Source organism: Meleagris gallopavo, chromosome 14 (genome assembly GCF_905368555.1).
Source record: "Meleagris gallopavo chromosome 14, MGAL_WU_HG_1.1, whole genome shotgun sequence".
Lineage (NCBI taxonomy): Eukaryota > Metazoa > Chordata > Aves > Galliformes > Phasianidae > Meleagris > Meleagris gallopavo.
The window spans coordinates 18058746-18202924 of NC_139417.1; the positions used below are offsets into that span (position 1 = coordinate 18058746).

Below are 144179 nucleotides of genomic sequence, written 5' to 3' on the forward strand. Positions count from 1 at the left end.
TTTACACACGCATTTCCATGGTGTGAATACAGCTCAGAGACTCTGTAGCCCTTCTGGTTTGTTTAGGAACAAATGAAACTTCATACCATCCTCTGAGCTGTTTCAAGAGAACAAAGTGTTGCAATCATAGCATGCAGCTCACAGTCAGGAGGTGACCATAGTGGAAGACATCTCCCTCCCATATAGGATGCACTCACTTCTTTCAATGAGCTTCCTCCATCTCAATAGCAACCTTTATTGACAGATGCAAAGCAAGACTAATGTACTATAGATGGCCCTGGCACAAAGGATTATTAGACAAAGCATTTTTATTTCGTGAGCATTGATTTATTTGTCACAACCACAGTTCAAATGAAAATGGTAGTTCAGACAAATGAACTTGAATGCTGAACATTCATCCTGATTACTCCTAATGAACGGGTTGCTCTGTTTATTCCTAATAGTAGCCTAAATGCTCTTGCGGGTGCATTGGCATGTACCTCTATCTACCTTTAGCCTTAGTCCAGATGGAATTATGAAAACAGGAGTGAAATTTGTGCTCTTACACTGGGGAAATCCAGAAGGAAATTTCACAGATTAAGACATGATGACCTGCTTTTTCTGGCTATCCAATGGCAAATAGATAGCCAGCTCCCATCTTTGTCTTTAAAAGCTCCCCTTAGCTCTCCTGGTGACTAATCAGACACTTACAAAGAACTGCCATTGGCGCCTCCCCTTCCATCACTAATACTCCAATTGCTTTCCTAAGACAATGTGAAGGGCCAAAACACTCCTTAATGTTTCTGCGGGCGAGCTGTTCCACCTGCAGCTTCGGTCTGGAAAATTGTAAAACAAAACTGCATTTTCAAGAATTTTTAGTGGAAAAGAGTTGTGGGGTTTTTTGTTTGTTTGTTTTTTTGTTTATCTGTGTTTTTCCTTCACTACAAGCCCCAACAGCAGGGCACTTCCCCTCCCCCCCTCTGTTAAACATGAGGCTCAAGCACCATCTCCAATACCCCAGGGAATAAATTATTTTTGGAAAGCCAATTCATTTCCATCCTTATTGCAGGTCTAAAGCTATGAGGTTTTTTCACTTCCTCCAGCTCCCCTTTTTTTTTTTTTCTCTTTTTTGCCAATGCTAGAAATAGATTAAACTGGCACTTCAGGATGCTGAACTGCACCTTCAGCTGAGCTCTGTGGTTTGTGGAGATTTATCAAAAATGACAAGATTCAACATCTAGGAGATGTCTTGTAGTGCCTAGGAGCTCAAGGAACAGTAACCACAGAAATAAGAAAAGTGTTGAGAGAAAAAGAACTGTTCAGAAAAAAAGAATTTCAAAATAAAGGGTCTGAAATGAATAGAAAGATGCTGTGCTGATCAGCACTGCCCATCAGCAAGCAAGAAAGTGTCACTGCTGCCTTTTCAGAGTCAAAAGCAGGAAAGCTGCCCTTCGTTTCAGCTCCAAGGGCTGGTTAAATGTCACAGCCACCTGTCCAAGCAGTGGAGATGTACAGGTTTTCATGCAAAAAGCATGGTATAGCTGATCAGTGAGGATTGCTTATTTGGCATCTCTTCTTCTAAGCTAAGCTATGAGTAAAAAGAGCAAAACACAATATTCTGTGCATTCTCATTTCCACACGTGTGCTTGTAAAAGCAAATGATATATCTGAAAATCTAAGGCAACTATGGGGCTATCTGAGAGTAAATACTTGTGAACCACAAAATCCTCTCTCCTTAATGAGCTTTTGCCTGGATAACCCACGCTGCCAAAAGTAATTGTTGTGATAGAGAACCCCCAAGCAGAGACTGCACCATTTCTGCTAAAATTAACACAATGCAGGTGGAACGGGCACAGCCAAGGATGAGAGTTTCCCACCTGGAAAGCAGAGGCACCCTTTCCCTGCCCCAAAACAGAACCGAGTTCCTCCTGCACTCCGTGCCTACAGAATTCCTCGTCATGCAGCAATAAAGCACTGAGATAGTCCCAGGTTTTCCAGGAAGCACTCAGTGAGGGTCTTGCAGAGGCTGGATGCCCTTTCCCCCTATCATATTCCTCACAGTCTAACTGCAAAACACCAACGTGTGGTGCCCTCAGTTTCCTGAGTAAATTCTATCTGGCACTGTCAGTCTCTCAAAAGTACGTGGCAGGCACCTGCATCATCTCTCCCAGCTCTGCTGCCTGTGCTCTCACCTCGGACAGACCACGCTTTCAGCACATCAGGGATCCTCAGGCACTCACCAGCAGCCCAGGCAACACGGCTCTTTGTTTGCATCTATCTTCTATTTAGGGCTATTCATTCCAAGGCTCTACGCAGTAACAAAGAGATAATATTAGGAAAAAATATGTATCAGTCTCATCTCTATAGCACATAAGCACAAGCACCTCAAGGCTACCCCAATACTTCATTAGCTGTTTCACAGGCATAAACTGAGATGAAGTAGCTACAAAGGTAGACAAGGGCAGAGAGTACAACAACAAGATATTTAACAAAAGAAATGCATGTGCTTTGATGACTATGCTAAGAAAGCACTGCAAGAGACATTCATCACAAAACAGTAACCTTGCATGTTAAAAAGCAGTCAGAAGCCAGCAAGCTCCCTGTAAGAGAAGCCCTGCCTTCAGGTTGGCTTCTGTGGATCTCCTAACTCCCTTCCAGACGCCGAAGGCAAATTCCCCCAGGAGGAAGAAATGCACTGGCCATCCTCCCATTCCTCCCATGCACCAAAACCTTCTCCTTTACAGATGTCAATATAGTCTGAAGGAGCGAGGCTAACCCAGAGGAAAGTGATATGGAAATAACTCTCGTAAGATGTTCTGGAAAGCTTAATCCAATCTTCTCCTGTGAACTAGATATTATTCCCCCATTACTTGCCTTCAGTGGTGATAAACTGCAGACAAAAGAGAAGAGGGATTCACACACCTCACATTTAAACACTCACAGTAAATACACCTCTCTCTTTTGCTTATCTCACAGCCTGGTATGGATTTCCTTTTAGTAACCTTCTGAATTACAATCAAATTATACTTTGAGGGCCATTGAATTGCATGACTTGCAATACCTTAATGGGTTCTGTTCCGGCTCCTCGGGAAGGACTTGTAATCCTGTCTTCTCCTATATTTCAGTGAGACTTAAGGATATGCTTCACTGCTATGCAGAATAGCATCTTCCCTAAATTCACCAGTGAGTTCTGTGCAAACAGTGCATGGGCGAGCGAACAGCCTCCTATGAGAAAAAATTTAATAGCATATGCATCTTCTTCTGCTTTACCGTACAGGGTTTGAATGATACAATAATTCAAAAAAATCTTTCAGACTCATTTGTTCCATTTGATTTAATGGTGCACAGCGTATGTGCCAGGTGGCTGCTGCTCTGCAAACTATTTGAAAATAAATGAAAGTATTAATGCTAAGAAATGGTGCAGCGTGTCACATTCCTCTGGATGCTGCTGGCAGCATATTTCTTAGGTATGCTATCATCCTAGAATAAAGAAATTGATGCTTTGTTAGTTATGGACTACACCACAAAGAAAAGATAGTATCTGCTATGTAGTTTGCTTTGCTGCAGCAAAATACGTTTTCTTGTTAGACAATTGTTAAGGTAATGGAAATGAGAGAGGTGAAGGATAAATGGTCCCCAAGTCCTGAAAAGAATTGCTCCAGAACTGAGAGCTGAAATTCAGAAGGTCAGGATGATGTCTAAGGCAAAACGTGCTGACTCTTCAGAATGCAGTACAGCCACAGGGTACACAGCTGTTCTCCTGCCTGCTCCCCTGTATGGGCCCAACACGAAAAGCACACAGTTGGCCTTGAGTCAGCAGAGGGATGGGGGCATTTCCAAAGCAAATCCCATTCACTCCCCACAAAGCAGCATGCACGTTCTACTGCAATATTCCTCGTCCATGCCACCCAGTCCAGAGAAGGACCAGCCTCGTGATTTATGGGTTTATTTAAGGCAGTAGGATTTCTGCTGCCCAGATATTGCACTAGTTGTTGTTTTTGCTTTTTTCCTCCCTGAAATTAACATTCCTGATAGCCAAATAAACTGCCACAGTGGTATCGTACCTTAAAACAGAAACGCTGCACTCATACGAGTAGAAAATGGGCAATTATTAATATATGCATCATGAATATTCAAATGCATTTGCAAAAGAGACTTCAACTGTGTCCTTCTCCTTTGTGGACTTTCCACAAACACTGTAAAAGAGAACTTTCCTGGCAGGAACATTCGTCAGAACAGAAAGTTTTTAAGAAGCTCAAAGTTACAGCAAATGTGGATGAAACGTGCACTTTGAATTGGAACATCTTTGCAAGAGGAGCTGATTCTGGGAGCCTCCAATCAGGCAGCAGAAACTTCTCGTACGACCTACTCACAAATAAAGCTGCTGAAAAAAGGGCTTATTTTGATAAATTATTCAGCAGAGATTTTTGAAAGGGCAAATATAAATGTGAGAAAAAAGACAAACTTCGTCTGTAAATTATTCAGTCAGCATTGTGAGGGAAGAAACATGACAGCAAGCTAAGCCTGAAGGAGCAGCTACCTGCAAGCCAAGCCCACCCTCTGTATGCAACCAGCAAACCAGTGACTTGCAGAACTGACTTCCCTGCAAGCTCTAAACCCTGGGCTCAGCCCAAGAATTGTCCTCATTAATTTCTAAGAGCCTAATCTTGCATCTGGTGGGGTTCAGTGCACAACAGCAGCCTCCACCCCACCTTTAACCAAAGCAGCAGCAATTCTCACCCTTAAAACAGAAGGGCTCATGCCTTCTTTCATTCTCCCAGGCACTGGGATCGCTTTCGAGGATATTGGTTCTGTGTCACTTTGGGTCTATGATAAGACATCTCCAATCTCTAGCAGCAACAACCAATGGTTGGTCTTTCAAGTTAATCATGAAAATAAAGGAGCACAAAAACATACCCATGTAATTCTATCCAGAGCTTTTTTCTAAATATCAAGTGATGTACAATTCCACAGTTTTGTTAGGTTTCCTCAAGTAGATGTCTGATAGCCTTCAAACCAACCAAATTCATAATCTTACCAAATGCCTTCATTTTTCCCTTAGTGGGGACATGGCATAGAAGGTCTATGGATACAAAAAATAATTAAAAGAGTCAGGGATAGCTGGTCTGAAAGAGGAGCCTCAAATATCCAGACCTATTCTTGATTTCATTTAACTTGTAGAGTTTTCTGTTTGTTTTACTAAACAGCCTGACAAGGATAATTAAAATAGAAATGTGCATGGCTATTCTAAATGCTCTCTGTCAAGCATATAGGCAAATATCTATTTTTCTCAGGTTCTCTGTTTGCCAAGGGAGATACAATTGTATTAGAAGCAGTACATAGCTGGTTCATTTTTCCCTCTTCATGTGGCCCTTAACAGCAGTTTGAATTAGCGTTCAGCAAACAGGACTAAAAAAAATTAAAGGAAATTAATTAAACAACCTTGGAAGAAAAATGTCTTTTCAAGAGAGCTTGGATGATTCAGTTCTACGTAGCTGTGCACTGTAACTTCAGGAGCTAAAAAAGCAGAATTATGCTGCATGTCTTCATGACTATGAAATATCACATTTTGAACATCTGTGTAGGTCCTACAGTCTGGAAGCGTCCTCCCAGAGACCTGCTCTGAATACAGAGCAGCATCTCATTTCACACATCACCCCATCCCCAGCCTTTGCAGCAGAGCCCCTGTGCAGTTCAGCACCACTTCGTTCACCAAATCCATTCCCACACATCCAAAATCATTGCACTCAGTAGACAACTTAACATCCAAGTAGCTAAAATCTAAAAAAAAAAAAAAAAGAGTTATGGAAACACACATTTAAGGAATTGCCCATGGAAGACCGTCAGATCAGCTCCAGGTTGCTGCAAGTCTGCCAGCTAATGCTGAACACAGTCCTCAGGTAATTCTTAATTTCTTGTTCATATTATCAGTTCCTCCAGGTAATAACAAAGGAGAGATCGCAGAGATAGCGTCATCCTCTATTCTCATGTTGTACCATTATTCACAAATAATCTGCTTGGTGCTGAGAAGCCACGAGGAAGGGATTAAACATGACACATGCAAGCAGCTTGCTGAACACATAGCTAAATTTTCTCACCAGATACTGCTTTTAGATAAGCAATGACTTGAGCGTTTACCCACCTTTCCACCTATCTGGCTTAAAGGCCTTTAACCCTTACCAGCATAATTCAAAAAAAGAATTGCCAGCATTGGGCTGAGTGAGCCCAGCCCTCAGGGATGGAGCTGAACACAGGAGATCTGGGTTCTCCTATCCCAGCCCTGCTGCAGCACAGCCCTGGGCAGGCCTGCCTCCCTGTCCCTCCTGATGGTGCTGGAGCTCAGCCTGTGGCAGATCAGGACCTGACTCTGATGCTCTGCTTCCAACAGGTTCTGCAGGTTTTAGCCTGCATTGCTTGTGAAGCACCTGTGGTAAGTGGTACAGAAATCCAAAGTGATTCCCTTAATAGAGGCTGGAGATGAACCTATTTCTGGTACGTTAGGAACAGTTATGGACTTGGCTCAAGGCAGTCACTGAAGAGTGTAAAGTGTCCAAAAGGTGACAGAAAAATAGTTTGACTAAAAGTATTCCAAAGCAAATAAAACCTTCAGAACCCTCCCCAGAATCTATTGTTATGGCTTAAAGATGGAGCTCTCGAACGTTTCCCTGTCACAACAAGAGGCAGAGACCTGGGAGAGCTGCTGAGTCAATGCTGAAGAGGCACTGCAGGAGCTGTGCTCCCAGCACAGGCCCCAGGCTGGCTCTGCTCTCCATTACAGCATTTCCAAACTTCCCACTAGCTTTTGTTTTACGTCAAGACCACACTTTATTAAAAGCAATATACATTTATAAATCTGATCATTTACTTCCCACCTACTTTGGGTCAGTGGGTGTGTGTCAGTAAAGACAAACAACACTTTTGCAGCAGGCCAATATGGACTCTCACTCCAGTACGAGCAGCATGTTTTCACACAGGCTGTGAAACAAAAAGTGACGGATGCAGCAGCGTGTTTTAATTGCTTTCTTCATAAACTATCAAATTAAACTTTAAGAAGCTGAAGACATCTCTTATTAGATTGCGACTGAACTCTGAGATGAAACTTGTAATGAAACTTCCCACACCGGAAAGCATGTTTGTGATTTTAATTATATTCATCGGCCTACTATGTGTAATAACTTCCCAAAGCTGCTTGTTTCCACTTTATTGCAATGGACTTGAATTGTGTTTGAACCAGAGATGCTCTTTTGCTGCCAGCCCCCATTTCTGTGGGCATTGCTCTCCACGGGGTGCATGACTTACACATGTTGCCCCTGCCTTTCTCTCCATACAGCACCAAACAGGCACACAACGCCAGAAAGCAGAAAGGCAGCAAGCACTACGGCACGTGTTTCTGGTGAGAAAGCCAACCATAGCCACATGTGGACTTGCTAGTCCAGAAAAGTCCCCAGTTGGAAGCATTCAGCTTGCAGAAACATTAACGTGCTGCCCCTTGCCATCACTGCCAAGATACATTTTTCAAACTTCATTATTCTTGTAAATCACTGTGGGTTTTGTTTTTGTTTACTGTGGTCTTTTTTGCAGACGGTGTTTTAAAATATCACAGTCTTTATTTTCAGTGCAAAAAAAAAAAAAAAAAAAAAAGGAAAATATGCATTAATCAACACCCATCACAGGGGAGTGAAAATTATTTTCACTACTTTAAGCAGTAATACAGGCTCAACTAAGCAAAGAAGCAGAGTTAAAAGCTGTGCTGGTCTGCAAGTATTTGACTTGCAGAACTCACTGATAAAAAGACAACACGTCTGGGGGCCAACAGACAAGTATAACATCCACAGAAGTCACTGGATCTAATTTTTGAACCAAGCCTTAAGGGAAGAAGAGGAGAAACAGAAATGAGAATGAAGCAGCTGCTAGGAACATGAAAAACCACAAAGGAGAGTACGACAGAGAAGCAGAAATGTTGAAGTTGCCAGGAGAGAAAAAAAAGAATAAAGAGCTGAAGAAAGGAGTCTCAAACTGCCAAAGTTATCGCAATTTTATATAATGTATTAATGTAGCAGAGAGAAATGGAAAAATATTTATAAACTGGTTTCTGCTTCGGGCAGGAGTGCAGCCTGCAGGTTATTTATTTCCTTATTTCAAGCTCTGTCAGTCAGCATGGTTCACCACAGCAAGCCCCTGACCTCCCTCCTGCATGCCCTTGTACAACTCATTACAGCTGATCTGGTGACCGAGGTTCTTTGGTCACACAGTGACAGTCCCATGAGCTCAATTTCCATGTCCTCCTTTTGGCTCCTAACACCTAAACCTGAGCACTAACCATCACAGCATATCCAGTCATGGTCATAAACATGATTATAATTATGATATATAATGATATAATTATTCCAAACTGCAATTTTTTTTTTATTTTTTTATTTTTTTTAAGTGTAAAACATTGGTGTGCTTTTTTAAAATTTCATTTTTGTATTTTATTCATGAGCTAAAGTGACTCTGGGCAGTCACAAACCAATTTTTCACTGCACTGTGAACAGATGGTTGTTCCAAGAATACTGGCATCCTGGCAGTGTCACACAGCCTTGACCTTCCCAAGCAGCACTGCAGACATTTTATTCAAAGCCAAGAAGAAAAGAACCACTGCCATATTTCCAATATTTTCTGGGTTATTACAACACAGCCCACGGCAGCAGACAATGCAGACACACACTGTCTTTCAAGGAAAACATGAAATTTGATTTAAGAGAAGGAAGAAAAGCCTCTGGAGTTATTTTGCTGTTCTGGTGCTGTGCATCCAACATCACATCTGACCTTCTTTGCAGAAGCAGGAGAGACACGCCAGGACCCCTCTGTCCAGCTCATCCTGCTCAGCCAAAGTATTCCAGTCCTGAAGTTCAAGATTTTTTTCAGCAAGGTTGTGATTTCTCAGTTATAAGTAGTTGAACTTAACTGTAAGTCTTCTGCAATTCCTTGGCCAGCACTGCTTTATGGACCTATGCTGACGGTCTTAGGAGGGAAGACAGTTCCAATTGTTCTGCTTTTTTGTTTTTTGTTTTTTTTAAGTAGAAAAAATCCTATTTTTAACATCATCTGTGCTTACTTTTCCCAGAAGCCACATGAAAGTCCAAGCTGATTTTACCGCATTGTTTTTTGTCAAATCTATGTCCTTAATCACAAGGAAAAGATTATCTTTCTTATTATCTTCCTGGAGACAATTTTATTTATTTATTTATTTTTAAAGCACATGTGAAATGCTTTTTTCATCACTGCAGTCTGCAAAGAAACAGAAATGTCAGGGGACAGCACCCAGGCAACAACTCTTGCCATTAGATCAATACTGCATTATAACTTAAACATAAAAATTAAGCTTTCTTTAGTTTCCAGTTCATGAAGAGTGGCATAAGTATCCACACCGTCTTTCTGGAGGATTTTGTGCCAGTTACTCACTTGATCTTATTCTAAGAGAAAATGAAAAAATGTCAGCCTTCCTGCGAGCACCAGCTTTTGCCTATGAGATATAAATTATCATGGAAGGGTTGTGAAATAAGTCCAGCTGGTGCCCTCTCTGACAGTAAGAAAAGAATTGTGTTGGATAAGGCAAGTTGGGTGATAAGAAAAGAATTGTATTGGGTAAGGCAAGTTGGATGGAGTCAAATAACTCCAACTCCATTGTGCTTTCAAGACAACCACGTATGAAAAGTGGTTCAACTGAACCAGTGGAACTGCTGAAACACTGCTTTAATGCAGGAGGCAATTACAAACTTATGAGATGTGAGCACTTCTGAGCAAAATACATTCCATTTTGAAGACAACAGCATGTGAAGCGGTGGGCCATCTTGAAAAAAGACAAATCCAATTCTTTAGTGTAAAGCATATTGCTTCATGCAAGTAGCCCTGGGTACTCTCTTGCTTTTAAAGCTATTGAGAAGAGCTCATTATGCCTCTGACTCAGAGGTTTAACTAATTCAGAGCAAAGCTTTGTAACTGGGGAAGCAGTAGAGGGAGAAGAAAGCTCTGTTCAGGTCTGTAACGCCTCCAGTGTAACATGTTCACTGTGGGCAGAGCAATGGGTTCTCTCGTGTTTTACGTACGGCACAGGGAGCATTAGGAAAAATAAAAGGCACTTCTGCTGAGGGGCCATGAGGAGAACGGAAAAAAAAAAATAGTAATTTAGTTTCAGAAATACTTTATAGAGTGATCTGCAGAATTTGTCATTCTAAAGGCAGAGCAGTGGGGCAGGTGTGCTGCTACCCAAACATACAGCTGTTCCGAACACACAGAGGTGGTCAGCAGAAATGCAGTCCAAGAAATGCAGTACCATAAACACTCCATGCTATGCCAAAAAAAAAAAAAAAAGCGATCTTCCTTTGGAAGTTTCCTCACTTTATCATCTTTTAACTCGGGATGATTCTTCTCAGTTATCTGATGATTGAAAGGAAAGCGGAGATATATCTCAACCCAGAGCACAGGACAACAAACCACCTAAGCAATGATCCAAATTCAGGCAAATGGAAAATTGGCCCTTGAAACATTCATCACATTTTTTCCTAACTTCATAATTTTACTTCAGCTGTCAGAACATCAACATGGAATAACGCTGTATGCTCATAGTGCCATCTGCATCAAAGTACAAAATCTACCAATCAACACAAATGTCCAGAGAACACTTCCAATTTGTCACAATAACCTTCAAAACTTGACAGAAAATCATGCAAATTATTTGGTTTGCAGCTCTGTCTCATGATGGTTTCCTACTCTGCCAATATCTTCCTAAACATTTTACTTTGGGTTTCCTATACTTCTCAACAGGAGGGTTGAATTAAGAGATTAAATCCTACCATAGGTTTGTTTTGCAATTGATGTTCCCGTTTAGTTTTTAGTGTTGCAGTAGGGTGTAACTGCCCTGCTGCTGGCTGTGTCCAGCTCCCAGGCAGGGCTCTAAGGCAGAGCCTGGTGTGCTGAGCCCAACTTGCTTGGCTTTGCAAGGCACAAAAAAGCACATCTCTATGGTTCAAAACCAGAAGCAATCTGCTCTCAGCACAGAGAGTTCACTAAATGCATTCAGTATCAGGAAACACAGACTACATTGCAAGTCTATAGAAAAAGTCAGTGCAAGTCACAGCCGTATGGCTGCACAGGAGACCACCTTCCAGGACAACGAGCAGACTGCTGGGGTGTGCTTTTAAAGGCTGCATCGTAACCAAGTGCCTGTACTGACTTTACAAGTGGAAGCTAATAAACCAAAAAGGGAAGGAAATAGTCAATACCCATCACTGATTAAAGAAAGAGCCCACATGCTTGTAAAAAGAATTTTTAAAATCATTATTTGTAGAACTGCTGAGAAATCCATCAGAGAATTCAAAAAACTCTGAGGACAAAGGCAGCCACTGCTACTTTAGGCCTGGATCCTGCATTTGCATTAAAAATTCATTAAGATATTTATAGAAAAAATGGTAGGAAAAAAAGAAAAAGAAATAAATAAAAACCCCTTGGTGCTAACAGCCCATTGTAGATGTTACACTGGGCAACACCTTTTCTGAGAACTGTGCTGGGCATTGGGAACGAGCAGCTGAGAAGCCAGAGAGCCACAGCACTGCCGACAGCCCCAATACATGGAGCTCATCTGTCCTTCTCCAGGCAAATGGGATCAAATGCTGCATGCAGCAAGACAGAGCTGTGACCTGACCCACACACATCTGCTGCAGACTGCAAAACTTATTGCTATTTGGCCTGTGACCGGCCAGACAATAAATGCAGCCTCCAACAGCAAGAGTAAAATACGCTCTTTGTGCAGCAACGCAGTCAGGCCCAGACCCTGCAGCTGGACCACGTGGCATGGCCTTCACAGGTGCTGCTCCCACAGACCTGCTGCAAAACCAAGGCTGAAAGTGTCAAATATGGAACTGGCCATTTTCTTTTCCAAAGATAATATGCCAAAAGTGATAATAATTAAAAACAAACAAACAAACAAAAAAAACACACATCAACCCAACCAAAGAACAAAAAAAAAAAAAAAAAAAAACACCAAAAAAAAAGTAGCATGTATCAAATTAATGAAGTTCTACAAATCATCACCTGCTTTGGTTCTAGGATCCCAGCAGCTCTATCAGCTTTCTATCCATCACTCCCTGACCTCATGGCTACAGTCGCTGCCCTCCCAGAAGTGGATGCAACCTCTATGGCACTCAGCAGATGCACAGGAAGGACAGGAGGAGACTTTCTGCTCGTGTCACTCAGCAATGGACCCGGACGTTACCTCGGCATCCATCAGGGATAATGCAACATCAATCGCATGGAAAGCACTGATGGAAGATATCTCTTTTTTTCAATGCATCAAAAAAAGGCAGTGTGATTTCTCACTGTTCGAGGTACACAGAGTCACACCCAAAGGCGAGCTGTGCAGGTTACTTTTGACTTTGGGAATTAAAAGATAGGCTTTGGGGTGGAAGACAATCTTTCACATAGGTATTCAACTTTTAAACTACTTAATAAGAGAAATGCAAAAGTTAAAAAAAAGAACAGTGGTCTGTGAAACAAGCAGAACAAGAGCTGGATTTCAAAGTGTTCTTGCAGTTCTTTTGACTTATGGCAGAGCAGCCATCACATTTATTCATTTTGTTCATTTACTTGCTGGCATAAATGAACGCTACTGACAGCAGTTGCTGGGAAGAGGACACAGCATGCCCAGACACTGCAGACAAATTCTATATTCTGCTCTGCCCATTACATTATAATGTTTGAAACTAAAGCTTCCCTAGAGCAGGGTTACACAAAAATTGCTTTGGATAGGGAACGAAGACACATAGATGCCTCCAGCTAGACCTGCATCCACAAAAATGTAAGCTAGCAGTTTAATTACCAACAGTTTTAACACAGTGAGATATGCAGTTTTTTAATTGATCACACTGAGATAAAACCAATCGATAAAATAAAGAGCACACTTAGAATAAACAAAAGGATAACTTTGTATAAAATACATTCTCATTAGAAGAAAGTATGCTGCTTCAAAACAATCCCTGAGGTACCTTTGTGACTTGCAATTTTTAAGCAAAGACAGTTCTGTGCAAATTAGGGAAAGCAAATCCTTAAAGAAATAACCACATCTGGCTGCCCCTCAAAGCTTGATTGAAATGATTTCCAAAGTAGGAGAGGGAAGGCACAGCGGAAAGGAAAAAGATCAGTAATACTAAGAAAAAAAATGTTGCTTTTGAGACATCCTGCAGAATGACATTTCAAGTCATTCGTACGTCTACACTTAGTTAATGATTAATGTGGAACATTCTGCCAGGAGCATTTATTAAAACCGCATCTATTATAACCATGGGGCATCTATCGTGCTGCAGGAAGATTTAGGAGAATTGAGATCTGCTTCTGCTGCATGTCCCAACAGAACAAGTTCTGCAAGCACTAGCAGCCGTTGGATCAGGCCTGCAGCACCCACTCCAGGCTAAGAGCACTGGACCCAAAGAGTTGAAGCAGGCCTTTGGTGCAGGCTGGCCAGGCCGTGGATTTCTGCCCAAGGGCACTCAGCTTTGACTGGTGAGCCAAGACGATCACTGGCCAACGGCTGTATATGTGGACCCAAGATGTGTGCATGTAACAGTGCCACAAGCTAAGTATGAGTTGAACAATTCCACTCTTACCCCCTCTGTTTCGAATGCCTGGGGCTGATTACCCCTGGCAATGCCAGGCCCATCCATCACACACACAGAGCTGCACCGGGCTAATGAGATGGGAACTAGCAGCAGTGTAACGAGACGGGAAATCAATGCTCCTGTTTCCAACAACACACTTGCTATAAAATTCTTCAGAGTAACTTTTGTTAACTCACAAATCACAGAGCTTAATAATTGCTTCCAAAGCTGCGTTAAGACATTACTCAAGCTCTTTCTGTACACGTGTATAAGAATGCATCACATAAGCAAACAGAACCTGGCCACTCCAGCCATGCCGTGCTCCTGCCACGCTGTGTCTGTAACCCACATGCACATTGATCCTCACGCGGACATAAAGCACTAATGGATTTAGTAACCACCTGGAAATTAACTGCGGTGCTTCACTGCTATACGTCTCAAATTAGAGCAGTTGTCTCAGGTACTGTGCGTTCTCAGTGCAGGATTAATCTTTGTTACACAGCTCACCAGCCTCATTTCAATTACTTTAGCAGTTTACTGCTGTATATGGGACCTTTGGGAATGATGAAAATATTGTTTGTGGGTTGTTTCCCTCCCCCGCCGCAGGTTCACCTTCAAGTTTTAGGAAACACAATCCCTGATGTCCCTCACAGATGAGGAACTCCCCATTTTAGGGGAAACCTTCCTGTTCAACACTGTGACCCACATCTCTTTCTAGGGATTAGGATGACTATCCGAGTTCCAGTGCTGATCAGAGTGTGGGTGACAAGAAGGTTTGACCAAGGCATCAGCAAAGGAAGGACCCACATGGTGGGACAACACCCCAAGGCACCCAGCCCAGGAACCAGCCAACAGCTCCAGCTGCCAGTGCTACAGATGTCCTTGGCACAACCCTGGAACTGCAACCACAATGACAAAGCAAAGCACAGCCTCAGCAGGATCCAGAATTAGGAGATGGACAAAGACAACCTGCCAACACATTTTTATCAGAGCTTTCTGTTTAAGCAGTCTGTCAGGCTCTGAACGACACAGGGACAACCAGTGGGGACTGCAGGGAACATGAAGGCAAGGGATCAGAATGGGGCAAGCAGGGCTGAGCCCAGCACCGTTGAGGAGCTCATTGTGCCTGGTGCAGTTCCAGACCTTGGGATGCTCACCTGCCTGGACTGTAGCTCTCATCCCACTCCTGCCAGCACCAACAGACACCAAAATCACAGCACTTCAGGTAGTAAATAGCTCAATGTGAACAAATCTGCAGCTGCACATTCAGTCAATATTCCTATTTAATACCACGTAGATCTTCATGTATTTTGGTGTAAATTTAAACTATTTGTACATATGTCTAGGCCTGAGATGTTTGGGGGAGCAGTGGATGTATAAGCTATTCAGTACAAAATTAATTTTAATCATTGGTGAGGACTGCAGGAGGAAGATGGGTTTTCTGTTGTTATCCTAAAATAATTTTTGCCTGATTCATGTTGCTACCGGAAGGAGATGCTGAGCTTTATTGTTTGCTCTTTTCAGCTTCTTCCAAACTGGTGACACAACTTATCTATGAGATAGCAATCTCCTCTCGTGTTGGCACAGATGGCTGCACGGTGACATACTTTTATCAGAACTCTGTAAACTGAAAAATATTGGAAACGGGTCCAGTAGCACACCTGAGAAAACTCTAAGTGCACTTTGGGTAGAGGGACAGCAAATGTAAATCCCTGACTTGGATTTTTCCTCCAATTTACTGTAAAGCTTATTTTAGAGTTAGCAGTCTATTTTGAGTTATGATTAATGGCTTTGAAGAGGCTTTCTTCAGCTGCACATACCAACAAAGGATTTAGAATTAATTCACATCTTCTAACTTCTTCCTTAATGGGTTTTTAAGGTCCACTGCAAAGAATCAATCAATACCAGGCTGAAAGCTCTGGCATGTAATGCATCCTGGAGCGTCAGGAAGGGCTCTGCATGAAGCGAGGTGAGTTATGGTAGTCTGAATTAACTGGAATTGTTTGCAGCAAAATAATTATTTGCATTAATTTGATTTCAGGAGGAGATCATCACAACTCTGTCCGACTCCAGAAGATACACCAAGGGTAGATGTTTCTGGTCATCAGATAAGTAGCACGCAACTCTTTTCTCAGTAACTTAAGTGCTGATTCATTGAATATTTTCTTGTCAGAAAACACTTCATTTCCAGGTCCTTATTTCCAGGTCAAAGTAACATTCCTGTGTTTATTTTGTACCTGGCACATAACACCAATCTAACCTGTAGGTCCATTTCAGTGAGATCACTTCCCAGAATAAAGATATCAAATTCTGGTTGCAAAAGTCAGATAATTATTTGGGTTCTGAAACAACAATGCTTTGGCAAACTCTTGAGATTAAAATAAAGAAAAAGAAGAGGAAAAAAGCTGCCTTTCATTTTGCTCTCTAAACAGAATCCACAAGATACTTTTCATCGATTTCCTTGCTTTAGGCAAACACATTGGGTTGTTAAATGACAGATTAACAATGGAAGCACAAAAATCCAAAAGTAAATTTTTGTGTTGTTATCCAAAGCAGTAACAACATCTCCTCACCTTTTGGTACCAAGATCTTGTATGAAAATAGAACTAAAACTACAGACTGTCAAACAAGCCATCCAACTGCACTGAACATGCAATATATGTGATTTATTTTCCCATTATCCACATTCTTTGTATTTTATTTATTACCCAGCAGAAAGTAATGAAATTGTGAGATACAGACAAGAATCTCCGTGGGAAGAGATCAGTGTGGATGTTTGGAAGTTAGTTAATCTCAGAAAAATAGCTATGCCTTGAGAGAAACCTGAAATTACTGATCTTAAAAGTCCTAAGAAGACAAAGAACAACTGCGCCACGTCCAAGGCATCAAAGAAAACAGTATCAGATATTTCACGTGGGCAGCACTCAAAAATTTATCCCTTGCAGTACCAATAAAGTAGGTTGAAATGTGGACAGGATCAAGGTGAAGGTCTTATCTGACAAATACAAACCTTCAGAGGAAAGTAGGTTAAAAAAAAAGAAAACAGTTGCAAAATTTAGTTTCATCTTGAAATATAATACATTCAGAAATGATTTTGTTCTAACATATTGGATTCTGTTACTGCTCAAGGACGTTAAGATTTAATGCCTTCAATAAAGAGGCAGACATTCTTTTTGCCTCCTTGGAAACACAGAAGTCTTACTATGAGCCCTAAAAACCACGTTTGTTTTCTTTCTGGTTCAGGTCAAACTCACCAGTTTCTGCAGAAACTGTACTGCTCTTACAGGAAGCGAAATGAAGACTCAGCTGTGTAACTGCAGTGTTTGTATACAGAGTTTCCCACTGCATGCTGGTTTACATACGTATTTTTTAATACATGCAAATAATTAACACTGATTTTAATGACTGCCTTCTCCTTTATGTCCAGATGAGCAGTTACAAGACAAATGCCTTCATCTCCTCTTGCTGTAAGGACTAACTCAAAGTAAAGCAAGGGTGTGAAAAAGCAAAGGAATGCAGGAGAAACAAGCACTGCACAAAGCCAGCTGCAGTTTTCCTGGGCAGGTCAGTTTCCCTTACAGCAGCCTGCAAGAAGCAGCCCTGAGTTCCCCCACTTCTCTTACTGATCTCAGCGTATTTACAGCAACTAAACATTGTCCATTTTGTGCTTTTCCATTCTGACCTAAATTGCTGTCCACTTAAAGTTATCACAATTAGCCTTCTGAGAAGATGGAAACAAAGGAGGGCCTTGCATTTGCCCTCTTCCCCTAGTAAGGCTGCACCTTCCCTCATTTCATTGGTGGTGCACATCAAGCTGTGTGTAGGTGATATGGTGGTTACAGGATATAGGCAACACACCAACAACCGTAAACCACCGAACTACAGCTGCTTATCAGGCAGGGCTCATCTTGACACCTACACAAGTTCAACTTGTCTCCCTCACTCCATTATTTATACTGCAACATTAGTATAAAATCTTGTTGTTTTTTTTAAAACATGAAATACTGTTATGATTTTAGAGAAGATGGGACAAGCAGTACTGCAATAAGAATTCATCACATTTTGCTACCTTAGCTATTTCTATTGCTCTGACATAGCTTTCACCCCAGTGCCTCAGCAAATAAAAACCCACGCATCAGTTTCTGCTGGAAGGATCATATAGCATAAAATCACACTTAAGCAGCAGGAAAAGAGACTATTTATTTCTTTTTTCTTATATTCATCTATGCAATAGATTACCATTACGACACACTACAATACAAATACCCTGTAGTCATTCTGCAATGTGTTTCAGAAGGAGTTTGCCCGTTTTAAACACCACTCCGGATACTTTACAGAAGATTAATTGTCTATCATGTTTATGTAAATAGGAAATCTAAGATTCTTGTGCATCCTTATTCATAAATTAAAAACAATGCTTTCCTACAGATATCGCTATAAAGGGGAAATAGACCTTGACTGGATGTAATGAGGCATTTGTGTTCACCATAACTATAATTTACTATTACTGCTCAAAGAGCCATCAGTTCTTGTTTAGCCTGTTAAGTGACAATAAGTGAGGCTAAAATAAATTCAAATGAACTCTCTTGGGTCACCTTACTGAATTTACGGGGTGTAGTATGGCATTATTTGAAACAACTGCAATTTTGGTGCCACGTGTGATACTTTGATTTTTCTTAGCTGATTCTTGAAGCGCCTAACTTTTGGGAGGATGGCCTGTGATTTAGTCACAGCTCTCTGGGCAGCAGCACAGGGGACAATCTGAGAGCTCACAAAGTGGGCAAGTGAGTCGCGAGGACCACAGCCCCCCACCAGGTCCTAGCCTGCATCTCCCAAGGCTGTCTGGGTTGCCCTCGTGGCATTCTGCATGCACTCCTTTCTGCACGGAGACTAATTCAGGGAGTATCTTCAAGCACAAGAGCCAAGAAGAACGATAGCCATAACCAAACACGGTATGCCAGTGAAAAAAACCGGCATCCAAACATCACTGCTAGAGATGAAATCATGAACTTCCCTGTCTGCCTCAGTTTGGAGGGAAAAGCGTGTCTTTATATTTCAAGGCATCATTTGCAAAGATTTCTTTTATTGCCGCTTTTACAGTAAATGGAATAAAAGGAGAAAAAGAACAGTGAAGAAACTTCTACTTTTTCAAAAATGTTTAAGTGAGAAAATAGTGTTTCATTATAGTAGCCATGGGAAAACAATGCCAGTGGTTACATAAATAAAACAGAACCCCTTCTTACTTGTTTCCTTATTTACATACACAGTGGACCTTCTCATAATATATTTCACTGAGCAAAATAATTGCATACACTTGCTACAAGTACTCCTCTGCTATTGTTGCCAGAAAAAAAGAAATATTGTATACTCAAGAGATTCTTCCGTGAAATAGACCAGACTGTGGTTTCTTCCACACTTTCAGCGAGAGGAGCATTTCCTCCTTCCAGAAGCATCCACAAGGGATGCTAGCACTGGCCTGCTTCAGAACAGAAGCTGCCATTAAAAGCTTCTTTAATGTCCCGATTCCACCACGGGCCTTTTCTGTGCTGCAAAATGAAGGATGTGGTGGGAATGGGGATTGCTGCTTGGGAGATGCTCTGCTCACAGGAACACTGCTACAAACACTTGTAAAAATGAGGAGGAGGAGGGAACAGCTGTGCTTCTAAGCCAGTGATGACAGAGGCCACTTAGCACCAGCAGAATAACTTCTTGGAAGATCTCCAACTCAAGCCAATCTCTCCGAAGACGAAGCTATCTGCTGCCTGCAATTTCTCTTCCAAAATGTGCTGAGTAGAAGGTAACAAGTGCCTCTCATGACCATCTTTCGAGCCAAAGATGGCCAATGAAGAAACAGCAGCTCTCACGCAGCTCAACACGCTGAAAACCGAGGAGTGAAATCCAAAATCTAATTTAAGTAAGTGACAACCTCCTATTGACTTCAATGAGGAGAGACAGTCTATATATGGAGATGATGGCAAGCCCTCACTTTTTGTATTGCCTTACAGTCCGTGACACAATCTGTTCCCAAGGAGCGTAAGGATATTTTGCTTTTCAATTAAAATAATGTACTTACATAACACTACTGCTTTTCACTCTATTGTGTCTCGCCTTCTCTTCAGGAGCTTATCACTGTGATCCAGATTTCTTTATCCACCTTTGTATCTTATTCCCAGGGAGTTTCATAGAACTTCAATACAGCAGCAGAGCTATTCTTTGGAAATGCTTTTTCAGCTCCATTATGTATCTGAGCTGAGGGTATATGATGGAGATTATTGTCATATTGCCCTTCTTCGTGAAGTATGAAATACAGAAATACTTGAACACAGTTTAAGGGAAATAAAAGCCTGAGCTATTTGTAGTGTACAATGTCTAATCCTGAAGTCACAAGCAAGGCTGTTAATTCTTCTGTTGTTCAGGGGCACAGGAAAACAACACACAGTGAAATGTACCTCATCATAAAAGCTTTCATTATGGAACAGGCTCTTATATTTATTAAAAATAATATTAACACCTCTTTATTTAATCTTCCTTCTCTTCAGGAGGAATTTTTAGACATTAGCTAATTATTTTAATGACTTGTGATATTTCAAGTGTCTCTCTCCTAAACACAGCAGAGAAAAGGGCTTCATTCAGGGCAAGGAAGAACGTTTACAAATGGTTTTCCCACACTTGTGGTCTCCCACAGGCAGGTCAACACCCCCAGCACAGTTAATTGCTTCAGAGGAGCAAGAGTGAAACCAGGGCCACATATTTTTGGTTCCAGAATGCCACTGCAGTGGATGCTCTGCTCAGTCTGCAGTGTGAGCGTGTGGACCTTCACTTCCACCTGGCACAGCAAGCAGAGGATCTCACACCTTGGAAATACACCTTGGCAGAGCCCTGCTGTTAACATGCCCAAAGCCACTGAGTTCTGAACTAAGGTTGTAACTCCTTAAAGGCTTGACTCTTCCCCGTATCTGCAACGTGAATTCTGCCATCAGAGGCCAGGTTGACACCCCATACTCACATGTTTTCTGCCACTACTGCCTCATAAACCAATGCTGCATTGCTTACAAGCCTCTAAATAACCTATGTAAATGATTTGACATTTACTTGCCTTTACAATAGTTGTTGAAATACGATGGAAAGCATGACAAAATGGCAGAGTAGCAAGGTCTTAAGCTACAGAGAGTGAGGATCTGCTTAGATATGACAGCAGAAGGCACAGAAATAGAGGAAAGAAGCTTCTTACCTTTGGAAGACCTCAGGTACACAGGGATCTCTAGAGAGAAAGATGCCTTCACCTCCACTGCCAGCCCTTAAATGAGGTCTCGAAAGGGGTGGATCCTGGCTCCATTCCTTCCATTACTCGGGTACATTGCATGCATCTGAGCTCCCCAGGCTGGCCTTGCCCTCCCACTAGGTGCTCCATCACTGGTTCAAGCTGTGACTTAATATTTCCAGTACAGCTGTGCTTGAGAGTCCCACATACCAATATATTCACATTCAAGTTCCACAGACAGGTAAGTTAATAGTACAAGGATCTGCAGCCCTTCCTCACTGAGTGGTGTTTAAGTGCTGCACTGCCTCCTCTCCAATGAGTAATGGCAATATTTCCCTGTGTTAATTGCAAGGATTCTTAAGAGCACAGAGTGGGAAACAAGGACACGTGAGATGCTTTAACTGCCCTGGATGCAGAGTGACCAGAGATGTGGCCAGCAGTGCCCAGGCACCAGCAAGCAGTCTGCAGCCCATGGCTGGCAGTCTGGTCACACACAGTACTGCACAGGAATTCAAGAGCACATTAAAGTGTTTCTAAACATACAATATCACACAGACAGGACAATAATGCAGTCTCTTGTAAAACTACCTTTACCTCTCTTGTTAATAACAGGTTGACATTTATGAAACTAATGAACTGTTAGCTCTATTATGCTATATTGCAATTCCTCTGACACGATCTTTGTAACATATTCATTTACTGAAGCCATTTGACTCATTTAAACATCATTAAACCATGACATTTAATGAATACTTTTTCTTCTGGGCATACCCGTGCTCCCTGCACACAAAGGTGTTTCTGCTGGGCATCCAGGCTGCAGAGGTCATCCCAAAGCCTGCCTTGGTGCCTCAGAATGAAAATAATGAGCTATGCCTTCTAGCAGCAGCACTCTCATTATCACTAGTTTACAGTATCATTGCTTTGGATGCTCGCAGTACCCTCCTACTTTTCTTTCTGCTTGTCTTAAAATACTCCAGTCGGCCTTCATAGCAGGATATGAGAAGATTCATAAAATAATGACAGTTATCAGCACATGATCAAAAGCCTAAAACACAAGCGTTAGCCTTGAGCTAGTGCAGAAGGCAACTACAGCAGTCAGCAAACATCTGGCTGTCCTGCAATTAGCTCATCTCCTCAGCCCTGGCTGTGAAGGCAGTAACCAGGAGTAAGCTCCTGCTGAACATGAAAGAGGGCTCTGGATTCGAGGACAAGGCTGCTGTGCCACCTCAGCCTGGGCTGAGACCCAGCATGAAAGCCACGATGTAGATCAGAAGGTTGGTTTGAAGGAGGCTGCTTTCCAGCCGTTGGGATGTGGCAACGTTTACTTTCACCCTCTGGGACCTGTTCTGGGTGTTGTTGTTTGTTCTGTTCCACTGCAAAACTGCAGTCAGACCAAGATCCAACAGTTATTTCTTTTAAAGCAGTATCAACACATTCCAGTTTCATGATTTTAACAGGGAATTCCTGGACTGCAATTACATTTTTGGCACTGCTTCAATACCAGTAATATAGGAATAATCATATGTAAGCCTCCATAAACTGCCATAATGAACTACTACTGCTATAAAATGAAGAACATTTCTAAGTAGTAAAAGCCATTCTACTCATGGATGCATTAGCAACCATTGCTATCCTTTTCCACAAAAATTAACTGAAGCCAGGGCCTCAGCAATGCAGGACAAACACCAATCATGTGAGAAATTAGATCATGAAACAGCACTTTGCTTCAGTGAGCCAGGAGTAAAAGGAGTAAATAATGCAATTCTGTGTCCTCAGACCAGATCACTGCTGGCATAACTACAGAGGGAGCATCAGCTGAGTTTCCTCTCCTCGTTCTGTATGTCCTGACAAGCTTTTATTCTGCCCATGCTCACAGCTCCTTGGTGTGTAATTTCAGTATCCAGAGACTCAGGAATACACTTCTTCAGAGAACGAAGGATGGTGCACGATGTTCAGTGTGTCCAAAGAGTGCTCCTCCCTGCTACTAGAAGTTCACTTTGTGGATCATCAGTCAACAAACCCCTTCCTGCAGGTCCCTATTGCCACCACAAAGCTTCCTTCAGCTCCTGATCACCAAAAGGAAACGAATGGGCTCAAACTGCTCGGGCTGAGCTTGGTGATTGCTTTGCTCTGCTAACGAAGCAAAGAAACATATGGAAAAAACCTTCCATACCCCTTCCCTGCAGACAAAAAGCATCTCCACAGGCAATTATGAGCCAAGATGCAGTTTCCAGATACCCTCTCCTTTCCTACGCAAGGGAAAACTCTCCAGAAATGAAGAGTGGGCTGGAAAGTGGAACCAGCCCCTGGTTAAAGAGCAGGGGCCATTGCCACATGGGGGCATCCAGGGAAAGGTGCACTGGAAGAGGCTCTGGGAGATGGGAAGTGCTCCAGGTGCCACCCCAGGTGTCCCTCCAGCTCTGAGGTCAGCTCTGAGCAAAGTGAGGCAGATTTTCCCCATAGCTCACAGCAGCACATTCTGCTCTGCTGCAAAACCACGTGGAGCTCCGGCACAAAGCATAGAAACTAATACAAAAATATTTTAATTGGAAAGCAAACAAATAACACCAATACCATTATGCTCATTTCTTGTCTTCTATGTTTGCATTCTCATTTCACAGAAAGTTTTTGGAGATATTAACTTCCTCATTATTTTGAAGAAGGTGAAGATTCTCATACGATATGAGCTCAACTGGCAAAGCAAACCTAATTACTAATATCACCAGAAAATGAAAAGCAGCAACACTTTACTTTGAGGCTTTCTGGACTTCAGTTCACAAGAATCATTTTATTTTTTAAACAGTTGATCATTCATTGCAAAAGGTCAAAATACTTATGGCTCCTGTAAGTAAAGTTGCACCAATTTAATGAGCAGTGTGAATGATCCCAGGTCTCCAGTATCTCCATTAGTTATACATGGGAAAACCTCAGAGTGAATGAGAGGACCCCAGATTCTGAAGTGAGATTATTTTGACTTGATTGTGACCTGCTTTGAAATCCTGCAGCTGCATTTTCTTTTCTGAGCTTTTCAAGCAAGTTCTAGATGTCAGAAACCTTGGATATGGATGTTAAAAAGCTAAGAAAGAAAGTGAAAGGAGTTCACTGATTTAACTTCCCTCTGAAAATCCTTCCTTTCAGTGAACAAAAGGGATATCGCAGGGATCTTTTGTTCCATTTGTGGCCTTGTAAAGGTTTGCTTTCTTCTTTTTTTTTTTAATTTAAAAAAGGAACACCAAAATATTCAGAACTATGGTTAAACTAAGTTTCTTTTTCACTCTTTCTTCTCTACTGGGTTGCTATATATTTCAACACTGTATTTATTCCTGGCTTTGAAGCACTGGGGAATTTCCCCTCTATTTTATGAGGAACCCCTGGGGTTATGGTACCTTTGTTTCCCATCCATGAAACCTCCAAAAATCGCTATTGTAATGAGCAGCTACTGCTCTTAGCAAGGAAAATGCTTATGTACCAACAGCACAAGAACTGCAAAAAAAGCATAAGAACCACACAAGAAAAGGTGATGAGACTCTCACCATTAAGAAAAACTACTGAATGCTCAGAGTAGCAGAGCCAGAAACCTGACCAGAAACTATGAACAAAAAGCTACATGGACTGCTTGCCTCCTCCTGTGCTTCTGAAGCTAATACCACATTACAAGGTAACTTACCAAACTTACCAGGTGCACAACTACTCTTCCAAGACACAGAGGATCAGTAAGATTGCTAACTATTGCCCAGCTCAGTGAAGAGTTGCTGTAGGACTTTGCCCACTCGTTGGTGCCCTGGGCTCAGTGCTGGTGCCACTGAAGGGGGCTGGGTGGGAGGATGGGACGGAGCACGGGAGAGATGGAGAAGCCCTTCTACTTTGCCACAGATCAGCAGGAGCTACTGCTGCTGATACCAAATATATTAAATTTAGAACCCCTGACAGAACACTTCCTTCAACTTTAAAATAACTGACAGGAGTTGGAAAAAAAAATAAATAAAAAGACAGACAGAACTGGCTTGATGATCTGAGTGCTGCTGGCATCATTGCGGAGCACAGTCAGCTCCTGCACACAAGGCCCTGACCTACCTGCAGGAGCTCTGTCACAGCAGAGCCATGCAAACGTCTCCTGAGGACACAGGAGAGAGGCTGCCAGGAAGAGAACTTGCTCTTTTGCCACTGATGTCCTATATACTTTCGACCAAAAAGTTTTGTTCTCTTTGAGCATCAAAAATGTTTGGCAATGTGTAGCAGCACATTCACACAACCACGTGTCATCACCAGGGGTGTCCAAAGCACAGCCCAGGAAGGTTCACAGCTAACATGGACATCATCACTATCCCATGCCCATTGCCACCTACCTACCTCATTTCTTAGGGGAAAATTCAGTAATTGAATGTAATCTTTGATGAAGTCCTGTTTCACGCCATTTCCACGACTCTTGCCTTTCTTTTGCGTGCCTGCCTATTGAGCCTTCTCTGCCCTGACTTCTCCTTACCAGGATACCTTGGTTTTAACATTAGTTGATGAAGCATAAAATGCTATTTAAATAATATCAGTTCAAGAGTGAGCAAAGAACATTGCATTTATCTGCACTAACCTTGAACATGCCTGTCCCATCTAATGAAAAAAGTGATTGAAGGGACTTAGCTTGATATCCCAAGGCCTCCATAAAAACTGAATGGTAATTTAATTAGTTTCCTTTCTGGTGATTAACTAGGAATTTCTAACCATTTAATCTGAGTGCATTTTGATCATTAAGTATCTGTTTCCATTTTTTTTTTTAAATGAGGTTATTAAATAACCCTGCCCAGGTAACCATTGTCATTCGTATGCAGAAGCAGTAACTATCTTGTATGAATCGGGTAGGAAATATGCATGATGCAAACTGGGTTTTTCAAACCTATTCAAGAATCACCTGATAGATGACAAATTAGCAGTCAATTTATTCTGACAGAACTTACAAACCATGAGTCAGATATTGAGCTGAGGATTATCACTGTGGAACTTTGACAGCAATTTTTACCCAACAAAAACTTGGGCACCATGTTATGTAGTTATAGCCTGACCCAAAGGCAGGCAGAGGGGTGGCCAACACAGGCACCCATACAGCAGCAAGAAATAATGCAAGAAATGATCAGTTAAAACTGCAGGCGTCTTTCCATCCAAGAATGGCACAGGATGGAGGCAGAGCCAAAAAATGGGGACAGGACTGTGGGAGTCCTCATGTCCCAGGAACAGCACTCCTGACCAAACAAATCACTCAGTCTCTTGATATCTCATTTTCCCCCTTGGTGCAATGGAGGCAATCACTGCTAGCCTAGCTCATAAAAGATGATTAAATAAATCTATTGAAGTACTATGAAGATTTAGAGTGCTATATACTTAACTTTTTATTTAGATTTAAAGCATATTATGAAGACTGTACGTGCTCTCCAGGCACTCGTACGAAAAGGAAACTTGCAATCCATTAAAATGTTGCTTAGCAGCATAATATAGTAAGAAAAGTTAAATTATCAGCCAGCTAATACTGCAGTAAAATACATTTCAACAGCTCCACCCAAAACTTTCCCCTTGCAGCTCTAACACCATGAATGAAAGGCACGTTAGAAGGCAGACTTGAAGGTCATCTCCTCCTTTATCACATAATTGAAAATAAACAGAAAATGTAGGTATCCATATTAGACGTCAGATGCCACACCAGATTTCATATAAATTCAGCAGTACAAACACACTGCAATTTATTTAATATCCATTATGCCAGAACATTGGATGGGATTTGTTTCCCTGCATGAAAATGGGAAGGAAAGAAAAATATGTATCAGCTGAATAGTGCCTCGGTTCTGCTTCCATTTATTTTGATTCACTGATAAGATGGATAAAAGAACACCTGATCACCCTGAAAGGATGGACAAACTCCACATGCAGCAGCATCCACCTCCAGCACATTGCATCCCGTGCCTCCCAACCCAACCAGCAGCAACACAGGGAAGAGCAAGAACTATCAGCATCCATCCCCCTGCTCTTGCACACAGCATGGCCTTATGCCATGCCTGAAGGTCACAACTCCAGGCTGCATGTAGCAATGCTTTTCTGTACCTGCAGTGACCATGGGCAGCCTCTGCACTCAGGAGAGTGTTTGCCTCGGCTGCCCTCAGTGCAGCACAGCTCGGCACATGAAGTGCACTCTTCACTGTAACCTTGAAGAAAGCTCCCTGCGTTGCCTTGTGACTGAGTTCTCTATGGTTTCCGAATCTGCAGCTTGTTAGAAGTGTTATACAGGTCAGCCAGGAAACGCACACTGCGGGTTCTCACTGGTATTTTTGCATTAGTGGAGATAATGCATTGCAGTTTTAAGAACAGAGAAAGACGTTTTAGGGGCTCTAAAAGAGAGTTGAAACATGAAAATCCCAGTAAGTGGGGAAGCAGCTAACACAGGCTGCCTTATTAATGATAAACCTTTCAAGAATTAAAATCAGATTTCAGACAAGTTTTCATTAAGACTGTGATGTGAAGATGGTAACTAAAATGAGGGATGGGGATTGTTAACATGCTCTTATACTGTGAAAACAGAGTGATTTCCAGGAAAGACCAACTTATCCAACTTCTGGATTCTCAACTGCTTTCCCCACCCCATGAGATGCAAGGAACAGCAAAGTGGCTTTACCTTTATGCAGATGCTGAAACGTTTGCATAGCATCACACTGTACAGCACTACAACAGAGCCTCTCCTCTGCAATAGGTTAGTAGCAATGCTGGGCACTGGGCTCACCTCACACTGCCAGCACAGCCCCGTGCCCCACAGGAGCCAACTGCCTCCATGGAGGTGGTACAGCACTGCACAGGCTGGATTTGTCAGCCTTAGCAATAATTAATCAAGTTCTCTACCATAAACCACACCAAAGGCGCTGGAGCAACACAAGGAGAAAGGCGACAGTCTTTCACCAATAGATCATAACGTGTTTTCATTTTCTTGAAACACAATTTCCTAAAGCAAGGTTTCCCAACCCAGTGCTGGAAACGCAAGGCAAACCTGTGTGAGGCGCAAAGAGAGAAGTGACAGCAAATAAGGAACGCATCCTGCTGCTGCAGCCTGATGTGCAGCACAAGCTGCCTTAAAAGCAACTCACTCTGTGATATTATTACTTGCTGTGATGGAGAGTGAAGGTTCTGTTGTTTCTAAGGAGATCTGGTTTCTTAATTATATTGAATGTTTTTCAGAGGATTAAGTAAAAGTAGTTATAATTCTAATTGTCCACCAAGGAAAAAAATGTCATGATAGTATAAAGATGTATCAGGCGATATCCAGCAGAACAATACAGTGATGGGAGCATGAAAGAAAGCTTGCAATTATTCAATGTAAGCTGAGATAGTTAATCATTTTGTTGGACTGGAGAAAGATTGCTGTTTTGAATTTTAAAGTAAGTTACTGTCTATCCTTTTTGCAATGTGTTGTTTTGTAGGAAGGAAGCCACAAGTGACTATCATCAGCTCTGCAAATGAAGTTAGAAACAAGCACAAATCCAACCAAATTCCCAAAGCAAATGTCAGCAAGCTAGCAGCCAGATCTTCAAGGAAAGGCCGTGAGGACTGAACCGTAGCGTACAGCTGCACTCCCAGCTTATGCTGAGCACCCCGCTACAGTGATGGTTAAGCAGGGGAGCAATACTTGCAGGTTCATGAAGCAGATCAACTGATTGGTTGAATGAGGTGCAGAGCCAGCTGTTCTTACTGCTTGGCTCAGAACAAAACAAAATAAAATAAACCAAAGGTTCTTGAGAGGCTGCAGTCCCAGCCTTTGTGAACAATTCGCCTTTGCAGCCTTTGGAGAACAAGACAGCAGCAGGAGAAGAGAAGCTGTACAATGTGAGAGAGACACACATTGGTCCTGAGACTGCCTTGCGATGAGCAGAGGAATCAGAGGTGAATTCTGGCATCAGCTGGAAGACTCACCTGCACATGATGGTGTAAAGCATTGGCAGACAGGCACACGTGAGTGAAGGCTGCTGAGGACCACTGTCTGTAGCAGAGGAGGATACAGAGGTGCCATTAGTACCTCTGAGGAAGAGAAACGTGAGCCCTGGGGCCGCTGAATGAGCACATTAAGAAGGGGAGGGGATAATACTACAGGTTAGTTTTCTCATAAAAACAGGGGGCATTTGGCTACTCTGCTCTGTGGACATCACAAGTAAAACTCAAAATCAGTCCAGTGGTTCCCCCAACACTCGAGGAAGGGAGATCCCACCTGCACAGACTTTACCTTTGCACCTATACTATGGCTGCATGATTGTTTAGAGTAAAGCTACCACACTGAGAAAACAATTTAAAGCACGTGCAGAAGAAAACATTGCATTGGTCCTACTGTGCTGAGCCACCATTTCCCTTGCTCTGTTTATACACACAGCAGACTTTGTACTTAGCACACCTACAAGCTGCACACACAGATGCAGCCTAGCCATCAAGAAGGATTTCCATTTGCAACAGCAGTGTCCCTCGTGAAGCTCCTGCTGAAGCACATGGCTGGGCTCAGGCCAAGAGAATCAGCCTCTAGGAACAGTACTGCTGTAAGTGGTGATTGAGAATACCAAAGAATTAAGTTAAATGAGGATGCAGCAGAAGATGAAGATGAGAAATATTACAACGGGGGATACATCATTCCAAACCTCATAAAACCCTTCTGGGTCACAGTCCACTTGATGTAACCGTATGCACGTTACTGAAATACATGTGAGAAAAATGCAAGAAAAAGATTAAAGTGTTCAATCATTTGCAAATGCTCCCCAGATAAATACAAATGTATGTTGGAAGAACAGCTCTAATACAAAACACTTCACTGTGGACTAATCTTTCTGGGAACACAAAATGAATTATGTGGATGAATGCATACATGAGTTTATCCGACTAAGAGCACATCCCAATTGCCAACCCGCACAGAATCCCAACCCAGTTCTGCACAGGAGCAGAACTCATCAGCTTGGGCCCAGCCCACAGAAATGCACTCAGCAGGGCCGGGGGGGGCTGGAGGTGCAGCCTGCCCAATGGACACAGCCCAGCCAGGCTTTGAAGTTACGCACCATAGGCTCTCATCAACCATCACCTGATAACAGCACAGAACACTGACAGAGAGCAACCCGAACTGACAGAAGTGTTCGATAGTGCTCTGTGAAACTTCTCCATTAGCTGCCTAATAAAAAAAGTGCGGGTGCAGTTAAACGCCGTCATTACCAAAAGCTAATTTAATATGAAGAGGAAAAAATCAGGGCTAGATGAAAAGTTCCTTCAGAAAATTCTGCACTGAGAGCCTTCTGTAGTGCCACAAGTGAAGAATTTCAGGCTCTATTAGCTCATTTCACATCCATTGATTTTTATTTTTTTTTAACCAGTTGAAAGTAACCACCCTGCACTTCTGCTTATCACCTTTCAAACAACCTCTGATTGCTGGACATATTCTAAGAAAAGAGTCTGCTTAGCTTGTACTTTTATGAACCATTGCAACTTTTTCCTGAAATTTTATTACTCTGTAAATAAGGATCCAATCTCAAAGCCTGCTTTTATTTTTGCTGTGACAGACCTGAAATGGCAGCAGTAATAAAGCCAACAAAGAGGCACTCTCCTTTCTAAGTTTCAATACAGAATCACTTAAGAGCTTCTCTTCAAAAGCTTTCCTTGCTGAAAACTTCACAGATCAAGTGATTGCATTTATTAATTTCCTAATAGAATTTATTTATGGATAGATGGATTTTTTGAACAGTCAGAGCTTTCACTGCCACATTTCTTCCAGATTTTCAGTAGCCTCATTAACAGTTGGTCACACATTGCAACCTCACAGGAAGCACACCCCAACAAGGCTGACAGCCAGCCCCTGCCCAGGACAAGCAACCCCCCAGATGCTGAACCCAGACCTTCAGCTTCACGTATGATGTTCTCAGAAGCCATTTGTTGACTTGAGAAGCACCTCATCATCTTGAATGCTACCAAGCCATCACAGATGCAATTGCCTCATGACCATAATATGATATTACTCCTAGGGAAGGTGGATTAGCTGACCTTTAAAGGTCCCTTCCAACTCAAACAGCACCGTGATAGCTGAGCTGGTACATACACTTCACTGGACCTTGCAACGGCGCAGAGTCTCGAGCTGTGTGTGTGGAGCACAACAGCTTTCCAGCAGCCCCACTAACAGCTCCTCTTACCTGAGCTGCCAAGGCTGCCTAAGACAGAGTGTGCAAGATGTTGCTCCTGCAAATGATGGAGCAATCATTTGCTCCAGCAAATCCAGCACTGCCTGCGTTTGATGGAGCGCTCCAATTCAAGGAGCCAATAAACTGGTAAAAAAACAATAAAGCAGTTTCACTCTTCATCCTCCACTTTCAGGGCAGTGCCACTGAGTGATGATGTTTGAGGCATATTTTGTCAGCTTCTCTGTGAGTTTGCATCATCGCTGACGGGCATCTCTCAATAGTTCTGATGTTTTCCAGGAGGCAAATGATGCCTTCAGCAGGGTCATCACTCCTCATTGTCTGCTATTCACCTGCCACGTGCTGTGCAGTCACTGCTCACATGGAGACAAGGTACTTGTAGTGAAGGACACCAAGACAGCTAACGTTGACAGGAGTGGATAGTAATTAAAGCAACAAGCTGAAGTGAAACAAAACAGAAGCCTGAAGAACTGCCTGTACTTAGACCTGTGGTTGGGAACAGTGAGCTGCACCATGCCAACACCTGTTACATATCTGGTAGAGGCATCAAATAAGAAAATCACAGCAAGAGTTTATTTACTGCAAAAGATTAGTGCTTATTTCCTGGCCTTTGTCCTGTAGCCTGCTTTAGAGCTCTCTGCCACGTGATGCTGGTTTCACAAGGCTGGTGCTGTCAGAAGGGATAGTTCAAGCAATTGCATATTACGCTATTACTGCTTAAGTGATGCGACTGACAAACGGCTGTGTTTACTGCAGAAAAAAAGAAAAAACATTTAGGAGTGATGATGTCTGAACATGACATTAAGCATACATTCACTTCAGTCTCAGCCATTCTGTGCACAGACATTTTTCTTGCTATCACGAGGACCAGAAGCTAAATGACTGTGTGACATCGAGATCTCCTCCTGAGCCCACAAAGATGTGAAGTTCAAGATCACTTCAGAAGCGCCCTGGGTATGGCATCCTAGAGATAACGGGATTTTAACCATCTATTTACCTTACATAAAATGTTAGCATAACACCATGCCACCTACTTATTAAGAATGATGTCTGAAAACCTTCAATTACATTGAAAAGGTCACTTCCTTCCACTCATATCTTTTCCTTTTTTTTTTCTCCCCTCTAGAGAGAGGAATGGGAGTGGCAAACCAAAGAACTAAATTAAAAGCTCTTAAAATTTACATCAGCATAACCTATTAATGGTAACTGCCAGCACGCAAAAATAATTGCTTTGCATACAAACCCTCAAAGGGACCCTAAAAAGGGCCCAGCCAGCACCAGGTCTGTTCCAATAGCAAACAAAGTCACCTTACAGCATCTCTCACCCTGACTTTAGGAAAACTTTTGATAAAAACCTAGAAGTATCATTTCTATATTAAGGGATGTGGTGAAGTTAAATTATTAAAACCACAGCTGTTTAATCATAGATGTCTTTTAAAGATTCGTTAACTTGCAGTGTGATTTCAGCTTTTTGGCTTTTTCTCCCTCCCCACTTCCTCCCACACCACACACCATTAAGAACAGCATCGTAAAATGCTTCTGAAGGACACAGCACAGTACCTGAGCACACGTCTTCAATGACAGAGGTGAGATTAAGTCTACCAAAAAGTAGAGCATACTCTGAAGTGTGTTTATGTACAGGAGAGCCTACAAAACAGGCCCATCACTGAGCTCTGATGGTAGTGGCACCGTCAGCCACTGAGGTTTTAGGAGGAATGCAGTGCATATGCAAGAAATAACTGCAAAAAGTAGTATTCAGCACTGAGCCATTAACAATTCAGGGAAAAAGAGGGGAGACTAAACCAGATGAAGTAATGAACGTTTAAGTTGATGGAATTCTTTCCCCTCCCCTCCCCCCTGAACATCCAGCCTTCCACCACTGAAGTTGGTGGTTTACCCCTCGAGAACTTATTGCTCAAAAACTTCTCAGCTAAGGGAAGGTTGTCACAGCCCTTTACCGGGTATCACTTTACAGCAGCATTAGTTACTCCATTCTTGGCTTTTTTTTTTTCCCCTAAAACATTTTAGAAAAGGATTTTGTAAAGACGCTGCTACCTACTGAAATCATAGATCTGCCTTCTGCTTTCCCGCAAAATGCAATGAAGAACTACACCTTGCTGGGTGCCAGCTAAATCCTTCCTCCCCTATGAGGCACTTTTTTTTTTTATTTTGCTCCAGCACCTGTTCCAGCCTCCTGAATCCCCTGCTTTCTGACACTGCATCACCCCAGCATCGGGCACAGCAGGCAGGGCTCCTCCCAGCTGCCATGGTTAACTGCACAGAATCCAGCTGTGACAACAGCATCCAAAACCTGTTGCTCCCAGTGCACTTGGTGAGTAGGTAGTTTAGGCCACCAGAGCTTTCTCCTCAGTCTTAACTTCTTCATATTAACACCCTCAGAGGTATAGTTACGCTACTACTAAAATGTCACTTCTAACAAGCTGGTATTATACCAGAATCCTAAACGACCTTGGCCAGATAAAGAGCTCTGCTGGCAGGATTTTGGGGTTATTCATCTTTTATCCAGGTGTATGGGAGTATCACTGAGTCACGTACCATGAACAGATGGAAAATCTCATATTTATGACCTGCCATCTTCTCTTTTTTCCCCTAGAAATTCGGTTTTCATTAAATCACTTTGAAAAAAATCATTGGATTAGCTTAATAACTTCATTCAAGGAGGAAAGATAGCCTATAATGGGCAGTTTGTAAGAAAACTAGGACAGGGCTGACTACCTGTGTTCAGCCAATTAGCAAATTGACACTCCTGCTAATACACAACACACGACAGCCAAAGAGTGAAGAAATACCCAGGGCAGATGTCTCATTACCACTTCTGTCAAATTAGCTTTCCCTATCCCTGCTTCCTTGCACAGGGCAGCATCTACTGACTGCCTTATTTTGTGTGCTGAATGGCTGCATAGAATCTATAACCCCAAGTATTAACGGGGGGGGGATGGAATAAAATAGAAAAATCACACAGAGGTCACAGAGAAGGTACGTGAAAAGGGAAACGCTGCAGGGGCTGTAAGCCCCGGGCACACAGCAAACTCCAGACCCTATTACCATCAGGATGAGCTTTAGGATGGGCTTTTTTCTCCAGCCATTACCAACTGAGACACAGCAGTGACCTGAGCCCCAGGAGGCAGGGCAGGATCTGATGCAAGGCACCACCAGCCTACTGCCTGGACCATCACAAGCTGGACCTCCTCACTCTCTTTCTGGGGAGGCTGGCCATCATTAGGCACAGAGACACACGTGTGGTTTCTTTACTATTCCAAGGAAAAGATATGGATAAAGTTCTGTAAGTGGATGAAATCCTAGGAACACAAGCTGCACAGTTGTTCACAAAGCATCTTTAAGGCCTATGCTAAAACATGCTGAAGGCCATACAAGCTGAAAATGCTAAGAGCAGGTATGTTACAGAACATATTAAGAAAAAAAACAGTAGTTTTATTGTAAGGAGATGCACTGAACAATATAAGACTGTATTTTTACATATTTGGTTCTGTAACAAAAAGAACAGCCAACTTAAATGATTCATCTCCTCACGTTGGTACAGGTCACAAGTGAGATATGGCAAAATACAACTGAAAATATGATACTTGAGAGTACAAAAACATCAAGTTGTGGTGGGTACTTTGTCAAAAGATTTATAGGTTTTGAGTGTTTCAGATGTTTAAGTGCACTTGATGTGAGCTTCAATTGCCTCAAAATAGCTGTAAGCACAGCACAAGCCCCGATTGTTCTTGACAGACTGCTGGGAAAAGCAGTACCAGAATGCACAGGAATGTATTTTTATATTAAAAAAAAAATAGAGCAACATGAAAAAATAAAGCAGCAATTAGGAAGAGCCAACCGAAATGCGTATTTCTGAACCCATTAGAAATCAGCTTGGAGGAAAGTGGCTTTGCTGAGCCCAGTTTCAGGTGGTGCAGCAACAGATCTCAGTCTAGCAGCAGCTCTACAGTCCCACCAACAACTCACTTCTAGGTCTGGTCAAAGCAAAGTGCAGCTCTTACAAGGGTCAAGTGGTGCTGAGCATCACTGACCTGCATGGCAGCAGGTGAGCTGGGACACAGCAGGACTGCTGCCTGGAGGCAGAGCACTCTGCCCTTATCAACCACGCACTTTCTTTGCTGTCACACATGCGTAGCAGCACTTCTCTCTCACATAAACAGATAAATAGCAAAATCTTCACTGGGGGACAAAAAAAAAATTAAAAAAAATGCAGCAACAACAACAAGCACTACTAAAAAACATCATTTATACAGCAAAGTCAGGGCAACTCTTAAGGTAGGAAATAGCAGAAAGAGTTCAGTTGAATTCAGCCTCAAAGATGTTTTAATTGCACAGCCACATACGACTTTTTCTTCTTCATTATTTCCCATTCAGTGAATAATATGAAAGGGTGAAATTAAGGCTATTTAGGGAACCTGAATTCTGACATTTCAAGAGCGTTTAACTTCTCAAATCAGGAAACACTTAATACATAATGTGTGGATAATATATGCATGAATTATGCATGAGTACAGACATACAAATATTTGACAGTACATTTGTCATAGCAGATACATGCAAAGGCCAAATTTGGTATTGACAGCACAAATTGGGTCTCTTAGCTTCGCTGACATTGGCAGAAAGGGGCCAGAAGAAAGAGTTCAATCCTAAATATTTTCCCTGTTAGCTTCACATACTCACTGAAGCTCTGCTATTTATACGCATGAATGATTTATTTCTCTATTACCAGTTACCTCCTTTGATTAAATATATTAGGGCCTTTTAAGTTATTTCAAGGCTACAATCATTTTAAAATTAAATGATCCTTTGAGTACCCTTTGGGAACTGTGTGCTAAACTGACATTTCCATAATGCAAAAAAAAAAAAAATTGCGGTTGTGCTCATTTTATTTAATTAAACTGTACTCTTAACCAACTGAACCAAATGGGAGAACATTAGCCTTTTTTCGTGCTCCTGGAAAAACAGTAACTTTGAATACTGGATGCTCTGCATTGTCACGGTCACATTTGGTCTGTATTCAAACAGTGACAACCTAAAGTGTCACATTGTGCCCAACGTAATTTCATTCAGCTTTAGCAAAGGTCCCCCATCCCACAAAAAAAGAACATTTCCATCTCATACCCTGTTAACGATCAATTGAGCCCAAGTAGGAAACTTTTTAAAACTTCACCATTTTTTCCTCCCTTTCAGCTTTGCTAAAGCCCCGAATTCCAATGACACATTTAACGTGCTGAGTTTTCTGCCTCTGTGGAGCACAAGTAACAATGCCAGCACCTCTTTTGAAGAGCGCACAAAAATACTTCTGGCCTGAAAGAAAAAAAAAAAAAAAAAAAGGGGGAAAGATAAAAGAAATTTCAAGTCCCAAATCTGCAGAATCCCCTCTATCCTGGCCTATTCTTTTGGACTAAACCTCATTTTGCAAATCAAAGGACCAGCTGCTAAACTTTCTTTAAAAAAAAAAAAAAGAAAAAAAAAAGAGGTATGTGGTGAATGTGAGGGTAGGAAAGTCCCAGGGACGCTGGCCTCACCATCAATCAGTCACTGCTGGTGGGTGCAGGAAGACAAACTCCTGCAGACTAATGCTGAGCTCCCCAAGCACTGATGCTGCACCCTTGGCTCAGGTTCGGTCCCTACAGAGCACTCCTAAAGCCAAACTCCCCATGCCTGGCCCACTGTGCCCATGGGGCTGCTCCCAGAGCATCACTGGCGGGGCAGTGGCAGTGCCTAAGCACAGTCAGGGGACACCTCTGCTGCCAGGCCTCCTGCTCCTCTTAGAGAGCTCACCCCAGCCTGCAGCACCACAGAACTGGTTATTTATGTCTGTCAGAGAGCAAAACCACCATTTGCAATCACCATCTACTTAAGCACATCAAACAATCACTAGATTCCAGCAACGCATCAAAAGCCAATGCATGAAAAATAACCCCCCCACCAAGAGCCTGTCCAAGTGCATAGGACAGAAGTACCCATCTGCACATCTGGTTGCAGAAGGCATTTCACAGCTGAAGAGCGCTTGCCACGGACTGCAGGACTGCATAGACCACAGCCATCAAAAGCACCAGATGCAGTCGGTATTTAGAGAAGCAACATGCACCCTTTTCACTTGGGATTAGAGGTTAATGGGAAAGGGGCACAACAGGAAAAAGCATTTCTCTTTGGGTAAAACATCTGAAACCCCAAAGTATTTAGATCAGATTTCCTGTGGAAGCCTTTGGAGTAGATTAAAAATAATCCTTGAAACATTTTCAGCTTGCACAGCATGTCCTCCCATGTGAAAAGACAACTTGAAATTCTATTTGTAATTATATCTGCATGTTGCATTTCTTTGCAATCTAAGCAACTGCTGCTTTGTAAAACTTACCACGGGCAATGATCACCTCAAGCAGAGAATCATGCAACTTATTTCCTGAAAAGAGTTTTTGGCAACTCCAGGATGCACTGAGTGAGGCTCACAACTCCCAGAATTACCACACAGTGCTGCCCAAAACTCTCGTGAATTTACAGTGAGCATCATTCAGTTACAACGGACACGTCACCTTTTCCTATTGAATCACCACATGCATTACACCTGATAAAAACCTCCGCTTTTGATCTCAAAATACCAGGTGCTCCCACGATAAAACTCAAGACAGAAGTGCTAAAGCCTTTCACATACTTCCCTCCGATTTCCACAGCAGCAGAGCTCTGACAGAGGGCTTCTGACTGCTCCATTTGATGGCCAGGCACACTTAGAACAGCTGAAATGCCAAGTTTCCCAGGGGAAGGCATAATGAAATAAATGCACTCATGAATATGTATGGCAGGAGGCGGCCATCTGTTCTCCACCAGCATCTTTTCTTAAAAGAAGTTTCAAATATTTCTGCGGAGAAGTTGTATCTTTATTTCCGTGTATGAAATCAGACCTTGAATTTTCCACCATCTCTGGTCACTGAGTGCTACTGTTATGGAAATGCATTTTTTTTGTCCCCCTGCAATAATCAAGGGATGGAGCAATAACGTAATTTTACAAGACCAGGTGGAGATTTAGGCCATCTGTACAGAACCCTGAAGATGTTGTCAGTCAGCGCACACGAGGCGTGATGTAAACATAACCTCCTTCAGAGCAACAGGAGCGTGTGGCCCTCGTGGCACCCTGCAGCCACCCCACCTCCACGTGTGAGGATGCACCAGGCGCTGCTACGAATTAGCCAAGCCCCCAGGAGCAGGAGGCCCTGCAAGCTGCTGTCGCAGCCCTGCGGCAGGTTTGATCCATCCGTTGCTCCGGCCACACTGATAAGGGAAGAGGCAGAGCTGGAGCTCCGCAGCACAGCCTGCAGCAGTGCAGCACAGCTCGTTAGAGCCACTGTCTTCCTAATTACACAGAACATTAGCCATCACAGTGAAGGCAGGTGCCATCTCCCCCTGAAAGCAAGGCTTGCTTGCTCAGCTTCAAGCTGGATGTGCTGGTATCTGAGCCCCCCCACGCACACTGCATCGTGCTGCAAGCAGCCCCTGCAAGTGCAAGTCCCATTTACATGGACGTTTTCAGTGCATACAGTCTTCCACATCCCCATCAGCAATGGGGAGACAATGCAGGATGATTTACACAAGCAGTTTGTGGGGCTTTCCATCCAAACGCATTCACACTCGCAGCTGGAAAAAAGGTCGGTGTGGTTCCTGGGTTTGATTTCCAACCTTCATTTCTGCAGTTGATCATAAATGGACAAGTTAGACTGCAACAGATCTTCCATTTGCATCCAGAATCTGGACGTTGTGTTCAACCTGCTCATCCACTGCCATTCAGAGGTGCAGATCACTGAATTTGCATAATAACTATCTACAACTAATTATCCACATTTGTTCATGGAAACAGCCACTTTCTGCAGGGCTTAAAATTAACATAAACTGTGCATGAGAAGCAAGAAAACACCAATTTATCTTATTAATGGTGGCAAAGAGTTTACGCGGTAATTAACAGTGTATCACTTTGAAAATGCCATTAAAGTGCTCTAAGGATCAGTTCACTCGATGCCCTCGCAGCATTTTTCAGGATGCTGAAGGCCAACACTGAGACAGAAGGAAATCAGGAAGCTGTGCAGAGCAGGAAGCAGCATCCCAGCCACGTGGCTGGGCACAGCTGTCACACTGCACAGACCCTGCAAAGCTGCAGGAATACCTACAATACCTCTGCTGCACTTATTTAAGACGACAGATTGAGATAAAAATAACTGCCATGCAACAACAACAAGTGTGCAAGGATGCCCTGCTTATAGAAAATCAGTAGTGTGGTTTGTTTTCTACAGCTTTTATGTAATTCTGGGCATATTTCTATCAAGGACAACTGAGGTCCTGCCTCCCAGCAATCTTAAAAGACTCCACATTAATCACAGCATTGTGATTTTAGCACCAGCTGCTTGGTAAGCATCTGCTCACGCGCCTTCCCCTACTAGATGCTCTTGTAGAGCACTTCCCATAATATTCATTGATGCTTAATTTTTTTCCAGCAGCAGGTGGTACAATTTCTGTATCTGCGAACTATAAGCACATTCAAATTGAGATTCTTCTGGTTAATGGTTATTATACAACCGCAAAGTGTTATCATTCCTACACATATTTTTAATACTAAAAACTGAAGTAGGAACTGGTTTTTAAGAAAAAGATGATATGAGGACTATTTGAGTGCCATTTCTGCTCTGGGAAAGTATTACAGTGAAACACATCCAGCCTTTAAAATACAGAGCCATTTGTTATAGTCTTTCTCTATGCCCCACCAATGCCCTCCTTATTTTTTCCCTAACATCATTGCCAGGGGCACCTCAGCTCTGTGTGGATGCTCAGTTCCCAGAAGTGGACAAATTCCTCACACAGCTTTGGAACTTCCCTCCTAAATATAAGCATTCAAGTGCAGCTTCGTTGCCTTCCCACCTCCAAGTGCTTAAAGACAGCATTTCTGACATCACAGCGACTTCTGGAGCATGCTGGGTAGTTGGTTTTACTGAGGTAGAGTAGGTACAGAAGAACTGTTTGCAAGAAAACATAAACAAAAAACAAAAAAACACTACTGGACAGAAAGCCCCACAACCCACAATTACTCATTTGCTGCTTTTCCATTAGAGCAGACAACAGTACTTAATGGAAATAGTCTGTTTTCAAAAGAACACTCAGGCCTGCAACTAATTCTCACAGAAAATAGATCCACTATTCGTCTTCTTCTGGTATTGATTTTGAACACAACAATTTCTCTAGTAAAGACATAGGAGCAAGGAATCCAGTCTGCACAACAAACCATGGTGAAGCAATTGATTTAACAACTCCTCTGTCAACCAATTTGTAAATTTCTTCATACAAAAATTTCTGATTTTCAGCCATGCTTAATGGTAAGGTTTAATGGTCAGGCAGTTAACCGAGCCACCACGCATAGTTTTGCTCTTCATCTCCCCATGCACAAGTTAAGCCTTACTGAGAGATAAGGGAAAAATCATAATAAAGGCATCTCCTACAGCACATCTGGCACCCCATGCAGCTAGACATTGAATTGCAAAACCTGTATCATCTGCTCTCTGATAGAGTGTTCTATGCCAGTGAAGTAGCAGATTATAAATAAGTAACCACGTGCAATGGCCAGAAGCACCTCTATGTTCCTGCAATCTGCTAGAATTACTGCCCTGGCTGCATGCGAGGGCGTAACACTTCAGCTTCATTCTAACCTACATACACGCTATCTCCTCCTGCTTCCAGTATCTTCCAATATTGCATTTTCTAAGGCTGCAGCATCCTGCTCCAGCACAGCCGCTGCCATAACCCAGCACCTTGCTTTCTGCCAAGGGCTCCCAAAGCACACACAGCTTGTGCCTGCACATCACAGCACTGCACTCCTGTGTGCTGCGCCCTCACCATCACCACTGACCTGCACAGGGGAGGTGGGGGAACAGCATCTCCTGGGCTTTCATAGAGGGGAGAAGAAGAGGAAAATATGTATTTTTTTAAAAACACAAACCAAACCAGGTGTCTACTGTGTTCTTCCCAAGCAATATTTTAAGAGGAAAGGATTGTCCCACAAAAAGCCAGGTTTGAGGATGGCTGAGCACCACAGACTACAGAAAAGCAACTATTTTTCACAGATAGCCAAATAGTTTTTGCAAGGAATGTTTTGAGCCACAAGGTTGATTTTGATCTTGATTTTTCTTTAGTCTTCAAAGAGAAATACCTGTGGGTATATGCTAGTGCTCTTAGAATAAGCATAGGCTCATGAATACTGGTTTATAAATATTCAGTTTAAACATTGGGGACATCTCAGTGCAGCTCACCTTACCTCTGCTCCTGTCCCCTTGCCCCACAGGACCTGCTGATACCAGTCAGAACACACCACAAAGAAACCAACCAGCACTGCTGAAGGATGGCTCCGAGCAGAGCTTCAGGACTGCAGGCAGACCAACAGCACTGTGGGCTGTGCATTTATACCCACCAGCTGGCATCCAACACCTCATCACTCACCCAGCCTTTTCCCACCTGGTTTTCTGCCCCCGGAGGGGTGAGGCCGTGTTACCAGCTGCCACCAAAAGGAAACTCACAACTTAGTGCCCAGTACCTGCAGAACACCAGGACAGAAACGCTGAGGAGAGCTGAAGGCGATGGGTGGGAAATGCTCCATCCTGCCCCAGTCTGCACAACAGCCAGGCTAAGGCTGAAGCTGGTTGAACTGTTCCGAGTTATTTCTACTCTAGAAGTTGGCGGTTTGTTTCTGAGGCCACATGCAATTCTGCTGATGAGTTAAGGCTGTGCTGTGCAATCACGATGATAAGGCTGCAGTGGTTTTCTGATGGTGATGGGCATTTAAAGGCAGCTCTGTGGGTGAGGCAGGGAGAGACTGAGAGCCTGAGCAGCAAAACCCTTCCAGCTGAAGTTATCAGCAGCCTGGGGGGAAACCGCGAGGACGGTTACTGGAAAATAACTCTCATCTATTAAAGTCATTTCATAGCAAAAAAGAAAAATCTGAAAAAGCGATTCTTGAATGCATAACACTTTACATTAGCTTCCCATTAAGAATTTCCCGTGGTGTGCAAAATTAATTTTGATTTCTGTTCTAAAATGCTGGTTTTAAAAACAACTGAAGAACAGAGGGGGGTGCATAATTTCATGTAAAAAAAACCTCTGTTTCTCTGTTTCAGTGAGGCCATAACTCACTACCTTTGAAAGGCTGTTCGTGTTCTCTTTAAGCTCTCCCACAAAGGTCTGTGTTACTTTAAATTTAATCTCCCCAAAACATAGTAAACCTGCTACATTGCACCAAACTGAGTTTGCAGCCCCCTCGCTATCAGTTTGCAGAATGGTGACATCAAATATTTTCTCTCCCCTGTGAGACCTTAAAAGCAAGTTTACAAAATGACAGTCCATTAACGTTAGCAAGTCTCTCAGAAAATGCATTTGTTTTCCACACAACACTGCTTTTGAAGAAGTGGAGGACACGTGCCAGCAGGAATCAGTCTCTTACATGAGAAGGAAGGAAAATATTAGTAAAAAACTGTATCTGTGCATACATAATATAGTTTTTGCAGCTGGGAGCTCTAAGGAGCTACAGAAGCTTGACTCACAGTTGTAATTAAAATGTTCTGTAATGGTAGTAATTACCACATCAGGTAAAGCACAATGCATTACAGCACTAGCCTACAATATAATTGTTATTTAAAAGTTTCCCTTCCAATTTAGTCATTTCTGCAGAATTTAAGTAACTCCTTCCCACCTGTGGAGGACGGATGTGATAAAGCAGCCCCAGTCTGGGCCAGACTTATGCTCCCTTTGCTGTCCAGAGCCTTTAGCAATGACTGCAGGGAACAGGCCAACAGCACGGTGTACAAAATAAAATCTCTGGAAGAAAAGGCGTTACAAGAACCAAACTAAAATCTACCAAGGCACAGCTGGATGCTGGTAATAGGCAAAAGTGGTTCAGGCAACGCCAGGAGGAAGGAGCTGCGGGCAGCCTCACTCACAGCACTCCTTCACTGCCCATCTCCTCCTCCGGATGCAAACTCTCTGAACTTCTGGAAAGCAACTCAGAATATTCCAACTGCTACCGCAAGGTTAAAGCCCCTTCCCTTTGCAAATGGGTTTGACGCATCTGACTTAAGGTGCATTGAGTTATTTTGGGGATGGAGAGGCACTGGGAGCTCTATCAAAGCATCGTAACACAAAGCATCAGATTATCACTGCAGACCAGAGCGCTGCATTTCGAAGATGCTGCAGAGCCTCCCACCCGTGCTGCCTCCTGACCCTCTGCTTTCAGCACACGAGCTGACAAAAGCTTGTAGCAAGCAGGGCGGCGATTCTCTGCTCACAGCATCATTTTAATGCCCATTTTTAGCAGTATAGAACATGAACGATCTCTCTTTTCTCATATCTAAGCCTGATGGCACGCCTGGATACCACTAACCCGTACCATTTCCCTCCCGGTTTCAACAGGCCATTTCCGAGCAAAATACACCCTTTCACTCTGGAATGGGATGATAGAGATGATGGATGCTTTCTGGAGTTAATTTTAGATGTGTCCATAAACATTCCCCTAAGAGCTTATCACAGCTGATGAGAAGTTTTGAAAAGCCAACTGCTGTTGACTGAAAATATCCGACGATTTCTGTTTCAAGTGCACTGTACAGAAGGAATTATTTATATTTGAACAGCACTTTCCTGTGATCATGAAATATACATATTTGTCATAGTTAGCGCTGGGACCGGCGATGCCAACACCGCTAATGAGCTTTTATTAAGAAATCCTCTTCTAGTCTCTCTCAATTCCAGTCCCTTCCTCCCAGGAGGTAGCGCGTGGCTCCTGATGTTTGTCAGGCATGGTTTATTTCCCCTATACGCTAAGACAGTTACATCACCGCACCAAATTCAGGGCAGGACCGAGGCATCACCGCCTGCTTCCCTCCCCGAGCTAAGGGCTGAGCACTGACCAGGGTATTCCCAAAGGCAGAGGGTTTCAGCCCTGCATTCCTCCTCCCCACACGAACTTGAAAGCCGCCTTTGGACGTTTGGGGCATTTTTATATTTCAAAAGTTGTCGTTTGTGTCTATCTCAACATAAAGTGATGCGAGATAAGCTCAGAATCTGATGCTGACAAAGAAAAGGAGAAATACATGCATCTGTTAGAAATATGCTTGTTTGTAACAGTGCCTGGATTCCTGAGAGTGAAGCAAAAGTGACAAAACATCAGCGTGACACCAAAAAACATTTTTGAGCCCCTTCAACTGCAGTCTGTATGTTTGCAGAAAGAAAAGCCCAGGACAGGTAAAGGCACAGAGGGCAGCCCTCAGCTCCCAGGGCTCTGGGGCTGGGCTGGGCCCTTCTGGCAGCTGAAACAACGCTCTTATCCAGGAGGAATGAAACACATGTGTTTAATGCCCAGCACTCTGTATTTTATGATGCCTTTAACCATTCGTTTCCTTGCTTTTAGTGGTTGGGTATGGTAAGTAATGTAAGTAAAGAAAGGCATGAGTGCTGCTGTCACTTAGCAACCTAAAATGAGTTTTGGAACAAAGACCTTTATTTCTGGAATCACTGAGCAGCAGCTGTTGATGAGGATGGAGGAGCTCGGGGGCGGTGGGCTGAGCTCCTTGCTGACCCAGTGCTGACACGGGGCTGCCTTGGCAGCTCACTGCCCTGCTGCAGCTCCTGAGCTCTCTGGCGTAGAGCGGGAAGGACAGAAAGAAAATCTCAATAGAATGACAGGCAAATGGCATTATTTAATGACTGTGTCTTAGCCTCCTCAAAGCTAGGGTACTGGCAAAAGCAGAGAACAGCTCACATTATAACTACGGGCTGTAGGAGCCCTTAAGTTAGCCTACCTTTTACAGAGTGTGCTCGAATCTCAGATCTCTGCTTTTGCAGTGACAGTTGAGTGCAGAGCAGAAAAAACCCGGGCTGTGCCTGCACGTGGGCTGAGCTCTGCTCGGCTGCTGTGCTTCCCCATCTGCACCCAGGCTGAGCACACCAAGAAAAGCCCCTGTGCACACACACAGCCCAGCAGGTCCGTCCTGCAGCACCGGCCAGGTGGGGCCAGGAGCTTCTGCTGCCTGCAGGGATCTTCCTCTAGCCTGAACTAGGACGCATTTAATTACTGCCAGCTTTAATTACTGTGCCAGCCTCCCAGAGGGCTTTCAACGTAGCTTGCTTCTCAAGTCTCATTCCTGTAAGTTCCTTGCTTCTCTGTCTCACGTGGTGGCAGCTGCAGGAGCTTCCCTACATCCACCACGTCCACTGGAGGACAAATAGAAAACTCACACAGAAGTGACTGAGGCTGGGCCTCATTAAACTGGAAATTTGTGTGTGAATACTGCTATGATGGATGCTGGTCTCATAGTGCCCACTACAAACCTGATGTTGGTCACTTGCTAGAAACACATGGTGTTGCATACTACTTGCCTTTTTTGCTTGTATCTCCTTGTCACCATATACATGAGGCCAACTTGTCTAAGTATGTCCCTGCTCAATCAGGGACATTTCTTGGTTGAAAATTGGCATGGGTAAGATCACATGAAATGCAAAGAGAAAAATGAAAAGGAGAAATAAGGAGTTTGCAGTGATCACAATAGCTGAAAAGTCAGATCGAATTCTCTTCCTCCAGGAAAGATTCCAGATAACTTCTACCTCTTAAGTCCCATTAACCAAACTGAAATTCTTGAACAAAAACTGGAGAACGTAAAATAAATCTTATTATATGGTAGAGTAAAATGTGAATCAGAATCCTGTCTCTCATCAAAGCCCAGTATTCTGTTGTTATTACAGCCAAGTTCATCGTACTGCTTTTGGAAAGCTGTAGGTTTTCCCATGCAAAAATGTAGATGTTCTTTATAGGTTACCCAGTACTATTGGGGAGCTCATTTTATAAGGTAGCAGCATCAGGAATGAGTTACAGAAAAAAGTCAGGAACATCGAGACAGCGAAACCAAACAGAATTCTGTGAACTACACCTGAAGTACAGTGCACATGAACAAAGATTACTGTTAGAAATTTGAATATGTCCATTCCTAAAGGTCATTTTATTCCATTTAGACCAATCAGATCTTTTTATGAGTATCGCTTTTTACAGGTCAGCCAGATGCTGTAACTGGCGGACCACTTTGTGACCCTTGGGATGAAGAATCCTACCCAAACGCACTGATAAATTAAGACAAAGACAGCTTTCTAGGAATCAGCATTCCTCACCAAAGTGACCCCTTTTAAAATGCACAGCAGAAAGCAGTTTCCCTTACAACATCAGTCTGGACATGTGCGAGTTGCCTTTAGTGAAGTTCTCATTAAATAAGATTCAAGCCCCAGTGAAATCAATAGGATCTTTCTATTGACTTTGGTGGGCGTGGGATAAAGCTTGTGCAGCTGCCACTGTTCTGAAACAGAGAAAATGCAGTTTCACTGAAGCAATTTATATTGCCTCAATTATTTTGTCCCACTGTAACTACACAGATCTGCAGAGAACTGCTCTCCCTTCTGTCCCCTTTACGTTTTGCACACATTTCTGTGGGTTGCAATGTGTGAAGCAACGTGTCGTCTCACAGGCTCAGCCAAATTGCAGGCTGGTCCACCCTACAGGTTTCACCGATGTGTCCTGATGCCACTGTTCAAAACTCCCATAATATAATGGCTGAAAGGAATCACAGGTCAGAAATTAGACAGCTTACAATTTATTCTTACCTCCTATTCACTTGTGCCCTTCAAAAGAACTCACCCCTGGGGAGCTGACAAATAAAGATAAATTACCCTTCTGCAGCGTTCTTTCTAACTAAGCCATTGTAGTGATTAAATGAACCTTAGAAGCCAAATTCAGCTTTGTTAGCGAAAATTGGGTGGAATTTTTTGCTTTTTAACAAATACAAAGCTCATAACTTCCTGGTATAAAGGCATGATTTGAAGACGCTCTCTTCAAATCGTATTTTGCAGGAGTTAGCTATGTGTTCATTTTAACACACAGCATAGCATGCACAAAGATAATTTATATGTGTCTCTAAAGATAATAATGCCCCTATGTATGTACAAGGACATTGCCACGCACACAGCACTGAGGTCTCCCTGCCCATAAGCCCTATGCAGTGCGGGTACAGGGATGGGCAGTAGCACTGCTCACAGCCCCCAGAGCTCCAAGAGCAGCCATGGACACGAAGGACTTTTTCTTTAAGTTCATGTCAGAGATTCAACCCCTTCCTGAGTTCCCAGGGTCCTCAGACAGACAGCAGGAGGTATAAGGAAGCTTGGTTCCTCCCCACGTGGCCCCAAGGATACCACTGCTACTGCAGCACAGTGCATCGTTCCTCTTTGCAACTGCTTAAAAAAAGCTCTGACGACCGACTGAAAACACCAAGAAATGAACCAAGGTCTGCCTGGAAAAAGCTCAAGCTGGGAGAGCAAAACCTTTCAGCAACAAGACTGAGAGGCTATTGGATACACTATATTGCCTTGATTATCTTCAAGAAAAAACAGCGTAAGAAGCTTCTTCAGCTTAACACAGAGTCCGAGAAGAACCAACAAGCGGGTGCCAAAACCAGACACATTCAGGCAAGAGCACCAAACGAGCTCAATCAGCAAGCTGGGAAGCACTGATCTCAACATCGCTGCACATTTCCAAACCAAGATCAGGTGTTCTTCAGGAAGAAATTCATGTCTTTGCTAACTAAGTACACTTCTGCCAGCGGTGCTGTGCCAGGAAGGTCAGCCCCTTCTGATGTGAGGACACAGCCAGAAGGGTGAGATGCGGCTGGGGAACAGAGCAGAGAGCAGAGGGAAGGAAAAGGGGGGCTGAGTCTCTGCTGGGAGCTGTTGGAGAAGGTACTGTACTGCCAAGCAGGTGCCATGCTTGCAGGGAAGCTGGCAAAGGTGCAGGGATAACGGCAGCAGGCACTGCTATGATGCTGTGTTGACGAGATGATGAAGTGAGCAGAATGTGAGCTGCCAGCTGCATCACCAGCAGTGCGTCCTTCAGCCCTGCTCACACACACACTGATTGGAAGACAATCACTCACCCTCAGGATCCCAGGCACTGGGCCACACATGCTTCCAACACTTGGTTTGGATGGATGTGAAACTCAGTGCCACCCCACAGCAGCATGGAGTCTGTCCTTCTGCAGCAAGGGACATCGGAAGGTTTTGGTGCAGGAACTTTCAGATTCCAGCATCATAGACACATTTTAATAGAAGAGGGAAAAAAAAGAAAGCCTCTATAGACATATCCATTTTAAGGATGATAAACAATAGATATTGTTCATCTGCATGCTTCATTAAGAACAAAAATGCAGCAAGGGTTAGGAGCCATGCCAGCAAAACAAGGGGGCTTCTCATATTCCAGAAGAGCAGAATTGTAACCAAGCGGAGAAAAAGAGATGCTGTGCTTGCACTTCGAGGTTGGAGAAAAGACAAGTCTAATTATTTTCCCTCCCTTTTAGCCTGAATTTTGTTGCATTCGAGAGATCAAGGTACATAGAGAAAAATACATAAAGAAGAGGATATTAACCCCACACACTTCTGCCCATTCCAATAATTCTTATAACTCATTAGGTTAGCTCCATCTCTCTGTTGCTGGTAATGAGGTTCAGAGTTTGTGTCGCTATTGTAATGGGTTATTGATCACCTCTCAAAGAACTTCATAGTTTCTGCCATCTGAAAAAAAATCCCTGTAATGAATGCTAGTCCTGATGAATTTGATTTTAATTACATACAAGTCTTGTTGCACTTTCCCAATGCTAAGCTTTCATCTCTCCCCAGAAACAGCTTTATTTTAAGCTTGCCTTCAACAGACGTCTGCGTTGGTCATTTGGGCTGGGGATTACATTTTTCACCTGTTCGAGGATTCTTGCGAAGAGCTATTTTTCAATCTATATTTTCTAAGAGAGGGAGCACGTGCCTGCAGATGCAGAAATAGCCTGCGTGACGCCGCCAGCTGCAGAGCTGGGGAGCATCCTCTGGCGCCCACCCGTCTGCTGCTCCGAGATCTGCCATCCCCCAGCTCAGCCCCCAGCACCACTGCTTTGTGGCAGAGAGCAGGGCAAGGGGCAGAAGCCATTGCCAGCTGGAGTCAGGGAGACCCTGGTGTCCTTGGATCTGGAGCAAGATGTTGCAAGCACAGCAGCAGAAATCAATTCAACGCTGCAGGAAAATGGAAACAAGCACAATTGCAGCGGGGGGAAATCCCAAAGTTTGCAGGCTCCTCCTTGCTCTCCAGGAGACTGCAGCTTGCTCTGCTGAAGTGAATGTTTCCCACTACAACAAGTCAATATTGCTTTATTCTAATTGCATCCAAATATTTATGCCAGACCTGTGAGCTGCCAACACGCTGACAATAAGAGGAAAGGCAAAAGCTGTTTAACTGCTACAGAATAAACCCAGATGGAATGAACGAGTGTGCTGGGCAGGGTGGATGCACGTTAAGCCAATCGAAAATTATTTTTTTTGTCAGCTTAATGGAAAAACCAAAGGGCTTTTTGCTCTTGAGTGCCGCTATGACTTTTCTTATGTTTTAAAATGCTGTATAACTACATGCATAAGCACACTTCATCACACAATTTGAGTTAGGCCCAGAGCTGGCAGAAAGCAAGCAGGTAGCACAGCTCCCAGGCAGGGCATCAGCTTTGGGCAGGGCTGCAGAAAGCAGCAGAGCAGGAGGAGCCATCATGCGGCAGTGCAGACTGATGGGCCGTGCTCCATCAGCCATGGCACGACCCAGGGCCAAGGAAGGTTCAGACAGTGCTCCGTGTTGGGGTGCTGGGGGCACATCCCAGGCACTAAACAGGGGGCAACAGCTGAGGAACGTGCATCCTGCTAAGGAGGGAGCACTGCCCGTGCCGAAGGCTCACCTGCTCGTGCTGCTCCAAAGCCAGAATGCTCCTTTTAAGGCCAAAGTCAAGCAGGGCAGCCATAAATACCCAGCCGTGCTTTTCCAGCTGGGGCTGTGGATGTGCTATTAGCCAGAAATAGCATGAGAAAATCCTTTCCATACTTTGCCCTGTCTGCATGTCTTCGGTGTTTGCCCAACAAGGCGAGACCAGAGACAAGGAACGCCAGCTTATCTGCATCAGTGAGACCTCCAGAAAGGTCATTCCTGGCTCCATAGAATCATTAAGGTCAGGAAAGACTACAAAGATCATCAAATCCAACCCTCAGCACAGCACCACCACGCCAAACCATGCCCCGTTCCAGGCAGCACTCCTCTTGTACTCAGTGTTAGCTGCTATCCAGCTCAGGGAACACATAAAAGTCCCCTAACCTATCAAATCCGTAAGAGACAAAGGATGTATTTTATAAAAAAAAATGTAATTTTAGAGACAATTTTTTTAATAATAGGATAATTGTGATAATTGTTGGGTTAAGTATGTGCCTGATTCGTGCCAAAGGTGGTACCAGTTCATTCATTTGGAGCAGAGACGTCTTTAAATAACAAACAGAATGTGGGCCTCACTTCTGCAGTACAAATGTTTTCCGACAAAATAATTCATACAGTTATGGGATCACCAAAAAGATCATTAAGGTGCGGATCTTCATTAGAAATAGCCATTTTCAAGAAGTCAGAACTCACTTTTCTGAAGTTATCTGGGTGAGTATTTAGAAGTCCGATTTAAAACATTATTTGTTAATTCAAGGTTGTTCAAATTATTAGAATGATTTCCAAAGAGGAAGAAGTGAATAACTTAAAAGCATCTTTTGAAAACTAAGATATTAGTTGCCTGCAGGATTTTCTTCCCCTAATCAGGCCGCATAGAAGAGTTGTCATTTCTATCTAGTTCACCAGCAGATACGCTTTAGTTATTAAAATATTAAATCAGAGAGAACAGAGATTTCATTTAGAAAAAAAAGAGCTCAATTTGCCAAAATTTCTGCTTTCATAAATTACGTTGTGAACGTATTTTGATAAAAAGGGCATTATTTAAAGACCAAGTCTAATGATAAATGAGACCCCGTTTTGATTCTGTAAGGCTTAACTCAATAAATATAGAAGGAAAAATAATCTTTTTTTTTTTTTTTTTCCATTTTTGCTTTCAAGATGGATGCCTGCAATAAGAAATGGTGTTTACTGTACATAAAGATTATAATATAATATCCACAGAGGAACAAACTATCCGGCTGAACAGAGCAACACAGAAGAGGAGAAATCATTGTAAATCTTCTACCAACCAGAGCTAGCAAATAATTCATCATGAATAATTTGGACAACAAACGTAGCCTTGTTTTATGCTCACGAGTCATTTATAAACCAACTCTGATTTCCTCACTTTGCTTTTAGCTGTTCGACTTAATGCAATAATTTCATTCTTCTGCAAATAAGAACTCCAGAGATGGATGGTGAACATTCTCCAACAAAACCACGTTTCTTGGTTTTCTTTGATTTGAAAAAAAAAAAAAACAAAACAAAAAAAAACCCACAAGGACTCTTCTTCCTTTCCTGAGCGGAGGCATTTGCAAACAGAGCTCAGTACTGCTGGGAAAGCACTTTGCAGGGGAGCAGCTCATTTGCAGGGCATTCACCAAGGCTGAGGTCTGTGCTGGGGGTCCTCTGCAACCCAATGTTTTCCCCTCTTTCCGGCAATCTACTTTTATTCAGCAAAACCACGAGTTCTTACCTCTATAAGGAGATATTTACTTTTGATTTTTACATGGGTTTACCGTGCACATTATTGCAATCAAATTTAATTCCCTTCTAGTTGAACTGGCACTTGTCTCAGGTTGAAGTGCTATCAAATAATAGCCCCTCTCCACTGAAGTGCACCATAAAAGTCCACATCAAGCCCTGTTTAAAGCGACTTTGCATTCACACTGCACCACGCTGCCATCTCAGAGAAGATGCACACACAGCCACTCTAATGACATCGTTAAACTTTAAATTGGTTGATTCATTTCACAACTACATCACCGGAATGAAAACGTCACCTTCTCATAATATTGTTTTAACGATCATCATTGCCCTGTGACTTACTGTTATACCGAACACTAAAACTTAAATTACAAAGGTCTTCTCTTAATTAGCCAATACACTGATCATTTCATTTTAATTTTAGGCTGTGAGTTAAAAGAGGCATCTCTGCAATCCTTTCAGTTTATTTCAATAAACTGTATTGCGACGATCATCCAGGAGGCACATAAATCTCTGGTTTGAGTCCATTTGCTATAATATATACATAAATGAAATGTTAATAGAACACTTAGGGCAAAATAAATTAATTCTACTTTAATTCTTGATAATTCTTAAATGCTTGGTTTCCAAAACGCCAACTCGAGAGTATTACAGCATTTACATCACGCCTAGCAGAACTGAAAGAATCAACCCAGGGATGGCAGATCCATTCAAACCACCAGGAACTGGCCAAGGGATGGACAGACTCAGATCACAGACACACAACGATGAGATGTCCCTAAGCTCATGCTCCCATCAGGTTACCCATGCCACGTATATCATTCCAGAAGGAAGCACCTGATCCAAATAATTTCATCTTTTGGGGCATAATTCCTGAAATGGCACAAAATAGTCTGCATGAGGTCACTCTATGGCTTCGCACAGCAGCTGTAACCTCATCCAGACTTTACTAGAAATGCCTTACCTAGCATATCCTAAAAATAAATGACAATCCTTTCCACAGGTGGGTGATAACTGTCATCTCACAAACAACCCTTCTAAGTCAGATCCTTTTCCCTCCTCATCATTTCCAGATGACAAGTCTCCAGGTTATAGCAAAGTTGCTTTAAAAGCATTATTTTGCACTTTATGCTATCCGGTTTCCTCTCCGTTCTATTACCCTAATCAATACTGTCATCTAATTCTCCCCATATCACATCTAGTTCTTAGTATTGCCAATTCCACTCAACTCTGTGCTGACTGCAGAGCTGGTGAGCACAGATCCCAACATCACTGCTGCCCCCACAGTGCACCCATAGCCCATTCCTTCCCTACAGCATTAATCCCTGGCTGCTCTACTTCAACAAATGACTTTCTATTGGACAGCGTGTCAGATGCTATACCTAAATCTAGACAGCTCACATCCATCCATTACCGTTGTCTAAGAGATCTTTTATGAAAACGGATATTAAATTAGATTGCAGTACAATAATAACAACAACATTGTTATGTCGCTCTCCTGTGTGGCCACGGCAACTCTTTCAGTCTCTAACTCCAGCTGTGCAGCTCCCATTCCACCTTTTTAAAAGGGAAGTAACACCCAAGATAGCTCTGGGTACAGGACAACATCTTCTGCAGACATGGGTTCATTAAATTTGATGGAATGACGCACAAACTCATGGGACAACCCCCCATAATCCACAGCTGGGATCACCTGAGCCACCCAATAGGGCCATGTTAAGCACACAAGGTCCCTCTCCTGCCTTGAGTGATGTAATTTCCATTTGCATTGGGCAGCCCATCATCGCTTTCATGGGCACCTTCAGCCTCATGAAGGACCCAGTGAGGACCCATCCTTAACCCCAGTAGGGAGGCTCAGAGTCACGCTCAGAACCCTCTGTGCATCTCAAAGCAGACAGCCCAGCTTCCAGCTCACATGGCTGCACATCTCTGGAGAAAAAGGTAACACGGGCACAACGAGAAAGGGATCAGCTACAAACTGGGCGAATAGCTAGAAATACGTGCAACAAAATCTGGGAAGCTCTCGACTTGAGGTTTCTGCAGGTCAAAAACAAGTGCTATTTAATATGTCTGCTCTGGGACTACTTTACACTAAGGCATTAATTTATCTCATATAATCCACTAGTAAGTAACATTTGCAGAGGTCAGTACAATGGAATATTTCTGACCTGAGCCATTACCATGCCCATTTGATTTTTCTGTAACAGTATGGCGAGGCTCTGAAGGTACAGGGGGAAAGAAAAGGAGAAGTCAGTAGAGCAGTGAATAGCTGCAGAGAAAAAGGAAAATAGTCAATAAAAACATTAACTGGGGCCACATGGCGTTGGTGTTGGAAGACGCCTCAGCTTTAGATCCTCACACCTACCTGTAAACCATTTCTTGGAGATGGAGCTGCAAAGGAAGCACCATATGGTGAAAACTCAATCTGTGACACCCCGCTATGCTGAAAGTAAAGCCTTCAAAGCAGATTCATATACTTCAAGTTCAGCTAAGTTAAGGGAGGCTTAGAGGTCAATCTGGAGGGCACAAATGGGATTTGTATGCAGTGCTGCAAATCACCAGAGGATTCAGCAAGGCTGAAGATGCTGACCTGCTGCTGCATGGGGATGGTGGGATCCGGGCTGCATGTGCCATGCTGAGGAACGCAGATGTGCTGGGAGATGCCAAATCTGCAGTGCCATCCTAGCAGCCTCACAGATGCTACTTGTTTCGATTTTCTTCCTTATGAAGAGAGAAAGAAATCAGGAAGCTGCCAGGGAAAGAGATTGCTGGCCTTGGGTTCCTCCTGCAGCCTGGAGCACTCCCAGAAGCACATGGCATCAAGAAACGGCACACGGAGGCACAGCCAAGCTAAGTATGGGGAAGAGCATTTTTGCCAATCACTTTCCGCACTCCTAAATGTTTATGCTGAATTCACAGCACCTGAAATGTAGATCTCCATGAGTATTGACACTACTTGCTCTTGTTGAGAGAGCTGGAATCAAAGGGCATAGATCTGCACTCGAAACGCTGGGAGCAGCTCGCTGTATCTGAGCGGTTATGAAGCAGCCAGGGCAGAGAGCACAACAGAAATACTGGGAATACAAATAGCTGAAGGGCAGACCACGTGCTGGAACTGCCGGAATAGAGCAATATTACCAAGCCATCCTGCTGAGTTAAAGGTTTAAGAAATATATCTCTATAGGTAGGACATCTTGTCAATGAGAACTGTAAGGAAAGCAGGCACGGATGCTGCTGCTGGTAGGGCAGGGAGGTCACTGTGACTTGGTCACAGACATGTGAGGAAATGCCACAGTGACACATATGCTTCCCTCTTCATCAGCCAAATTCATACCAACTTCAAGGTGACTTGCAGACCGGGCCACTGCCTGCCCTTTGGAACATGCAGCAATATCCCCACAGTTTACAGAAATTTTCTGGGCCTCAATAAATTTGGTCTAAATCATCACATCAGGACAGAGAAACTCAGCAGCTCCTGGAACATTCCTCAGTGGAGGAGCACAAACTGCTTTCTTTAGATTCCCCTCTTTTCCATCACTTGAAATTCTGAACACACATCAATTTCTTGTCAGTCCTTTTCCCTTTGTTATTTCCCTCATAACTACCTTCCCTGTGCTCTGAGCCAGGGAAGGTTTTTAACACACAAAGCTCTTTCTTGGCTGTGGCATCCTGAGTTTTTTAGCCATTTGAGAAAACTCTTGGTAAAGACTTCATCATCATTGTAGAATCATCGCAGAATCCATAGAGTTGGAAGGGGCCTTCACAGGCCACCTAGTCCAACTCCCCTGCAATGAGCAGGGAGGGACACGCACAGCTAGAGCACAGCTAGACCCAGGGCCTGGTCCAGCCTGGCCTTGAAAGTCTACAGCGATGGGGCATCCACCACATGACTGGGCAACTTGTTCCAGTGCCTCACCAGAATGGAAGAAAAAGCAAGAGGGGTTTTAGCAATCCAGGCAGCACGTTGTGTGCACTGCTCGCTTAACTACCCCAGACACAACCATCCTGCTTTAATCTCCATATCCTAATGGCTGCAACGCACCCCAGTGCCTTGGTGTAGGACAGACAGTCAGTGGAGCAGTGAGGCATATGGGCAAGGCATTTCTTGTCGACACTCTTAAGAAATCAACTCGTGGCCAGAACCACATATTTCATTAACGAGGTTGTATAAATCTGTTTCTTAATGTTCACTATTAATTCACTGCAGTTTCCAATAGGACCTCTGCTCACAGCCCACACCTGGATCTTGTGTCAGTCCAGTTTTAATGGAGCAGAGCCACAGCCAGCCAGTGGGACTTGATGTACATTGATCAGAGCCAGGCCAATTTAACAGAAGGGAAGAAAGGAGCTCAAGGAGCTGCATGGCTGAGCAGGACCAGGCTGGGAGCACCTGGAGCTAACAACCTCATTAGGAAGCCCAGGCCATTCCCAATGCTCACTGAAACGCTTTGTGCCTTTTCAGAACTCCACACGAGGGAAAACATCTGGAAACACAAACAGGTGCTCTTTTGCCACCTGATTTAGAAATACTTCTCCAGGAGTCTTTTACAGGCTCATAAGAATACACATTTGTCAAGCTAAACAATAACACGTGGTAATACAAGAGCTGTGCTGCTAACCAACAGAACACAGCACCCAGCAAGCACCTTCTATCCAAGTCATTTTTCAGCTGCAATTTGCCCACCCCTTTGGGTTGGGGAGAGCTGCTTCGCCTGTTTCCTTTTCAGCATCCCACCCACATCATACAAACCTCTGCTGCAGATATGGATCTGGGACTTGAAAAATCTGGCATAGGAAATATTGCAACGGGGTTCAGACCCACACCCAAAAGCCTTTTTCGAGAAGAAAAAAGCAGATGAAGCCCCCAAAGCTCTGAAATGGGCACACTGTAACTGTTAATATTCCAAACCTTAGCAGTGATCACGACCCAGCAAAAATTAGTGTCAGGTAAATAAAAAGCTGTACACACCAGAAAGCATTAAGTCCCAAATGTACAGTGTACAAACTACCTCCCTATTTAATTCAGTAACACCACACAGAGGGCTGCCAGTCATCATCTGTGCTGTGACGGTTTGTTGAGCAAGTTCCCCTGCACCAGCAAGTGCTGAGACCTGATGCTCTGCACATGAGAATGACCTACCTAGCACCTACCTTTGCTCACTGCACCTGATGAGCAATAGCATTTGGCACGAAGCATAACCACCAGGTCTGCATGCACCCAGCACTGGAGGAAGCATGGAGAAGGGGGGAGGCACCTCCCAGCTCCGAGAACCTCATTAAAGCATCCAACTGCCCTTCTACCCTGTGTCCCTTGTAGGGGCTGTGAAGACGGAAGTAACTGGTGCCCGTGAAGCTTCCCATGCTGCCAGTGTGTCCAAGTACCCACTGGTGCAGCCCTGCCACAGCCATTTTGCAGACACTTTGGCAAGGGTCGCTCAGGCATGGCTTGTCAGTCAACACCCTGCTTTGCACTCTGGACTCCCTACAAATCACATTAGGACTGCAAATTGCTGTCAAAATAAATGAAAACTCAGAGCAGGCTTGGAGAGAGAGGGAAAAGAAAAGATCTTAATGGGAGAAAAATTAAGTAATGGTCACTTAATTCCGTAACTTCAATGTTCCCAGCTTTAATTGGGATCCGGGGAAATCAAATGTTATAAGCTCAGCTGCTTATAGCTCCAGAAAGATGAAAATCTTCAAAAATTATATAAATAATAAATCCCTGGGCTGCCAACACTTTATTGAGTTCCTCCCCATAGATCTCAGTATATGCCAATATTGCAGGCATAAAATTTACTTTAAAACACACTTTCCAGAAAGTGAGGTTAATTCATTTAGCAATCTAATACATTAGGGAAGAGTGATTATTTATTAAAAATGGCATTCCCTGATCTCTGTAAAGCCTGTATGAACACAGACAGATCCATAAAGCAACGCCGAAACAAAGGAGGAGTGCGAGTTTGTTGAGGCACAGAACTGCCCTATAGCCAAGCTGGGATGCATCCATTCCTCCTCATTTCAAAACTACATTTTCAGAATGAACCCATTCTATCTTAAGATAAAATCCTCAATTTTTCATTCATTCGCTATTTTGTCTCACTCCCACCAGAGCTGTGCCCATCACATCACCACCAGCACAACGTGCCATGTTTTGGCACAACACAGCTGTCTGCACTGCTGGGCTTGCTGTCAGCTCACATTGCCAAGGGCAGTACCTGCCAGATGTCCCAGAAACACAGGGACAAACACAGCTGACATTGACTCCTGCCCACATTCAGGTGGTGGGGAGAGCCAGCGCAGAACAGCTGGTCACCTCCATCCTCCCCTCAGATTCACAAACATGGGCTGCTCACAAAGCAGACTGAGGAAAAGGCTACAGGAGACTCATGTGAAGGCCATGCAACTCATGTTGCTTGTGCTCTAGCGTGACCATCTCTCAGCTTTTGCTATTGGTGACATTTTTCAGGCCCCAGCCCCAAGGCTATTCCATCTCTCAGGATCTTAGCTCACTCTTCAAATAAATACGCAATTTAAAGCTCTTGCAGAGGAAGACAGACGGTTCAGAGCACTAACTCAGGGTACCCAGAGGCTGAACCCCACATTTCCTGAGACAAAATTAAATTACGTTCTAAAACCTTGAGGCTTAAGTTAATCCCATGCTTTGTTAAGTCTGAAGACATGATTTTGAAAAGCACCGACGCTGGCAATATTTCCTCTATTTATTTTATTTTAATTTAAGACTTGAACTTGGAAAAATAAGAAAGAAAAATGCAATTTTCATTCAAAATTATGCCTTCCCATATATTTCATTCTCTGTTTGAACTCCTCCACAAATGTGTTGCGATGTGATAAAACTGATGCATTTCATTTCTTTTTCAATCTTGTATTAAATCTACCAGAGAAATACTGACCTTATTTATGTCAGCGGAGGGCTCAGCCTCCGACGGCAGGTATTTATCAAGATGATTTTCAAGATGCCATTCCTCCTCACACAGCCACACACACGGCCTCACACCAACACTTCTCATGGAGCACCAGCTGGGTTATTGGTCCAAAGGCACCAGAAGTAACAGTCCAGTGCAGATGGATTGTCTGTGGGTGGAAATGACGTTGGCTGGCTGACTTACTTTGGACCCAACAGATGCTCATAGTGAGGCCAAATGAAATCGCTGTTACCACAGCAATATGTGCAGCGTGCTTTAACCAAGTTGCTGTCAGCAGCAGGAGGGAACTTGTACCATTGTGCTTCAGATGAGGAGAGCCCTTCTTTCTTGGTACTCAGATTAGGGTAGCCAGATGACCTCTGAGTCTCCAAAACCGTCCCTCTGCAGAATATAATCTCCATTTAGAGGCATACAACAACCTGCTGGAGACAGGAATCTCCACAGCTAGGTACCTCTGCAGATGTTCCCATCTTCCACTCCAAGTATTGTGCTCTTCTCTGAGGATGACAACGGGACGAAGGCCCACCTACAAGCAGGCTTCCCCCAAACAGTATCAGTGCAGCCTACCACACACACAGCCCAGAGCAGACGATGACAACAACAAACTTCATGTTTCTCAGAATACACTGAACTCACTGGCATTTTGCTGGAATCTTGTACAGTCTCTACATGAGGCGTTCTTCAATCCACACTCAAAAAAAAAAAAAAAAAAGTAGAGGAGAACTGAAGGTGACTTACTGCCTACAGCATGAGGTATGCCTTCATATTTTCCTTCAAACACCAGAATTTTACCTTTTCCTTCCTTTTCAAAGACTGCGTTCAGCAAACATCCCACTGCAGGAGGCTGGCTCTGCCCCATCCGAGGGAACGACTGCAGGGAAGCACCAAGCATTCATCACCAGCCCATAGGACAAGGCCTGCGCCACGGCTAACGAGCACTGGAATCAAAGCAAGGTTAATGCTCCCTTGAAGAGCCAGATTTCTTAGTTTCAACAATACACTGTAATCGTCTATAGGTGGTAGGTTTTAAGATGAGACTCCCCAGTTGTGGTTTCCAGCAATTGGTCCATTTCCTAATGAGCTTTCCTAAGTGCTTGCGGTAGGCACGCTTTGGAGAGCATCCTTGAGGAAATCTCTGGCTGCTGTTAAACCAACTGCAGGTCTGAAGTTCCTGGGTTCCTCGTGGATCAGAATGAGCTTCTCACTTTTTTAAAAAAACCTGAATTTAATTAAATATTAAGTAAAGTGCTACAGCAATCCGTTCTGTGCTTTCGAAGGAGGTAGTCGGTGATGCACAATTATTTTGTTCACGGAGACAAGGAAGAGTCAATTTTTAATGTGCCATGAAGGATTTATAGGGAATATATCTTGCAGGAGAAATAAATACGAGCAGACATCTATCTCTCCGGGTTGATTCTGTGTCCAACTCCTTTAATTATGCAGATAGAAGAGAAAGCACAGAGAAAAGCTGAAAGTATTGCAAGGCTCTGTGCAAACACCTTCCACCAGGACAAGCAGTACATGCATCCAAGCAGCTTGGAGATGCACAAGTTGTCACAGAAAGTAGAAAAGCACTGAAGGAGTTAAAGCAGACAGTGACACATCTGACATGAGCCAAATACTGGTTATGTTGAACAGTTACATGAGAATCAGGAATAGGAACGGAAGAGTAAGATTTTGAAACTTGAGTAAATTCCTACCCAACCCAGAATCACTAACAGAACTGATGTTAATTAGCACCTTTTAAGTCTTCCTATATATTGAAGAGTTTTTATTACAAAACAGAAAGAATAACAACTGTGTGCTTATATAGGGAATTGTAGGGAATTAATGCAAATCTGTAATTTGCTCAAGGGGCTCCAAATACATCACAAGCTTCAAGGGCACAATTCAAAAGATTTACGGGTGGTTGCAGAGCCTCACGGGGGAGTTAAGCTGTAGGTCTACAGTGTCTTGTACTGGTAATTTACACAATAAACTCTGATATTAAAGTGTAATTCCACGAGTGGTAAGAAAACACGTTAAATTTCAAGTTTCTAATGATTTTTCCCTCCTTTTGAACACAGAAATAAACACATGAAAGCACCTATTTCCAGCACATTTCCCAGTGCTTTGGCCAGGTCAGGCCAAAGTGTGCAGATGGGAAATCTTTCAGGAAATCAGCTCCTGACCAGAAACAAGCTTTGTCCATTGAAATTCCACCCCATAGCCCAACAAGCCCCACTGCCCTTCTCTGCTCCGGGCAGAGAAGATGCAGCCTTTCCACAGAGCTGCCTCAGCACAGTGCCTTGCCAGCAAAGACACTCTGTGCTAATAAACATATTGCAATTAAAAAGATGCAGCTGCAAGCAGCACAGTGAATGATACCCGATATCCAAAGGGACACGTGGCAGCACGCAGCAGCAGCGACTGAGCATCATGCCTTGGAGGAGGCATCGTTGGCAGATGCCTTCCGCCCAGCAGTGCTGAGAGTTGCAAGGAAAGCAGAGTTTTTTGAGAGGAAAAACCGGGTTTGAAAGACATAAACTAATAGTGGCAGACAGGAACGGAGTTTGCTGTGGCTCTCCAGCTTGATTGCCTTTGTGCAAGCCCTGACCTGGGCTCTGTGCAGTCCACGCTGCCCTCCTGCCATAGCCTGCTGCCCACCAGGTCACCGCTCAAGCACAGAGAGGTTTTCGTCCTCCAGCCCTCCTTTATACCACAGATTGCCTCAATCAGCAGCAAGCAGGGAAAGGGAGGGCTGCTGGAACTTGCAGCTGATGCTAACCTATGGTGCTGTGATGCACTACAGCTCTTTCCTCCTCTCTCTGATGCAGTGCTCAGGCTGCTCACTTGGAGCCCACCTCTCCATGGGCCTTTTCGCAGCCCACTTCAGGCTGGGCTGCTATGCCATTAAACCCATGTGCCTGCAGGAACTCCACCCCCAGCTTCCTGTTTAAGATTTTCACAATCAAAAAGCTGCTTTCCAGGTGACCATGTACTGGTATACACTTGTGTGCTCCTCGAGGACTGGGCAGAATGTGCTCCATATGGAAAACTGCTCTGCAAAGTCAGGAGGCTGTGAGCCAGGAGCATCTCCCAGCTGTGAGCAGGACACAGTTGCAAAGGCATTTCCTGTGGACATGCAGTTTTACAAAGTGGATCTTACATCTCTAATTGGAACAGGGAAAAAGGAGAGACAGGTATGGTAGACAGTTCAGGGACAACAAATGAACAATAATGGCACAATTTTTACAGCTACTATGTTTTTCTTAGCCTTTATTGCTTTTCTGAAATTAGTATTATCATTATTTTTATGAGAACAGTTAGCCCAGCTGTTTTGATTACAGGGGCACAGGGTTTAATGCCTTGCCATTTGCAGGGAACTGCAGAGAAGCAGATCCACACTCCCACAGAGCAGGATGGATCAATGGGGCCAGGCTCTGCTCTCTTTGCTCATGCAAGTCTGCTATTTAAAACTGGAAATGCAACCTGAAGGAGCCCAGAAGCAGAGAACCTCCAGCACATAACAAAGACAGCTTTGATACAGCCCTTATCTAGGTCGTGTTGGGAGGAAGGCATGAACCACTCCGCACGCTAAGAAAAAATAGCACTTTTTTTTGACACATTGCAATAACTTCTGAAGAAATTAATGGCATCCCCCATCCACACCTCTCAGCCTGCGAGGCACTGATTTCAGATCCACTGTCAGAAGGAAATCCGATTTCTTAAAAGTAATGATGCTTTCTTGTACTATCTGTGTCAGCGAGCATCTCTGAAATGTAGGTTTGTAAAACCACAACCAAAAATAACCAAACAAAGCACAGAATCTATTCACCAGACTTCAGAATATGGATTAGCTGTGCTTTATCTCTACTCCTTCCTTTCAATGACCCAATGTGATAAATAAAAAAATACATCCATTGAGCTCGGTGAGAGGACTGGAAGCATTTCCTTGAGGAAGGGCTGCAGAACCTCATGAGATGCAGGCCTTGGAAGGATGGGTCACCAGAAGGGACTGGACATGATAATGCACCGACAGCAACCTACTAAACTGGGGAACCCCATTGCCCTGTTAGCGAGTTCTTGCATTTCCATTTTTCTGCCAAGTAGCTAATTGCACTTAAAGGGAGCATCTTAGAAGTACAGAAATCAGATCTGATCTCATCAGCTTACAGCCACACCAAATGAAAGCCATTTCAGGTAACTCTAAACACACGCTCTGCATTTCAACTAACACGTAACCCTACCCAGCTCCAGTTCAAGCCTAGATGAGCTACTTCAAATACAAAACATTACCCTCCCAGGCACGTGCTTCACAATGCAGCAATCAGTACAAAAACTGCAGTCACTGCAATTACAAACATGCATGCTTATTAAACAAATATATCACACACAGACCAGTTCAGACAATGTCATCTCAGACACGTCCAATAATTGCAAAGCTCTTTCCTGCAGAGAACTCTACGGTTTTCTGGAGTGAATGGCAGAAAAGCGGCCAAACACAAATTGTAAAACACCACTGAAAGCTTGCTTTATTACAGCTCTTCTGATTACTACCTTTCCATAACTAATAAATAGTGCAGCAAAGACAGGAAATCCTGCTTTTTCAGCAGTTTTGCCATATCTTATCTTTCCCCCAAGAGACTTACCATACTGATGTCACCATGCCCCTGCCAAAGCCACTGATGTATTATTAATGCTAAGAGGAGACTTGGTCCTGGGCCGGGCTGAAGTACGCCTCTGAGTCTGCAGGAGCTTTGCTTTCCCTCATCTCAATAACACTGAGGTTTGTAATGGGTCAGGACACGAATCCTGACACTTGCTGCAATGTTTCCGCACCAAAGGCTGCAGTCTGAGATCCTCTGTGCTCCTCCTGATGTTTCAGCCGTGTGCTTCACTGGGTTTTAAGAGCAATGCAACACTACCGTGATTTATTGCCTAAGAGTTCACCGATGGTTAAACTTTTATAAGCCATAATATGGCAGGTCTCAAGTTCCAGTGAAATTATCAGCTACAAAAGTAATGACTAAGCTTGCAAATAATTTAGACAAGGAAATCAATCAATTCTGACCCACACAGTAATGCTCAGACCTTAGCTGGCAGCACCAAGACTGCGTGTTCATTGCTACTCCAAATCACCCATCACTGGAGACCCACCAGCCAACAGCAGTTCATTAATTTTACTGGCATCTGCTAGATACTTTAAGTTTCAGACTCCACCAAAGGAGAACATTCTTGGATTTCTCAAAAACAATACAGGCTTTGTTTTTTAATGATACCTTGCATTGCATTTTGTATCCTCCTTGGATGCATTTCTGTTAAGCAGCGGTCAGCACTGCAAGCCATTCAGTAACACTCACACAGACAACGCTGCTGGCACTTAGGACATGGGGCTCTGAGCTCCTGCAAGGCTTGAAGGCCTCAGCCAAGAGAAGGCGTCTCTCGTGCTATGCCAGTAAATGTATGCTAAAAAGGCTTCTGCCCCCAGACATCCATGGTTAGCAAGTGAGAGAATGACACATTAAAAGAAAGCAGCTTTCTGTGCATGTCACTAATGAAAAATGGAAGCACGAGGCCCAGGCCACTTGCTCGGGGTGCTGCTGCAAGGAGCCCAGTGCTGCCAGCCCCACCAGCGCTGCCTTGGGCTGCCTGCAGACAACTGCCCCCCCTCCAACTGAAGTTCCAGCCATTTCAAATCACTGGAGCCCTTGTACTCATATTACCTCCCATCCTTGGAGATGTTCAGGAGCAAGTTGGATGGAGCTTTGGACAACCAGGTCTAGTACCACATCTGCAGGTTGGTGGCCCTGCCTGTAGCAGGGGGGTTGGAACTGGATGATCCTTGGTGTCCCTTCCAATCCAAGCCATTCTATGGTTCTGTGATTCTACTCAGACTGAAATATGAACCTTGCTAGACACAGGGAATGAATAACGCGAAACTCAACAAACATCCAACTTCTTAGGCTAGAAATGCAATACCTAAGTGCTCCCATTACTGATTTATGGGGAAATGAAACGCTGCAGTGCTGTGCTGGGTTTCTTTGTACAGCATCACTGCTGGACTCAGCCTGCAAAGCAGCCAGTATGCTAAGCACTGCTGATAAGGAGATCTATTTTCACATCTTAGGAGAATATCAATATCTGTCCTTCATGAAAAAAAGAAAAAGTGAATGATAACTCTTCGCCCGATGCCTGCATGATGAATTTGCAATAGAAAGAGCCGTTGGAGGAGAAGAATTGGCCTCAAGTGAGCCATTAATATCAGCGCGTTGCAGCTATGTCAGATGGTACAATATTTAAATGAATAGAATATTACTTTTTGTACTTAACCAAAATGATTATGTACACACACACACCAAGAACAGCACTGCACAGACCACGCTGCAGTTCTGCACTTGGGACAGCTTGTCACAACTCAGAAATCACTGCTGCAGCCCTTAAAAGCACAGACTGGCAGGGCATGACCACCATATTTCCCAGCAGTCATTGGCTGGGTGTGTAAATACAAACTGAAGAAGGCACCAGTAACACGCTGCTTTCACCCAAAATTCACCTTATGGTTTCAAAGCCCCTTTTAGAAGTTGTAAAAATGGAGAATCATAATAATCTGAGAATGCTACAGCAGAACAACCCTTCATTTGGATGAGATGCTTGCTATTAACATACTTATCTGTTAGACTATGAACACACAGGTCCCTTTGAAAGTTCTGAATGGTGCCCCAAGCTAGAAGGAGCTGGGTCATCTGTTGCTTCCTGGCACCTGCTGGAGCAAGCAGGGAAACCTTGCAGTGCCTGAAGGATGCTCTTGGTACAAACAAGGGCTGCAAGGAGCTCAGGCCAATGAGCAGACACAGCTACCAGGGCTGGCATCAGCCAGAGACCACAGGCATCATGCCTCCAGGTGCTGGCAGGTCCACTGCAATGCAAGAACGCAATAAAGTAAAAATTAAATTATTAACAGTAATTTTTACTTCTCGAGAACCTATGTAATGACAAAATCATAAGCACGGACCAACAATACACAGAGCTAAAGACTGATAATACGTCTCCATCTTTAATTTCTCTTAATTTAAACTATATTAATCTAAAAGAGCTGATGCTTGGAATTCGGCCCAGATCAGCATTTCAAGCCAAGAAAACCTCAGGTCCTGACGACGAGGGCTTTTCAGATGCACAAAGCCTCACAGAGCCGTGGAACAATCACAGGCAGTCCAGAAACATGATTTGGGGGCTTCAGAAAGGATGGAGAAGCTTGGTTTATTGGGTAATGTTTGAAAGCCTGCAGGGCTAAATAAATGCTGCTGCTTCCATTGACAAATGGTTCACATTGCCTTCTGAGCTGAGTTTATGCCAACAGTTCAGGTACCACAGGGTTAGGCTTTCAAAACCCAGGGAAAAAGAAAAAGGTTTTCCAGTGATTCCTTAAAGATCTATAAAAACAGAGGCCAAGATCCACCCATGAATCAAGTTCCTGAGCACTTGGGTTCTGTGAAAATTCATTTAATAAAACCTGGGCATAAAACAGCCCCAGGAGGCACTGCTATCACACGAAAAGTACCGATTAGCCTTTCATCCCCAGCAGGGATTTACAGGATCAGGAATAAAATGGGTTCCTGAAGATGCTTTGCTGAACCCTAACCCAAAAACCCCACCTTAGCCCTAACAATTCCACACTGATTTACAGCTAACATAAAACACACTCTTCAGGGACACAGGATTTAATCTTAACAGAAGGCTTTCTAGAGCCAGCCAATAAACTGGTTTCCAAGCACGGAGCAGCAATAACAGCATCGTCCTTAATGCAGGCAGCCCACAGAGCTGAGCAGAAGCCACTTACCCACATGGATATCATTGTAGATCCCTGAAACTTTACCCAAACACATCCATCTTCAGCCATTCGATTCTTAACCAGAAACCCAGCCCCACCTGTGCTGCAGAGCTGCCTGGCAGCTGCAGGCAATTGCTTCATTTGCAGCCATTCCTCAGTTAACCCTCACAGCCCTTGAAAAACTCTACCCAACTACATGGGGACATTTCTAAAAGAAATGTGTAAGAACACACAGAGCACTCCTCCGACAAATGTTTCCTGTGCCTTTGTGGCATTTTTATAGCCTGCATCTCAGCTGCCTTTCCAGTGCCCCCTTCCATATGTAGTGAAGAAGTGCCAGAAAAGAATATAAGAGTTGAACAGATGCTCATAGTACTTCAATGAATAATTTGAACATTCATTTAAAACTCTTTTAAAAAGCCATGAGACTAACATGCAGAGGAATATCAGCAAATGTGTGAGAGATTTAATGTGTAAAGGTAATGCAAATCCTTTTTTTAATCAGCAGTACATAAGAAACTGAGTTTCTATAGAGTCTAGAAAAGAATTTCTTGTTACAGACATAGTGAAGATTCTATGTCATCCTTGGATATCAAAGCTAATTTGAGTAAATGTCGTTAGTTTTGGTGCCCCCACTAAACTAATTGGAGTTCAAATTCAGCAATCAAGCCCTCTTAATCAGATGCTGGAAGGTAAGCATGTAATCAAGCAGTGTAACTCCACTCATGGAGACTCAGCATCTGCAGGACTGAGCCCTGTGGCCACCAGGGCAGCTAACAGGGGAGCCTTCCTGACATCCCTGAGGGCGATGCACCCAGGATCTCCTTCCAGAAATCTGCTTCTACCCCTTCATTTCATTTAATTCATCTCCTTCTCGTTCCTCAGATCAGACCAAAGCCAAGACAGAGATCCAGAATACATACGTGCTGCCTCTCCAAGGGATGCAATGTTTGTTCTCTCCTTATCACCATTCCCCAGCCAAGTACAAAACCATCATTAACTGCCTTCGTTCCAACACAAAGTTAGGGGAAGAATTCCTACTGAGCGGCTCAGTGCTGGGTCCCAGGATTTCATTAGAACCAAAGGGATGGTTTTATTGGTGGAGAGGGTCTTGAACAAAGATGCCTGGCCACAGCACAGCCCTTGCATTGCACCCCTGCTCCACGCCAAGTCTGTTTCTTCACCAAGGTGAGCCGACAGGCAGCGACCCTGAGGAGTTCTGAGAGATCAGAATTAAGAAAATAATGATGGCTATCAGTTACTGTCAATTAATGCCAGACACAGTTATAATGATATCAGAGATAGTACATGGTCGCCAGTAAAAACTGTAAGTATTGATTGGTATGTACTTGCCCAGCAATAAATGTCATTTGGACCTCATATTCCAGGATACCTTATTAAGTAGCAAGTCTATGCAGCAGTAAAACATGAAACTGCACTGAAGCAGAAATGCAATCTCCACGGATTTTTTTCCATCCCCACAAAATTCTAGTTCAACATTGATTTTTTGTGTTGAACAAATATATCGTGAGGCTGAAATGAGACAGGTGAATTCATTTGGAATCTCTTCCTGCTAAAAAAATATCCTAGAAACAAGGTGAGAGAGCCTCCCATCACAGCCAGCACCTCTCTTCCCCTCCCTCCCCGCAGCCATCCCCCATCCATCCCATTCTCTGTGATGGGAACAGCCGTTGGGTGGAGATCTATAAAGGGGAAATATCACTTTTGGTGGCATTTTGACACAGTTCTGCTGCCAGCACTGAGGAAGTTTCCTGTTATGTAAATTCTCTGCTACTGCAAAGGTGGTGTGATGTGATTCCAACACGTCCAGCTACAGCTTACTGCTCTGCAGCCAGTCTGGCTTTGCTCTGCCCAACCATCAGTGGTTGCTGAGGGATGAAGACTGGGGAGATGGGGCCAGCAGTCATGCAGAGCTCCTGGTGCAGCAGCTCCAGAGGCAGCCATCAGCAACCTCAGGCCAATTCCATCAGAGAGATACCTACCTCTGTAATTGTTTTTTATACTCCAGTGAGTAAATTAATCAGAAAAAAAAAACAAAAGAAAACAAAGCAAAACCCATCCAACAAAGCAATCCCAGGAGGCAGCATGTTTCTGACCACAGGAGAGAACTGAAGAGCAGAACGCAAGCAGTAAGAAAAACAAATGAGGACAACATACAGAGCAGCCCTAACACCACTGAAGGGTCTTCCCAGCGCACCAGAAATTGGCCAGGCTTCAAACAACGTTTACCGAATTCTGCATTTTCAATTACTGCAAATTCCAGACGAGGAGAAGCCCTCATTGCTATCCGCACACAAACATCACTCAGTCAGCAGACACGCTGCATTCACAGCAGCACAACAAACCCAGCTGGGTGAGCAGCGCTGCCAGGATGCTGCTGTGGGTCTCCCAGCCCTGCCCAGGTCACAGAGGCCCATCCCAGCAGCACATCCCCAGCAGCATGCCTGGCAGGGCAGCTGGAACAAGCTGAAGATGATGAGCTTCCACATTCCCCAGCTATGGATGGGGATTTTGCATTTCCACAAAAACTGCCCTCAAAACGCAGTCAAGCTCTCACCCTTCAGGGCAGCGATAGGACAAGGGGGAATGGTTTTAAACTGAGACAGGGAGGTTTAGATTAGATTTTAGGAGGAAGTTTTTCAACCAGAGGGTGGTGAGGCACTGGAACAGGTTGCCCAAGGAGGCTGTGGATGCCCCATCCCTGGAGGCATCCAAGGCCAGGCTGGATGTGGCTCTGGGCAGCCTGGGCTGCTGGTTGGTGACCTGCACACAGCAGGGGGTTAGAATTGGATGAGCACTATGGGCCTTTTCAACCCAGGCAATTCTGTGATACACCAAGGCAGCATCCCTGTTTATCCCCACAAATAGGCTTTAAATGGAGCATTCCCCTTTTGTATTGACTTGAAGTTTTAACACATCTCTGTTGTAAACGTGCCAAAAACAAGAGCATAATTTATTAATTTCCTCCACATGCATTTGGTTCCCTGTTTTCTTTCCAACTATTTAGCTGCCGTGAAAAGTTAAAAGAAGAGGAAAAAAGAGAGAGAGGAAAAAAAAAAAGAAAAAAAAAAAAGCAAAGAACATCCCTAAAGGTTAAAACTTTGAACCAATTTCTACTTGGACATACATTAGAGGAGTGTATTTCTCATTCACTCCCGGTGACATTTCAAGAGTTGTTACAAATCAATCAGCACCTCCAAAAGCATTTGGAGAAGCAGGAAGCTATACTGGGTACAAATCCTACAGCATCTATTATTCTTGCTATTTCACTTGTTTTGATGAAAAACATTGCAAAGGTTATTTTAAAAGAAGAAAAGAATTATTAGAAGTTTCAGAACAGATAAAGGACTTCTGTGCAATATTTCTACAGAATAAAGTTTAGCAATATATATGAAATGTATTTCACAATGATTTGGTCAAGCATTTCTAAGGACGTGGCTCATAGTAACCTGATATGAGAGAATATTTAACGCTACGTAACACCATCCAGTGGGATGCAGAAATATTGGAGAATACATAAAGTACCTAAAAACTTGTGAAAGACACATTTAAGGGCAGTGTTTTGGAAGCTCCCACCGGTATGATGTACAACACACAAGGCCATGATGTTCTGCTGAGAACAGAAGAACAAAAGTTTTTATGCTTTGATGGGCGGCAGCTGCTTAGATCTGAGTGCCAGAACCGTAACTCTGCCCCTGGCTCCCTGCTGACACACAGCCCACGTATCTCAGGCATTGCAATCTCATCGTGATGGAGAAACTGTGACAGCAATGACCTCCCTGGTGCCTGTCCCGTTGGTGGGGACCGGGCTGGCACCAGCAGTGCAGGGACATCATGGTGCAGTCCATCAGGATGTGTTTTGTACCCTGATCCATTCAGCCTTACAGTAGTCAAGGAAGCCTCCAGAGCTGTAGGCACACAAGTTAAACACACACACAGTGCCTTCCAAAACTCCTGGAGGGGCAGAGATGGGCAGCACTGTTAGAGGGTGACACCGGGAATCTTTTTCTCACCTTTCTTTTTATCAAAGTGGGCTTGCTCATTTATTTTAGTGCCCAAAAGCTAGAGCACTCCAACTTCTGACAGAAGTGCTGATAACCACAGTGCTGAGAACGCTCCCTGGAAATAAAAGACACACATCTGTGTTATCTCTCCAGTGCGACCGCAGCAGTGGCAGCTGTGCTGGGACATGACACACAGGGAAGGGCAGCCTGGATCCCAGCCGTGTCACTCGGCTGTCCCCATTGCAGCAGCACACAGTGCACGGTGCTGGGCAGTGCAACAGCTCCCATCCTGTGCTGCAGCCCTTGTTTCACACTGCACCCCACAGCTTTCCCCTTCCATCGCCTCGCACCTGCACACACTGGAATTGCAGCAAATCAAATGCTTCTGCAACCTGAACCATGCTTAAATCCTCATAGGCAGAGAGGGAACAGTGCTGATAAATGGTTATCTTGATTTGCAAACAGTGCGCTGCTGAGGCTTTTAATCAGGGGCCATAATTGCTCTTCTTTGTATGGGAAACTCAGGGGGATAGAGTATCAAAAGCAAGCTCAGAGAGGAAAACGTGCAGAGAAAATGACAAAAACAGGAGAAAAAAAGTCATGCAATCTGCAAACCACCAGCCCTGCAAAATGGTGCAGCCAACAGGCACTGACATGGCACTGCACAAACCTGGCACAGACACAGCACTGCATGGATCCAGCATGGTCCCAGCACACCCCAAGAGCTCGGCCACATGCCACATTCCATGAGGACAAACCTCCCAAACCTGCTGCACACAGTGTAGGTACAGCTGGTGCACGGCTGGGACACAGCCCAGGTGCTGCAGGAGGGAGTGGAGATGGAGCACTTCCAGCTCACAGCCTGTCACCTCTGGTTAGCAGATGAGAAGGAAAATATGAGCCTTGGTAACGATATTCTCCATCTAGGCTTAGAGACGAGTCTGGGAGCACAACAGAGGGGTTCCAAAGGAGAACGTTTGCCATGACCGATGAGCTTCCAATTCTCCATTTGCTGCCATTCTTCACAGCACAGCCTACAGATAAAGCTTTCTTCAGCCCTCAGCTGATGATCAGTAATGAAGCATAAAGTGGCACGAGGTCATACCTAACGATGCCTTAGGATGGGAAATGGGAAAGCTATGTTTGTATTATTTTACACTGCGTCCCTAGCCCTTTGGCAGCTCCTTCAGCCACAGCCACACAAATGGTTTTTAGAAATGGCATCAGAATTGAATGCAGACATTACCATAAAAATCAGAAAGATCCTGAGCTGCTATAAGCTTTCTTCAAACCGGTGAAATTTATGCTCCCATTTCCCAAGCTATCTTTTCCTCTTATCCAAATTCAAACGAGACGGAAATTCAGGGTCCAGGCAGAGACCTCATGAATTTTCCTGGCGATGCCAAACCATTTAGAACTGGTGTCACGTTAATACTGCATGAATCTGTCATTTAAACTGTTTTGTAAATATATCTTTTAGACGATACAGAAGACTGTAGTCATTAAAGAGCCTATATATTCCTTAAGGAATTTATACATACATTTCATCAAGGTATGAATGTTAAAGCCACTGTCCTATCCTAATTTGCCTAATTACATACCACCCTAAAATTCTCTTTATAGCTTCAACTGCCCATGGTAATTTCTTCCTATCCCCTCCTAAAAATGCTGCTAATTGTCCTTATGTGATGTTAATCAGCTGCAGCATCCAAGCCCAGGCCTAATTTGTAGCAATCGTTTACTTTTCTCAGAGAGATGTTAACACTGCTAGATTGAGAATTTCAGTTGAAATTCAAATTTTTAATGTAAATTAAGCTACATAGCAGAGATGAAAAAGCTCAATAATTATTAAAAGCTCATTTTAGAAAAATTCAGTACCTGAGCTCAGCTATTTGAAATTCAGATTCACTGCCACCACACGCTCACTTAAATGAGATGTGGGACAAACCTCACATGCTATATTTTAAACACTCTGGTTTAATTTTATATATTGAAAGGAAAGGAAGTTTTCTCTGCTGGCCTAAGAGGACTGGGATTGGTCATCAACCAGAAGGGCAGAAATGGGATTCCATCCTTCCAAGGCTGCATCCTAAAATAAGCCAGCATGCTTCCACTGGGGAAGAGAAGATACATGCCATCCTGAGCTCCACTACCAGCATCACGTAACTCACATCAAGGTCAAACAGATTCTCTTTGTTAGAAGTGGACCAAAACCTTAAAACTCTGCCCAGATGCCTCTAGCAAGTTCCTGCTTGCCTTCATACTTTCATCAGAGCTCTTTCTGTTCCAAAATGTTATGCACATGGTAATTTTTCATTGTGTGGGAAGCATTTTATTTGATCAATTTGCCCTATTTCTCTCTTTGTGAAGTTAGCAAGAGGTTTATCATTTTCCTGAGCTTATTAGAAATTATCTGCCAGATATAATTGCCGTAAATAAAACTGGTGGAGCCCAAGCTTGTATGGCTCAGGACAAATGCTTGCAATTACTGCACTTGTGGAGCTCAGGAGAGGAAGAACTGAGGGAAGGAAATTAGTTTGGGGTTTTGAAAGGTGCCTAAAGGCTGGCACAGCATGCTGGGAGCAGGTCACCCAAATCCCTAAGGGCATTTTGACAAGTCCTTACTTCAAGCTCTTCTGGTTTAGAAAACCAAGCAGTGACAGTGATGTGCAATGGGGCCGACTCAGCTGGGCTGCACCTCTCTCCTGGTGACATTTTCATTTTAATTTACTATTTTCTGCAATATCATGAGCCGTCTTTGGCATGCTGTCCATCTGGCACATTCTCCTGAAAGCAGAATGCCTTTCCCACCTGTTGACATTTCTTTAAATAACGTCCAAGTTGTGCACACAACTTATGTGCAACCTGCGGGCTCTGGGGCAGCATTCATCAGTGAAGCAGACAGGCATCGAAGGGGACAGGCCCAACAATACCTGCAAGAAATAAAGCCAGAAAGCTTATGTGCTGTGCTTCCAGTCATTCTGTGGATTGCTGGGAGAACGTGTTCAATTATTAACGAGTCATTTTAAACCGCAACCATCTGAGTGTGCAAAAACAAGGAATAGTGTCTGCACAGCAATCAGTGGCGTTGAAAAATACAGCTTTTCTGGTTAATAAACACATTTAAACAGGCTTCCCTCATACACCCCTTCACCCTTGCCAGCTCTGCGTTCGTTTTGCAGTGCTGTTTGAATGGGAGGGATGGGAGCACCAGTGGAACACACAGATGGACACAGAGGATGCAGACACCCACAGGTGCCTCTGAGCCCCTCTCCAACAACACCTTATAAAACCCCCACAGTGAACACGCCTCAGAGGGACCCGCACAGCAATCACAACAACCAGAGAGCTTCCCACCTGCAGGACAACCAGAGGCAGTTGGAGGCTCCTGCCTCACATGTTGCCACCAGAGCAGGGCCACGGCTTGGCATCCAGTAACATCACCTGCAAAGAAATCCAAATTTACTGCGGGAAACATTAATAGGAGATTCCTTGATTATCTCTGCTGCTTTCCTTTAGGACCGTGAGAACAACCCTTGTGCATGGAGACAGGAGCTGGTAATTATGAGCCTTTATTTTGAAAACGTGCCTCTGCATTTATCTCAATTGTAAAATTCACATGAATTCACTAGTCATGGTCTGCAATTAAAAAAAAACTCTCTCCCCTTTGGTTTTATTTCTAATAAATATCCCTATAAGCTGAAAAGAACGTGGAAAATATTTGTGTGTGCTTCATTGCCTTCCTAAAGGAAGAGCCTCAATACATATCCTACAGCAAGACACGCAGCTGAGGTCACATATCCTGTCACTAAGATCACAATAATCCTTTTTACATTAAAAAGTAATGAGCTCCATCTCATTTGCAGATTCTTAAAAGCCCAGAATCCTGTGGTCACTTTGTAATACCAATGCACATCTCATAAATAGTAAATGAAAACAGAGCTTTCTTACCTTCACACAGAGGCAGGACTGAAAGCTGTGGTCCCACAGGGAAATGTATTTCTTCCAGGAAGCTTTCATTTCAGGACTTCTGAAAAACCTGCTCGTATGAGCTTGTTTGCACTAAGAGAGAGAATTAAACTGGACATTTCAAGTGCTTCACTACTTCTGTCTCGTTAATTCTCTCTAAAAATGTAATCCCTTCTTATAATGGGGAAGTGCCAGAGTTCTTGGTAAAACCCAAATCAGTCATTTTTATGGGGAACTGGCACAAATGCCTGTTTCACCAAAGAGCAAATTTGGGAAGCATCAACAGTTGAGCACAATATAACAAGTGACTGAGATGCGTGCCTAAAGGCAGCTGCAACCAGAGAAATGAGAACTGTAGCACAAAGCCTTGCCAACAAAAATTAGTCTTCCCTGTTTCTCCCCTTTCTTTCTAATATACTTGTTCATCTTCTTTTGTAATAAAACCTCCACAGAACACAAAGTCCTCATTACTGGTGTGTGTGTTCTGCCAAAGTTTTGGTCCAAGGATGAGGTTACTGCAATAATGTGCCCAAGACACCAAGAATAAATCTATTTGATTTAAAAACAAACGCACAACTCTGAAGAAAGGCTTTTAGTGTTTGATAGATATGAAAGCAATTAGATGTTATGGGAGCAGGCTGTACAGAAGCTGCCCTTAGAGCTGTCCTGGCGTTCCTCAGGGAACAGCCACAAGGCTCTGTTAAGCTCAACGCGATGCTTAAAAAATCCACAGGAATTATTTCATTTCAAGCCTTTTCCCTTACATTTTGCTATCCCACCAGATGTCAGTGGGGCTTGTGCCCCAGAGCAAACAGCTCCCCATGAACACATCAGGGCTCTCAGGTGGATTTTCAAAGCAAAAATACCTTTTGATTGGTACTAGATCTTGTTAAGCACACGCATACCCACGTACATCTCTCCAAACACCTTGGCCACCTACGCACCTTGAACCTTCTCTCTGAAATCCTAGAATGCCGTTGCTTTTTCCCCAGCCACCAGAGCTCTGGTTCTGATGGTGTGACAGGGAACATCTCATCCCCCATCCCTATGCACACACAGCATCATAAGGCCCAACACAAACTCAGTGCCCAAGAGCCAGCAGCCTCCCCCCTCCCCCTTAAATAAGAAGTAGAACTCACAAGTTTACAACTCGCCAAAGCTGGTCTCACGAGTGGGACAGCATCCTGCTGGAGCAGCAGCTGACTGCACAGAACACTCTTATTTAATTAGTGAAATAGGTGGAAGACTGCTGCCAGGTTAGGCACAGGGCCCCTCCCTGGGGCAGCTGTTTCTCCAGGTGGGTAAGAGCAGCCCAAGGACCACTCGTGCTTTAAGTCATTCTACCTAAAAGAACCCATATATTTGCTGTTGAAATCTTATGCTGACACTGCCTCCACGCTCCCTATTTTCTATTCCCCCAGACCAGAAGACTGCTGTGCTCTAACCTAACAGATATGTAAGCTACCTATCAAAAATCCTTAAGAATTCCTCCCCTGCAAACACTGCAGCCTCTCACTGCTACCCACATTCCTGCCCAGCCCTGCAGCACCCACACCTCCAGCAGTGCTGTGTGTGTACCGCAGACAGCAGAGCACTGCGGTGGGAAGACAGGAAGCAATCACACACCTGAACACCTCCAGATGCCCTCCAGGCATCAGGGCCCAATTCTACTGTCCAAGCATGTTCCCGATGTTTATGCAGGGAAAAACAATGGAGAACATAAAAGCCAGCCTTGAGCTCAGGTACCGTACAACTTGCAGTATGCAGCCACATGCTGGGTCGGTGCCTGCCCTGCGATCTGCCCCGTTCTGCACTCCTGGCTAACCCTAATTAGAAGCTTACTCACTGATACCCAGACAGCACATACAGAGAGGTTAGCTCTAAGATGTGTAACACCCTGCTGAGCATTGGTAAGTTGTTTTTATTTATGTAGGGCACACGGCACTAACACTGATATGTACAACGTGTTTGGAGCATTATAAAAACAGAAGGATTTTTGCCTGCTTAGCACAGTGCATTATGCATCTGTCCTACACCACGCCAGCTTTCCCCGCCGCTGCATTTCCACAGTGCTAGGAAATAACAGGGATAAAGGGATTAAAAAGCAATGATTTTCTGTAAAGCCTTAGAGGACATGTCTGCTATGATCTCAGCTTACTTGCCTCATCTACACCAGTAAAACACTATCGTAGTAGACAGATTTATGGATTAAATGCAGACAAGTGTGTAAAATAAATATTTTGCTCATAGCTTCCACACCCTTTAAAATATTCCCTGTGATTATAATAGCTTCTGAAGTCTCTTTCCAATGGGGTGATCTGCAGTTCAGAAGTTGAAATCAGGGAGCTCCTTCTGGCTTCAGTGCAATCGAAAGGTCACGACAGAAGCGTGGCGTTTAGCAATTCCAAATAATTGCATGCAGCTCTCAAACGTGCCATGCTTTGTCACAGCTGCCACCTAAGGTCAAACTGAATTTAAATTATATTTATCTTACTATTTATAGAGCTTTGGTCAGGATAAGCCACGAGAAATACAGTTCTCCGTTTCTTCTCTGTGTTTCTCCCTGTCCAAGGGGACGACGACTACAGCAGAAACTGTGCTGACATCTGCACTCAAAGGAGAGAAACCCATTTTTTGGAGACCAAGGAAGCAAGCAGTGGAAGTGGACATCCATCACAACCATGACCCCTCAGCCACTGTTTGTCTCATGTTTGCATGCAAGGTGAAAACAGGAGGCATCTTCCCACAGCATCTCCAAAGCAAAACCTGCCTGTGAGAGAAGTCAAATGTCTACAGTTTAGTTAATTTAATAAATACGTGCTTAACCACAATGCAGCCTCTCCATTTCTGTGTTTCTTTCTCCTCTTGGTTTGCAATAAAGGACACAGTCTCACACCATACTCATTATCAAGTCCTTTAACATTAGAACAAGTTGATATTTTAATTTAATTAAAAATTATTTCTGTTGGAAATAGAAATACCATTGATCTGCTACAAAAGAATGCCACGTGGCTCCCCAGCACACAGACAATAAGAATCCATTCATTAAGTGCATAGGTTCCAAAGTTCCCATTGCATTACATGAGCACAAGAAGCAGATTTTGGTTTTAGATCACTGGTTCATTGATAAAAACGCAGCCTGTCATCTACAATAGCTTCAGATCCTGCCCACACTTGGGAAGGACAAAGCGACCTGCTTTACCTTCACGCCTTCTGAGCACATCAGGCACTCGGTCTTGCAGAGAAGTGCCAGACAGACGTGCAACTTCTCCCCACAGAAGTGGGGAGGCAGCACTGCTCACCTCCCTTGCACGCAACCCCAGCCTGAACGCATCACAGCCCCGGTACATTGCAACCCCAACACAACACAACCCCAACTCAACACATCTCCTTCACGCAGCTCCATCTGCACAGAGAAGCTGTATCCTGGTCAGCTCAAGCCTGGGAGCCTCTGCAGAGAGCATCAACCTCTCCGTAGGTACCGATCACAAAACAGCTGTTTATTGCTGAATAGAAATATTTCTCTAGGAGCTCGATAAAAAACAAAAAAAGGACAATTGTTTAATAATAATAATAACAACATTCATGCCACAGTACAGCAAACACGCAGTACAGATTTGGTATCGCTACCCACTTGAAAGTTAAAGGGTTCCCCTACACTTTACATACTATGGAGTATTTTCTTTCTTTTACCCCCCCAACACAGAGTCAGAAACAAAAAGACACAATAATTGAGATTCAATATTAGGATGTTAATACATGGAAACATTGAGAGAAATATCACAGTTTTGGCCAAATAACTTCCTTTTGAGGTTTCTCTGTAATAAAGCAGGTCTTTAGATCTACAGATGCCAGCTCAATACCTTATCAGTTTAATGAGATTCAGAGTTAATTTCACACTGAGAAGGTTTTCGACAAACAAGCTGCAGAAAAAAAAAAAAAAAAAGTACATTAAAAGAAATACAGAATTCCTAAGATGGGCAGAACATTCTTGGTGAGCAAAAAGGGAAAAGAGAGCATGGTTTTCAGCTGCCACCCTGGAAGCAGAAGCTGAGGAAGGTGTGGAGGAACATCTGATTGTGCCATTTGGTATTGCAAGCAGTTCTGAAACCAACCCCAAAATTGTTTTTATGTTAGTGGTGCTCGGGTATTGAGCAAACCCAAGTGAGTGGCATTAACGTGAGCTACAAGAGAGGAAGGCTGCACTTGCTCTCACACACATCAGAAGCAATACAAACTCACTAGAAGGAAATGGAGTCAAAGAGCAACATCAGCCCCGTGTGCACAGATAGCCTGAGTTGTGTTACCTGTGCTTTAATGCCTCAGCTGCCAGGCTGGGGCTCACACGTAGCATCCCTGCCATCCAGCCCCTCTGAGAGCAGTCACTGCATCTCACTAGTTAGCAATGACAGACACCTGCCTTTGTGGAGCAGGGCTACACGCACTGCATATAAAATCTACAACAGCTCTTCATTTTGATTTTTCTTCTGAGTGCCACAAGAGGTTTTCCTATGCTAGTCCTTTTGTACTCACTTTATTGTCCCGGTAAAGGAGAGCTGTATCTCAAACAGTCTGTATAAAATGCAGTGCTGACCTACGCAGGTCCTTGAAGCAGATGACGAGGCTCCAACCTTCCTCCCAAAGGTGGAAACAATGACTCCATACCCTGCTCATAAGGAATTCCAAATTCAGCTCCAAATTGGCCTCCTCACAATTGCTTCCTCCGTATGCACGTACAGGAAAAGAAAAGAAAGAAGAAAAAGCAATAGAGGTATTTGTCCCTGTGACAAACAAGGAGCAGCCAGAGGCAGCCAAGCACTGAGTGCCAGGCAGATGTGCACAGCTGCTCACAGCTGTGTGTAAGAGGCAAGTCAGGCTGTGAGCCGTGTGCCCTGGCCTGGATGCACCAGCCCCACACCAGGAGGCCACAGCAGCAGCTCCTGATGGCCCACACTGCTGTCAGAAGCCACGAGGAAAAGCCTTCGTGGCCGTTCATCCATTAGCATGGGATGGGAATGCAGCAGAAGGGGTTTCACATTCTGCACGTTGCCACTTTTACACCTACAGTAAATACAAATGATAGGCTTGCAATTAAACACTCCGATTTTCTTTCAGGCGCTCTGGCTTTCTAAGAAGCTTTGAGGGGGGTTCCTAGCAAAATGATAAAATGAGCTTAGAGTCCCTCCTCATGAAACATTCACACAGCAGATCATCTGGGAAAACACATCAACCAAAAGGAAAAGCTTTGCAATTAATAATACATTAGAGAAGTGAGGTGGAATCGTGTGTGAAGTGACTGACCTGCTTTAAAAACACTGCCTGGTGCCATCCCAGCTCCTCATTACAGAAGTCCCCACATAAAGATGCGCTCTGCCTGCATGCAGACAACTGGCAATAAAAGGAAGGGTGAATCACACTAACCGGTTCTACTGAAGAGCTGGTTTATTTCTACTGAGGAAAAAAAAACAAAAAAACAAAAAACCAACAATCCCAATCAGCAGGTAAAATGCTGCGCTGGGCCAAAACAAAGACCTTAATTCTCAGGTTTTGTGTACCAGTGCCATGGAGACTGGTGCAAGAGCTGCTCACACAGAGATGGTTTTGTGGCCCATGCACACGTGACTGCATACACACTTTTGCACCTGCAATCACTTACACCATTTGTGCCTGCAATTATTATATCTGCATGCATAATTAGGAGTGCATTATGCAAATAACCAGTTATTGATGTAATTGGTCACTGGCTTACACGGCTGTTCGGTGGCAATTTGCATGTGCAGCTCTGGTGCCTTCCCGAATAAATCCAGCATGCTCCTGCAATTTTGAAAAAAAAAAAAAATACTCAACATCTACAGAACCAGGTGAAAAGAAAACCTCACAGTGTTTCAGCTCACAAACAGAAAGTGGCAGCAAAGTAGAAACCTGTTGGCACAAGATGCAAACTGCAATACCTCTTTCTCAACTTACCTCACGAATGAGCCTTCAGCTATAATCATTTCTCTTCCAAAAATTCCAGCTGACTGTTGCTATTTTTACAGACTTATTCAATCTCACATCGGTTAGGAGCTATGACTGTTGGACCACAGGGCAGCACATCCCCACTTGCCCGGCACCACATTTCTTTTAGGTAACAGCCCTCCTACCAAATCTTCCCACCTGACACCACTTCTTGACAGAAAGACATATCAGAGCCCCACAGCACAGTTCAGGGTAATGGATTATGCATACACTCAGGACAGTAAGCAGCTTAATGTCTGCTTCAGAGAAGAAACGCAGTGACACATGCGACAGGTCACAGAGAGCTGCATTGTTTTGTTATTGTCCAAGGCACACCAGCGAGAGCCTTTGGAAGGCTTGAAGGCAAACTTTGGAAGGCAACTGTGGTGCAAACATACATGGCAACAAACATCACACACACATGACCATGCAAGAGAGATGGAGATGGCCCAGGAAAACTGCTGAAGAGTGAAGCTGATGTGAAGAAAGTGAAGGAAGAAGGGTATGAAGCCAGAGGGCATGGAAGGAGAGAAGATGAGAACAAGGAGGTGGTCAAAAAGGACGCTGTGCAGTCCATTGGGAAGTCTCATGTTTTCCCGTGCTCTTCTCAAGGCTGTGGGAGCTGGGTTGTTTGGGAGGAGCACGCAGCGCTGCCTGAGCACTGCTGGCTGGAAAGCATCTGTGGGGTTTTGCCTCCAGCAGCTCAGGGGAGGTGACAGCAGAGAGAAATGCTCCCCCTCAGTCCAAGCAGCACTGCAGCAGCTGCTCCTGGAGTTGTCACTACTGCACAGAGTGCCAGGCTGGCAGAACCACCACTTCCATCTCCTTCACCACACAGAAGCATGCGTTTGCAGTCTGCAGGAGCAAATTCTTTTTTAAATTCCCATCTTAGCACTATTCTCATTCCTGCTATCTTAATGTTGTGAAAATTGCCTAGAAATACAGACATCAGGTTGCAAACTTTTAGTGGTTGTTGTATTTCACATCTTTGTTGTTTGCCTTATAGGTTTGAGGTTCATCACATTTATGCCCTTCAAGCTTTTCTATGCAATCAGAAGCAATCAAACTTTTCTATTAAAAAAAACAAAGCCAGCATTTTTTTAGTACAGTATCACATTGACATGCTTGAATCTTAAGAAACCTACAAGCTGCCAGTCATTATCCCTACAAACCTATGCATTTTTGCAGGTGATGCTGGTCCCAGCAGGGAGCCGCACCAAGACAGGGCTGCTGCATCCATTCCTGCTTGCTTGGCAGTTCCAACATGCAAGCTGTGGTGTAAAAGTTTATTTGTGAGTGTTTCACAAGTTCCTCATGGATCTTGGCAGAGAGTGGGGCCTGTTGGGTGTGTAATTTCAAACAGCAGAAGCCTGGAACACAGACAGCATCGCCTGCAATGACAGACAAGTGCTGAGCTGCTTAGGAAAATCAAATATGGAAAACACTTGTCCTCTGCTACAAACCTGCAGCTCTCCTCTAGCGTTGTGAACACAGAGCAGATCACGAGCACTCTGAATGCCCAGACAAGCACTGCCAACACATGTGAAACACTCACACACGTTAGGAGACCGGGAGGAACAGGGCAGCACTGAGGCCATGAGGATTCAAAACTGAATTCTGTAAAAAGGTGTGTGAGGATGGCATGCAGCTAATGCTGCGTGAAAGGATGGAGCAACTGCACGGAGAGAGGGAAAATAAATTCTCTGCCCTGAAACAGAAAAGAACTGAAGCCAGCCACAATACAGAGGAAGCATCAGCTGTGACATTACCTCTACATCAGTAATAAATGAGAGATGGAAAAGCAACATCCGGACTGATGGGAGCACAGCCATTGTGGAAGGCAGCATAGCTCTTTGGATGGCATTTATGAGTTCCTTCTGAAAATTCAATTTCCTTGAATATGAAAAACTTCACGTTTAATGTTATCCGAATGACCTTTTGGACTTTCAGGGGAAAAAAAAAAAAATCACTGCCTCAAGACTAAATCCCAGCCATTAACCAATGTTACACATTTAACTTCCTGTTACCTCATTTTAAGCCTTTCTTGCCATAAATCACATGGCCCATTTTGGGGTAATTTCCTGGAAAGGCATCACATCCCAGCAGCATACCAGGAGAGGCACTGAGGGCAGCATGCCATGAACACCACTATAGGACTGCACAGCCCTCACATAAGGATGGAGGGGAAAAAAATCATCCCACCTGATGGCCACCTACTTGCTAAGTTGGGGTTTTTGTCAAGAAAAGCATTAAGGCTGCTGAGGTGTGCAGAACTCCCATCTTCTTATGTTAATAAAGTGCACGAGGAAGGAGGCAATACAGCACCCCGTCCCCACAGCCTTCACATTGGCTGGTTAAATGCACAATAAAAAGAAATAGGAAATAATGATTTAAGGGTACAAAGAACAGCTGACATGTACAATGCTGCTATGGTGCCAGCCAGCCTCTGGCATCGAGCCCCAGGAACTCAGAGAATTGTTCTCCTCTGTCCTGCCACTGCCAAGGGAAAAATACAAGTCAGTAGTTCCAAACTGGGATAACCAAAAAAAGAGACAAACCAGAAATTGGGAGTGAATAGGAACTGACCATACGCAGTTCCCAAAGGAAATGGACAGCTTAAGTCCTCAACTTTCAGTCTCGGGTTGCTCTTTGGGTTGACGTGGCATCCTATTTTCTCCAATCTTATACACCAGTCTCTTCTTTAAGCAGCCATAGGCACGCAGTGTGGTTTCAGGGAGCAGCACCACTTTACTCACCAGCAGGACGATCTCCTCCATCTCCAACCACCTCAATTGGAAACGGACTCGGGTGCAGCTGCAGCCCCTGCAAGCAACTGCTCCACAGATGAAAGCTCCCTTCCCTTTAGAGGGCAAAAACCAAACGCAGCCTTTATCGGCAGCGCTTTACCCACAGCACGCACCACTTATGCTCTGCGCCTTTGTCCTTCGCATCGCTCGTGCTGAAGTTCATAAAGCACCTGAAAGCCGGAGTCACACGGCAGGTGGGAGCCGGCCGGCAGCCCTGCTGGCAGCGCGCACCGCCCGAGGGCACAGCGCTGCGGAACGGCACGATCCCTTCCCTCGCAACGTGCCAGCAGCTTCCCGAGCACGCAAATAACTGCCAGCAGCACCGGGAGGAGGAACCCGCGCCTCGCACCCTTCTGTCAGCAGCTGGTGACTCCGAGCCTAATGATGAGTTAACGAGCAGCACGTGGACCCGCGCCCCTACGTGCGCCCAGGGCCGGGGGGAGGAGCAGCTCCTGGGTACCGCGCTGCGCCTCAGGGCCGCGCTAAGCAGAGCCCGGCTCTGCCCTCCGCACCTCCCGCGGGTGGCTGTGGGCGTGGATGGGATCCCTCTCCTTACAGATAGCCACTCCATTGCAGCATCTTAGGGATGCAAGGTACGTACAAGGAGAGAGACTACAGGTGCGCGCAAGGGCGTCCGAGAGCTTTTCACGCTCCCTGCGCCCGCACCAGCAGCGCGCCGCGGGGCGGGGCTACGTGGGGAAGAGCGAGGCGAGTGGGCGTGGCCTCTTCTCGCCCCGCCCCGCGCAGATGGTGCCGCCGCGGCCGGGCAGCCAATCGGAGCGCAGCCCGTCAGCTGACCGCCAGCGCCTACCCAGGTGCGCGCCGACGGCGGCACAGAGCGAGCGAGCAGGCGGGCAGGCAGGCGGCAGCAGCGCGGCGCTGCGCTCCTCCCTTCGGTCCCTCCGCCTTCTCTCCGCCGCGGATGTCGGCGCCGCCGCTGCGTGCGGGAGAGGAGCGGCCGCGCGGACAGCGCCCCCCCGGGCGCCGGTAAGTGCCGCTGGGAGGGGCGGGGGACGCGGTGGGGATCGCCCCGGGATGCCCGGCGATGCCCGGCGGGAGGTGGGGGGAAAGTTTGCTGCCCGCAGTCGGGCGCAGCGGCCCTGTCGTAGCGTACGGCCGTTATTATTTCCCTATCTGGGGTCCGTGCCCTAGGCTGAAGTTTGCGGCGCGCGTCCGCGCCCCCTCTGATTTGCATGCGAATGGCAGCGCGTCCCGGCAGCTGTCTGGCCTCATCCATTCACGCGGAGCGATGGGAGCGGACGAGGAGCCCGCGGTGGAACAATGGAGCGCGGGATAAAGGCGCGGTGTGCGCGGGGCCGCCTGCGGTCCGAGGCCGGGTTCCTCCGTCGCCGCGCGCTCCTCGCCATGCCGATAGGAGCCGGTGTGGGGGGGGGTTCCGCCCCTTTTATCGGCCCCCTGCTGCCCGCTCGTTCTGGCGCACGCCGCTCGCGGGGCTGAAAATCGCGCGCAGCATTGCCGCGCTGCCGCAGGGCTGCGGGTCGGGCGCGGTGTTGCGGGTTGAGCGCGGCGGGTGTCCCCGGGCTGCTGCTGTGCCGCTTCGGAGAGCGCTTCCCGCTGGGTAACCGGGGAAATCCGCTCCGGAATCCGCCCCAAATAGCGCGGGGGCCGCTGTGGGTTTGTCCCGAAGGAGCTCCGTGGTTCCCGTTAGAATCTCTCGAACGAAGCTGCTCTGTGAACCCGTCGGTCCTTCCCTCGCAGACTTAAAGCTGCCCTGTAAACAAAGCCGTATCTCCGAAGGAGGCAGTAAACTTTTCATTGGGAGGGATGGAGGTGCACACCGGGTGATCTTGCAGATGCTTCAAATGTCCGAAGCTGAACGTCGGCCTCCGTAGGTGTCTGAAGGGCTGGGTTGAAGTGTGCAGTTATCGGAGTGAAACTTAAAGTAGTCCTTACAGAAACACCCAGTGCAGTAGGCAGTTAGGATTTCAAAAGGTCAGCTGGTGGGATGCTATAAAGTATCCTCCATGTAGCTAGAACAGACCTGAAGAATATTGCTGACTGTTGAAAGTAGTAGGGTTTTGTATCAAGTTGTACAGATTACAAAAGGATAAGGGCATTGTAACATCAACAGTGAAAAACTACTGTTGCTTCTTTCGTTTGTTTTTAATGAACATGAATAAATCCATGCTGAGAGCATCCCAACAGGCTGCGATGAGAAACTTCTGCTCCTGTTGGTTTAATAGGGCTGAACCCTGAAAGCGAGGAAGCTCTGCTTTAAAAACACACACAGACGTATATCAGTCCAGATCACATAGAAAATGCAGTCCTTTAAATGAGCACTCATGAAGGCTCACACCATCACCGCGCGGCGCGTGGAGCGGTGCTGGCTGCCTGCAGTGGCAGCCCCGATGCAGCAGCCTTTGTTCGAGGTGCTACAGCAGCGTGGCACTGCAGCAGCCAGGGAAACTTTTGCTGAGCAGTGCGTGTTGTTGTGCTGCTGCTGCTGGCAGCCCCCAGCTGCTGCTTAGGGATCCGAGGGGCACTCAGCTGCCTTGCATCACAGCCCTGCCTGTACTGCAGCTCAGTAGTTGCTGAAAAGGCTGTTGATTTGTATTGTTGAGTTTGCTAGGTTGTCTTTCTTATTGTTGATTGTAGTGGTGGGGATGATATAAGGTCAGAGTTCATATTTTACAACTTAAAAAAAAAAAAAATAGTATTTGTTCTGAAGCTTTTATTTCTGTTAGTGTTATCAGTGAGTAAAACCAAAAAAAAAGTTGTTGTTGTTGTTGTCTCACTTTGGCAGCCAGGTTCCAGTTCTGAGCTAATTTCTGCCTGCTTGGGAACTGCTGCTTTCCCAGGTGGGCTTTGGGCTGGGCCAGACTAAGGGCAGGCAGCAAAAAAAAGAACCACACCAAGGAAAAAAGTGAAGTGAGGTTTACAGAAGGGCATTGCCTGCTCACAACACTTCTAAATCAGCAAGTAGGAGGATGGTGAAGATGTTTACTGAAGAGTCAAATGCTATGAGAAACAAAATCACTCCCTTTTACTGTGGACTTCATCTCTGCGGAGATGGCCGTTCTTTGAAGCCCTGATTAATATAAATGAGTTGTAATTTTCTGGCCGAGCCATCCTAGTTCACATATATTATTCCATTGGCAGACATGTGGTCTCCACAGCTGTCCCCTCATTTGTGTATGAAATGGAAACACTGGTGGCATTTGTAGGTTACCATAGCTACATGAACAATACACGTGTGATACTTCATCCTCCCAAGCTCAAGATTTTTTTTTTTTTTTGGCAGACATTTTGTAGACAGAGAACTGCAGAAAATCTATGCAAACTTTTGGGCAGCACATAAATCCATTGAGCTGCTGTCTGTTTATACAATGGTAATTTGCAGTGAGCCCACAGCTCAGCCCAAAGCCGCGCTCACATCTTCATGCAGTGAGAAGCACCATCCTGCAGGATGCACAGAGCTCCCACAACAAATCCTAAATCCTGAGCTGCAGTTAAGTAATTAGCAGGATCAGACCTTAAATGCTGTGGTAAATACAAAATGCTTTTTTTTTTTTTTCCTAAGACAACTCAGAACCTCATTTCTGAGTGCAGAGCCTTACCTTCTCCCAGCTGTGCTGGAGGCAGCGATGCCAGCATGGGGCATAGGGAGCGAGGCTGGGTGCCGCCACCAGGTGCACCTGCACACATCCACAGGAGTTCACTTCAGGAACAAAGTGCTCTCCTACTCATCTTCAGTTCTACCCTTAACGCGTGCCTTGCTATGAGAAGATAGGCTCATGTTTTTGATTCTTACCTGGCTTAGAGCTGCTTTTGTCAGTGCGTGGTAATCCTGCTTCCCTAAACCAGAGTGCCTGAATTCTGAAAAGAAAAATCAGAGGGCTACTTTGCTAAGAAACAGCCTACTGAGCATGCATGCGATGAGTCTGCTTTTCTAGACTCTCTTCCTGCAGCTGATTAATTAATCCTCCACTAATTGGCTTCACGAGGCCAGTAACGGGGCATGCCTCCATGCCGTTCTGAGAGGTACCTGGACTAAGGTACTTCAAGTTACCTTCTCTTATTGCTTCCTGAAGCTGTGCAACTTTATTTGAATTTTGTTTTGCAATTTAGATGTCATCTTTCATTTTTATGTGTGACACTGAAGGAAAATACTGGATTGGCCTATTTTGAGTTGGCCTAATTCTCTTCCTCATGAAGAAAGCAGAAGTCTTTGGCATCAATGGGAAGAGAATTAGTGTCTGCTCTTAAATTCCACTGTAAAACATTGAATGCTTTCACAACTTCACCTTCTAATTTGTAAGACTTTAATTTGATTGGTTGTACAAGCCAGCATCTTCTTGACCTTCCAGCTGAACGAATTGCCAAAAGAATGGGAACAGATTTTTACTTGGAGCACAATTTCTAAAGATCAAGTATACAAAAGGGAGCAGATACCTGTTTGTTGTTTTTTATAAATATATATACTTAAAGAAAGATAAGGGAAAAGCAGTTGTAAATAAGTCCTGAAATACTTAACAGGATGCTGTATTGAGAATGCACAGATGTTATAAAAGTGCCAGAGAGAAATAGCTTTCTCTCTTACTTTATTTGGTACGATGCTCTTGCTGCATAACTCTCCCTCGAAGTGCTGACCTCTGGTCCTTGGTGGTAACACAGGGCAGTATTTTCCTTGGCCACTTCACAAACTGAAGCGCTCTGTTTAACACTGTAGGCAAGATAGATGACTTACAGGTTTTGTTTAGGAATTCTAGAGATTGTCAGCATCTCGTTTCCAGGTATTTAATTTAAGCAGCAGCCGTGAATGTAGCATTCATGCATCAGTCAGCTTTGATTAGAGCAGGAATCCTGACCTTTTTGAAGCTGAGCCTCCCCCAGGAGGTCTGTGCCTGTTGTGTCCCTTTGGTGCAGGAATGGAGTCTTACCTTCCAGAAACACCTGCCTTTTCCATTCGGTGCCAAGGCCTTTTTCACTACCTCCCAAACCTGGAGGAGCTCCCCTGCTGATGATGCAGTTAACGCAGACCTCCATCTCAGTAGCCTGCAGCTTTGTCTCTTGGTGGGATATTTCACCAGAGGTTATCCTGCCAGAGTCAAGTTTTAAAGATGACATTGGTAGATGGGGGAAGGCATGGGGATGCTCCAGTTCAAGGGAAATGGTCCTTTGCCTTTTCCTCTTTTTACTGGAATCTGATGCATCGTATTCTCATCAACGGTTCTTTTTCTGTTTCATTCACAACTACTACTGTGCAGTCAACATAACTTGATGGTCATTAAGCAAAATGCAGTCTTTGCAGTTCACTTACAATTGGATTCATATTAAGCTCTGTGTGACTCATGACCAGAGCAGCACAACTAGAGGGGCACAGCACACTTGTGCTTTCAGAACATCCGCTGTGATGGCAGCAGGGTTCTCCTGTCTGCCTGTGGAACGTGTGCTTAGGGCTCTGTGATTTTCATGGGTTGGCCCACAACATCAAGAACCAAAGATTAAGTAACTACTAATAAACACACAGATGTTACTTGGGATAATGACTAAGTAAGTCCAAAATTTGGTAGACTGGCTTTTATATATGCATATGCACACACACACATATATGTAAAGTATCAATCAAAGCTTGAATTTACCTCTTTTTGTGATTTGGAAATGTTTGTCCTTGTTACAATAAATCCTCCATATTCTGTTTTTTTTTTTTTTCATACATCATTTCATTTATTCGATTAAGCGAGTCCAAAAATACCTAGTAAATGCATACCTTGCTAATGTGCTGCATATAATTACTGGGATGCAGATGAGCTACTGATTGGCCTTGCTCAATTTTTAAATTACAAGCGATCTGTCACTCTTAACAGAAACACTAAATATTGACAGAGATCCACTGCTCACAATAGACACTGCACTGAATTGTAGATGTGTTACAAAGCTAACTTATTTGACCCATAGGTGAACAAGAGCTGAGCTGGAAGAGCAGGTCTCTACAGGCAGCTCACAGCAGCACAAGGCACTGAGCAAAAGCAGATAAATGTTCTTTCTAAGTTAGTTGGCAAGTGAGACGAGTCTAGTACAGACAGATTAAACGCTACCGTGCCTGGATAAATCACCTTAATTAGGTAAAGATTTATCTATAGAGTTTTGTTAACTTAAAATAACTTGTTTTCTGCGACATGCAGCATTTCTGCAAGCACTTTGAAATAAACCCATCTGTGGAAGAGCTGCTGACTTGGCAATGACAAGACTAAGAAATGGAGCTAACGGAACGATTTATGGGTCTATTCTTAAACATATCAATACCTTTTTTTTTTTTTCTACATACATACATACATACATATATATATATATCCATGTCCTGAACTTCTCAAAGCAAGGGTGGGATATATAGAACAAAGGTTCTATATAGAACAAAGACTCAAGATTTAGTGGCACTTCAAACAAAAAAGAAATCAGTGAGTAGAGGCTATTAACGTTCTCTCCATTCTCAGCTGTAGTTTTCAGGTGATGTGGTAGATGATCTGCTCTGCATCTCAAGCAAAACTTGCTATAAAAGTTTTGGAGAGAAATAATGATAGAAAACACATGCTCCATACAATGTTTATTTTCTCATTACAGTGTAGCTGATGTTATCGGTGGTGAATAGAAGTAGAAGGCTCTCAGACAAATGGGAACTTCATGTAGAAACCCATTCAAAAGCACAGAAAACTTGCCAGGAGTGGCAGGGGAGGATCATTTAATATAGCTATTTGACTAGGGAGAAAATAACTTTTTTCATAGATGGGAACAAAACCTTTCTTCAGACGACTACCAAAAACAAATCTATGGCCATTTAATGGAATTACTTCTATCCCATCTCAGCTTGGCTGAGTTCCAGATCTTTGCCTCAGTGCTAACAGCCTTTCTATTAGATCTCTCAGTACCTCCCATGATAAATCTATTTATGTTGTTATTGCTAGTCATGAGTGAACAATAAGGGGCCTGTATATCAGGCAAGTTGATATATGGTTTTATTAACATTTACATGTAAATATAGCTCAGAAATAGAAAATTTGATCTTGCAAGCGTATAACTCCAGGAAAAAAATCAATAAAGGTCTATTTTATTCTAGCAGCTGGTGTCTGTGTACGCCACTACACATATAATTGGAGTAGATATAGATGTAGCTAATAATAAAGTATAGATTCATACTTAATCACCCATAATTGAAAACTACATACGTAGTACAGCTGCAGGAAACAATTGCTAAAGTAGCAACAAGGATCAACAGAAAAAAAAAAAACACCTCTTTTCTTCTTGCCTGAAAATAAAGGTGAAGCTATATACGATTTACTTATTCCATGTACATGTACACATGCATGCACACCTACACATGGGTTTTTATTAAGTGTTATGAATGTCCTAAAGCCAGCACCACTGTATGTTCTTTTTATAACACGTACATAAATAAAAGCTGAAATGAGTGAGTTATCTATTGGCTACCATTTCCAGGAAAAGATTTTCTGGCATCTTTTACTGTAGTAACAACTACTTACGTGCTGGGGTCTTTCCCGACCATGGGGATCCGCAATGACTCATTAACTGGAGTTTGATCTAGAACTGCGTAGGAAGTAAAGTAATCACATTGCCAGAAAGCCGGTCTGCAAGGAAAGACGACGATGGTTTTTCTATTGCACTCTGAAAGTTTTGTGCAGTTCTGGCATCCGTATTTCTTGCTATTAGAAATATTTCTTATGTATTCCACATTTTAGCATTTTTAAAACATCTGCTAGCAAAGTTGTCTTGCCTTTTGGAGCAGTCAAAAAAGAAAACGAACCAGAAATTTAATCCAAAAGCCTAGTCTAAGCTTTTAAATCCCCCCATTCTTCTTTTAGAGCTATTTCCTTTTTTAAAATTCCCATTAATATTTTATTATTTTTCTTAATTTGATTTGGACCCTTCTGCCTCTGCTTCCTACTGCCAGAGTCATTCTAGTATGAAATCCAGGAAGCACATACCCCCATGAGTAACAAGTTCTTCAGATCCTTTCATTTAGTACAGAGATTTGGAATGTGCCACGATTGAATTCTGCCTGTTCTTTAATTAGAAGATGCAGTAATATTTCTGTAATGTTTGTCTTCTTTCATGCTTTAGCCAGCAAATACACTAAATGCAAAAAATAGTTGGAACAGGTCTCCCAAAATTAGCTATGCTCTGTAAATTTTTGACGCTCTACAAGCTAAAACCAATTAGGTTTAAATTCTCCCTAGCATTTAAAATATACAGAAGGATATGAATACATGACAGCACGTACAGCTGGAAATGAATGAATTTTCATGTTCCGTCCTTCATCAACCATGGTACCTTTGATCTGTTGGAAAGCAAAAGATGCAGGTTAGCAGAGGGATGTGCCATCTTTGTGGAGCTGCCCCAAAAGCTGAGCAGGGCACAGGGTGAGGGCCGGGCTGGGGCATGCTGCTCTGGCTGCTCCAGGTACTTGTCCTGCCTTCCAGTGCAGAAGAGCTACAAGGAGATGAAATTGGCTTTTAAGCCCGGATAGAAATGATTTGGTTGGTTGTCATGAAAGCCAATTTATTCAAATAATTTTATCTGGTAATTACACAGAATGAGGATAATAATAAGGCGCATGATTCTTCTCCAGTGAATGAAATAAAAGCTTCACTACTGCCTTCATACTGAACAGGACCAGACCCTGTGTAGGAGGAGATGAAAACTACAGTCGTGAGCACAAAAGAACAGCCCATATTTTCTCAAGATTAATCTATTTTCTCATGAAAACAAACATTTTCTTATGAAAATAAACATGCTAAGAAAATAAGTTGAGTTTCTCATGTAAGAATATTACTACTGAACAAACATGTCTTGCCTTTCAGGTTTTCAAGGCTTTTAAATGCTTTTATGAATTTTTCCTTCCTAAAGAACAAACAGACTATGTAATTTGACAACCCACTGTTTGAAAGCACTTATTATTCCTGATGTTTCTAATATGACTTGTTAATGGTAATTTGCAAGAGATTTTCAAACAGATGACAAGCAGGGTTGCAATTCCAAGGTTGAGTTGATGGGCCATCCATGTACAGTAACTGTACTATGCAAGGTATCCCTCTGTACTCAAGATCAGTAAATAAATGGAAAGAATTTTTCTCTCTCCCACAAAATTACTTCAATATTTTAGTGAAAAACACTGCATCAGACACAAGCTTTAAGAATAGGCCCACAATAAATTGCAATTTTTAAACATGTCAGATGTAATATGCTGTTTCTGAAGTGCAAGAATTATGAAGAGGATGCTCTTTACATTTCTTCCATGGAGATAAGGCTAGTATTTTTCAGAAGAGTACAGATAAAACATGCTGAGGTTGCCTTCTGAAACACAGCAAATCGCCTTCTCATCACAGCTTTCCCTGCTTCCCTGGAGCTTTCCCTAAAATTAAACACTGACTTTATTTTGGAACATGTGAGCAGACAAAAAGATACAGTTTAAAAAGCAATGCATTACTTGTCTGGAAAAAAAAAAAACCATAACTGTAAATATTACAAATCCCTGAAAACACATTTTGAAGCTTTTGTACCTTTATTACATATTCTATAAGTCCTTTCTTCTGTCTTTGCTTTTAACAACAAACTCCTGTTTTCAGATTCTGCTATGCTTTTTCAAGTGACTTGCATCATTTGAGCTTGACTTTTCTGTATTTTACCCATGCAATCTTGTCAGTATCTTATTTCCTGATGACATCCACAACTTTAAAAACTTCCATATGAAAGGCTTGCTATCAGACACAATTCCTCAATCTTTCTCTAAACAGGATTGCACTTCTAAATGTGACTCGTGGGAAATGAACTCTCCATGTAGGTTAGTTGCATCTAACCAGGTTGTTAACCTCTGAGTCCAGGAGCAGGCTTTCTCTAGGAGGTACACCGCAACTCTTTGCTGGAATAAGACCTGATTATGGGAACACAACACTTAGAGAAGATTCTGTGCTGTGCTTACTTCCACAGCAGTTTAGCGGCTGCACGTACACATACCTATGGCAGTACATGAATGTCTCCCTTGCATCACGCTATTGAAGATTATTGTTAAAGTGCAGTGCAGCACCAATAACTCAGTTTTCCTCCACACAAAATGCATGGATACGGAACTGCAAACACCTCAGCTCAACATCCTTTTCTTAAAATTGTCCATGTCCCAACTCAGCTAGGGCCAGCTGTTACCACAGAGGGCTCGAGGCCCAAGCAGGCCAAGCGCACCTGCCTGTCACAGCATCCCTAACCCCATGGGTGCTGCCTGCCCCGACTCAGTAATGCTTTGTATCCATTCTGCCCTGTGTTCAGCTCTCTCAATCCCCGTGCTTTAGCTGAAGGCTCTCCAGATCATACAGATAGGCATTACTGTGCCCGCGTGCTGCCATAACTTGGCTGCAAGGCCCAGGCCTTCCCCACAGCCCGCAGTGCCGCCTCTGAGCTTCCCTGAGCAGCACGGTGCTGCGGGGAGCTCCGACAGCAGTCGTTTCACAGACGATGATGATGGGGAAATAAGCAAGCTGCACAAGTCATTAACAGAACATTAGCACAACAGACAATTTTCCAAAAGACTCGCTGCATTGCTTAGGCTTGCTGGATGAAAATGGCACTGTGGAGAAATGGGGAGGTGCTGCAGATCAGCGTGTGCTTCTGGCTCACAGCGAGCACAAAATAAATTGCTTGTCTTAGCCCGAGGTAATTTTCTGTGTGTATCTGATCCCTCAGACTCCTACCTAGGCGTGTTTAGCATATATGGCTGCCAACCAAAATCTGTGCTGATGGTACTTGCAATAGAAAGGGAATTTTTCAAGAATGAACTACTTAACTGTGGAGAGGGTGATGTTTTCTTCAATTCTACTAGAATAGAAGAATAGCTGTTTCTAAACAGGTACCCAAATAGCCCTGTGCAAACTATATTGTTTCTTTTTACAGCAGTTGTTAACAGTGACCATTAATACAACTGCCACTGAAGCGACAATGCTTCATCTTCCTTTGGCCAAGAAAACACATTCAGCATCTATGTTTTGTAGTCGGCAAATTAACTACAAACACTGTGATGAACAGGGTTTTTTTGTTTTTTTGGGAGGGGATTGTTCCTTAACGTTCTCCTGTTACTGTGATGTGAACTTAACCCTGATTTTGCTTGGATCACCCCCAGTCAACAGCTCTCCTCTGGGGCAGGAGCACTGCAATGAGGGCCCTCCTGCCCCAGAACCAAATGCCCCCCTTCTTCCCTACCATTATCTTCCCTTGGCAAAACAAATACTCTAAGTTAAGCAGTTTTCACAACCCAGACAGAAAGGAATCCTCCCCATTGCATTACTGGGAGGGAAGAAGCAAGAATGATGATCACATTTTCAGTCTGCAAGAAATATGAGCACGCTGATAGCCCAGACATCAGCTGTGGATTTGCTTACTGACAGAAATGTGGTTTCTTAATGCTCTGGGAATTGAGAGGTACTATGGAAAATGTATTTATTTAGCCCCTAGCAAAATAATTCCCTCTATGCATCTCCCATAAAATTAAGCATTATTTCTGTTGATAGCAAGTTCACACCTGTAATGACTATTGTAGTGGTTTGGTGCACTAAAAAATGAATTTCATAAACAGAAAGGAAGGCAGAGAATGCTAAAAGCTGATGTCTAAAGCACAGTCAATGCTGAGCCTCACCAGGACAGTTTGCAGTGCACCTCCCAGGCCTGGCAGTTTCCCCACTATATTTTTTTTAAATACATAGTTTCTAACACACAATCAAAACAACTTCTACCAATCACATGGCCCCCATTAAACATCAGTTTCAGAAAAAAAAGATTTTATGTGCCCCTTTTCTGGAGCAACCACGTGGCTTTCCAAAGCTGAAATCTTTTGAACCAGCTCCCTGACTTCCCACTGGCTCCTACTACATTCAGCTACTATGGAGGAACTGTGTTTGTTTCCAAGAAACGAACAAACCAACCCCAAACACAGTAACTCAACACAGAAGGATTCTCACTGGCCAAGAACACTGAGATATCAGCAAATAATGAGACTCAAATAATGACACTCAAATTCTTAATTCAGCCTCACTGACTTCACTGGGAATATTTCCTCTTTCCCAGGACCCATGCCTAGTTTATCTGCTTATCTCTGTAATTTGTTGTCAATGGTCATTTTGAACCATATAGTGTCAGAGATTTTGTTTTCAAAGTCTGGGTGTCCTTCAGCTTATCCACCAACAAATCCACCACAGCATATATAAACCACAGAACAAAACAGCCATTACTATTTAGTTAATACTAACTAACTATAGCACACTTTTTACAGTGATAACTGCTACTTTTTTTAGTTTTTACTAGAGCGATGGATGAGGTTTTACAACATAAGCAGCAGGTAATGCAAAAGTCCATGACTTGGCCTTTCCCTGTGCTGTGGCCTCTGGATGTCATTCACAAAGCACAGCATCAGACTGGCTGGGCATGTGGAGCTGATCAGAACTTACTGTTACATTACAATGGATTTTCACTACTGGCTTCATCCATGCTTCCCTGGGCTGGAGGAGATTGGAGACAATAACGTGCAGGTCATTTCCAAAGAACATTTTCCAGTTGAAGAGAACTAAATCTATTTGCAGTAGCAAATAACTAGAGAAGAGAAAGTGTCACTGTTAACTTGTAAAATCATATTCCTAGAGTGATCAAAATACCAGAAGTCTATTCAATTAATACAGAAGTACCTTCTTAACAAGGAAAAACAACAAATACAATGTGTATGATGATATAAATATTTGACAAAGAAATGACTGAATTAATTTATTATTATTTTTTTTTAATACTGAGGACATGCTCCCCCACATTCTAAAAGAAGCTTTGAAGTCTTTTTCAGGCAGTTTCATTTTTAAAGCATTACATGATTCATATAACTACATCAGAGTTAAATCAGTAGTAACATATCAGTAGGGACTGCAGCTTTATAAGGCACGGACATCCTTCTGTACATCACCTTTCTAGGTGCAAGTTGCAGGACAGGCTTTGAAGGAGTGAACAATTGGAGCAGTATTACCTCTTGCAGAGCTATCTGGTTTGGTGCACATTGCTGCCTGGTACTGCTGCTTTTTTGCCTCATTCTGAGCCAGTACTGCAAAGCTGGAAGAGAAATGTCCATACTGCAAGGGAACAGACCACACAGAACTGCAGCTCAAGGCTTCTTAAGTAAAACTCTGAGATTGTTATTGAATTAAATCATGAATTATTACATGACAAATACTACAAATGCTGCAAAATCTGGAATTAATTAAGCTTCTGACATCATCAGTATTGCTAGAACTCTATTTTGCATCAGCTACAAATGGACTGTTACCGAGAGAAGCTTCTATAAAAGCCAGAATAACTCAGTTTATGTCACCTTCCTCATCACTCTATTGTAGTGTATATTCTTACAACTACAGTGCCATCATTAGGATTTTTTTCTAATGCAGTTAATGTTGTATTCAGTTCTTTCATCAGTTCAAAGATGTTTGAGAAGGAATGTTTGTTCTGCATTTGGCTTTTTCCCCCTCCAGCACGGTTTTCTCATCTCTAATTGAAATCTTTGCTACCAGACAGAAAATCTAACTCAGCAGGGTCAAATGCTTTCTGGCCAGTGTTCCTGGTTATATTCATCCAAAATACAACCACAGAACAAATAACAGTGCACCCAAATAAAAAGGCTCTTTGGCTTGTACCGCTTATCATAATCTGACATAAGTTATTTAATATGCTGATCAGAATTTGCAATAATTATGTATTATAAATGTCATTCCTGTCACCACTATCTAGATGACTATTTTTAAAAGTTGTATTTAGTTCTTCCATTTTATATAGAAATATTTTTTGTGAGCTTTGGCTAAGTTGAAGCTTCCCTAAATTCTAATTAAAAACAAGATAAAGCAGCTTTTTCCTAATTTCTTCTACTACAGTTTATCAGTGTTTCTTAGTCTTTTTCAGACAAAGCACAACTTGAGGGTTTTCAGACGATTCATCTTTTTTGGTAATTAACATAATTAACTGCAATCACTATAGCACGAGATGCAGCATCACCTCACATTTTGGGAGGCCTGATGGACACCATCAAGTTTCCTTTCAACACGTGCTTTATGAGAACTTCAGTGTAAAAACATACATGAATTCTGTAGTTTATTCGGTGATTTGGAATTAGGGTAAATATTCCACGTGACACAATGCAGTACAGACAGCTAAAAGAAGGACAGCGCAGGCATTTAATCATATTTGGTGTTATTGTTTGGCGCTTAGCTGGATCAAATCTAAACTATTATCTGGAACTGATTTGATTAACTTGGATGAGTTTTGTCAAAGTTCTTATGCATTTGGCTTGAAACTTAGAAAGCCACATGTTTCTAAGCCATAATTCTCTATAGTCAAAATACAAGTCATTGGAATAACACTCTCAGCCTGGCTTCTATTCGGGATCGTGTTCTGAACACCCATTTGGTATCTGCCTGTACTCAAATGCATGTCCTGGGCCTTCAACGCTTCCTAAGCCATTCAAACCGATATTGAATAATAAAAATAAGAGATCTGGAAGTTTTCTTTTCAGATGATTACATATATTTTTGTAGTCACTCAAGAACAATCTCATGCAGATCTGAAATAGAGGAGAGTTCCAAACTATACATATCTTACTGCACCAAGTATGAATTTTCTTAAGAGATCTGCATATTAAAATGCTTTCAACTGTCGTCACAGGTCCTTTTCTTTAAAGGACGAAGAAAGAATATATGAACTGTGTATGACACATGAGCATAACATTTCCTTATCTGTTTTATCTTCAGGCAAGGATTTGTAGAAGATCCTGGAACACAGAGGAGCAGCTGAGAGCCTTCAGACCATTTATTGTCTTCTCTAACCTTACAAAATCAACTTTCATCTTCTGGATGTCCAAGCCTTTCACACCAAATTTTAAGCTTTACGTTTCCTGCCTGACAACAAATTACACTCTCGGTCTGTTGTTATTTTAAGGGGCTGGGGAGCTAAATTCACTAGCTGACCAGCATGGCTAAGATTAGATTAGTTTTAACTGTTTGCCAGGTGGTGCTAGAATTGCTAACGAATTCATTAACTGAGTCTTCCGTACAGAGTAATGAATGTCCCCAGCTTTGTGTATGCGAAATCAGGCCATGGTTTACACCACAGTCAACATACAGGGAAGCCACAACAGTTGACTGCAATGACCTTCGTTTAACAAAAATCCCCAGCAATCTTTCCAGTGACACTCAAGTCCTTCTGTTACAAAGCAACAATATTGCAAAGACCACAGATGAACTCCAACTGCTATTTAATTTAACAGAGTTAGATTTTTCACAAAATAACTTCACAAGCATCAAAGACGTGGGGCTCTCAAATCTTACTCAGCTAACCACTTTGCACCTGGAGGAAAACCAGATCATGGAGATGACTGACTATTGCTTGCAAGACCTTTGCAATCTTCAGGAGTTATATATAAATCATAATCAGATCAGCAGCATTTCTGCAAATGCATTCTCTGGCCTGAAGAATCTTTTAAGATTACATCTCAACTCCAACAAATTAAAGGTTATTGACAGCCGTTGGTTTGATTCTACTCCTAACTTAGAGATTCTTATGATTGGAGAAAATCCGGTGATTGGAATACTAGATATGAACTTCAAACCACTCTCCAATTTAAGGAGTCTTGTTTTGGCAGGTATGTATCTCACAGACATCCCTGGCAATGCCTTGGTAGGCTTGGACAGTCTTGAAAGTCTTTCCTTCTATGACAACAAGTTGGTGAAAGTTCCTCAGCTTGCACTTGAGAAAGTTCCAAATCTAAAATTCCTGGATCTCAACAAAAATCCAATTCATAAAATTCAAGAAGGTGATTTTAGAAACATGCTTAGATTGAAAGAGCTTGGAATTAATAACATGGCAGAGCTTGTTTCTATGGATAGGTATGCGCTGGACAACCTGCCTGAACTTACAAAGCTGGAAGCCACCAACAACCCAAAGCTGTCTTACATCCATCGTTTGGCATTTCGTAACGTCCCTGCCCTGGAGAGTTTGATGCTGAATAACAACGCCTTGAACGCTGTCTACCAAAAAACAGTGGAGTCCCTCCCAAACCTGCGTGAAATTAGCATCCACAGCAACCCTCTGCGGTGCGACTGCGTCATTCATTGGATCAACTCGAACAAAACCAACATCCGCTTCATGGAACCTCTCTCCATGTTCTGCGCCATGCCTCCAGAGTACAGAGGACAACAGGTAAAAGAAGTATTAATACAGGATTCAAACGAGCAGTGTCTTCCAATGATCTCTCACGAGACCTTTCCAAATCACTTAAACTTGGACATTGGCATGACAGTGTTTTTAGACTGTAGGGCCATGGCAGAACCCGAGCCAGAAATTTACTGGGTCACTCCCCTCGGAAATAAAGTAACTGTTGAAAGCCTCTCTGACAAATACAAGCTGAGCAGCGAAGGCACCTTGGAAATCTCCAATATTCAGATTGAAGACTCAGGGAGGTACACCTGTGTTGCTCAGAACATAGAGGGAGCTGACACCAGGGTTGCCACAATCCGGGTGAACGGAACGCTTCTGGATGGCACCCAGGTCCTGAAAATCTTTGTGAAGCAAGCTGAATCGCATTCCATTTTAGTTTCTTGGAAAGTTAACTCCAATGTCATGACTTCCAATTTAAAATGGTCATCGGCTACTATGAAGATTGACAACCCTCACATTACATACACCGCTCGGGTCCCAGTTGATGTACATGAATACAACCTCACGCATTTACAACCTTCTACAGATTATGAAGTGTGTCTCACCGTGTCCAACATCCACCAGCAAACACAAAAGTCCTGCGTTAACGTTACAACAAAAAATGCAGCTTTTGCGCTTGATATTTCAGACCAAGAAACCAGCACTGCTCTGGCAGCGGTAATGGGATCAATGTTTGCTGTAATTAGCCTTGCCTCCATTTCTGTTTACATTGCAAAAAGATTTAAGAGAAAAAACTACCACCATTCATTGAAAAAATATATGCAAAAGACCTCCTCAATCCCCCTGAATGAGCTCTATCCTCCACTTATTAATCTCTGGGAAGGCGACAGCGATAAGGACAAGGATGGTTCTGCAGAGACCAAGCCAACCCAAGTCGACACATCCAGAAGCTATTACATGTGGTAACTCAGAGGATATTTTGCTTCTGGTAGTAAGGAGCACAAAGACTTTTTTGCTTTATTCTGCAAAAATGAGAAGTTGAAGACTTTTGTATTTTTGACTTTGCTAGTTTGTGGCAGAGTGGTGAGGACAGGTGGATATTTCAGAATTTTTTAGTATAGCGTATCGCAACTGTTTGACACAAATGGCAGCTTCACCTAGCTTCCAGATTTCTTTTTTTTTTTTCCTTTTTTTTTTTCTTTTTTTTTTTTTTTTTTAGTTATTGTGCTAAACTTAATGCTGTTCTAACTGCAGTGCTGAATAAAATTAATGAGAGGCTGGGGTTACCTGTGATTCAAAAGTAGCACAACCCCATTCTTCTGAAGCCATCAGTAGAGTACAGTGTCTTGCAAAGCTAACATACAGTTTTGAAACTGCATTGAATTAGTTTTGTAATGCTGGTCAGAGGACTCAAACCGAGAAGAAGGAGACCTTGAAGGATGTTAGTTGACTGTACTGTAATGTTGTATCAACTGATTTGAATGTTTTTGACTTTGGACAATGAGAGGAATCTTTTTTTCTTTTTGTAGTAGTTGAAAGGCTTAGGTAAAGCTAACAGGCAATAGAAATATGTACACCCAGGTTTTTAGTGTAACAGACTAAATGTTAATTGTTCTCTTCTTTTTATTATCTTCAGTAGACACCTTTGAAAAACACTAGAGTTTTGTTGCGCTTAAACCACCGCCCTTGGGGTTTAACAAAGGCAGAGCTATAATAACTTTAGTTTTGTTCTGATTTTTTTTATTTTAGAAGTCACAATAATGTATTGGTTTTAGATGTCACTAGTTTGACTGGTGATCATGTTTTGACATAAAATATACCCAAAATGTCATAGAAAAATATTGTGTTTTTTTTCTCGATGGGATTACATTTCAGCTACATTGCAGGGTTGTTTTTTTTGTTGTTGTTTTTTATGCATTTATTTTCATAGTGTTTTCTCTTCACTGGGTGCAAAATACCGAAAATAATTAGAAAACTAGGTCTGGCTTCTAGACTGTAAGTCACATGCAGACTCAAAACTGTTTGGCATAAGGTACATGGCAAAAAAAAAAATTCAGCGTATAAAAACTTTTCCTTTTTGTATACTTTTCTGTTCGTATTCGGAGCTGAGACGCAAATGAAGCTGACATTTAGCTGTCATTATGATCAGTTAGGACAAAAACCAACTCAGTGCTCCCAAACTGAAAGAAAACAACCAAATCCTGGCATACACGTTTGAAAAAAATGCGAATGGGATTTGTGTTCCCTCAAAAGCAGAAAGTGAGATAGCTAAACCCAACCAAACAGTCACAAGTTTGGGTCCGATACGGAACTATAGTTTCACCAGGGTTAAAGTCAACAAGTACTCTGAGCATTTCACTGAGTCAGTATGTTAAAGTGGAAGACCTCAGCGAGCACTGGTGTTTGTGTGTGCACTGGGTATGACATCGACACGTAACGGACAGTTGAACCTACAGAAGCTTTGTACGTTGTCTTTTCTGAATCCACTGGAGTCCTCAGCAGGACTGCACACAGTCACAGCAGGGGGGTTCTGGTGGAGCGTGTGGTTGCAGTTACACTGGATCCCTAATGAGCAAGCACAGAGTTTTCTACGCGTTATGACCACTTATCGATGTGCAACCTTTTAAATGTTTTTACATGCCAAATGTTCTTAGTGAGTAAAAGTTAATTGTTACAACAATGGATGTGCCTGGATTTTGGGGTTGAAGTTTTTGTTTTGGTTTTTGTTAACTCACTAATTTATCTAAGCAAGAAAAAAATCAGCACTCACCCAAAATTGCAGACAGACAGCTTCCAACTTCTCTCTTCCCTTCAGCCAACGGTCTGGAAGTGAAAAAGTCAGTGCAGTTTTACTAAGTGTGTTTTGGTGAGGAACCCTCAGTCTCTCAGATACATGCCTTGCCAATTTGCATTTCGATGCAAAGCTGAGTGAAGCTATTAATTATGCATTTAAATCAAGTACTTCTGCTACACACAATTTTTTCTACGTTCATGAGATCTCACATTTTTAATCACATGATAGTTACGTGTTGGGATTAGGCAAGTGTCCTTTGATCATGGAGAAGCAGCATGCTGGAAGCATTCATGTGTCACCTTCTCCCGTATTTTATGTTAATGCAAAATCTCCCTTTGCCTTCTCCTCCAGAAAAGCTTAAGAGCAATAATTACCATCTTGTGTATATGCTACCCTGACCTTAAAACTGCCTCTACCATTATAACAATGATAATGAATTAAAACTGAGATCTCTTTTGCACTGAAGATTCACTGTACTTTTTCCAGAGAAGAGGACATAGGGAGGACAAGGTTGACAGCAAAATTACAGCTTCCGACTTGCACAACATCATAAAATTGTCTTGAGAAAGTAATGATTGAGCAGGTGCCAGATGCTGCAGAGGCCCCTGCCTCCCCACCTTCCTGCAGCACTTGTGCAGCTGTGCCACAAACACTCGGTAACAACAAGCTTTCACCTGAGCCTCCTGTCCAACGGGGTCGGTGTACGGGAAGGGAAGCAATGCCTGATGTGTTCCTTGCCGCTGGGGAAATTATGTGCCTGTTCTTCCCTGCAGACCTATTTGGCAGTTTTATGTCATTTGTTATCATTATAGTGCAATGCTGTTAAAGAACAGCGAGAGAAAATGGCCTTATGACAGTCATACACTTCTGGATGTGCTGATCTGTAGTATTTCAGGGCAGCTGATGTTGCTGGGGCTCTGGCAGAGAGACGCAGGTTCCCTGACAACAGCTCAACAGCCACGACACCCTGTTAGTGCCGCACATTCTGCACATACAGCCACCAGTGACATGTATTTTCAGCCTTGTAATCTGTGCCCTTAGAGCTCTGTACAGTTCTCCTGGAAATTTAAAATTCTGCTAATAAAAGAAAAAAAAAAAACAAAACACTGGGTAAGAGATTAATGACATGTGGCATACAATCTTAGCAAATAACCTTCAGCCTTGTCCTAGCAATTCTGTGCTTGCAGTTTGTTGTAAGCAAAAATAAAAATATTCTCTTTGCCTAATTGCCTTCAAAATATATCTGCATCTACCATTCACTGGAGACAAAAACACCCCGGTTTTCTCAGAACCAGAGATGAAGCCTGGCTGCTATAAAGCAGCATGAGAAGAACCACGGTTGTCTCTCACTTGGCTAGCTGTTCAGAAATGCTATGTAAGAGTAGATATCTCATACCCAGCTAAACGTTTGCAGTGTTACTTCCACATGATTTCCCAATAATAAACTGTCCCTGTGCCCTGAAGAGCAAGTCGCTTATTCAAGTGTGGTATTCAGTACTCTAGCTACATTTTGCACTTCCTCACCCAAACTGTAACATCCTCTTGCCTCAAGAAGGGATCTTCACAGCCGTGGACCCACGCTCACATTGGACATGAACTTGGATTACAGCGCACAGATGTCACAGACGTGTATTCCTGCTGCAGGATCTGCCTTCTCAGCACACTGCACTGACATCCCAGCACCCGAGGCAAGGTGGATGTGCTAAGCCTGCAATTCTTCATGACAACCCTGAGTGCCTCCATGGGAGAGAGCAAATGTTGTGTGCAGCCTGAGTTTAAATACCACTGTTGTATCCCATGGGAGAGTCCTGCTACCAAAACCCCAGATAAGATCTTTTACCTCCGTTTCCAACTTCAGAGAGATTTACACTGGGGAACTTCCATCCACCCATCCCCAGCACATCCCTGCAGCATCTGCCTGCCTCCTCCTGCCCTCTGCCACTTGGGCAGACCCTGTAGAGCCCTGCGAATCTCAGGAGCTCATGAGAGGTCACCAAAGGACTTGGAATTTGTATTTAACTTTGCAGATCCCTGATTTCTCTACCAACCCTTCTCCCTTCACCTCCTTCTTACCCTGTTTTCCTTTCAGCTATTTCCCTTTGAGGACCACAGCAGCAGCTGGCTGGCAGCAGGATGCAGCTTGTGGCTCAACTTGTAACATGCCACATTTCAGTGCTGCCCCTCTGCCTCCACATTACTGCAAATGAGGACAACTTTCCCCTTAGCAAAAAAGCTCTGTCTTCCCATGTCTCTGCTCCACATCTTTTTCCTTATTTTTGAGCATATTATGAGCCTCTGTTATTTTTTCTACTGGTATGAAAGCAACAACAGACTCATTTTTCTTTCCAGTAAAGGTGACTTACCATAAAAATTTGTACTACTGTATATTTATGTCACGTAGACCAAAGGAATGCTGAATCATAGCAGGTTTTGAAATACAAGAAATAAACACAATGGAAAAGACAGCTGATCATTAAGTAGAATTTTCATAAGGAACTGAATGAGTTACAAGCTTACATCTCATTAACGTCAGTGATGCCTCAGCTCTGGAAAGAGGTAAAGCAGATCCTAATGGAGAGCTTCAGGAAGTGTTAACTTGTCTGAAATCCTGGACAGCTCTGAGACATTTTCTGTGGAACTCTGTAACATGGATTTTTACAAAGATCATTTGAAACCATAATCCTCATTTCAGTTGAGGGAATGGTGAGAATGGGATTTATATCCTACCACCTTCAGTGTAGTATTACTGATTTTCAGAAATCTAAACAAGGTCTGCATTTTTGGCAGCTGCAGTGCCAGATTTCTGCTCACAACCACACACCTGGAGGAAAAATTCCGAGCAGATTTTCTAACAGCAGCTTTTCCCCCGCAGCCTATTCTGCTGGACTTCATTCTAAGCAAGAAGTAATACATAAGAAAAGATCAGGGCAGGGAAAGAAGAAGAGCAATAACTGAAATGTCAACCACGTCCAGAGCCAAAGAGGGTTCTTTGATGTGGAAAGCCACAAAGACCACACAGCACGTTTACGGGCCGTGCAGAACCAAGAGTGCAGGTCAACTCAATGCTCTGCAACACAAACACACGCTCATAACTGGTATTCCTGGTTTCAGGTATTAAATTATGCTTTTATACTTGAAATCCCATTTGAAGAGGTCTCAATAATAGTAATAATAAAAGGCTTTGTAGGAAAGGGTATGAATAAATTTAGGCCTGACAATATAATCTCAGTGGCTTTGCTTGTATCATCAGCTCCACAAACTTCTGCCAGCTGTTGCGGGAGGCTGAGCTGAGCACGGGCTGCAGCCCAAGCACCACATTGCTCCAGGAGGAGCTCCCAGCACCAGCAGTGCACCTCCTGCACAGCACTGAGCCCCAGGGGTGTCCCTCTGCCGTGTGCACAGCTGCACAACGGCCAACACAGCAGCTTTCCAACACTGACCTGAGCATATCTCGGGGAACACTGAAATGAAGCTGCAGATGTTTAAGTGCGTTGCTAAATAGCACTGCCAATGATCGTCTTCAATTGCAAGAGCTATCTAAGGCTGTTTGCAAGTCTCTAAATGGCAAACGAAAATTGGTTTTGTGGAAAATGATGTCGTTAGCAGTTACTGTACTGCTCCCCGTCCTCCCGTAGCACAAAGTTCTGCTGTCACACATCGCATGGGACCAATGATGCAGGAGTGGCTTCTGTGCCTTCAAAGCTCTTTCATATCAAGACTGCCACTGAGAGGGTCCAGGAACATTCAAGGCTAATGACCACAATGAGCTTTTCCTAAACTAAGTCTCTAGGAAAAGGAGATCTCCAGTTGTATTTTAAAAAGATTTGGACACTAAATTTCCTTTGGAACAATCTGGAAATCCCATCTCAAGAGAGCTTGTAGTTAGTGTGCGTTCTCCAGCGATACACTCTCCTCCATCTAACCACATGAATTAAACTTGCACGAGGTCTCAGATCCCTATCCTAGAGTCTTAGCATGGTTTGGGTTGGAAGGGACCTCAAAGATCATCACATTCCAACCTCTCTCCTCCTGAAGTCAGTATGAACCATATCACTTGCTTCTGCAGGCAACGGCTCGCTTCAAGAAAGTGACGGGAGTGTCTTGACAGACAGACAGCAGGGAAAAACAAAACAACAAAATTTAATGCAAAAAGATATTACAAACCATGTACAAGTGCACGTTATTTCTTTCCTGTCCCTTCCTGTTCTCTTCCACTTCTTTCTCACACTTTCAAAATCTTAATAACATTATTCTCTTTTTCCTTGGATGAACCAGCAGCAGGTTCATGTTTTGTTAGCAAGTATAACAAAAATCTAGGTGAAAATATCCTCCGTACCTTACTCATGCCAACAGTCCTTCTTGTTAATGTAACTACGATAAGAAAAATCATACTCCCAATGAACAAAGAAATTCTATAAAATCATTCTAAATAAAGTCTCAGACAAAGGTTGTATGAACACATTTTTTTGTATCATTCTCTAATTCTGCTCATTGCCCCATTTCCTTTGTCATATCAAAATATGCTTGGACAACAGGACAGATCAAGGACACTGACCACTGTTCCCTGCAGAAGACAGCACACAATTCTGCTCCCATGTAAGCTGAGCACTGTACAAGTCAGGCTGAAGGCGCAGCCTCGTCCTTCCTGCCACTGCTGCAGCACAGAGCCTTGTCTCTATTACAGATGCTCAGTAAGACAAATACTGCAGTTATCCTGGCATAAAGAACGTAACCTTGTGTCAATAAAGGCAAAGAACCTTTTTCTCTTCTGACACATTGTAAACAGAGCATCTTCTAAGATCTTTCACCCAGCTCTGCACTTACACTTAGCAGTCAGCAAACAGAAGCCTAATAGCATATGTCAAATGATCACCTGACAAAAGGCATGCTTTGAATGAAAGTCTTACCTACAGTAGATAATCTAAGCTATTTAATAACTCAAATCATACAAAACAAAATTAGCGTTTAATAACTTGTTTTAATCAATATATATGAAGTCTGCATAGGAACTATGAATGTTCTTTGACAAAAGCCATTGAACAGATGGTACTAAAGAGTTAATAATATTTCGGGTCTTGTTATCTAAACACACAGAATATCTTCCAACACCTCCAAGCCACACTTCCTTTACTTCCTCCAGCTGCACACACCTTTTGTGACCCCTCTATAAGCACACAAGCTTCTCATCCCACCGAGGCTCCTAAAACAGCCATTTGCTATGGACTGCAGGTGGCTGGGACAGAAAGAAACCAACAGTCATTTCTCAGGAGACTGTTACACTTCAGCAGCTCAGAGCTATCCCTGCATATGAACCTGGAATCCTCTGCAGTTTTGGTCCCCCAAGCAAAAAAAAAAACAACAACACACGAGCCAACCCAAACATCTTTCTCTTAAAGAAATCAAAACAAGCAAAGGAGCAGAGAACGTGATTAGAAAGAAAGGATGAGGAAGGGGAATGCATTTAGGCCATAGGTATTCAAGAGTGGTCATGTTAACTACAGTTCAGTACAAAGAGTAACAACATCACGGAGGAACGAGCATCGTTTATTCCGGACATTAACAGCAAATCGAAGAGCAGATGACCACGTGGTGATGGAAATGAAGGCTGGAGGGCTCGGACTCCCTGCCTGCCTTCCTGCACAGCAGAGGGCACACATTTCAGCTGCATCAGGTTTAAATAAGTGTAGCTAAGCGAGGCTCTTAGAATTCTCAGAAAGATATAAAATCTGAATTAGATTTACAGAGAAAAACGCTGGAGTCCTTGGCTAAGCAGCTCCAATCATGTTTTATCTTGACATCCACTGAACCTCATTTGTAATTTGAACTTTCCTAAGTTTTCCAGTGCTCAGACTTCTATTAATACAAATGCACTGTGACAAACCCATGGTGGAATGGACGGCAGGCCTGCATGTCCCGAATGCCAACAACGTGTGCTACACATTAAACAAACTCCACTGAAATGGGAAATCCTGCTGCTGCCAGTCTGACAGCGACAGCTTCCACTCTAATGCAGCACCTCATTAGAATAAGCAACACTGCAATTAACTCCTTGTTCATATACGATTTGCGCTGTGACAAAGAATAATTTTGCTTCAATGAAGATCTCAGTGTTTGACTTGCAAGTTGTGCAAGCCATGGAAGCACAGCCAGATGACTGATGAGATTCTTTCTGCTTTAATTGCAATTCTGCATAGGAATACGGTGTTCCTTCAGACAAAATAGCAATAAATCACCATATACGTCTCCCTGTTGTGTGAGAGAGCAGCAGTGCACTCCGTACAACCATAATGCTTACTTTCACTCTTCCTCTCCACATATGTGCCACTTACACTGTGACAAGATGGAAAAGCTGTTGAGGAAGTTTGCGCGTCGAGTTGTCCAACAGCATTTACAGAAATGACAGCACTCACCAGCAGCTGATGTACAGAAACTAAGAAGCATTCGTTCCTACCCCTTTGCAGCCATCCTTCTGCTTTACTCACATAATGACTGATAGCTGTGGGAGGAAGCAGCCCCATGATGCCCAGTGGTGGCTCAGCCCCAGAGGGCTCTCAACCTTCAGACAGAGCTGGGGAGGAAACTGTGCACACCACTATCCAAGGCTCAGCCCAGTGCTACAAAAAATCTACTAACAAAAACTGATCAAAATCGCACAAAATTAACTGCAGATACAGCCAGGATATTACACCATCTCGTTCAACCTGCAGGCTGGGCACAGCAAAGCATCAGGACAGACATCCTGACAGACAGACGGGCACAATGCTATCTGCACGTACCAAGTGTAAAATCCATGCAACCCAAGAAGCCAGACAGCTCTCCGTATATGCACTTCAGTCTGTGTGCACATACACTACATGTCAGACATGGAAAAACTCAGCACAATATTCCTCTTTCAATGCAAACTTTCCACACAACATTTTTATAAGATTTTCTTCAAAGTAACATGAAAAAATCATGGAAAGAATTAAACACTACCTATTGAGCTGGCATTTCAAGAAAGCAGCTAGAATGCATAAATATCATTAAGCTTCAGAGCCCTAGGTACAAAATGACTTTTTATGAAAAAAAAAAAAAATCCATTATAATTACAGAGGAAAAGAGGGGAAAAAAATGAGCTTACACAAGAATGGAGACACATTATAGACAGGATCCTGCTCAGCCGAAAATCACAGCAGCAATTAGCAATTAACATCTCCTGGAGACAAATGATTGGTAAACCCCCGAGCTGAGGGGGGTTATAAAGCTTCATTGTACCATTTATAAAACATTTAACTGCATCATCAATTACAAACATCTCCATCCCTATAAAGGTATTAAAAAAAAACACAAAAAAACCTTGAATATAAATAAGAAGTTGCTGTACAAAGTTGCCAGGAGCACCGTGCTCACACAAATCATGAGAGCTGCACATTCTGGCTGGTTTGAGGATGCTCATCCCATAGCAGCAGTGGTCAGAGCTGCTGGAGGCACACAGCAGCACAGAGCAGCACGTTGGTACTGGAACAGATCTGTGAGCAATGTGTCACCAGCAGCTCTGCAGCTTGGTGGGTTTCTTGCAGTTATTTATGTTGGGAGGAGAACCCGCCTTGCAGCCAGGCACAGGCACTGCGGTGCCAAGCGACAGAAATAATCCAAGGGCACCTTTGGCCAAGGAGACCAAATTTGTTTGGCAAAGCTGTCTGCTATTCCAGCCACAGTCATGCACAGATCAGCCCTTGCCATTCAGAAGAAAATGTCATTTTAGAGACAGAAGACAAAAACTGTTCTCTAGAGGCGAGGTTAACGCCAGCCAAGCATTCTGCCTGCAAAGGCATTTGCCTACAGGTCTCCAGACAAAGAAAAGCAAACACCATTAGCAGATGTGCTGTGGCAGGTCCACCCAGACCTCCTGCTGCCCGATCGCCGAATGCCTCTTCCTGAGAGAAGCAGCAAACTCTTCTGCTAATGCCACAGAGCCACCGGAGCCCAGCAGCACCGTGGGGCTGTTTGGTGGGGCAGCAGAACAGGCTCTGTCCTTCTGCCCATTACCCCAGTGCAGCTGAGGGACAGCCTTGCTGACCTAACAAAGCTCACAGGCTAGCAGCACGCACTGCAGGAATTACTTCCTAAGGGATAATAAATGCTTCATAATGAATAAGAAAAATCTTATCCACCTGTTAGTTCGTGGTTTAGCCTAGGTATTACAGCATAAAGATGAATGCTCTTGATTGTTTTGCTTTCTTTTTGCATTATAAATGATTGCATTGTGACATTACAAAAAATAATCTGGATTGCTGTATTTCTGACACGGTACCACACAAACCTACAGAATACTGTTTGGAAACTGTTTCCAGCATGAATAGAACCACATGAGCTCACTGCCATCCCCCAGCGCTCAGCAGTTCTGTGGTGAAGAACCTGCAGAGCCTGAAGGGCACCCATGGCAAGCAGCCACATCACCCTGCTCCAAAGAGACATGGGTAGGAACTGGGCAAGAACCTCCAGAGCCCTCAGGGCTGAATCAACCAGAGAAAGAAGCACAGAGGACATTAGGCATGCCCAAATCCCAATCATTCTCATACTAATTTGGGGAATCTTTGTGATAGAACAACGATGTGATCAAAGCAAAGCACCTCTGGCTCACAAGAAAAAAATGCTCATTTGCTGGAAAACCACCAGGAGCAGATCAGGACAGACTGCAGGACACTCTGCAGCCCCATAGGCAGCGGCTGGAAAACTGACAAGAAGTTGCAGCAGTTCCACAGACAGAACGTTTCTGAAGGTTCCTGACCCAAACCATCTCACAGCAATGCACCCCCCATGCACAGGATCTTCATTACCTTTGAGGCCACCCCCAAACTTCAAATAGAAAAACGTGGCTCTGTGTGTGCCAGCATAAGGGTGGATGGCAAAGTGGAAATCAGACCAATACTCACCACGCAGAGCTCAGGTGGGTGGATTGATGCCTTTATCTTGTTTTCCTGAGCCAGCAGTGACATTCGGGACAGCCAGGCTTACAGCAGGTTATTATTACTACTCTACAGAAGTTGAGATAAAAGCTTTCATTTCTCCTATAAAGAAAGAAGGTGCAATATAAGACACAAACGGCCGACGTTAAGCAGCGCAATTCCAGGTGCCCCTCGGTGTAACAGCAATTTAATGCACAGACATAACATTTATTTCACAACAGAGGACACAAACCTGCCTTACTACACGAGGCCAAGGATGCAGTGCTGCTGGATGGGGAGGGACACCGGCACCCAGAGCCCCAGCACTGCCTACCCCACCTACAGGGCTCCAGCGCTCCACTCCCATGCTGGTGAAACTGCACGTCTATCTGTGCTTTCTAATAAGTCATCAGCTATTCCAGTTTTAAAAGCAAGACGTCACTTCAGAACACCTGGAAACACATTTCATAGCAGAGAGAAGTGGAAAAGAGGGAGGGAATGCCGCTGGGTGTGCAAACACAAAGGTGAGCAACCAGCTGCTTCAACTGCTCAGTGCTGGAGGGACCCCTCACCCCCTCACTCCCATGGCTCCGCAGGAGTGGGAGCTGCTGCTGGGTGGGAGCAATGTGCTGCTAAAGGTACAGATGGCCATGGCTCGGGGTGTGGGGTTTTCTTCTGTCATCTGCCTCTGCTCTGTTCGTGCAGTCAGTGCATCACACACATGTTGCATTTGTCGAAACACAGCCGACTGAAGCAGAATACCAAACAAAGTGAATTGCTTTCCCTTCAGGCATTAATTATCAGTGCATCTTGCCATTGTTTTCTTCACTCTTTACATTCTCTGACGTTTCATCCCTTAATTGGGAGCAACCAACCTATAAATAGAATTTTGGGGCAGTAATTGGGAATAGAACTGACTAGTGCAGATTAGAATCATTTGGAAAATTTAGCCTCAACCTGAATAATTGTGCAGTGCTTGGATGCCTGGTATACTTCCTTGATGCCCCTAAAAAGTGTTTTCCATTTAATGAATCTTTGTTGGCTTAAGGTAAGAAAAAATATTACACAGCTTCACAGCAGAGTGGCAAAGCTTTGCAGAGACGTGTTGGTGTACGGCTCCTGTATTCCAGACCTGATGGGGATTGGGTGACTTCTCCCCCATGGAATTCCAGTAGGAACAATTCCACATGTCCCCGGTTCACTTTGCCACCAACAGTCACACCCACCCAAGGTCGCCTCAATATGTGCATCAGTTTTGCTAAGATTCTCACCACAAGATGACCAAAGCATACACAACAGGCATTCTAAGTCCAAACAGAAGAATTTTCAATTTAAATACAAACTCTCTTCCTCGTTTTTCAAGGAGACTTTGATGTAGCAGTAAATGCCACCAGTGTATTTTATATAGCTGCCTTCATCCACAACAGGAAAAAAAGCAGCAATCTTGGCACTATTTCTAAATTATTAAGAAAAAGGCAGGCAGCTACCATGAGGCAAAGAAGAGCCCAACCAAACCAAACAAATCACACAAAGTGCCCCAGAAGCAGCACCTGCAGACCACGTAAACCCCCCCCCCCCCCCCGCCCACAGAATCAGTTTCTTACAGGAAGCCATCAGTTATACCTCTGGAAGGAGGGATCCTGGCATGGCACCCAGATTGAAAAGCATCCAGAAACCAGTCTGGGTCATTTCACTGGGTGTGCCCCACCACCTCGGGCCTATTTTGCACACTCACACTGTGCACTCACTGCAGACTCTCCCATCATTCGGTTCTGTTTTTAAGCACAATGTAAAGGCAGCAGCTGCTCCCAAAGCTGCTCTCTTCACAAACACATAGCTATAAACTTCAAGGCTGAAGCTGTACGGCCACAAATACATTTCTTTCGGAACAGGCTGAAAAACTCCACCAGAAGATGCTCTGACGATCACAGATCTCCTGGAGCGATTTCTTTGCTTTTTGTTTCCCTCACCAGCAAAGAGACAGGGGAGATGAGACAGGAAAAAGTGCAATAAAAAAGTGAGGGGAGACAGAAGGAAAACACAAATGGAACAGGAAAGGCAGGTTAAAGAACTCACATGGACTCAACCAGATTAAAAAGAGCCCAGACGGTAACACTGGAGCGATTGGCTGGCATATGAGGAGCAGTGGAGAGTGCTCTGGTCCCATTCTGAAGAGGCCCCTTTGTGGGAGGCACTGAATGAATGAATGCACTGGGAAAGCCTTGCGAGCTCCATGGGATCAGAGGGAGAAACCAATGCAGACAGCAGGCAGGTAGCAGTGGGCCCTCTGAGGAAACACTTCCATTCCACTGCCTCCACAAAAAGCTGCAGGAACAAGGGAGATCTCCGGAACAGTGTTCACAAACTTTTTCTACACCAATTTTTTTAAATCTTAAGTAATTCAAATCTTCAGCTCACATTTTTCAAACCAAATTCTGGACCCCAACTTTTGAATGCCTCTGCCAATGCCTTGGGATCCCTCTGCCTGAAGGAACAGATTCTCTCTAACAAAGGGCACCCAAAGCATGCTGGAAACCACTGCAAAGCCAAAGGAGCAGATAGGTTCTTCTGTAGAGCCAGCAATCAGCTCCTGCTCATGCAAACCCATCACCAGGAGTATGATTCTGCAGTCCCACTACATTCTGCATTTTAGGGCCCGCAGCATTATTGCTTTGGTATGGAATGGGATTATCTCCCTTTCATGCTCCGTCTGAAATGGTGATTAATCCTGGAAAACAGGATTTTTGTTAAATTGTTTTCAAAAAGACAAATACAAGAGCAACATCTATCAGGGCTCCAACATTTCCCCTCCTCTCCATTTCCCATCTCTGCAATAGCTGTTACGCTCCTTGCTCTGCACACCTCACCTGTTGGTAAAGGATAGCCAACATCTGATGACTGTTAGTGTGTGGAAACAGCAGCAGCAGCTCAAGGCATTTTTACAGCCTACAGTAAGAGAAAGAGAAAAGTAAAATGAAACTATTCAGGCTTCTAAGATTTCACTTAAATATTTGGAAGATACACCCTAGCCGTACTGTTAGCAAAATCTCTATGAAACCTCCCATACATGCTCAAATCCTGATATTGCAATGTGCAGTTTCAATTCTGTGCCAGATTCCCACAAGACTTCACATCCAAACTCACGATAAATCATGAGTAATAGTAAATAAGTTAATAAATCACTCACACCAGCTGACCCAACTGAGTGGTGATGCTTCCTGTAGCCCACAGTGCTAAACTTAATTACACTGTTTTGAATAATTAGCTCATTGGCATTCCTGTGCTAAAGAAAATGTCATTAGTAATTTATAGAAGCTGCACAAAGAATAAGTTCAGAAAAGCCCCGTATGAAATAAATTAATCTTACACCTCCAAGAAAGTCATCAAAAGGTCCCTGTAATGATATCCCCCAGTGTTATCACCGGGATGGGCAGAAATCAAGCCAAGCTCTTCTCAAGCACTGAATGCTGCAGCACTATAAGCCTGTTGGGAATACTGCTTTTGGGAGTTTGCTGGAATCCAGAATGAGGAGGAAACACAAATCCCAGCTCCTGCAGGAGAGAAACACACTGATTTTCCTTTCCAGAAGGCCTCTCCACACTCCCACCCGCATCCCCAGATCTCCTGGCCCTCACATCATTCCCATGAGTCCATAACCTCTTCAATATTTCACATCTTTCCACCTTACCTTACCCTCAGGAGATAACCTCACACCCTGGTACTATCACTTCACTAAATCTGTTAGCTTTTCTTACCCTGCTTTGCATATCCTTATCATTTCATTATTCTGCAGCATTCTGCAGCTAAGAAATGGTTGAACTAAATAACATACACAAAAGGGAGTTATGAAATGAAGGCATATCAACATCAGATGTTCATCTTATCAATACATATCACTGGCAGGAAGAAGCCTAGGTGCTTATCTTGGAAATGTAGACCTCACAGGCTCCAAAATCCATCATTCAGAATTCTCTCTCTATTGTTAGCTGAGTGCGAAGGAGAGTTCTGCCAACAATCTGAGCAAGGAAGCAATTGAGTGAAGCCCTTAAAACTGTACATATTTTACACGCACACAACTTCACTTTAGAGAGTATTGACTGCCATTTCCAAATTACATTTCTTTTCAAAATATTTCAATAATAGAGTACAGCATGAGCACATGATGCAGAGCAGTCCGCAGTCATAGCTGAATGGGTTTTGGATTGAGCAATGCTGAAGCAGCACGCCTGTTTTGAGATGAGGATTCCAGGAAGCAGCTACTGGCTTACGTCCTTGGTCCAAAATGGAGAGATTGCAGTGACTTTTTTAGGAGAAGAATGATGGACATCATAAATAAATCAAATTTATTTTTACTCCTGCCTGTAGTAGAAGTGAAATAATTAGTGACAACAAGCTCTTAAATGAACTTTGTGCTGTATGGTAATGTTATCTGGCTGTGCTCTAACACCAAATTGTCAGCCATCTCAGGTCTTTGCCAGTGCTCATGAAGATTTACGTTCTTTGCATCAGTTTGATTAACTCAAACCAAAAACCAAAACAGCCCTTCTGACCCAGTTCCTCTGTCACGTGGATCTGTTCTTCGTTTGTAGTGACAATAAACAAACACTGAGGAAAATTCTTATTTTTGTCTTTCATTATAACTTACGACAAAGATTTCAAGGCTCAGCCCAAATGAAAATCTCAGCAAAAAGAAAGAGGTTGCAGAGGGACATAGGCAGATAGGATAAGAGGTAATGGACTTAAGTTGTGCCAGGGGAGCATCAGGTTGGATATTAGGAACAATTTCTTCTTGGAAAGAGTGGTCAGGTGCTGGCATGGGCTGCCCAGGGGGTGGGGGGTCACTGTCCTGGGGGTGTTCCAGGAACGTGGAGATGCAACCCTGATCAGCAGAGGGGGTGGGGTTGGGCTTTGCGGATCTCAGAGATCTTTTCCAACCTGAATGATTCTATGGTTCTGCAACAGTAGCCCAGAATGTTCTCTGAAGATCATTTCCATAGTGTTGGGGTGGCAGAACCTCAGCCACTCTCAGGCAACACTAACAGAAAGCAAAGTCTTGCTGAGCACGCAGCAACTGGGCACCGAGCAGCTGCCTCGTCTTTGTCCACTGGGTTTGTGGCTTGAGAAACTGCAATCTGCTGAAAACAGTGGAAATTCCCACAGGAAATTTATTTTAAGGCTGAACTGTTTTATAAATAATTCACTGTAATTGACAAGAATCAGAATAAAAAAATAGAGAAGTCATCTTAAACTTTTAGATAGAATTTAAGGAAAAAAAAACCCACCTGATCTGACACAATCGATGCAAAAGTCACTCCCAATACAGAACAAATGCAGAACAAAAGAAAGAGGCAGATGAAAAGGAGCAGCTGTTGCCTGAGACCAGCGAACTGTGAAAGCAAGCATCTGAATGCTCACAGCTGTAATGGCTTTTGCTATGAAGTTCCCAGCACTGCCTACAACATGCTGCAGGCTGACCTGAGCTACCAGCAAATCAGCTCAGAAACGGCTGGAAGTCAATCACCAGAACCAGGCACAGAGCATCACAAGAGAAAGACACTGCAGCCACGCACCCACTTTGCTCTTCTGTTTGCCTTCTGAGTCAGCTCTTGACTTTTTATCTTTTCCCTGAAACAATCAGATGAATCTAACCCAGGAAAACACACAGCTTTCACCTCCAGCATCCCCGGAGAGCCAACAGCATCCCCACCTTTTAATAACTTCTATCTCAATACTCTCAATTTACTTATAAAGTAACCGTGAGATAGAAGACCAACGTACATCATGGTATCCCTGGGACATACTTCGAATCCCAGGCCTGTTTGTCTACCTCAGCTGTGTTTTGTTTGATGCAGAAGCACGTTTATCAGAGCCCAGTTTCCACATCCACAGCCAGTGAAATCCTGTGGCAAAAACTAGCCGTTTCTACATAAAATTCAGCAGAAAGAAAAAAAAAAAGTTAATTGAAGGTCACTCGTCTGGTAATTCTTCTTCTTAAAAATAACAAAAATAATAATTGAAGTGCCTCCAGTGACACTCAGCATGGGGTAAAACAAGGCAATTTTGTTACAGCTGATGGAATTAGCATGAGATAAGTAAAGGTTAAATGTCAGCACGGAGCACAAAGGCTTCCAGGAGGGGACAAGATAAGCATAAGGCTGTGACTGCTACAGCCTGCAGCTGGCTGGGAGATTTCACAGCTACCTTATGATGCTCACTGTCTCTTACAACTAAAGGTGATTTTTTTTTTTTTTTTTTTAAATGTTTGAAGAATTTAACTTCAGTGTCAGCCACATAAGAGAGCAGATGGATACCGTTACTTTGAATGGTGCCCTTCATACAAAGCAATCTGCCAATAATTCAGATTATAAGTTACAGTTAATGTGAAATATAAAGCAAGCAAAGAAGATATTGAAATATGAAATAAGAGAATAATTTCTCAAGATAAGATCCTAAACAAAACATAGTTAATGAAGCTGAGAAATCCAAGTAGGTTACTCTACAGATTACAGACAGAAGAGTTCTCCAGTATGCAGATAAAAACGTTAGGAGCAAAGAAGAGTACAATAATATGACGTTTCTAAATAAATACAAGTGAATCTAAGCTTTATTATCACATTTCCTTTCTGACAATAAAAATGAGTTGTGAAGAAAAAGAATAGCCTCATCATTCTGCCGGCTGCTTTTATCTCAAGGAATAGGCTCCAAGATTGCATCCTTTGCATTTTGTACTTTCCATCATTCCAGTGCTGTCTGCATGAGCAGCTGCTCCTCCTGTCGCTGTCACTCCGCAGGGCTGCTGTGCAGAGGGAATCATTTACCACCACAGAGCTCAGCACTGAGGGAATGCAGCATCTCCAGCAAAGGCACCGCTGCACCGACTGCAGCTCTGAGATGGGCAATGGGATTTCAACATCACTGCTCCATTTCACTAATAATGAGTAATTATCGATGTGTTCGTTAAGCAATGTAAGGCTGAAGCAGTGATCTCAGAAGCCCAGTCAAATAGCAGCAAAACTGACCTGCTAAATCTCAGCAAAGAGAAACCTCACGGGCTGCTCAGGAGCTCCTGTTAAGTCCCATACAACATAAGAGAGAACAGTGCCTTTATGACTGAGCTTCCGTAAGTTATAATGGGCATTTATCTATTATCAAGTTTCACTAAGAACAAAGAAAACCACAAATATAGATACTGCAACCTTACAGCAGTACTCAAGAAGGAAAAGTGTTTTAAATTCAATCTTCGTGTTGGATCAACCATGGGCTGCTCCCACTCCAGGCAGGCCCAGCAGCACTTGGCCTGTGCAGGATAAGGCATGCAGGTAAGCTGCCAGCCCCCAAGCTTACATTCAATAACAGCAATTTGAAGCTGCGTGCATAAAAGAAGCACATAAAAATGCACAAAGAAATTTGTGTGCCACCGACGTGTATTTTACATGGCTCTACAAGGGAAGTTCTTAAACAATTTCCCATAGGAAGAGCTGTGGAATCTCAGGGCAGCAGTGGGCCCCCTCATTCCACACCAGCCTCAAACCCTGTACTTTGCATCCCACCTGGCTCTGTGTCTGTCTGCCACCTTCAACTTCCAGTTCTTCAGAAAATAGCACACCGAGTAGCAAGAAGTCTGCTGCTAAAACTGCATTACATTTCTCTCCCCAGAGCAGACTGATACTGGATTAAAAGTGCACCATAGAAAGGCAGTTTCCAAATGCTCTATCAGCAGTTGTTTCCCAGTGCCCAGACCTCAGAGCCCCACGTCCCAGAGCACCAGGTGGGGCCGTGGATGCACTCCCAGCACTGCATGCAACCTCTGCCTTTGTGGACCACCACCCAGGGCACTGCAGAACCAACTCACTGACCACCCCCAGACCAAAGCCGAACAACGTCCCATTCCCCAGCTCCCCAGTGCGGCAGGCACCGCCAGGACCAGACACAGACTGGGGGAATGGCCATAGCTCACCCACTGGTGCCGTGCCTTGCTGTTACATCTGCAGACGTGACAGCCTGACTAAACCCGCTGAGGGCAGCAGGAATGTTTTGATTCAATCACTAGAACTGGCATCTGGTTCAGTGTCAGGCTTCACCTTCAGAAATAGTTCTCACAGCTCAGGCAGCTCATTTTCCTCCCGAGCTGTTGGCAGCCAGTCAACTACCACTGCTCCTAAAAGCAAGCGTTAGTGACAGATGATCTGAGGGCTGTTAAACTCGACAAGGATGTAGTTCAAGTCCCATAAAGCCTCGTGCTAGGCCTACCTAGGAAGTGGCAGTTCCTCCTCTCTTGGCACCTGTGGAATTCAGCATAGGGCACCCCAGCATCACAGCAGGGACTGGTTCTCTTCCTTCCACCAATGCTGACACCAATGGGACATAGCAGGGATGCCCAGACCTCTCCAATGATGGATTTGTCCTGTAAGTACAGAGAGCCCTTCAGCCTTTGGTGCACAAAGCAACTCAGTCGGTTACAACAAGAGCCTGGATTATTCATCTCTCTCCTTCACAGGCCCCCAAATTGAGAAACGCTCTCTTTTTAAATTATTCATAACATTATTATTACTATACGTCAAAGCACTGTTTAATGAAATAACATTTTCAAAGTATATTTGCATTAAAACCAAAATGCCACGTAGTTAAGAAATCATCTCTCTGTTAGTCCACTGAATTACGAGAGAAACATGTCCAAATCATGTTTGCAGCTTGAGATATAACTCCTCTCTGCTACTCAAATCAATACATCATTTAATTGTGTTTTATTGCTTTCTGTGCTTCCATACAGGGTCAGGAAGGACCCTGAGAACATCCCATTTGCTGTTTTCTCAAGTCGCTTTTCACTCAACACGCACCTGGATTTTAATTTCAACCTTCAAGCCTTCTCCAGCTGCAGGGCAGCAAGGAGACAGGAGCAAGCACACAGCCCGAGGCAGGCACTGAGCGTCCCTCTGGGCTGTGCCTCGTGCAGAAGCTCTTCCTCTCAGGTCATCTTCTGAAGCTGCCAATGAAACTATGATGGAAAGAACATGCAAAGCTACCAGTGCTAATCCCAGCGGATGAAATCCCACGCAGTACCTATGGGCCCCTTTACCTCCCTGGCTTTTTTGAACAGTGGAAGTATTTCTGAAATACTGGTTGGTCTGAAGATAGATATCTGGGTTCATGCTCTGTTTTCCAGCCTATGGCTTTCGCCTCTCTGACACCAGCACATGGAGCTGATTGCTCTGTTCTGACTTCACCGTGGGAAATACTTGTGGTTCAGTTAGAATCAGTACGAAGCCTAAAACTCGAAACTAAGACATCTGAAAATTAACTGCTCTTTTTTATTCTCAACAAGTCTCTAGGGAGATACATTCAATTTTCACAGTATTTATTTAAAGTTTTAAAAAAATAACCCCAGACCTGAAATTAATTTCATCTCATAGGTTGGAAATGCAGCTCAGAGCTTGAGTGAAAGAATTAATGGAAGGCTGTGCCTCATCCAGCCATCCATCTCCCAAAAGGTGCATAGACAGAAACGGACCCTCGGTGCTGCTCCCAGTTGGCTGCAGCATTAAGCCCGATTGCTCTGTATTGCCTTCTAATGACCTTTGTTAGGGTGCGGTATGGGTACATTCATCCCCGGGAACCAGCTGATGACCTTCAGGGGAAAGTCTGCCTTGTACGCACTCAGCTCCTCCTTGAGTCTGGCTAGAACAAGCACTGATGTGCCATTTCTCACTGCTTCCCACCGGTGCTTCAATCTGTCCCCTGCTTTTAGACAGGCATTTCTTTTTCAAGATACATAAATAGAAAGATTGCAGAAATTAAGTAAAGATACCAGAAGCCTCCAATTATATAGAAACAAATTGGCACCTGGAGGATCGTATGGCAAGATAAACCTTCCCACAAGCGTTTATTATTTTAGTAAACAGAGACGCTGGAAGCAAAATTACTGCTTCCTGCAAACAGCAAAAGGATTTGTTTGGTAAGTTGAAAGCAAAACAGAGAAATGTGCCTCAGTTATATTCATATGAGAAAAGCTTCCACATAGAACTTGAGTCCGTGCAAATCTCCCAAAGGCACGTTGTGTTTCATTTGCACAGCTGGCATACAGGACCTCCTGGCTATAGGCTCAGATCCCCCCGGAGCCACCATCTTGACCAGAACTGCAGGCCCATCCCAAGTTCAGTCACCTTCTGCACTTTCTTTTCTTCTTTCACGGCCATAAAGAATCCACGTATTTGAAGAAGCATTTTTCCTCCATTGTGCACCAATGGTTAATTCACCACACTAGAGAAAAGCACTACTTAGAGATCAATTTTACAGCTGGAATTGAAAAAAATAGGAAGAACAACCGCTCTATTCCAGACATGATGGCAAAGTGTGGATTTGAAGCAGACTCAGACTGCGGAGATGTCACTGCCTGCACCAGCACCTCCAGCAGCAGCCATTGGGCCCCATGACTTCCAGAGGTACAGGAATGGCACACACAACCAGCAGGGCTTGCTGGAGGTGGGCTCCATCCTATTGTCTTCCATCCACAATCTTACTGTTGTTCCAGCACCCAAATTAGGATACAGCAAGATGATAACAAGACTGCAATGCATTTAAAAAATAAAATCCAACGGTGCTGTAATACTTGTGTTGCTCCATCTCCCACTGCTAACTTTCTAAGACAAGGGTGCCAGTTCTTGCAGAGATGCAAAGAGCTGAGTACATAACCAAGCACGCACAGCACACTTATTCCAAGAGGCAATCCCTGGAAGGATTTTTTGCATCATAGCCACGATGGGAAGAGCACAATGACATCCTTATCTGGGTCCTCTTGTGGCCAGCTCCCCCCAAGGCCTCCTTGTGCCTACTGCTGCTAAGGACTGCCAGGTTCTGATGACTTTGGAGTACGAAGAATGAAACAAGCTGTCCAGAGCTGAAGATCACACAGTCAACAAGAGAGAGGAGAGACAACACGGCTGGTCAGGAAGAGATGGAATGGGAAAAACACGTGATGAAATATGTATGACAGGAGTGGCACCAAACCCCTCATCTCTGTGCTGGTACTGAGATGCTAAAAGCAAACAGTAAGAAAGCAAGATGTTCTTTCTCTGCCGCTCCTGAACACAGAGCCCATCTGGCAAAGCTGACAGATCTGCTGTCCAACTATATTTTGAATGTTTTTACATTCCCCAAATTGGCTATGTCTTCTGATATAACTCAATACATCATACTTCCACAAAGGATAAATAACTTCCTTTGCATATCTGTGAGCACAGAGCATCATGAAGCTACCCAGAAAGTTTTGATACTCGCAGCAAAAGAACCAGAGGTCTGCCCTCTCTCTGTCTACTTGCCTTTCACCTAATCACCAAGCTGGCTGAAATACCCCTTCATGCCTACCAGTGCATCTCAGCCTTATTTTGAGCAAACAAAACATTTCAGCGCTGCACTCAGCTGACAGTACAGTGCTTTAACAGCCACTTACTGAGATCTGCAGGGGTGGCTGAAATCTGCCACCACATTAATCTCACTCTGTAATTAGCTACCTGGGGAAGATATGTATTATTCAGAGGACCTAGGTTAAAGAAAAAATAGCCCCAAGGGTACAAAACTCCTGACTTACCTCCCTTCCCAACAGCAAGAAGGGAGGCACATCCCTCACTGCACTGACACAACATGGGACAATTTTGCTCTGTGTGCTGCAAAGTGCAGCCCTGACAGATGAACCAAAACATCACTGCAGAAATCAAAACGGCTTCTGATATGAGCACAAACCCCTGCACCTAAAGATCTCCAGCAGCACGTTATAAAGAGGCTGCAAGGTATCATACAATATTTATGAGCACGAGATATCTACTATAGATTAATTCATAAATCCCCCATCCATAATTTATAGTCTATTTACAGAGCAGAACAGTCATCACACAGCAACCACCACAAATGCATTCACTTAAACTTCAGGGCATTTGTAATGACTGCTCGGAAATAAGAAGGCCATAACAAAGCAGGCACAGTTGAGGACTGAAATGCACAGGAGTATAAAGAAAGGAAATGCATTTTTAAGGCAACTGATGTGCTATAAATTTTTAACGCTCTATAAAATCTTTCATTTATTTAGAAATATTTATATAGCATTAAGTGCATTATTCCAATTCAAAGTAAGAATTAGTCTTAACGTGTTTTATGGAGCACTTGGATTTTCTATCCTGAATTTTACCTCCATACTTAACCCAGCACAAATTATTGCCTAACAGATTATTCGTATCAAAGCACCACATCTTCACTTTCTCAAAAATCATCCCTGAACACAACTACTGTCTCCAGGGGATCATCCCAGGCATCCGTCCATTAGGATTTTAGGGCAGTGTGCAATAAATTGGATGATTAAAACCCAAACAGCTCAGTAATTCATGCATGTGCAATGCACACTCCCTGTATGTGGAAGTGCCTGAAGGCCCTGCTCAGTACGGGGTTCCTTCTCCTCCAGCAGCCGGCTGAAGGAAGGCACTTGGCCACAGGACACTTATACCAGACAGCACGTTCCCATCACAAAACTGACCTGTTAGAAAGCTGTGGTGTTACTGTGGCTCACAGGGCCTGGGTTACGCAAGGAGTTTGGGTTTCTGGTTCAGTTACTGTGATAACTGACAGGTACAGCTCAACACAGGGCCAGCAGCTCTCGTTACTCAGCTAAATGAGCTCCTTGGGACAATGTACATCATCCTCCCTTTGATGATGGATTTTGTTCATTAAATGTCTTCACAATGACCCTTTGCATACACACAAAGATTTTAAATTGCTGTTTAATTTTAACAAGCTCTCAGAACGAGAGAGGAAGGTTTGGGGATTTTTTTTGTTTTTGTAGAAGTCCACATTCACCTCCCAGCCAGAGCCAAACCAATGAGTGTCAGAGATGGGACGCAGCTGTCCAGGAGTGCAGTTTGCCCTGTACACAAGATTGAACAGGGAAAGAAACAGCAGAGAAGTATATTACTGACAGTGGAATATGTCACACCTCCAGCACTGCTCCCCAGCAATCTGTCACCAAGCCATCAGTGCAGTGACAGCCGCCTGGTTCTGCTGGTGGCACTGCCACTCAGTGATGAGCTCTGTCGTTCACGTTGTTTTTGTAAGGAGCTACAGCTAATTAGTTATCTAAACCTTACTTATTTTGGTTCAATCATCTCACCATCATCTCTGCCACGTCTGATACAGAACAACTGCTTGTGTTTGTAGCACTAGATCTGGGGAGGTAAATCCTCCAGTGTAGTGTTTTTCACTCTTCTAGTCATGTTTAATTGGCTGCCACAGACAAAGCTTATTTATGTATTTCAGCTTCTTTAGTCTCTGATCACTGTTCTGGTTTTCGTTAACACAACCCGTCACGTGAAGCACTGGGTTATTTAATAAGGTCAGTGAGACTTAGCACCAGAACCACGCTCACAGTCACAAATGAAATCACTGTGTTTTAGAAACTGGTTGAGCGTGAACTTGGACATGGAACGTGTTCCCGTGGTCTGTCTCACACAGTTGTGCAGATGGGAGCCTAAAAGAGTCAATCTGACACTGCTTAATGTATCAGAAGGACAAGCCTCCACCTACAAAATCTGCTGTTACGTGTGATACGCATTAATCTTTTAAAAGAACGAAATCCTTAAATGAAACAGGAAAACAAAACAGATAAGGAATGGCGTTCTGTTGACCGTACCTCGACCAATTGATGTCAGTTATGATTATTCCCATGCCCCATGAAACCAGCCCTCCCTCACACAGGAAAAAGGGGACATTGATGGCAGGGACACCTCAGCACTGACACAGCTCAGGTTCCTGGACAAAGAACCGACAGCCTTACCGCACATCCAGTGAAAGTCTGTTATGTCCAATGCTGCTTCTGAACACAAGCCTCACAGCTATCAGAGAGCAACAAGAGAAAAGTCATTTTTCATTATTCTTTCAAGATGCTGCTGAGATAAAGCTATTAAACTGAGTGCCTGATATATGCAAAAGGTTGAACCATTCCACACGCACTTCTTGTGCTGCCTCTGCAATGAACAAAGGTCACTGATGACAACAGGAGGCAGAAATTGGGCTATTTTCTTTGGAGAGGTTGGAGTACATCTGCCGACTCACTTCAAGCCATGTTCATTACCTAACAGGAATATTCTGGCCCTTGATAAAGCTGTTCTGTCTTGGCTTGAAAAATGATCTCTCTAAACCCACCTTATTGTTACTCCAATGGGCTGACTTAATAAGAAATCCACTTGAGCTCTCATTTCCCAATTCACTGTTGGTGACTTTGGAGAAAAAAATTTCCCACCCATCACAGAGGCTTTCCCCTAGATACTGGGGGAGCTTAATGCTAATCTACAGAACATGTGTTAAGAGAAAGTCAGTGTGTCAACTGAAAATATTCCGTGTCCAGACGTGCTTCAAGTTCAAGGTACAGGGTAATTTCTCCAAAAGCTCTATGCTCCCAGGACTCACCGGCAAAAGTACACACAAGACTTTGGATCAAAGGAGGATATTCAGAAGCCAGACTGGTATTCACGAAAGGAGAAGCAAAGCATTTGGCACATGCAGGTAATTGAACTGCAAGCAGACCTGCTGGGGGTGCAGTGGGCTGTGTGCCACTTACCCTGGGAACTGGTAGCATCCACCTTTCCAAAGCTGCTGGCACCAACCAGCAACTGCTACCACCAACCCATGCATCTTAGTAATCGCCTGTGTACTCATGAGAACTGCACCACAGTGTTCATCTTCAAGAAGAACTGACTGAGGGAAATGAGTAATAAAATGCAAGAATGTTTAATTGGCATATTGGTAGCAGAAGGGCATAAATTGCCAACTATAATACACCAGATAAATAAGCATTGCTAGCTAGCTGAGGACTGAAGCGTTATCGTGCATTTCACATGGAGTTTTTAATTATTCAGAAAGCAAATGAATTATTTCCAAGCTTGCATTTCCTTGTTTCATGTTGTCCTTGTGGCTTTTAAATATGTTTCCAAAGTCTTTTTAAATCCAAGCACTCAGAATCCAGCTTTTCTGTTCCTCTATGACAGCATAGAGCTGGGAACAGAAATCGTTGTCTCACTTTCAAGATCTGCAAGACTCGAGTCATACTTGTAAAATCTAAAAATGTCAAGCCTTCAGCAACACAACCAATACCTTTCCATAGGAAGAGCCTGTTGCTGTCAATGTCAGTCGTATCAACCGATTTAAATATAGTATATTTAGCATTAGCATTTTTTAGCTCCTCAACTCAAGCAAGAGGTTAGCCAAATTTAGATCTCAACAACCACCATGTGGTTTGGATCAATTTAATTACTTTTTATTTTTTTTAATCTACCAAGACCTTGAGTGAGAAAGACCAATCAGTATGCGTAGCTCTGCTTGTGAGACAGATAGTACCCACACTCTTCCTGACCCGTAATCTATCCTAGTTGCTTCTTCCAGTTCCATTTATAAAAACTATCTTTAGCTGGAGCAAATTTCAGAATACAAGTAAAATCAAAAATGCAATCTCCAATGTTACCAAATATAATGACTTGTTTAATTACCCTTGAAACAAGACCTTGTGAAGATCCAACAAACTTTAAAGCGCTGCGTCACCAAATTAACAACCACAGAGATTGCTTGCAACACCCAGGTACAACAATCTGATCGTCAGGACACCAGAGCAAGGTGAGGACTTGGCCGTTAACTGGGTGGCAGATGGTAAAGAAACTTCAGCTTTTCTGCTGTCATGCTTTCCATCAGGGAAGGAGCCTTGCTAAGAGGGGAGCTTCCCAAAATACGGCATTCAGTCTATTCAGCTCATCTGCTGGATGGCAGAGACAGAGCACAATAATTGCCATTATGGCACTGACTCCTGTGACACAAACATGCATTTCAAGAGAAAATACTTCCAACAGAGCTATGGAACATCCATCAAGCAGTAACTACTTCCCTTTTGATCATTCTACGTTTCATTTTGCTTAAATGGCCTAAATTAAGTCGATATAGAAATACCAATGATGAGTTCGAGTGCTCATTTACTGAAAGAAAAAAAAAAAGTTAATCAGAACACTAAACAAAACATTCGCACCTCTCACCAGGTTTTAATTCCACACAAGTATTCCTCACACACACTTAGATGAGCCTCCCCAGCCATCTCTAGCACAACGTAGATGCTGACAGACCCTTGACTATAGTGGCAAAAAAAAAAAAAAAAAGCACAATAATTACTTTTCACCTTTGTTAAGATAGTTTTCCCATATTTGTGAAGCACTTAACACAGTGTAAAATGATAGCATTGCAGAATTCTCAATTACAACACATACCAGCATCTGCCCACCATTCCATCAGGCATGTGCACTCTCCATTGTTTCACAGCACCACTGAATCCCCTGAGATGGAAGGAGGATGCCCTGCAGTAACAAAACACAGAGCAAAACCCATCCTGAGCTCCAAACGGTGGCTCAAGAAACAGTACCTAACCCACCATAACTGTAAAACCCACACGGTACCACACCAAACATCCTCCCAAGGACCTGTGGCAGAACTCAAGGGGCTGTTTGTCCCTGAGCCCAGCAGGAGTAGAATTTGTTTTGTTAAACTGTGATGCTGGAAAAGAACCACGGTTTTAGGAAGCCGGGACACCTCTCACTCACCTCTTCATGCATTTGCAGATCTCATGCATTACACGGTGATAAAACCTCACGTAATCGAGGGAGTTGCTCTGAATTCATGGATTGACTGAAAGAATTCTGTTTTCAAATCTTCATTAGGAATGAGAACTGTTTCTCTTACAGCTCCTCTTCCAGAGTTACTTCATTTAACAAACAAAATACCTCCCATGGACTTTTTCTCCCCAAGTTCACATAATGCTTTTCTTATAGGGGAAGCTATGGAGGGAATTACTTTTCTCTGGACAAAACCAATCCCTAGAAATTTTTTTTATTAATTTGCAGCTTGATGCATAAAAAGGGAGCTTGAGAAATCACCAGAAGTGGTAAATAAATGATTCATGTGGGTTGGTTTTGCATGAATAAATTATTCGTTCCTTCTCTGTGCTTCATTTGAGAGAAGAATGCAAAATTAATGCTATTCTATGCAAATAGAAAACCTTTTATACAATTCTGACATAATTATAGGTGTTTGTAAAGAAACACATACTTGCTTTTGGAAGCAAAAAGTCTTGGTAGCATATTAGTGTCACGGAATGGAAGATTCAAACAATAAAGGACGTCATCTGAGGATGTTCAGCAGAGAGACTTACAGAGTTTTAGCATTTCTCTCTTCCTAAACTGCTTTCTTCCTACTGGGAGGTGAATGATCAGTACCCAAAACACCACATCCCTACAGCCAATGCTTTGTCACAGCCTGCAGTGCAAAGGAGACTGCTGCCCATCATGCGAAGACACGTGTCCAGAAGGTTTTCATTAATGCCAATAAAACTGATGGCATTTAAACAATCTTGTAGCCAAGGAAACAGAGGAGCAGCTGACAAGTGCCATGCCAGCTTCCTGCTCCGGAGGCAGCTGGATGAAGCAGCACAGCCCAGTCAGACCACAGGTAAAGGCAGAATTTACCCTCAGGACATCAGGCCTCCATCAGAAGGGTCCCAGCTGACTTACAAGGAGCACACTGCTAAGTCATCTTTGGGATCCCAGCCGAGCTTACAGCACAGCAGCTGCTTTCTAGCACCCGCTGCCCATGGGAATGGATGCTCCCATCCAGCAGCTTTCATAACTGATTTAAATGGGATTTTATACCACAGGCAACAAAAAAGAGAATTAATTTAGATTTCTCAGCTTTTCAACCAACTGCTCACCACTAAGAAATCCTGTTAACAGGATTTCATCAGAATAGCTGTCCAAAATTTTGGAAAAAAACATCCTTCACAAGTTTCAGAACTTGAAGAACATGTAAGAACGAAGAAATTATCAAGCTGGAAATTACTCGTTTGTGAATATGAAGGTACAGAACAGTTCAAACCTGAAGAGTGCATTGAATCTGAAATCCTAGCAAAGAAGAAATAAATGTTACACCATACAGCTAGTGAGAATTACAGAATTTGTGCTGTCAACTACAATATTCTCCACAGCAGTATTTCTTCAGACATACTGAAGTAAAACACGAAGCCCTTCAAGAACATTACTTAATGCCTTCTTTTAGATAATTCAGAATGAATAAAATTAGCATTTCCCACTCGATCAGTAAAGAGTGTTTCAGGTAAGCTCACACAGCACTTTGGCATATTAGCAAGCATTTTCCCCAGGACAGTTCTGCTGTCACCCTGTCCCTAAGAATATCCACCTCTGTTCATGATGGACACCATTGGGAGGATTCAGTGCATGCATGCATCCACCTGAGGGCTTGAGCAGTGCTCTACAGCAGAGCTCAGGGCTGCCCCCAGCCCACTGCTCAGACACAGCCTCTCCTGCAGCACAGTCCTTGCTCACTGCCCTGCTGCATGGCATCACATACCAGCCAGCACCCCCACACGACCGAGTGGCTTTGTCTCTTCTAATTACTACACATGGCCAAGGACCTAACAATTATCAATCTTCTTGTCAATTGCAAATTTAGACAGCTGTATCTCATGGTATGCAGATCGCTGCATAGCAACCCCAACACCGTTCCCAGCAGCGATTCCTCTGGGACAACAGTCTCTATATGTCTACGTTGAAGATGGAATTCCATCTTCAACATCTGATGCCTATTTAATTCCAATTGATAGAAGCTAGTTATTTCAGAGGTCTGTTCATATGGCAATGGGATACTTCTCAAGCTCCAGCCATCCATTGCCCAGTCTTGTCTCTGGGGGCTTCCTCAGCACTAGGAAACACCCACAGGAGCAGGCAGCTAAGTTGCCCTGTGGGTCTCCTCCAACTTGGAATATTCTATGTAGACCACAGAACCACAGAGGTTTGAAAAGACCTCCAAGATCTCCAAGCCCAGCCCACCCCTACCATATCCCCTGCCCACATCCCTCAGGGCCACATCTCCAGGTTGCTTGAACACCTTCAGGGAAGGTGACCCCACCACCCCCTGAGCAGCCCGTACCAGCACCTGACAACTCTTTGGAGAAGATGCTGTTCCTAATATCTCACCTGAACCTCCCTTGGTGCAAAGTGTGGCCATCCCCTCTCATCCTATTGCCGTTATCCAGGAGCAGAGGCTGATCTCCTCCTTGCCACAACCTCTGCTCAGGCAGCTGTAGAGAGAGAGATGAGGTCTCCCCTGAGCTCCTCTTCTCCAGACTGAAGCACTCCAGCCTCCTCAGCTGCTCCCCGTTAGACCAGTGCTCCAGACCCTGCACAGGTCCACTGTCCCCTACCCTTAGATGTTACACACTGTGTGGTGACAAGTGAGCCAGAGGTAAAACAAGCAGAGCACACTGGTGTTGCACTCCTAGCTTCAATGCCCTTGGTAGGAATCAGAGGGAACTGCTCCAAACATTTTGTTTCTGTATACAATGTGGCTGCTAAAATTCAAAACAGACAATTTAGTGGGTGGATCTGTAATTAAATTATTATGGCTCGTATCTAATTAAAACAGATTTCAAGGCGCATTTCAAGCTGTGGCTGGATGTCAGTCTGAAGTTGTCTCGCACAGCTTGGCAGCAATCAGACTGAAGGAGGGCAGAGGAGGCAGCATCCAAGACTAAGGAAAGGAGGATCTAAAAATAAAAACGTTCTGGAATGGCTGCCTCCCACTTTGAACCCAGCTCTTCACTACTGCCATGACACCATCCCACACCACAGATTTCTCCAACAGGCATTGAGATTCCCAGGAAGGAATAATAAACAACTACAAGGGTACAAATCACGGCTGCGGCTCAGTTCTATACATAGTTCAGCAGAAGCAGATGAATATGTCCTTCCAATTTATCAGAAAACTGTTTCACGGAGGGGACATAATTACAAGTCAGACGATACAGAAACACATAGCCTAGCAAGACACACCAGAGAAATGATGGTCCTAAAATAATAAAACACACTGACACAGAGCACCCAGCATGGCTGTTGGCATCTCACTGCCAGTAAGGAAGTCAGGACAGGGCAGGGTGTGATGTGCCAGCACAGGACAGATCCCCTCGGTCCTCTGAATGCAATCTTGAAGGTAACCACACACTTCTGCTGCTCTGCACCACGTCTTGCAGCTCTAAATGGGAAACTAAAAAAAGAAAAGCAAACTTCAAGTGAGAACTCTGTGTTCCACAAAGATTTGGGGTCAATGACTGAATAGCAGTAGTTTTTTCATATTATCACAAAATATGCATTTGAACTTAAGAAGTATTCAAAAGTCAGATGTCAATAGAACTGCTGTTTGGACAACTGGTTCTGATGAGTTGGCCCTTACCAACATACTGCTCTGAGATGTTGATTAGTCTGCTATTGACCCAAGCCTCTCAAATAACCAGGGAAAAAACGCAGGGCCCGACTCAGGCAAGCGAGCACTGAAATCAGCCTTGCTGATGATAAGGTCTCTAGGTGCATCCTGGTAACTTTGGTGTCACATGCTCACATACGATGCAGCGCGGTGTTATTCCACACAAAACTCTCAAGGACAAAGCCAGGACCACTCCTCTGTTCCTTTACTCCCCAAAGCAAACATTCAATTTCTTCCACAAAATTCAAAATGCTTTTATCACCTTTGTTGGAGCCTCTTTGGATATTTTCTTCATCTTGTATATCGAAGTGGGAGATAAACATTTTACTCATCAATCGCTGTCTGCCTCATAAATCCTTACTATAGATCGGCTGGGCCTAATATTCGCATCACATTACATGTCCCCTCTGGGTTCTATTGAATTACTGTATATGTTTTATTGTCTGCTGGATCCCCTGCAGAATGTGCACATAGCCGAACACAGCAACTCTCACATAGAACAAGCACACATCCATGCACACAGCACTAGTTGGGTTGTGAGATGTCCCTGCCCCTCACCAAGTACCTCATCTCTTTTTCCTGCACTTCTCCATATGCACCTCCATTCCTCTGAACTGCCATTGCACACAACAGCCCTGTTCACTGCAGAATAGCTACACACACCTGCTATTACAGACCTCGAACCAAGGGCTCTGACTGTCGCCGCTGCAAAGTAATTAAGCTGGTGAAGCCATCAGTGACTTGAAGTGCTCTTTCATTAACAAAGAGAATGCAATTATTTTTCTGCCACCTTCCCTTACTGCATTAGTCTGACGCACAGGAGCTGGTTTCTCAGACAGCTCTCTGCCCCTTGGACCTGGATATCCTCCTCCACACAGCTCTGCCCACTGCAGCAGGGAGATGAGCAAGACCATGCAGACTGATACAGATGAAATTACAAAGTAACTAACGATACTAATTAAAGAAAAATTGGCCAGTGGTTTATTTCACAGTATCATTAAGGCTGGAATGACCGCTAAGTTCATCTGGACCAGCCACCAACCCACACATGCAACCATTCTTGACTGCGTCACATATCCACCTTTCTCTTCAACACCTCCGTGGATGGTGACTCCACCACCTCCCTGAGATTTGCAGATTTGCTCTAATAAGCAGAGGCACAGACAGAGAGATGGAAACGCAAATTAACATAGTTGTCATTAAAAAAGAAGGTACCACTTCCCTTGACTTCCAGAGACCTCGGAGCAGCCTGCAGTACCCGGCAGAGCACACAAAGCCGCCTCTCACAGAACCACTCAGTCCTTGCTGCTCACCCACCCCTTCTGAAGCTGTGTTTAAAATATTCTCATGCTTTCCAGTAATAAATGCTTACAAGTTCTACTGCTGTTATTGGCATAGCTATTATCTTCCACTGTGCAGCACGACACGCTTCATAATTTCATGAGCCTATCATTAGGGTATTAGGTACTTTTTTTTTTTTTCTTCACTAGAAGATAATAGAATAGGACTGGCAGTCCAGAACGTGACTGCCCCATAAGACAGCTACGATCAAGATGTAACAGCTCAGACAGGGACACCACCTAGATGGGACTGGTCTGTAACTGGGACAGCCAGAAACAAAGACCAAACTGAAACAAGCATGTGTGATTTCTGACATTTATAAATGCCAAGCCACAGCATCCTTGTATATTGTCAGTACTGAGTTTGCTGAAAGCCTTACAAGAGGTGTAACAGCAGCATAGAACAGAAATATAAGTAATTAGATTAGACGGTGAAATCCATTTGAGATTAATTGGTAAGTAATCGACCTGACCAAGTTTATGATCCTTGAACTAAAAGCAATACAAAGGTACAATGTCAACAATTAAGTTGCAACAGCTGATGAGCAAACCCCTCTGCAGTGCAAACAAAACCCTCTTTTCTTTTGCTGGAGGCAAAGGCAGCATTAGACAATTTGGAAAGTGACAAGTGCACTTTCTCTTGAATGGTTCTAAAACATTAAATCAAATAACCTCTTTGCACCTGGTGTAACCTTTGGTAATTGTTGGGAGAAAAACAATGTGATGCTCTTCTACTGGAGTGTAGCATGTATTATAGCTTACACTGGGACGCTGGAGCAGCAGGAAGAACATTGTGCAGGAGAATGTGTGTTTACTTTCAAATGCATAAAAACTATATTAAAACTAACAGATGGGAAAAGAACAACTTACAGAAAAATGATAACAAAGCATTTCCCCCACATTGCTTCTTCTTTTTTTTTTTTTTTAAATACAGGACTTAAATTATATGAATTAGAAACTGATCCATTCTAATACAAATAGAAGGGAAAGCTTAACTCAGCTCTTGGGTCAAACTTGCAATTTCCAATATAGAAATTAAATTCTCCCCCACTTAGACACACTGATTTAGGAAATCTCCTACTCTCTTGTTTTCAGTTTCCTAGGCTTTGTTTCAATTAAATGTCAACAAACATCAGGCACAGCAGCACTTGAATAATGATTAACCCCTGTTATACCACAGCAGTGTAAGGCAATCTGTTCATCCACGTTCAAGAACAGAAGATGCTGCAGTCCTCGAGTTCAATGGAGTTATGCTGCCTTAGAGTTACTCAGGATCTGTGTCCTAGCATCAGACTTGCAATTTCTTGTAATTACTGACTTGGGGACAAAGAATCTCAAATCTGAAAGAAGCCATTAGAAATTATACAGTGGACGTCTTCCATCTGTGCTTTAAGAGCCCCACCTGCACTTCCCTTACCCAATGCTGAGCAAGGAACCCCTCTGAGTTCTTCTGAGAACTAAGCCAGGCCCTGGAGAAGGTCTGCCCAAGCATTTCCAGGGCAGATTTACACATCTGCCCCATTACTGCTCTGACAGATGCAGGAATTGCATACTTACTCCTCCCCAATGCCCCAGTTTCCCTCTCCAACTCCCAAGCTGTCTGAACAAAACACTAACTCATCAAGCTGATAAGCAATTCTTTAAGATCACTATGGCATTCAATTGTTTGTTGATCCCTCTTTTTCTAGATGCTCCCCAGCCCATTTCTCCTCTGCGCTGTGATGTCTCACCAGGAGCTGCACTTACTTCTTTTAAACCATTTGATTACTTCATTGCCATCTCATTTGACATCTCCCTGATCTGAGCAAAAGCACAGCTAGTGGTTTGATTTGATCTGGAAAAAAAAGGTGGTTTTTTTTGTTTGTTTTGTTTTGTTTTTTCTTATTTTTCCCTAAATAAGATATATATGGGGAAATTTATCAGGAAAAAAACCTCGTTTTCTTTACTAGTATTCAGGTCTTCCGCACCCTCCCACACTGAAAACCCTCAACCTTCACAGCACACTGCGTGAATAACTTGGAGAACGATTTCTTCTCATTTCTCTCTTCCCTCAGTGGTTATAGGAAAACGGACTGAGACACTCCTATGCCTTGTCATGGGAGACCATGAGAAGGAACAAAAATTCAAAATGCTTAACACAGGGAAAACCAGAGTCCACTAAAGGCAAGAAATCTCAGAGAGGAATGAGGAAAACACATCTTATAGCATCCATGTCCCCAGCACACGTCTAGTAAAGTAATGCAGTCGATGTGTAGGGCTTGATGGGAGCAGAGTCAACAGCAGAAAGAGCAGAGTTACATTTCAATTTGAGGAGATTAAAACAAACACACCATCCGTGCACATAACGGTCTGCACCGTGCATGCTGAGGCACTTCAGTGTACATATTCATAAGGAAGATCTGCTGTGAAACTACCAGCATGTCTTCATACCACAGAAATTCCTACTGAATTCTGAACAAGACAACTTAGAATTCAGCTAAACTCGTGCTGATGTCTGACGTACCAGCAAGCCATAGAAAAAAAAAGGCTTTAATTGCTGTGCGTGGTACAGTTTTATGACAGAGGGAAACAAACCCCCATCAACTCTGACTGATGCCTCTGAAAACTGCATTAGCTTTGTTTGCAATCATCACATCAAAATAGATTTGGATGTTCCCATTCAGATCAGCCCCATAATTAAATGCTCAGAAAACATCTCCTGCCTACAGCACCGTTTTGAAATCATCTCTTCATTTTGCATTAGGAAGTCCTACTCATTTTGAAACATACAGTATTTGTCTCCCATAAAAACAGTGCTTTCTCCATCTTCTTTACAGTAGCCCAGGAATGACAAAACAACACCTCTCCTGAAATCCTGCACTGCCTTGCAGGAATTCACTACTTAAATACAAAGTCTGTGCTCTCCATACACAGCACAGTTTTGGAGCTGCTGTAACTTGCAGAAAGCCATTTCCAGTCCCAGCAACCAACAACTCCACTTGCTCTCTTCCATGCTGAAATTTGAGCAGCAGGCAGTGGGAAAGATGCACGAAGGTCACCAGTATGACTGGGTGCAGACGTCACGATTTCACAGGTTGTCAATTCATCACCAGAACTCCTCGTGGAGCCACTCGGGGCCAAAGGAGCAGAGCTATCCTCCTCCCATAGCCTGCTCCTCTCACATCCCGGAGTCACACACAGACACTGAGAGCAAACTGGCTTATTCTCTACTTTCAGCAGATGCAGTTATGTTCAAAGATGCTGCCCCACCAGAGAAAACAACAGGTTCAGAACTAACAGAGGCGGCCTTGTGTCAGCCTGTTCTGGCTGATCCCAGCAAAGGAGGAAGGGCAGCACCAGTTTTGCCTTCTTGTAATTTTTTTTTTTTTTTTTTAATAGCTAATAGTGAAAGAGAAAGATGCATCTGTCAGAGTCACAACACAGCACTTGGCCTGTAACCCGCATTTCTAACTTGGGAGCAAGCACACCCATGATGGGAGCTGCTCAGTAGTTTCACCCCACCGTTTAGAAGCTTCTGGTATTCAAGAAATATTGAGCTGAAAATGACTGCCGTGACACAGAAGCAACAATCTGAGATCACCCTGGTCAGTTGCCTGCCTGCACTCCACTGCCTACTGACAGTAATGAGACCACAGTGAGGACATTTCTCTGCTCCAGACAGAAGACAAGCACTGACCGACGGCCTCTTTGCCTTCACACTGATTGGGGCTAGCCTAGCTAGCTCACACCATTATTGGCTCATACTAAGGAGACTTAAATTAAATGTCACTTAGTTACAGAAAGAATAAAAGCAAAAAGAGATTGAGGAAAAATAGGACCTTCTGTTGCATCAATTGGATTCACACATGGCCACAAATGTGGGAGATCCCTTATCCACAGGTGGGATCCCAGTGATCAGATTCCATCTGAGGGACCAATAGGGCAGGTTTGTGGGCCCAAACCCTGCAATTAATCACTTGAAAACTACGCTTTTTTTTTTTTTTTTTTTTTAAAGAACTCAACAATATTTTTGTTTAGCACAAGCAAACAAGTAATTACAGCCTGGCCAGTACTATTGCTCTGTTCAAAGTGTAAAAGAATACACAGGCTTCCCAATGGCTCCGTGGCACATCCCACTCACGTTCTGTTACGTGGCTGTGCTGCTCACAGAAACCTTCCAGGACCAGGACAGGAAAGGCGTTGGGCAGATCATCTGCTGCTGTGTACAAGTGCAGGACTTCACAGAGTCATAGAATGGCCGGGGTTGAAAAGGACCACAAAGATCATCCAGCTTTAACCCTCCTGCTATGTACAGGTCACCAACCAGCAGCCCAGGCTGCCCAGAGCCACATCCAGCCTGGTCTTGAATGCCTTCAGTGACAGGGCATCCAAAACCTCCTTGGGCAACCTGTTCCAGTGACTTGCAGAAAAACATGCTGAGTTTATCAATCCAGCAGCACTCAAACCTCAGAAGCTGCACACAGAAGTATAAAATGACTGTTATGTGGAATTACCACTGCTATTAACTGAATCCACATACAACAACTTATTACTACTGATTGGAATCAGAGCAGATGAGGTTATCAGTCTCCTTTCTGCAACGGCAGTACTTTGAGCCAACTTGTAGTGGCCCAAATGGAAAAAGAACATAATTGCAATCAAATAGAGCAAAACCCCAAAATGGTGCAACAGAGAGCCTCTCCTGTTGTGTGGCATTCTGGAACACGAGAGATGCTCCTAGCACAGGTTGGCACCAAGATGAGCTATTTCTCTCAGCTCTTCTTTGCTTGCTGTGAAAAATAATGATCTGTTGATCTTGGTTTGTCATTCAAACTGTGTACCCACTAAGTCAGCATCTGTCTCCTTAGCAGATCTTTTTTGATGTTTGCCAACTGTCAGAACAGAAGAGAAACAATAACTCCAAAAAAAAAAAAAAAAAAACCTCCCAGAAATGCTTTTAAAATGACATTTGTCAAGAAGCCCTGACAATAACACCCATACTAATTTCAGTACTCGTCCACAACGATACCATGACCATGTTCATGTCCACATAAAGAAAAACCAGAAATGTATACTGACCTCCCAGAGCTGGTAACAGCAGTCAGTAATGAAACAGGCGCAGGGTGAGGGCTGTGTGCTGCTGCTCAGCAGATGAAATCGGTTCATAGAAAAAAATTAACAGAACCATTGGTGCTTCCAGAATGCAAAGGCCTTTTTTTACATTTTGGAAAGCAGAGTCTAAGGCGTCTACAAAAGAGTCTTCTTCACAAACCAAGGGACAGCCTGCACACTTGGAGAACTAAGGTTGATTCCCACAATTACACTCCATTTTCCCATCCAAACTCACTCCTAGCTTAATTAATGCAGGCCATTAAGCACTGAAAGCAAAGAGATTGTTGCTATTAATCGGTCAGCATCAGAAATCTCTTCAAGTAGGCTTTTAATTTTACACTGAACTCTTTCAGTGCCTTCTCTCCAAAGTTTGCAATCCCAAATGAAAGGCTCCCAGCTGAGGATCACAATGCCTGTCCGTGCCAAAGGAAACCTGCAGCAGTTGGCCAAAGCTGTACGAGAAAGTAGAAGCAGGCTCCAGTGCCACACATACAGCAGGGGACACGACACCAGACTTAGAGCACCAGCTGACGTGTGTGTTTGGATGGAGACAGAAAAGTTTGGGGAGCAATTGATTTGGGAGAAGTTGCTAAAAGTTGTAAGATGAGCCCACAAGTGATGTCAGTGTGGGCTTCCTCGTGCTTTTCTGTCCTGTGTCTGGCCTATCCGTAGCGGCACGTCAATGCACGTTAATAGGTTCTGCGCGGTGCAGCTGGAGAGGGGAAGGAGCCAGGAAATCTGTCCTCTCCTGGGCAGGCCCTGGCTCTCCAACAAAGCAGAGCAGGGGCTGGCGAGGCTGTGAATTGGCCCTCTGTGCCCAGCTGCCCTCACACACACACTCACACATTCACTCGGCCGCCAGCTACTGCAGCAGCACCAGAGAAAAGTGAAGGGAAGCTTTTATGCTCTTTGCAGTTCAGCCAGTGCCCTGAAAGAGGCAGACAGCACTCCTGATCCCCAAACATGGCTTCTGTGCGCAGGGCAGAGATGAATAGCTCAGGAAGCACTTCCACAGTCCAGGCCTGAAAACCACAGCCTCTGCCAGCACCGCCAGCAACGATCTCCAGTCCGAAACATCTCTCCCTTGAGCAGAAATCCCAGTCCACTGGCAGCCTTGGTTAGCTGTGCAGGATCATTAAAACCATCCTAAAGACACTGACCGCGCTTATTTAGTGTGAACTCTCAGTTCTGGTGAGAAAATGAAGGTACCTGCTTTGGGAGCAGGTTTATCCCCATCCAGAGGCTGGACAGCCTCCCCACCATCCATCCTTTCCAGCCACCGCTGTGTCCCAGCAGGAGCAGAGGAGCACACAGAACCTGCTCATTGATCAGAGACCTTTGGCTGCTTATGGAGGTGCAGAGGGCAGAACGGCACATGGTGCCCTACAGCTCTTGCTTCACGGAAAGCCTAGGGTAGAACAGCCTTAAATGCATAAAACCAGTCCTCTGTGCCTTGTAACCTGGTCCTGGAGAGAGGTGCTTCCATGCTAGGCAGGAAGGTTGTGGTTACAAAGGTGAAGGAGTGGGAAGAAAGAAATTATGCAGTTGTAAGAAAACAGAGGGATTTGCCAGCACTGACTCTCCCTTATACTTTGCCACTACAATAAATAAGGTTTTGTTAGACAGAAACACCACCTCTGCAAGTTCTTTGCTTCTAGATGACCCACAATCAGACATACAAGCACTCGTGTAAGTGCTATTTACAAGCACTGCCACGCTTGTCAAAAGATGAATTTGCATGCTCCAGACACATAATACTGGTAACAAAAAGATTAGACATCCTTGTCAAAAGAGAAGAATGAGTAACTACTGACTCCAGCGGCCGCTGATCCCAGAGAACATAACTAACTCGAACAGAATCCACATACGTGAGCACTGGGCACTGAAGAAAATGAATGTACACATGGCCAGCACAAGACCCTGACCTACCCTGGCTGACTTCTGTGTGTCACACTGTGACACACGGGTACCAATTGTATTTTCCAGAACCAGATTTAAATTTATCACCACGTGAGGTCCTAAGGGTAATGAGGAATGAAGTAATAGCTGCTGATAATGCTAAGACACCCATCGCTACTAGTCATTAAGCCTTACTTTTCCAACCTTTTCAGAGATTCCACTGGTAACTGCTGCTGCCCTGAGCTTGCTGATGGCTTTTCTTCCCTTTGGCTGTTCTGAGTATTTCTTTTTGGAGCAAAAGTTTTCATATGCTTGGAGTGTTATTATTTACAGCAATCAATATTGCCACAGAAAGTAAATGGTTACCTCAGATTTACTCACTGACAAGAAAACTGAAGCAAATTCAACATTTTGGGTTACGCAGACATTTTGAACGCCTTACTCTAAATATAAGCTGAATGATGTAATTTCTCAGCAATGAAGTATTTATGTGACCAGCTGAGAAGGCATCTCTCCATTATTTCTGACTCCCACTGACTGGAGGATGTGCATAACATTGGCATGAAGGAGAAAGCATGTCCAGCACACAGCACTGTTAGTATGGTTATGGACAAGGATGCCTAGCAAAGCATCCAAAAGCATTCTGGAGCCCAGAAAGCCCTGCGTACAGCTCCTGCCTTCTTCTCCTCTTACTTTAAGAGCACTGGATCCACTTTCATCTTCTAATGACTGGTCAAACTTCTGTTCCATGACATCACAACTCATTCCTCAGACCATAATTCAGTCACAGCATGGATTTATCACTGCAGTGTCAAATAATAGCACACGTATTTATAGAGTATCTACTGACATTTCAGGAAATACTTATTTTCTTACATAAAAATTATTTATTAATCATTTTACCTCTTGCTGGTCGGCCTCCTCCCAGCCAGCGCATACCTTCTTGAAAACTCTTTTTAATGCTACACTGAGAATCACTGCCCACAATGCTGGCATCCCCAGGACTTTGCTGGTAATACATCTTGTTAACTCACGTGAAGTAAGAAGTTCTCCTGAGAAGTATTTGTCGTGATGATATCACAATGACAATCTTTAAATTCACCTGGAAAAACAACACATGCATATTTAAAACATTATGAATTCAATTCATTACTGCATATTAATGCTTTTCTTTCTCTAACAAATGAGTAGCCTCAAGAAATCAGTGAGACTTTCTATTTAACGTAAAGATCACCTTTACCTCGATGAATCAGATCTAAATGTTTCCTCATCAGACAGACACAGAATACACGCAATAGACTAAATGGTGGAGAAAAAAATGAAAAGTTTTATTCACACCTCAAGCATTATTTACTACATTACACACTGTTCCTATTGCACTCAGTGCAATAGGGTGCTGGCTCCAGCTGGGATTCTGAGACAGTGCAGCTTGAAGTGAAGAAGCAAAACCAGGGAAAAAACAGTCTGAAGTGGTGAGAAACAAGTCCTGTTTCTCAGTCATCACTGTGGCAGCAAGGAAGTTAATAAAGCTGCCAATAAAACTGGCAGCCACACACACACACACACACACACACACCGACCTGTTATTAAAGGAGCAGAGAACACCAACTTTGCTATAGAATTTTTGAAAGCTCCAAAATAGTCCCTGATAAAGTTACATATTTGCTATATAATTGCATTAGAAAGCCCTGGAGAAAGGTCTTACTTTTGTGCCATCCTCTATTATGTCCTTAAATAGCCTGTCACAGATTTTGCAGCTGTATTCGGCTCTCCAAGACTTTTCCAAAAGGTTGTCCAGAACTGGAAACTTCTACACACATAAAATAAGGACAGCAGACTCACATGAGTGACCCCCATCAGTTAAAGCCTGTGAGAAGTTCCCTGGCAGCAGTCAGTTACACATTTCCAATGAGTGCTCTCCATCAAACACATGCACCAGTGGGCTGATGGCTGCTGGCACAGCTGCTCTGTGGCAGCTGGGCAGAATGAGGGATTTTTTTTTCTAAATATATAATTTAAAGGAGTCATGGCAACAGTACGAATGTTTGGGGTATTTTCTTTTATTTGTTTTCTTCTGCTGGTATTTGTCTTGTCACATCAGGACTTGCATTTTAGGCTCTAGCTTTCAGAAAACAAACTTGTATGGAATGACCTTCTAGCTTTCTGCCTGCAGAGGACCTAGCAAGTTGCAGGCGTATCCCTTTATTTATGAAGCATACCAACCATTACACACGTTAGGATCAATACAGAGAGCCACTTCTTGCCTATTTCAGAACCCTCTGCCTATCCAAGCACTCCAGAGATGAGGGAGAATAAAATGCAGCAGCCACTGACTGTACCAAACACTGTAAGTAACCACATGCTCTGAAGATACCAACTTGGGGGATGTGCTTAACGAGGAGCAGCACATCCTGGCTGTCAGCAGGAGATGGTTCTCCCCAGTCACTGACGTGCTTTATTTTGAGTGCGGGTTCATAGTCCCAGCAGGAGATGGACACAGACAGGGACAGGTGGTGGGACTGCACCCTGCAATGCGGCTGCTCAAGGAGGTTGGGCTCAGCCAACACACCTACAGATAGGACTTGTGCTTCCTGCACTTAGGGTGCATTTGGTGGGGAACCAAAGGACAACCAGGAGCTGCTGAGTATTAACAGAGCCTGGGAGTGAGCACATGGCAGCTCTCAGCTCCATCCTTCCAACCAGCCCCACTGCTCTGCAACACCAACACAGGTTCACTACCACACACTGATTTGTACTGCTTCTAAAGCGAGCAGCCAAGGTCACAGCATTTCTTTATTCATGCAATTCTGACTTCTCAGACAAGCAAGGCCCAATAAACGCATTTTTCCAGCATCCCGCTTCAAGCAGCCCCAAGGCATACAGCAGTGAACAGAAATTTGCCTAATTAAAGACCACTTTCTGAAAAATTTAGCCCTTGCTGCCTTGCTCAAGGTCGTACACTGAGTGGCTGCAGAACAAACAGCTCTGCGAAGCTGCAGCAGCACGAGGAGCACAAACCTCACGTAAGGGCAGCACCAGCCCTGGTGCTCAGTGCTGTCAGAACAAGGTTTTGTTTTCAAGCAAAGCTGAGTGAGGAAGCAAAAGGAAATGGCAATGGAACATGATTTTGTAATGGCTATTTTTGTTCTTAATTAGACCATTTTCTAAGAAAAAGGTTGATTGGGAGTACGCAGCAAAATTGTTTCTAAATCTAATTCTTGTGGTTCTGCTGGATTGCTTGTTTGGATTCTAACGTTAAATCAGCGGACTGCAAGTTTTCCTGAGGCATATTATTCATATTAAGCATGCAGTGCCCAAAACATCTGAAACACATCCAAATTTATTTTTCTTAAGTCATACTGAACAATGGTCAAATCAGCACTGCCAACTGGTAAACAGGGAGAACGTTACCAGTATTCTCATGATTTTATAGTTTGTAACTCCTATTTGATTTAAAAATGAAAAAATAGAAGTGAATGAATTATTTCGCTATTACATTTTCTTCAAAAGCATTAAGGCACTACTGAAAATTCCTCTTTTTTTCATGTTAAAATATGCTTCTTAACAGTGCTTCACCCCAAATACCAAACATACTACCGTTTCTCTGCTTATTTCCTACCTCGGTTTTCTGAATCCATCACTCAGAATGGATTCTGCAGTGATCCAGAATCACTCAGCATGAAACAACTGGTCTAGCAAACGCCAAATCTTACATTATCATGGTGCTCTGTTTAAACAGTTCTTCTGACATTTAACATACACTATGAACCCATACTCAAAATAAAGCATGTCAGTGACAGGGGAGTACTGGATAAGGTGAAGGATTTCAGCATAGTAGGAAAAAATGTTCTGAACACAATGGGCAGGTCATGGCCACTGGAAAAAAAATAAAATCAATATTGTTTCTTTAAGTTATCTGGGAATTGAAATAAAATCCACTTTGGTGTTGGTTACTGATTTAATTGATATTAATAGCCCTGTGGGCTCAGTCTTTAATATACACTAAAGCCTGCTAGAATCATCATGTAGTCATCAAGGATTTGCTTCTAATTTACACTTACGCTCAAAAAGAATTTGCATGTTCTGCTGTCCTTAGGAATACTGATGCAAGGAAGGAACGTAGTAACAAACAATATCTGTTCAGCATGCATCCATGCCAAGACTGCCACAGCAAGGCCACGTGTTGCATGAAATCTGTCATTATTGCAATTAAACCCACGGAATGACCTCCAACAGCCATCAGGTGTAAGGAACTAGCTTGATTTCTGGAAGTGAGAGTCCGTTTTGTGCTCCCACTCAAAATCCTGCTGACAGTAACCCCACATCCTACCTGCAGGATCACCAGTCAGTGAGCGTGCCCCGCACACAACAGAGCA

The 144179-nt window shown here is 43.6% G+C and overlaps 1 protein-coding gene and 2 long non-coding RNA genes across 3 annotated transcripts; 1 reads left to right on the top strand and 2 right to left on the bottom strand.

Moving 5' to 3' along the window:
• Positions 1-69154: 69154 nt before the first annotated feature.
• LOC146543443 (uncharacterized) lies at positions 69155-83819 on the bottom strand. Its single transcript, XR_014886485.1, has 4 exons — positions 78945-83819; positions 74394-78334; positions 73800-73886; positions 69155-73375 (listed from the first exon to the last, which is right to left on the bottom strand). It is a non-coding gene; the product is annotated as an uncharacterized LOC146543443 (long non-coding RNA).
• A 162-nt stretch (positions 83820-83981) lies between these two features.
• LRRN1 (leucine rich repeat neuronal 1) lies at positions 83982-103432 on the top strand. Its single transcript, XM_085236264.1, has 2 exons — positions 83982-84202; positions 98008-103432. The coding sequence occupies exon 2, from the start codon at positions 98228-98230 to the stop codon at positions 100376-100378; it is 2151 nt and encodes a 716-aa protein (XP_085092390.1). The 5' UTR covers positions 83982-84202; positions 98008-98227; the 3' UTR covers positions 100379-103432.
• On the bottom strand, positions 85183-119636 carry LOC104913205 (uncharacterized). The gene is made up of 8 exons (XR_004161347.2): positions 119384-119636; positions 114501-114684; positions 114001-114079; positions 111122-111256; positions 102183-102235; positions 101867-101977; positions 91473-91529; positions 85183-90819 (listed from the first exon to the last, which is right to left on the bottom strand). It is a non-coding gene; the product is annotated as an uncharacterized LOC104913205 (long non-coding RNA).
• Positions 119637-144179: the final 24543 nt, after the last annotated feature.

What these genes read in the sequence shown, in the direction of transcription:
- LRRN1 (XM_085236264.1), top strand. Translation starts at nt 98,228, where the DNA reads ATGGCTAAGATTAGATTAGTTTTAACTGTTTGCCAGGTGGTGCTAGAA.